The 107,049-nt window shown below is 33.3% G+C and overlaps 5 protein-coding genes and 3 long non-coding RNA genes across 21 annotated transcripts; 5 read left to right on the plus strand and 3 right to left on the minus strand.

Moving 5' to 3' along the window:
• The first annotated feature begins 5,039 nt into the window (after positions 1-5,039).
• On the plus strand, positions 5,040-73,046 carry LOC114944567 (estradiol 17-beta-dehydrogenase 11). The gene is made up of 7 exons (XM_085488956.1): positions 5,040-5,280; positions 5,880-6,004; positions 40,793-40,903; positions 40,974-41,135; positions 46,042-46,124; positions 66,286-66,402; positions 71,755-73,046. The coding sequence occupies exons 1-7, from the start codon at positions 5,040-5,042 to the stop codon at positions 71,912-71,914; spliced, it is 999 nt and encodes a 332-aa protein (XP_085345082.1). The 3' UTR covers positions 71,915-73,046.
• Positions 71,680-74,269, minus strand: LOC114944568 (chitinase domain-containing protein 1). Of its 6 annotated transcripts, none has more exons than XM_085488954.1 (7): positions 73,893-74,269; positions 73,631-73,774; positions 73,343-73,523; positions 73,158-73,267; positions 72,914-73,083; positions 72,341-72,673; positions 71,680-72,247 (listed from the first exon to the last, which is right to left on the minus strand). In XM_085488954.1, exons 1-7 carry the CDS (start codon positions 74,043-74,045, stop codon positions 72,106-72,108), a joined length of 1,233 nt encoding a protein of 410 aa, XP_085345080.1. In that variant the 5' UTR covers positions 74,046-74,269; the 3' UTR covers positions 71,680-72,105. The 6 variants fall into 6 exon arrangements, with proteins under 6 accessions (XP_085345080.1, XP_085345078.1, XP_085345077.1 ...); XM_085488952.1 differs by having other exon boundaries at positions 73,631-73,783; XM_085488951.1 differs by having other exon boundaries at positions 73,631-73,795.
• Positions 74,270-76,449: 2,180 nt separating this feature from the next.
• On the plus strand, positions 76,450-77,589 carry LOC146720186 (uncharacterized). The gene is made up of 2 exons (XR_014926174.1): positions 76,450-76,801; positions 76,948-77,589. It is a non-coding gene; the product is annotated as an uncharacterized LOC146720186 (long non-coding RNA).
• Positions 76,820-77,942, minus strand: LOC146720187 (uncharacterized). Its single transcript, XR_014926175.1, has 2 exons — positions 77,620-77,942; positions 76,820-77,043 (listed from the first exon to the last, which is right to left on the minus strand). It is a non-coding gene; the product is annotated as an uncharacterized LOC146720187 (long non-coding RNA).
• A 4,812-nt stretch (positions 77,943-82,754) lies between these two features.
• Positions 82,755-85,716, plus strand: LOC114944566 (uncharacterized). 6 transcript variants are annotated; one of them, XM_085488972.1, is made up of 6 exons: positions 82,755-82,906; positions 83,545-83,651; positions 83,756-83,839; positions 83,939-84,136; positions 84,364-84,535; positions 84,635-85,716. In XM_085488972.1, exons 5-6 carry the CDS (start codon positions 84,474-84,476, stop codon positions 85,008-85,010), a joined length of 438 nt encoding a protein of 145 aa, XP_085345098.1. In that variant the 5' UTR covers positions 82,755-82,906; positions 83,545-83,651; positions 83,756-83,839; positions 83,939-84,136; positions 84,364-84,473; the 3' UTR covers positions 85,011-85,716. The 6 variants fall into 6 exon arrangements, with proteins under 6 accessions (XP_085345098.1, XP_085345096.1, XP_029176367.2 ...); XM_085488970.1 differs by having other exon boundaries at positions 82,756-82,906; positions 83,545-83,671; positions 83,756-83,850; XM_029320534.2 differs by having other exon boundaries at positions 82,756-82,906; positions 83,545-83,671.
• Positions 85,717-87,000: 1,284 nt separating this feature from the next.
• Positions 87,001-89,799, plus strand: LOC114933801 (uncharacterized). 4 transcript variants are annotated; one of them, XM_029306382.2, is made up of 6 exons: positions 87,001-87,103; positions 87,364-87,499; positions 87,576-87,800; positions 87,925-88,096; positions 88,175-88,309; positions 88,682-88,770. In XM_029306382.2, exons 1-6 carry the CDS (start codon positions 87,074-87,076, stop codon positions 88,707-88,709), a joined length of 726 nt encoding a protein of 241 aa, XP_029162215.2. In that variant the 5' UTR covers positions 87,001-87,073; the 3' UTR covers positions 88,710-88,770. The 4 variants fall into 4 exon arrangements, with proteins under 4 accessions (XP_029162215.2, XP_085345094.1, XP_085345095.1 ...); XM_085488968.1 differs by having other exon boundaries at positions 87,002-87,103; positions 88,175-88,281; positions 88,682-89,799; XM_085488969.1 differs by having other exon boundaries at positions 87,002-87,103; positions 88,175-88,260; positions 88,682-89,799.
• Positions 89,800-91,398: 1,599 nt separating this feature from the next.
• LOC114933800 (uncharacterized) lies at positions 91,399-93,844 on the plus strand. The gene is made up of 7 exons (XM_085488975.1): positions 91,399-91,545; positions 92,184-92,310; positions 92,407-92,490; positions 92,590-92,787; positions 93,015-93,186; positions 93,286-93,416; positions 93,496-93,844. The coding sequence occupies exons 1-7, from the start codon at positions 91,531-91,533 to the stop codon at positions 93,738-93,740; spliced, it is 972 nt and encodes a 323-aa protein (XP_085345101.1). The 5' UTR covers positions 91,399-91,530; the 3' UTR covers positions 93,741-93,844.
• Positions 93,845-100,313: 6,469 nt separating this feature from the next.
• LOC114933807 (uncharacterized) lies at positions 100,314-104,767 on the minus strand. Its single transcript, XR_003820151.2, has 3 exons — positions 103,904-104,767; positions 101,812-101,947; positions 100,314-101,408 (listed from the first exon to the last, which is right to left on the minus strand). It is a non-coding gene; the product is annotated as an uncharacterized LOC114933807 (long non-coding RNA).
• Positions 104,768-107,049: the final 2,282 nt, after the last annotated feature.

Consider the following 107,049-nt stretch of genomic DNA (forward strand, 5'->3'; position numbering starts at 1 on the left):
CTTCCATAATATTCAAACTGTTTTTTTGTTTTTTTATATAGATGGTTTTGGCAATTAATCTCTTATAGTAGTGTGGTTTATGATCCATTATTTTTACGTTATTCCAATCGATGTTATAATTCCTATTCATTATATGTTGTGAAATTACAGATAGTTTGGTTGTTTTATATTGTTTTTATGCTCCCTTATTCTAGTTTTCAACTGTCTTTTGGTCTGACCGATGTAGGAAGCATCACAATCTTTGCATCCTATTTTATATATGACATTATTATTGCAATCTGTAGGTGTTGAGTCCTTATGAACCTTTACAAATTTATTCAAACGATTGAAACATTTAAAACCCATTATAAATTCAGAATTCTTAAAACTCTTGCAGACGACCTCAGATAGGTCTTTTATATATGGGATAGCTATGAATCTTCTATCCCTGTGTTTTGTGTTTGAATGCATATCCTCTTTTGTGTTATTATTTAATCTAGTGTTTATTCATTTTTTTATTTTATTGTTTATATGATGAAAAATAAATTTTATTGGATATCCATTTTCATTGAGTATCTTTATGATAAAATTTAAATTGTTCTGTTGAAATTTTAGATGTGAGAGCAATAAAGCTCTATCTACTAAACTATAAATGGAGCTTATTTTATGATTTATAGGTTAAGATAAGAAACCACGTAATACCACAATTACAGAAATTCGCGAACAAAACATATGTGCCTTCACCAGAACACATAAGACACCAGAACATCCAGATATTATATTTGCATGTGCTGATAAAGGTAACACGGTCGCAATTGACAAACATTCTTATTATTCCCAAATGAACAACATTTTACAAGATAAATATACCTATATAGAAGTACAAAAAAATCCAAACAAAAATAGAATCAAAGCTAAATAATATATTAAAAAATTTTTTGAATAAGAAGTACATCACAAAGAAACAATATTATTATCTAAGATTAAGCGACCGCATGTTGCCGAAAGCATATGGAACACCGAAAATATATAAAGAAAACTACTGAGAATAATTGTTTCATAAACAGTCCATTGTACAACGTAGCGAATTTTATACGTAATATATTGTTAGATAGTCTCCCAAAAACAAGAAGCCATGTTAAAAATAGTTTTTCTTTATGTAAATTATAAGTTCATATTATCTGTACTCTGCTGGTATGATATTTTACAAAGAATTAACATCGTTTCAAAATCTTTACAGTTGCATAAAATAAAAATATTACAATGTATAAATTTAATTGAAAATGTAATTGTTTTTTTTAAAGAGAATATCATGAAAATGGTTTTACAGACATTGAAATAAATGCTAAAAATATAAAACAAATACAATTTAGTGATGAATGTAAAGATGAACCAATTACAGATGCTAGACAAAAATTTAAAGTAGACTTTTTTAATTATATAATTGATGTAGCTCTAAATTCCTTGAAAGAACGATTCGATCAGTTTAATTATCATATAGTCACGCTTTTAAATTTCTATACGATATAAATACTTCTGATATCACTTATTTAAATCAATGCAAAATTTTAGAATCAAAACTTTACAACAAAAATACAAATTGTTCTGATATAAATGCCAGTGAATTGTGTGACGAGATAAATTTGTATGAAACAACCTTTTCAGATTTACAACAAAACATCTTGCAATCCCCAATTAATATTTTAAATAAATTAGCTGAAAATGATTTACTGGAAATATTTTCCAATTTAACAATAGCTTTTCGAATATTATTAACTCTGCCAATATCTGTGACAACTGGTAAGGCAGGTTTTTCAAAATTTAAATTAATAAAAAATTATTTAAGAAGTAAAATGTCGGAAACGCATTTATCCGATTTAGCAATTCTATCCATCGAAAATGAGTTGACCAACAACCTAGATTACAAAGATATCATAGAAATGTTCACAAAGCTAGAAAACGTAATTTTTAGATTGCCACTATTAATAATATATTAATCAACAATATATTAAAATTAAACCAAAATAAAATTAAAACTAAAAATTATAAATAAAAATTTAAAAACAAAAAATATAAAAAATATAAAAGAACAAAAAAACGGAACTATTATCCTGCTACATCCTCGTCGTGATTTTGGGTAGCACTAAAAGCAAGAATTTGACACTATTGGATTTTTAATTTTGCAATTTTGCACTAGTGAGCGCGAATTAATCCTAGCGTAGAGGCGCCTAAGACCGTCGTAACGCCTCCGCTTATCCTTTCCTTTTTTTAAAAAACGTATGTAAAATCGATTCTCGCATGTATTGTTGCCGCTTTTCCGCGTTACTAATTGGTTATCTCGATTCGCATTGTGTGTTATATTCATATCAAACAGCTATCATTGCGAAGGTTAATAGTTTGACAGTTGTTTAAAATAATATACATATATTAAATCAAAAGACACAAAATCAATGGCGCGCGCGAAGCGCGCGCTTGTCTTATCTGGTAATTCAAAAAGTACTTAAGAAAAAAACGCTTATTATAGTGTTTTGGAAAGCACTCGAGATAAGCTACAAGAATATGCAATGCAAAATAGGGTATTCCATTTAAGAACTTAAAGGTGACATTGACCTTTAAATGACTATTCAAGGTCAAATCTTTAATTTTATGTACTCCTTGAACCCATACAATTTTTGTTTAAAACATTTTTCAATTTAACGCAGTATTTCTGAGATATTTGAGTGAATCCTTGAAAATGGGACACCCTGTATAAGTTGCATTAAGCGACTGTTATCGGCGAAGGTTATTAACAGTTTAACAGTTGTTCAAAATAAAATTAAATAAAATCATTAAACGAAATCAGATAATAGCGCGCGTGTAGCACGTTATTATAACTTTTTTGTCTTTTTGCCATATCAATTTCTATATATTTTACGGTTAAAAAATTTTTTAATATAAGAGATTTATAAAAGTTAAGTTTTTAAATTAACTTAAGTTTTTGAATTAACATAACTGAAAAATATTTGATAAATCTTCATCAAATTCTTATGTTGTACTCTATTAAATTGATTTATTTATGATTCACAAAATTTAATTTAATTTTCTTTTATTTTGGCTTAAAATTCTTATGTTATATACTAATCAGTTTGTTGTGTTCACTCGGGTGAGACACAAAAAGAATGTCGCCGGATTGGGAAGTGGACTTCCGAATCGTCGGGGTTTCCCAGTAAATCGTAGTCTGATTAGATGTAGAGTCCCTTTTATTAAATATATATCGGTATACAAATTTATCAAGACTCGGCGTATAATTATTTCTAAACCTCTGGTAACTTTGTTTCTCTTTTCCGCTCGTTTGACGCGACTCTAGATTTATTCGAACGCTAGTTAACGACTCGTCTGATTGCAAGTCGGGAGTTATCCTTGACTCGAGTGGTTGGTCTAGTTGAACTCACTCTCTGTTTACTCCCGAGTTCTTATGTGAACTCGGTTTTTCGTTATTTTGTTTGGAAGGGGTGCCTGGCGACAGGCACCCGATTGGTGCATAGCTTTTGCTTACGTGGCTAGATTTTGAGCGCAGAGCTGTTCGAAAGATAAAGCTCTTAGCTTGCGTCTTTGCGGTTTCCGGCCCGCTGCTGTATCAGCGATCTCCTCGCGGAAAGTGTAGTAATTCTATATTTTATATCCGCTATACTTATAATTATAGCCTTTCGAGCTATAACAAGTTGTTTGATTTCTGGTTTGCAATTATTCTATTACTTTCTTTTATTTAACGTCTTGATTATATTTATAATTATTGGTCATTCCATTACTTTCTTTCATTTGACATCTTGATGATATTCATAATTATTGGTAATTATATTAAATTACATTAAATTGTTTTAATTATTATTTGCAATGTTTATATGATTATTGTTCACTTTTTATTCAATGATTTATTGTTTGCAATGTTTATGATTATTGTTCACTATTCTATTCAATTATTTCTGGTTCGCAGTATTTATATAATTATTATTCATTATTCTATTTAATTGTTTGATTTATGGTTCGCAATCATTCTATTCTCTTCTTTTATTTGACGTCTTGGTTATATTCAGATTTTTGTAATTATCTTTCAATGTTCTATAATACTTTAATTTTTGGTTATTAATTGTCACAAAATAATTCACTTATGGTTATTTAGTTTCCGTCTTGATTATAATTAGATATAACTAACCATCTCTTATTTATCCAGTCGTATTTAATGAAATTGATGAGCTAGATATTTAATGTTGGCCATAAGATCCAAGATTATTAATTTATTCATTGTTATATCTTTTTTCTCATTAAGATTGTGACATGCGAACCTTTTTTTCTTTAACTTAATTGACTTTATGTATTATGTTTCACCATGTTTATTAATGTTATATTTTATTACAAATCTGCATGAACATATTGAGAGATAAGTCTCAATAATTTGTAAATTTGTAAATATTTAAAACTTCTTCATATCTAGCTAGAGTCCAATTGAATTTCCTTCCCACTTATCCGGTACACATTTTGATTAAAAAATCGTTGATTATGTCTTTCTAACTTATTAGTATTTATTAGAGAAAATATAAATTTTAAAAAATCTGTATCGCAATGATTTAATAAACATATTTATAATATTTACTATAATATTTATTGTAAATATTTTCTGATATTTATGATAAATATTTATGATCTATTGAATCTAAGACTCCAAAAACATTTATGAAATATTTATGATGAATATTTATAAAATATTAAAATAATTATTATAAATATTCTATAAATATTTTATAAATATTCTGTGCTGTCTGGGAGATATCCTTAGTGTATCCTTAATACATCCTCAAGGTTTATACGGATGTATTCTGGATATCTGAAAATTCCTTGAGATATATTCCGATGGACATACCTCGGATTAACTTTTGCTATGTGGGTTGTTACTACAATAGTTATTTTGCGTTGAATTGTTACTGAATAAAGATTAATAATAAAAAATTATTCTGTTTTTTATTTTATTCTGCATAATGTTTTATTTTATATAATGTTTTTCAATGACACTTAGAAATCGAAAAATGGTGAATCTGAAGGAAGGCGTGCACATCATCTATGATATATTTCTATTCATCGGTATAATGATAATTCACATTACTGAGACCGTGATATTAACACTAATTCCTCTCAAATATCGAGCAAAATCTATTAAGGATGAAATTGCTCTCGTTACTGGTGGTGCGAGCGGAGTTGGCAAATTAATCGCGATTAAGCTTGCCAAACTTGGTGCACATGTAATTATCTGGGACATCAACAAAAATGGTAAGAAAATATTTTATTTCAAATAAATAATTATTTTTTGTAATTAAGTAACTTATTTTAAATTGTTTTTAGTATATAAACAGTCAATATGCATATAAAATTCCGTATATTTGATGCATGCATATAGAATAAATAATATTATCCATATAAATATAAATGTGTCTAATATTTAATTTTCCCCAGTTTATGCTTAAATCTTACTTATTTACAAGATATTTTTTTGGTTAATAAACTTTTTAATAAACAACAAACAACGCGACTAAAATCTTTTGAAGTTTTCTCACAATTACCTATTAATATATCCTTGGCAATATACACATGTATATATCGAGTTAAAAATAATTTGACATGAATCCCTTTATCGTACGATATATTCACCAACACTAAAATTGTTTCCCCTTATTATTTATATTATTTCCTAAATTATATAACAAACTTACGTTGTATATGTGTTACATATATCTAAATTCGCAAACATGTAACTAATATGTATATTTTTATTTAATTGTATTTAATTCCTTAAAATACAAACACAAAATTGTATGTAAATGATGCTAATATAAACAAAGTATAAATATTCACATGTAAATAACATGTAGGTCTTACGGAAATTGCGGAGGAAATAAGGATAGCTGGTGGAAAATGTTACACATATTATTGCGACATTGCTGACAAAAAAGAAGTATATCGCATTGCGAAAGTAGTACAAATCGAAGTCGGAAATGTGAGTAAACAATTAAATAAATTGTAAGTTTTATATAAATTACAATAGATCGTCTGTATTGTGAAAAACATCTTATCGACCAAATTTTAGATTAGACTATATCAACCGATCATTTTGATTAAAAAATCGTTGATTATGTCTTTTTGAGTATTTATTGAAAAAAAAATAAATTTTTAAAAATCTGTATCATAATGATTTAATAATAGTATCTTATGTGGCAAGTGCGGAAAATAACGAATTACATCGCGGGTGAAGTTGCCGCATAAGCCGAAGGCTTATGATGCATTCACGCGAGTACGAGTGTGAATACATCATAAGCCTTCGGCTTATGCGGCAACTTCACCCGCGATGTATTTGTTGTCCTCCGCACATGCCACATACAATATTTTTTGTAATGCCTATCGCGAAAGTTCGATTTGAGATGTTTTTACTCATGTACTTATCTCTTGATTTTTTCGGTAATAAAATTTTCGTGGCAGATTCAGCTGCTTCTATAAGTTCTAACGGCGTTCTAATGGTCTTGAACCCTCGTTTCTTTTATCCATTTGATCCTTCTTGAATAGTGAAGGTTATAACAAATTGACATTTCGTCTCGCGTGAATTTCGTTACGTTCAAATTTGTTATGTCAATCGAGAAGAAAGATGATTTTTTCCACACTAGTGCGGTAAAGTGTAACCATAGTAACACGCAGTAAAGTAAATAATAAAGATGCTTTTCTCGCACTAGTGTAATAAAGTAAGGCATACATTGAATCGTTGAGAAATAAACCATTTTCCGCACGCTAAACAGCAATCGAAAATCGAACTTTCGCAACAGGCGTTGCAAAAATATATTTATAATACACTTCTTATAATAATTAGAGGATCATTTAAATTTTCTGAAAAAATTGGCAAAATTTAGTCAGCTGTAACTTCATTAAAAATTAACCAAATTTAAATTTAAAAAAGATTTTTAAAGCTTAAAATCTCTACTTTCAAAAGCTCACTATTTTTTTAAAGTTTCTGTAAGTTTGGTAATTTTTACATATAGAAAACTACGAACTGAACAAAATTAGAAATTTTCTTTTTACTTTGCGGACCTGCTCCGTGTAAAAAAATCTACGACATTTCTCAACTTTCAGATGTGAAAGCTTGAAGTTTTCTTAACAAATTTGTTTTTTAAAAATGTTTCTACGAATTTTTATTACTGAGTTATCGCCGATTAAATGAAAAATGAGCAAGTTGACTTTAATCGTCCATAACTCTGTTGGAAATAATCCGCAATTTTAAAAAAAAGATTATTAAAGGTGAAACTTTGCTCTATCGAACGCAATAATAACCAAAATTTTTACGAAAACATATAGACTGGTTACAAATAAATAAAAATAACGTAAAAATTACAGACTTTTTCTATTTCCATTTTGACCTAAAAACCAATGTATAGAACAACAACAAAAAATTGTTCTTCACGTTTTTTTCTACTTTTAAGTACCCTGAATTGACAAAAAATTGGCGAACAGCTACAAGATGTTTTTCACAGTGACCACTATGTTTGAAAAAGGCAAATCTTCAAAAAATTGCTTAATTTCAGTAAGAAAAATGGAAAATAAAGTCAATTAATGTTAAAAATTGATTTTCAGTACATTAACACTACATAAACCTTTATTAACAATATGTCTTAACAAAAAGAAAAAACAAATTGTTTAAGTTTTCTCTCTACCAAAATTTGAAAAAATTTGAAAACCGCCGGCATTAACTTTACCCAAAGCGTATCACGAGGAGGTCGCACGGTCGGATTTACGCTTCGTTTTGTGTGTATATGTGTAATGTCTGCGTGCGTGCATGTGTGCGTGTGTGTGTATGTGTGTGAGAGTGAATTCAATAACGCGTGTTTCCTCTTTTTAAAATGACTGCTCGCAATTGGTTTCGTATATTAATGCAACGGATGTATTGTTGCCTGAGGGATTCGCTGTCAGGTTTGCCGAAGAGCTCTTACAAGCGAAGGTAGAGCAGCGATGTTGGGATAGTTTTCGCGTACTTTACGTTCTAACATATCCCAAACATGCTCAATCGGATTTAAATCGGGACTCATTGGCGAATGCAATAACGTCTTGATTTGATGATTCCTCAGGGTTACGTTCAGATTCCCCACCCAGGCGTCCTTAACCACCCAAACACCGTTCAGATTCCTCTTATTTTTACCTAAGTAATGTCCGAGTGCATCGTTCAGATTCCTTGCCAAAACACCCGGGTGAGGAGAAAAAGCACCCTGTTCTTGATACAGGATAACCAGCGGAGAGACTTTGCCGTCAAAAGTGCTTAAATGTTGAATGTAATAGTTAAGATGAGGAAATATATTCGATGTAATAATGAATGCCAAACTCGTGGTCGCAAAAAATGAATCTCCAATTATTATCAACAATAAGCTAATTATATGGGACATTGATAGTAAATTATTTATTTGTCATTGATGTGAATTTTATTAATTCTAATAAAGAATAAATAACTTTAAAACATCTTTCTCTCGACCAAACTAGAAAATTTCTTTTATTACTTTACAATCACAACGTTTCGACTATATTTTTAGTCCTTATCAAGTGATCAACTATACAAAAACATACTATACAGAAAACGAGGTTCAGTAAACTACATAATTTCGCTATTGATATTTCACAGTTAGATGAAATTCATACATATTTGTAAAAAAGAAAGAAAGAATTATTACAATCCAAAAATGTTTTAGGAGAATAGTGTCTAATAGACATTCCGTCAAATATGTCAAACGGATAGAGAGAGACTAAGCGACCTTTATTATTTTGTTGTATATGTTACTTAAATTATCAGTGTCCTTTTGTAAATTAATAGTGTTTTTGTTTTTCTTAATAAAAAACATTTCAGCAATCTCTTTTTCTAACGTGTTTTTCTTTATGTAGCAATAGTGAAGGTAATAATGAACATGATAGCTATAATTCTATTTTGAAAAAGAGAAAGAAAAGTGTTATTGAAAAAAATATCAAAAATTTGTATAAAAATTTAATAAAAGCAGAGGAATCTTAAAAGAAAGAAGAGGCTCAGCAGAAAAGACATATTGAGCGTATGGAGCAACAGGATCGTACTATTGAAGTTTATCAAAGTGCAATGAACCGACTCCTAGAGAAGTTATAGAATTGTAAGTGGTGTAAAGTATAGTTTTTCTCTGTTTTGACAATGTATATTAATACTTTAATTTTTTCCTTGTTTCTTTATTATAGAATTTCATATTATTGAAATACTTCTGTTGGCTATCAGAGAGATTGTGAATGTCTGTGACCAAAGATTATAATATGATTTCATTATTATACGGTTCTCAAGCTGAGATGATTTTTGTTGATTGTGCATATTTTTTGTTTTATTTTTTATTTGCATTATCTTTAGTGGTATTTTCATTGTTATTTAATAGTATGCTTTGCTTTTTTTAATTAATATTATCTTTAATAATTTAAGTATTTTAGTCTCTCTTAAGTTGTAAAAAGTTAAAATCCTCACATAATTATGTGAAGTTAATATTTTCATAGCAAAGGTGCAGAAAAATTTAAACATGACATGATTTAATAATAATATAAAATATAAGTTGTCATAAAAAGAATAAGTTTTATTTTTTATGATTGGTACTACTTAAACTTTTTATTAAAGTTTTATGCATATATTGTTAACTCATGTACTTACATTTAGTTAAGTGACTTAATATGATTTAATGCTTAAAGACTAATGCTAAAGAGACACACTAGTTATGTTAAGGATATATATATATTGTTACGTCCCTGATCTTTCATCCCCTTGAATATCATCCCTTGTGTGTCGTTGTGGAACTTCATCGTTAAGGGGGTTGTTTATTGACAACCGCCCTGTGGTTGTTTTGAGGCTCCATGACAGATTTGGTCGAGCTGTCGCATCGAGCAGACGCTTTCGAGGCCAATGAGCATTTGTGCATATTATTTATTGTATTGCATCGTTCTTTTGTACTTGATTTTCATAAACTCTTTAAAACTCAGTACCACCTTAAGAGTCTTTATCCTTTTCGGGCGTGTTCCGTGTGAGAGTGTGCGAGTGATTTGAGAGAGAGAACGTCCGGAGGACGTAACATTTTGGGGGCTCGTCCGGGATCGGATCGAAGGAACATCTCACCGCAGCAGAACAGAACATCGAAAATGATACATTCCCCGAGGATTACCCGTTCACAAGCTCCGTCTCGAACGACTGGCAGCGAGGAATCAAGAGAGCAAACGGACTCGTTACCGGAAGTCGCAGGGGAACCGGCAGTAACAGAGTCTAGCTCTTCGGGTCCTCCTTCTTGAGATGCGAGAGATGCGACAGGAGCAGACACGTCGAGAGGACGAAATTACGGCGATGCTGCGTCGTCACGACGAGGAACTTCAAGCCTTAAAACAGATTCATTGCCGACCACAAAATCTACAGCTAAGTCCTTCTATTAATAGATTGTGTGGAAATTCGGGTACGCGCTTTTTAAATGAGAGAATGATTTTCGCGCGATATTAGGGTTCAAATTAAAACCTGATACTTATGACGGGACAGTATCACTTCGTGAATTTTTCTCACAGTTTAATTTAATTGCTCAAGCAAATAGTTGGGATAATACGACAAAGACTGTTGCACTTGCTTCGAGTTTAAGAGGAAAAGCGCGTTCGGTATTAGAGACGGTAGAAGACGTGTCCAATTTAGAATTTAACGAATTAAAATCAAAACTTGAATTACGTTTTGGAGAAGGACTCTTATCGCAAAATTATTACGTACAATTTACAAATCGGAAACAAAAGTTTGGGGAAAATTTGGCAACATTAGGTTCGGAACTCGAAAGATTGGTTCGCCTTGCGTATCCCGTGCCCACACGAAATCCGAGATAAAATCGCCTGCGCGCAATTCATTTCGGCGATATATGATAATTTTGTCGAACAAACTTTACAATTGGAAAACATAACTTCTTTGAGTTTGGCAATTGAAAGGGCAAAAGCCATAAAAATAATTCAAGGGGAGGGTTACGAGAAAAAGAGAGGAAATTTTAATTTTAGTAAAAATTTTTCGAGTATTGGAAAAAAGAACGCGCAGGATAATAAATTAGAAGGTGAACGAGATGAAAAAGGTAATAAGAAAGGAAATAACGGAAAAGGGAATTGGCCAGGCAGCAAATTTAGCACCGGCCAAAGGGAATGTTGGACGTGTGGGAAAATCGGACATTTCCGGTACGAATGTCCTATTGAGAAGAGAAACTTGGTTTAGCCAAGCTTAGCGGGGAGAGTTTGGCTTCCGTGAAAAATTCCTCGAAAATGTATTAAATGTTAATAGAATTAAGAATAATGATTATTTCATTTTTAAAGGAAAAGTAGATGATAAAGTATGTTCTTTCAAGTTTGACACGGGCTCCGATGTTTCCATAATAAATAGCAAATTTGTTGATAAAGAGAAAAGAAAGATTTGTAAGAATTTTGTTAATTTGAGATATCCCACCGGAGAAAAAGTTCGTGTAGAGTTTTGGGCAGAAGTTAAAGTTGAATTAGGGAAATATTCGTTGAAAATACCAATGTTCATTGCAGACATAAATGATGAATGTCTTTTAGGAATAGATTTTCTAAAAATGGTAAATTTAGAAAAAATCTTTGAATCGGCTTTTGGAATTCCGATGTTTGAAAAAGAAATAGCTAGAATTGAAGATTCTTTTAAAAAAGTTCTGATCCCCTTGAAAGAACTTTATGAAATGAATTCTCAACATTTAACTGAAATAGAAAAAGAAAGTTTTGTCGATTTTTATAATGAATTTGATGATTTATTTTCTGAAGACATTATTGCGGGAAATTGTAATGTTGTAGAACATATTGTAAATGTGTGAGATTCTCCTCCCATAAAACAGGTTCCTCGTAGGATTCCGATTCAAATGAGGGGAGAAGTCGATAAAATTTTGGAGGATATGAGTTCACGTGGAGTGATTGAGGAGTCAAATAGTCCATGGGTTTCTCCTGCTGTCATGGTTAAAAAGAAGGACGGTTCTATAAGGTTCTGTGTTGATTATAGAAAATTAAACGAGGTGACTATTAAGGATTCTTATCCCCTTCCCCGAATTGATGACATTCTTGACCAGCTAACAGGTAATTCTTGGTTTTCCACTCTTGATCTTAAAAGTGGGTATTGGCAAATTAAAATCCGTCCCGAAGATAAAAAGAAAACGGTTTTTTCAATAGGTAAAGGATTGTGGCAATTTACCATTATGCCCTTTGGGTTGTGTAACGCCCCTGCAACATTTGAACGCCTTATGAAAAAAGTTTTACAAAATTTATTATCAAAAATTTGCCTTGTATATTTGGATGATGTGATAATTTTTGGGAAAATTTTTACTGAAATGATAAACAATTTTAGAACAGTATTTTTACGATTAAGAGAAGCAAATTTAAAAATAAACCCGAAGAAATGTGTGTTATTTAGTAAAAGTGTAAAATATTTGGGTCATGTGGTTTCTGTGGAGGGCGTTGTTACAGATCCCGATAAGATTTCTGTTGTCAAAGATTGGCCAATACCTCACACAAAGAAACAATTACAAAGTTTTCTGGGATTCTGTTCTTATTATCGTAAATTTGTTAAAGGATTCTCTTCCTTAGCTAAGCCCCTTTACATGTTGACAGAAGATCAAACTAAATACGTATGGGGAGATAAATGTCAGAAAGCTTTTGAAAAGTTAAAGTTTTTATTATGTTCTTCTCCAATTCTTTCCTTTCCGAGAGAAAAGAGAGAATTTTTATTAGATACTGACGCGTCGAATATAGGAATCGGTGCAGTGTTGTCTCAGAAACAAGATGGAGAAGAGAAAGTAATTGCTTATTTTAGTCGTGTGCTTAATAAAGCCGAACGAAACTATTGCGTTACTCGTCGGAAACTTTTAGCGATAGTAGATTCTATAAAGTTTTTTCGTCATTATCTTTTGGGACAAAAATTTTTAATCCGTACGGATCATGTTTCGTTACGATGGCTTTTATCTTTCAGAGATTTAAAAAGTCAATTAACTCGATGGATGGAAAGATTACAACAATACGAGTTTGAGATTATCTATCGTAAAGGGATTTCTCACAATAATGCTGACGGATTGTCTAGAAAACTTTGTGAATCAAACAATTGTCAATATTGTGCAAAAGTGGAAAGAAAAAATTCGGAGGAGAGGGAACAAACAGTTTCTCGTATAGTGTTCGAAGGCGAAAATTTGGAAAATTGGCGTGAAATGCAACGACAAGATCCAGACATTTCATTTATTCTTCGTGCCAAGGAAACAAAAATTCGTCCCCCACGCTCAGAAATAGTCGGAGAGGACATTTCAACTCTAATATATTGGTCGTATTGGGATTCTTTGATTGTAAAAAATGGGATCCTCTATAAAAAATGGGAAGCTCCAAATTTAAAATCAAGTTTTCTCCAACTCGTGGTTCCTCGAGTACGAATAAAAGAAATATTAGAGGAGACACATGATTCTCCAACAGGAAGACATTTCGGAGCCAATAAGACTCTAGAAAAAATTTGAAAACGATTCTTCTGGGCAATCTGCAAACAGGATGTTGAGGAATAGTGCAAAACCTGTAAAATCTGCGTTTCAAAGAAAGGTCCTTCAGGAAAAGGGAAATCTCCTCTACAAATTTATAATGTTGGAGCTCCATTAGAGAGAATACAGATAGACATACTTGGTCCTCTTCCTTTGACAAGATCTGGAAACAAATATTTGCTTGTTATCGTAGATTGCTTCACTAAATGGGTGGAGGCTTTTCCTATTAAAAATATCAGAGCTAGAATAGTCGCTGAAGTCTTTGTTAATCAATTTATCTCAAGGCATGGAATTCCAAGTGAAGTTCACACCGATCAAGGGAAGAATTTTGAATCACAACTCTTCTCGGAATTAATGAAATTACTCGGAATAAAAAAAAACTAGGACTACCGCCTTTCATCCTCAATCTAACGGACAAGTAGAACGCCAACATCAGACTATTTCAAATTTCTTAGCGAAATACATATCGAAAGATCAAAAGGACTGGGATCGATGGATTCCCATGTTTCTTTTAGCTTACAGATCTTCGAAGCATGAAACCACTGACGTGATTCCGGCAGAGCTATATTTTGGTAGGGAACTAAGGTTACCGGTGGATCTTTTACGAGGAAATCCTGAATCTTCTGAAGGAAGACTTTCAAAAAAAAATTTTATTAGAAATCTAAAAGAGAAATTAGAAGAAATTCATTCTTCAATTAGGGAGCGAATGAATCTGAAATCTTCTCAGATAAAGATTCGTTATGATCGTAGTGCCAGAAGAATTCTTTTCAAAGTAGGACAGAAGGTTTGGTTTTATAATCCTCGTAGGATTAAAGGGAAAGCTCCGAAATTACAAGGAAGTTAGGAAGGTCCATTCCGGATAGTAAAGAAACTTAGTGATGTGGTGTTTTGTATAGAAAGATCGTCTAGACATAAGAAAAAAATTGTACATTCAGATAGATTAGCTCCTTTTCTCGAGAGAAGTTTAGAAAAATAATTAAGTAGATTGGAGCCCGGAAATGTCGATTTTTCTTTAAAATTGGGGGGGGATGTTTTAATTTAAGAAAAAAAAATAGAATAAGTTACTGCTCATTTTATTTTTCGTTATAGAGTCTTCAATTTGGAAAGAGATTTGTCTTTGATCTGAGAAAAGTTTCCTGAAAGGCGGAAAAATTGATCTCCCAGCTTAGTCTTCGAGGGAGAAAATCTTCATTCGTCTTTATTCTACTCTAAGAAGACTGTCTCGCCCGCGGTTTTTGATCCGTGGTTTTCCCGCGGGATTTTGGGCGAATGCCGAGACAGGGACTTGGGGAGTCCATGAAAGACGATGGGTCCACGGAAGATACCCCCCCCCCTTGTCTGAACCGGAGGATGGAGGGAGACCGGGACTTATCTTCAAGGAATTCTGAAAGTCGATTGGGATCAAATTGACGGAGTCGCTCGGTAACCTGCGGCAGCAGCCCAGGGTAGGGCAGGAAGACTCGTCGGTGTCATGGAATCGACAATTGATGCAGTTGTACTACAGACTTGGATTGGCGAATATAGTTCAACGACCTGCGGCGGGAGCCTACCAACTTATGGTGGAACGAGAATTCGTCAGAATCCTAAGTTTGACATCGAAATACGGAGATAGCTTGTATGGATGTGCGACGGGATACAGAATGGCGGATTGTTCGGTAACCTGTGGCAGGAGCCCAGGGTAGAACAGGAAAATTCGTCGGAGTCCTGAGATCGGCATCGGAATGCAGAGTTATTAAACAACGTTGGATAACCCTCTGTTTCTGATTGTCGGGACGACAATCTTGAAGAAGGGGGCAGTATTACGTCCCTGATCTTTCATCCCCTGAATATTATCCCTTGTGTGTCGTTGTGGAACTTCATCGTTAAGGGGGTTGTTTATTGACAACCGCCCTGTGGTTGTTTTGAAGCTCCATGACACATTTGGTCGAGCTGTCGCATCGAGCAGACGCTTTCGAGGCCAATGAGCATTTGTATAATACATATTATTTATTGTATTGCATCGTTCTTTTGTACTGGATTTTCATATTAAAACTCAGTACCACCTTAAGAGTCTTTATCCTTTTCGGGCGTGTTCCGCGTGTGTGAGAGTGTGCGAGTGATTTGAGAGAGAGAACGTCCGGAGGACGTAACACTATACAGGGTGATTCAAAACAACCGTTTGTCCTTAAAATGTCGTATTCCTGACTCAATTCTAAGACGATTTTTCCTTTGCCAAAATTTTATCCGAAGCTTAGTTTTTGAAATATAAAAAGAAATAGTTAGCGAATTACAGCACGAGTACGGGCGGTAATCAGGAGCGGCGCACCACATTATCCGACGCGGGCGATTACGTGGGCGCTCGAAGCGATCAGCTGTTTGTTACACGCGGCGTTTTGTGTGTGTGTGTGTGTGTGCGTGTGTGTGTACGCGTATACACACACACACACACACACACTCTCTCTCTCTCTCTCTCTCTCACTGATTCTTACCTTGTAGAGATGTTTGATGTCCTTTGACGAATAATTGTTGCCTGACTGGATACAATCCGATATTGACACACTGTGACACACTGCATAATGAAATCATTTTTTTGTAATAAATTCTATTGACACTTTGACTCACGCACTTGATTAAAAATTATTGTAATAAATAATTGATTACAAATTACAACACATAATCACAATCTGAGAGAATTTTCTCTTAGAATTTGCCCTGAAAATTGTGGTAATCGTAGGATAATATTGTATGGAAAAAATTTTATTAGAATTCCTCTAATTAATATTTATCACATTCAAAATAATAATATCTATCACAATAAAATATGAAACATGTTTTATTAATTTTACTAAACCGTAAAGTAAAATTAATGAAATATATTTTATATTTTATTGTGATAAATATTATTATTTTGAATGTGATAATTATTAATCAGAGAAATTCTAATAAAATTCTTTCCATATTATATTCTCTTACAATTACTATAACTTTTAGGGTAAATTCTAAGAGAAAATTCTCTCAGTGTTTTGATTAATTATTAAAAATTACTTGTAAAAACGCGCGGCGCGCACAGCACACGTTACTCGATGCGGACGGCAATAGTTTACACGGCAAGGACACGACAATCATAATCACAATCTAAGAGAATTTTCTCTTAGAATTTACCTAGAAAATTATGGTAATCGTAGAACATTATGATGTGGAAAGAATTTTATTAGAATTTCTCTACTATTTATCATATTAAAAATAATAATATGTATCACAAGAAAATATAAAATATGTTTGATTAATTTTACTATACAGTTTAGTAAAATTAATCACACATATTTCATATTTTATTATGATAGATATGATTTTTAATGTGATAAATATTAATCAGAGAAATTTTAATAAAATTCTTTTCATACCGTATTGTCTCACAATTACCATAACTTTTAGGGTAAATTTTAAGAGAAAATTCTCTCAGTGTACCGATTAATTATTAAAAATTACTTGTAAAAAGGCACACGTTACTCGATGCGGACGACAATTGTTTACACGGCAAGGACACGACAACAGACTGCGGCGACGGACGACGCGACGCGTCGCGACGCTTCGCGACACGTCTAGACGATAACAATCACGCGGCGTTGCCGAACATGTGATTGACGCGAGACATGTATTAAAACGTATAATAATTATGTTATTAAAAAAGGCATATTATAACGTATTATAATTTTTTACGTTATAATTTTTATTGTTATCGTCTAGACGTGTCGCGAAGCGTCGCGACGCGTCGCGTCGTCCGTCGCCGCAGTCTGTTGTCGTGTCCTTGCCGTGTAAACAATTGTCGTCCGCATCGAGTAACGTGTGCCTTTTTACAAGTAATTTTTAATAATTAATCGGTACACTGAGAGAATTTTCTCTTAAAATTTACCCTAAAAGTTATGGTAATTGTGAGACAATACGGTATGAAAAGAATTTTATTAAAATTTCTCTGATTAATATTTATCACATTAAAAATAATATCTATCACAATAAAATATGAAATATGTGTGATTAATTTTACTAAACTGTATAGTAAAATTAATCAAACATATTTTATATTTTCTTGTGATACATATTATTATTTTTAATATGATAAATAGTAGAGAAATTCTAATAAAATTCTTTCCACATCATAATGTCCTACGATTACCATAATTTTCTAGGTAAATTCTAAGAGAAAATTCTCTTAGATTGTGATTATGATTGTCGTGTCCTTGCCGTGTAAACTATTGCCGTCCGCATCGAGTAACGTGTGCTGTGCGCGCCGCGCGTTTTTACAAGTAATTTTTAATAATTAATCAAAACACTGAGAGAATTTTCTCTTAGAATTTACCCTAAAAGTTATAGTAATTGTAAGAGAATATGGTATGGAAAGAATTTTATTAGAATTTCTCTGATTAATAATTATCACATTCAAAATAATAATATTTATCACAATAAAAAATATAAAATATATTTCATTAATTTTACTTTACGGTTTAGTAAAATTAATAAAACATGTTTCATATTTTATTGTGATAGATATTATTATTTTGAATGTGATAAATATTAATTAGAGGAATTCTAATAAAATTTTTTCCATACAATATTATCCTACGATTACCACAATTTTCAGGGCAAATTCTAAGAGAAAATTCTCTCAGATTGTGATTATGTGTTGTAATTTGTAATCAGTTATTTATTACAATAATTTTTAATCAAGTGCGTGAGTCAAAGTGTCAATAGAATTTATTACAAAAAAATGATTTCATTATGCAGTGTGTCACAGTGTGTCAATATCGGATTGTATCCAGTCAGGCAACAATTATTCGTCAAAGGACATCAAACATCTCTACAAGGTAAGAATCAGTGAGAGAGAGAGAGAGAGAGAGAGTGTGTGTGTGTGTGTGTGTGTGTGTATACGCGTACACACACACGCACACACACACACACACACAAAACGCCGCGTGTAACAAACAGCTGATCGCTTCGAGCGCCCACGTAATCGCCCGCGTCGGATAATGTGGTGCCCCGCTCCTGATTACCGCCCGTACTCGTGCTGTAATTCGCTAACTATTTCTTTTTATATTTCAAAAACTAAGCTTCGGATAAAATTTTGGCAAAGGAAAAATCGTCTTAGAATTGAGTCAGGAATACGACATTTTAAGGACAAACGGTTGTTTTGAATCACCCTGTATATATATACGAGGGTGGTCCGATAAGTACTTAGCCTCATCGCCCGATGGTGCCAATATCGCAAGAGAGATTTACTATCGTGTAGTACATTCTCGTAGACGGCTACTGTCAAAATTTCAGCCGAATCGGACTCGTAGTTTCGTTTTGACCGTGTGTGAAAGCGGGCGTGTCCGCGGATTTTAGAAAAATGGAAAAAGAGCAATATTGGTCGGTGATTCAATTCTTGTTTTTGGAAGGGAAATCGCGCAGTAAAATCAAAAAGCACTTGGATGCTGTGTACGGTGACTCTTCTTCTTCGATGGCGACCGTCAAAAATTGGTTTAACGAGTTTCAACGTGGTCGCACGTCAGTTTTTGATGAGCCACGCCCAGGTGCCCCGAAAATGGCTACCACGGAGGATAACGTGACAAAAATCCACGATCTCGTATTGGCAGACCGCCGATTAAAGGTGCGCGAGATAGCTGAAACAGTAGGCATCTCAAAAGACCGCGTGGGTCATATCCTGCATGAAATTTTGGGCATGAGAAAGCTGTCGGCGCGATGGGTGCCGCGTTTGCTCACTCCGGACAACAAGCGCAACCGCCGTCGCCACGGCCAAATTGGTCGAATTGCACTACAAACTGCTGCCCCATCCACCGTATTCTCCAGATTTGGCCCCGTGCGACTTTTTTTTGTTTCCAAACTTGAAAAAGTCACTCGCCGGGCAGAAATTTGAGTCAAATGAGGAGGTCATCGCCGCCACGGAGGCCTACTTTGCAGACCTCGAGAAAACGTATTTTTTAGATGAGTTAAAGAAGTTGGAGCATTGCTGGGTCAAGTGTATCGAGCTAAAAGGAGACTATGTTGAGAAATAAATCCCCACTTTTCCAAAATTTTCGTTTTTCTTTTGTAGGCTAAGTACTTATCGGACCGCCCTAGTATATATATATATCCTTGGGATATATATATATTGTTATATATATTAAGGAATATATGTTAAAGATATATATATATATATATATATATTGTTATGTCCGTGTTACGTCCGTTTTACGATACGTCCCTGTATTTTACGATCGTCAGGATCTTCTATCAGAGTCTTCTATCAGGATCTTCTATCAGAGTCTTCTATCAGGATCTTCTATCGTCGCTAAGAAGTTGTTTATGTTAATCGTTGCGTGTTGTTCTGAACTGTCTGTCGTGCGGTGAGGACGTATCTTCCGACAGCTGTTTGGCGGACATATATTAGGATTAATGCACGTTATATTATATTGTATCGCTACGGTATATTGGCTTGTTATATTAAAGTTCATTGCTTTGCTACGCGAGTGTATTCATTTCCGGCGTGTGAGAGTTTGAGTGCGCGCGACATTTCTGTGGGATAACCCGAAGGGTGGTCGCGGATGAAACAATATATATATATATATATATATATATATATGTTAAGGAATATATGTTAAGGATATATGTATCCTAAAAAAATCATAAAAATGAAAAGGTCAGGCCTTGTTCAAAAGAAGGTACTCAAAAATTTAAACGATCTAATAATAAATTATCACGAAAAGTAACTGATATGTTATTCAAGGTGCCAGTTCAAAGTGAACATACGTAAAGTGTATATTATCTAAATTTAGTAATAATATATTACCATGAAAAGTAACTGTGATATTTTATTCAAGGTGCAAGTTCACATTGAATATACATACATATAAGTAAAACTGATTACAATTTGATTCTAGAAAATAAGTGCGATATGTTATTCTTAGTGCACAAAATATAATAGTCGTTTATAGAGATTTGATTTGAAATTCATACTAGCCCGTACAATGAAAAATAATTACTCGTAATTCCAGAGTACCAATTTGTTAATGACTCAGAAAAATTACATGGCGGCCTGCTCTCAAAAAACTATAATGTTTCTCGATGTCCATTTAGAAATAATGTCGAAGCTCTTACAGAATAATTACTACAACATTTGAAATACGAAAAGTATTACATTAGAAGAAGATTAGATTAGAATAAGGATTCAACGTATTTTTAAAAGCTCTACACACATAACGAAGTGAATATACAAAACTATATACAAATACCTTTTTCTTCTGTGTTTCTGAAGAAAATTGTAAGTCAAATGAAACCTTGCACTTTGAGAACCATGTCACTTACTTTTCAGAGTCAAATTGATAAATTTTTTTTGTATATTTTAATGATATTTATTTCTCACTTGTATCTTGAATAATTAATATGTAATTTTTTATTGTATATTACGACAAATAATCAGTAAACTTTTTAAGCGTATAGCTTTATTGTAGTTGACCTGAGAACTGTACATTTATAAATTTTACTTAATATACACCCATTTCGAGCAACAAGGCAAAGTTTTCTGATCAATAACTTACTCCCTGAAAATACGGTATAACACAAATCGGAAGTTGATACGAAAATTCGAAATTTTACTAAAGAATAATTGGAGGTTTTTAATTTATACAATTTTCACAACTCTTATTTCAATTATTTATTCTACCCATTGAAAGTTTTTTGAGAGCAGGCCGCCATGTTATTTTTTTGAGTCATTAACAAATTGGTACTCTGGAATTACGTGCAATTATTTTTCATTGTACGGGCTAGTATGAATTTCAAATCATATCTCTATAAACGACTATTATATTTTGTGCACTAAGAATAACATATCGCACTTATTTTCTAGAATCAAATTGTAATCAGTTTTACTTATATGTATGTATATTCAATGTGAACTTGCACCTTAAATAAAATATCACAGTTACTTTTCATGGTAATATATTATTACTAAATTAGATAATATACACTTTACGTATGTTCACTTTGAACTGGCACCTTGAATAACATATCAGTTACTTTTCGTGATAATTTATTATTAGATCGTTTAAATTTTTGAGTACCTTCTTTTGAACATGGCCTGACCTTTTCATTTTTATGATTTTTTTAGGATATCACTTACTTTTTAAAGTACAGATATATAGAGCAGCTTTCTAGTAATTCAAGTATCACAAATATATGTATTTTCGATTCTTATCACATAACTTTGTATAAGTAACAATTTATGCAATACAGTTCAAAATAATTGAAATATATGGTACATATGTACATATATATAATATATAATTATATTATAGTATACATATATATTTTATTTAATCATATATGTAAATGTTTGTATAATTGTAATAACTTTTAACGATACATTGCACATTTATTTCAATTGCAACAGAATGAATTTATATTCTTGTATGAATATTGAAAATAAAGAATGGGCCCCTCCATCGCCCATTCTCGTGAGAACACAACCATATATTTTTCTTTGTCTCTCCGATTTTAACACGACATACATATTTATGTCTGATAATTTTTTTCTTGATGATACTTTTTGAAATGTCATGAAGCCTAGGTCAAATTAGAAACTTATTGCACTCGTTTTAACGCAGCGCTTACAGCAGCTTTTATAAAGCGCCAGAGCAGCCGATATTTTATTTTGGCGCTTACGGCAACTTTTATACAGCGCTAGAACAGTTGATGTTTCATTTTGGCGCTTACGGCAGCCTTTATACAGCGCCATTATTTAATCTGTTCTAAGAACAATATGTATGCCCCTTGTGCTCTTTTGGGCCATTTTTTCTTGAACACTTCCATATCATTAGAATAATACCATTCCGATTTTGTGTCAGCTCTCAACATACACGTGTAGTGACCACGATTCATTTCTTCACCTTCGTGAAATATAGCGCTTATTAGCTTGTACTTTTTTTTATTAATCGTGATATTACTCGTCGGCACGGCGGTAATCCGATTGTTGATAAGTTTTTTAGAAGCACCGTTTACAAAAGTATATAAATTGAGCTGTATTACTACGACGGATAAAGTTGATTCGATTACGGTTTTCTTTTTCAACACGGTGCCCTTACATTCGTTACAATTGCCGTTTATCGTTTCCCATTTAGAAAATTCTACATTAATCAAACTTTGTAGAGTGACACCTTTTTTCCTTTTTAATGTCGAATGTATAGGTAATATTAACAAACTACTGCTTTCCAGCTTAGTTACATTGTAATTACATTTGACATTCGAGCAACATGTTACGTGCTTTAATTCGAGTTTTAATACATCATTGATGTCGGAATACGTCGACATTAGAGCCGTAAAAAATTCCGAAACATCTTGTTGTGTTCGTTCTTCGAAGCGTTTTCCAACAGATCTTCTAACCGCTTGAATGTTGCAATATTTACGTTCACCATACGCGCAGATAGCATCAATCAATGCATTCGATGCTTTATTTTTCAGTATTTGTTGCCTAATACGTACGCAATGAAACGCACATTGTAATATTACATTAGCGTAACACGAAACAGCATCGTTATTGCAAAGGCCATATATTTTCCACGTAACTATACTTTCTGGTTCCTCACAATCATAATTCTGCATATCATCAATGATATTAGGGATATCCCATCGACGATCGTACATTTTCACAACCTTTTTCTCGGACGGATTGATTTGTGGCAGTTCAGATTTGAATATAGATCTCAGTCGATTATATTCTACAATGGCTCTCGAGTTTGCTTTAACTGATGCTGGATTGAAATTTATCAAATGTAGGCCTTCCAATTTACTTACTCGTGACAAACCTACATAGGCTTGACCATCACTGAATACAGTCGTTCCTAAATCCATCATTGCATTGTTACATGTAATTCCTTCGATTATAAATAATTCGACATTCTTCAATTTGTCTCTCAAAGTTTTCAAGACCATGTCTGACAATTGCGTATATTTTGGTGTAGATTCATGACTAACCGGTAGTTGAAACATTCTATGGATTGTCAAGCCATCGATATTGAATGCTGCGATACCCGTGGGAGCAAATATGGCAGTCGTTTTTTCCAAATTTATTCTGATCCAATGTTTAATCGTTTCAATTAGAAAACTTTTCCCTGTACCACCCTCGCCACTTACGTACAGTCGCAGAATCTGATTCTTATCTTGTAAAACTTGGCATACTCCATTAAAGACTCTTTTCTGGTCTTTGTTCAATTGCGACATCATTTGCGATAAATCAATCGGGTCGTCAATCTTACCAAAATCTTCCAGATCTTTCATCGCGTCGTCAGCTTCTATCGGATTACAATCCAGTTCATCGTCATCGGATTTGTCTCTGTCTGCTGTTTTCAGATCATTTTCGCGCTTCTCGATTAATTCAGCAACGTTCTCAAAAGCTTTCTGTATTTCTTCGAGCCTTTCGTGATATTTCATTGCCTTCGTTAAAACAGACTCTGAATTCTTAAAGGCATCCGTGTAAGTCTCGAATGTACCTTTGAGTTCACTCAAATCTCTCCATGGTTTGAACAGAAGAAGCAGCGAGTAAAAGTATTTTTTGGGCTCAGTTTTTATATTAAATCGATAATGGTTAATTAAATAACCCTTTTTTCGTTTTTTTTTAAATAAACCCGATGCCAGTTTGTAACACTTGACTTCGTCATTATTTGACATCTGTTTCGTAATTTCCCAGAATCTGGCAAAATCGTACAAATTCAATGATTCTAATTCCTGAGGTCTATTTGGATAGTAATCATCGATGAGTGACGAACAGTAAATATTCGTAGAATTTTCATCGAGAGCTTAAATTTCATTAAATGTTTTAACTTTTCTATTTTTCACCTCATTAACATCGATCCATTTGACCATTGTATCATTATCCGTACCGTACAAGGGATTCCCTAATAGTGTATCCGCAGCTTCTAAAGCACCGCATTTTCTGTTATTTAATGAACGCATTGCAAAATTCCACAGTTTCGATGCCAAGGACTTATTCGAATCTATCACTTCAAAGTCTGTATTGCATTTTTCCGACTTTGTCGTGTATTTTGTTAAATATGAGTTTAAAAACTCTGATTTTTCTCTAATAAATTGTATGTCCATATTTCCCTCCCAGGCTAATTTGATAGACGGATTATAATCATTTATAAACCTTTCCGACTCCTTGCGAGGAAGATCGTACAATCTGCTCTTACTGCGTAAATTTTTTCTACCGACTATCAAAGTGATAACGTCTCTTAAAACGAAATTCTCAGTAACTGGCCGAGGAAAATCGAACCGACACTTTCTGTATATATTAGTTTCCGTTTTTTTCGTACGCATGCAATACGAGTTATGTTTATGATTCTGATCACTTATTACCGTATCGTACAACGTTGGCGAAACATTTTCATCTGGAATTTCACACGTTACGTATTTTTGAATAAACGTAGCAACTTCTTCATCCGGCGATTTTCCTAATACTGGAGCATCTTTTATCCAAATCATACAATGCATGTGCTGGATACTTCTACGTTGATATTTCAGTCGCCAGAAGTAATGAATAATCTTTCCTATTGGATTATCGGACGAACAAATAAAATCAATCATGGCTTTGAATTTTATGCACATGAATCTAGAAGTACTTACAGGATCATATGCGATTAGTTCGCTGATGCCTAACTTCTCTTTATCGGGATTCATATCTCGTAAATATTCACCCAAATCGGACCATTTCCATTCACTAGGACTCAAAGTCAAAAACCACGTCGCTGGACCGTAATGCAAAGTCATGCATTTTACATTATTGGACGGTTGTCGCCAAAATTGATCCGTATTTCTCAATTTTGCGAAAATACTCATTAAATTCGATTCTAATTGGTAACCTTTCAATTCGTTCAAGTATCTACCAGCAGTGTATCTCTCTCGTGAGTTAGTAACCATCATCGTATAATAGATACCACTTTTCAACTGTCGGTAGTTAGCATCATTGAGAAGGAAGAACAGATACTGCAGATTCAACCTGAATCTACTATGTTTCGACATCAATCGTGTTCTAATAAATAAATATTCCGACAATGCAAAGTTTCTATCTTCTCGTTGTCCATTGACACCATCAGGATATAAATCAGGGAAACACATGACATCCAGATATTTATAACGATTATCCATTGGAAAATCTTCAATTTTCACCATTTGATAAAGCTTCAATGCAGATTCGTTATCGATTCTTTTCGCGTGTATTGGGTATATTGTATACTGATCGTTAATATCCGAATGTTCAGTGATTTGTGTGAGAAAAGCCGTACGTTTTAAAACGGTTTGATCATTATTATTTTTGTTTTGCTGTACATTGTACAAATTTAATGCTGGTAATTCCTCAACCACCTCATTTATTTCGTCATTGTCGCTTTCCTCATCGACAATCCTATATTCTGTTTCCTACAACTTATCCTTTAATAGATCATCAGATGACGCTGGAAGACGAATTTTTGAGTAATGAGGATTATTTTCTTTCAACCATTGTAAAGCCTTATACATTTTATTAATATCTACCAAATTTTCCCAAACCACTTTAGATTTCTTGGGTATACCTCGAACGAGAATGTGCAACTCGTGATTCAAATTTATAGGATCTTCCGGAGGACATACCTTATCCAATGTTTCTTGTAAAGGCAGAGGCAAATGAAATGTTCTACCTTTTCCTAAACAGAGTTCGATTATATAAGTTTCTTGATTTAAAATGTGCTATATTTAAATCATTTAATTATTTTTTTCGTTCAAGTACAATTAACAGCAAAAACTGCATATACGTAGGTATGTATTTGACTCTACTGCCATTACTTGAAACAAATACATTATTCGATATTAACAAATTGGAACTCTGGAATTACGAGTAATTATTTTTCATTGTACAGACTAGGTTTAAATTTTTGAGGACCTTCTTTTGAACATGGCTTGACCTTTTCATTTTTATGATTTTTTGGAGATAGGGTGAGAGAGGACGAATGAGGGTAAGAGAAGACGAGATAGGCGAAAGAGGGTGAAAGAGAACGAAAGAGGGTGAGAAAGGACGTACGAGGGTGAAAGAGGTGAGAGAGGGTGAGAGAGGACAAAAGAGGGTGAAAGAGGACGAAAGAAGGTGAAAGAGGACGAAAGAGGGTGAAAAAGGACAACAGAGGGTGAGAGAGGACGAAAGAGGGTGAAAGAGGCGAAAGAGGGTGAGTTAGGGCAAAAGAGGGGTGGGAGTGGGGGTGGGGGTGGGGGTGGTATGTGGGAGGGAAAGAGGTGAGTGGAAGTTGAGGGAGGTGTGAGTGAAAGGTGAGAAGAGATTTATATATATATTATATATATATAATCCTGATGACGTCAGCGGACGCGGACAGAGAAGAAGAAGAAGAAGAAGAAGAAGAAGAAGAAGAAGACGACGTTACTTCATTTTTCATAAAAAACGTCACTTTTTGACCGCTTGTATCTCCAGAACGGCTTGACCGATTTTATTCCTTCTTGCTCAAATTACTCGTGGCGATGCCGCCTTTCAGGTTATATTACGTGCAATTCAAAATTTTTTATATTTTAGTAGTTCTACACCCCCAAAAAATGGACTTTGATGGTGCAGGATAAGGAGACTTGTAGTGTCTTTTAAGGTCTTTTAGGGTTTGAACATGGCCGGAGACACTACCGCGTCTCCTAATATATTCTAAGGATATATATATATATATATATATATATATCCTTAACATAACTAGTGTTTCTCAGTCTTTAAGCATTAAATCATATTAAGTCACTTAACTAAATGTAAGTACATATATATATATATATATATATATTGTAACCGTTGATTTCATATTAGTCCGTCGGATCGATAAAGATCCGGGAAATCGGGCCGATGTAAGTGGCCGACGGCACACCTTCGGCGCGGAAAGCGGGAGATTCGCGTAAACACGAAAAATATGTTTAATTGGGCGCCAGGCGCGAGATTCGCGCCACTCTGAAAATTTATAAATCGGCAGATGACCTTTATAATCAGTAAATCATCCCGAAAACTCGCTCAGATCGTCAGGGGGTAGAAGGGGGAGTTCGGACGGGAGAGAGAACGGAATTCGAGAGAGGCTATTTAAAATCGCTCAAATGTAACAAGCATTAAATATATTTGAACAATGATGAACGAAGATAGACAGAAAAATAATTGTATAAAAGCTTGAGTAAACGGTTAGGTCAAGAAAGAAAAATCAATAGTCTTTCGATATACTACGGAGGAATCTCCGTTTTAGTGACGCCGAAATACAAATAAACGAGGCCGAAATTTGATTCGGACAATACAATACGGCGTATTTACGGCCGAAACGCGGCGCGTTGTTATTATTCCGCGCCTTTGAGACGACCCGACGCGGTGATATCGGACGACACGCGAGACCCGGAAGTAAATTCGCACGCCTACGTGTCGAATAATTATTAACGCACGAGACTTAATAAGGTCCGTGCGGCGTAATTAATTCTGAGGGTTGTAGGCAATACAAAATTTTCGAAAACTCGAGTAGGTCCCGCGCGACTTCCTTTGAGATCGATCACGCCGGTCGACCCTCGCACTATATTACAAAGAATCAGAAGACTGCGCGGATAATGATATGCGCGAGAAAGAATACGCTATTTCTGATGCGTGACTCTAGACAATTTTCCATTCTCAGATATAGAAACTCTAACAGACGAGAACGACACAATAATCACGAAACGATACTTTTGTTCTACATTAATGTAACGAAATTGCGGTGACTGTCGGCGTATCCGCGGGAGAGAGAGCCTCTCTTAATATACGCGCGGGAGAGAGCACGCGGTCGGCCGGGCGCCGGGATAAATTCCACGCGGAATGAAACTCTAAATTAAACCTCTCGAAATATCGCGAAACGACACCGGTGAATCTAATAACCGGCCGCGGCCGCGACACGCGTCTCTCCCGAATACGGTACTCACAAAAAAAAGAATTTAGCGGCTTTACAAAAGTATAGGGCCGTTCGTCTCACCGGTATCGGTGGGTCCTTCGATGCTTCGGCATCCACACGCAGGAACCTCTGCTCTCGACAACGCTCCGCCAGACAGTGACAAGCAAGAGGCCTGCCGGGATCACGCCGATAATGAATTGGGCATTTTCCACCCGTGGCGCTCCTTATCCTGGTAGCGCCGCCGGGTGCCCCGCGGGGCCCTGCGAATTTGCTTGATGCAAATTTTCTCTCGCCGTTCCTCTGTGCTTCCGTTTCGGGTTCCGTTATTCTTCTTTATTTTCGTCGGGTAGACTCCTATGAGCGCGCCTCTGTGCGGTTCCTCCAAAAATCCGCCAGATCGATTGTTTGATCGATGGTGAACTTTCGTACATCCGAATAGGCTGAGGCTCGAGGCAGTGTGTCTCCCGTGCCTCTAGTTTCCGGGGCTCTCTCGCTTCTCGCGAGAGAGTGGCCATCCCCGTCTCTGGTCGGAATCTCTGTGAAAGAAGGAACATTTTACGGCGGTACCCAGGTTCTTAACGGGAGGAGCAATCCAGAAAATCTATGTGAGAATAATATTTACCGGGCGTGATCCGGACTTGGTGGCCTCTGCTCGGTCCTAAATCGTCCTCTTCGTCCTCTCCGTCCTCTCACTCTTTCTCTCTTTCTGTTGCTCCTGTTGAGATACGTACCCTATGCAAAATTGCTCGCCGAAAACGCAAAAATCGCTTAAACAAAAATTATAAATAAAGTAATTCGCGAAACGGATGCGCGGAGCGCATCCTCCGACGCGGTAGAAAACGCAAAAATGCTTTTTGGGTGCTCTCTCTCTCTCAAAGATTGGCCAGAGAGCAAAGGTTCCCGAATTTCCCGCCTTCCCGGTCGGGCCTTCGGCCCTTGTGACGGAAGTAAAAAAAAATGTCACGTCACAATATATATATGTATATATATAATGTAACCGTGAATATTTTTGTATGATCGGATAAGTAGTTATCCGAAAAGTAGGGCCGATATGGTTGGCCGACGGCACACCTTCGGCGCGGAAAGCAGGAGATTCGCGAAGACACTAAATTTTCGTTTGCCTGGGCGCCAGGCGCGAAATTTGCGCCACTCTGAAAATTTACAAATAGGGAGAGACCTTTCGTAAATTTTAAAACGTCCCGAACGTTTCTGCGACGGCAATACTCGACTCGCTCAGAGCGTCATGTTGTAGAGGGGGGAGTCGGACAGGAGAGAGAACGGAGGTCGGAAGTGGCTATTTAGAATCACCAAAATGTAATAGTAAGAGAATATATTGTAACGATGAAGCAAATGAGTAACAAGAAGAAGAAAGAAAAAAAAATATAAATGTTTGAGTAATAGCGCATATAAAAAAAATAAAATCCCTCAGATGAGATAATAATCGAGATCCGCGCACTGGTCGTTCGCTGCGGACCGAGAGTGTTATATAACACCGAAATACAAAGAGATCAAATTTGTATTTTACATTCAGAAAGATACTGTACGGCGAATGTACGGCCGACACGCGGCACGTTGTTATGATTCCGCGACGACTCGACGCGGAGAGTTCAAGTTACACGCGGGACCCGGAAGTAAACTTGCCCGGATACGCGGCGAATAATTATTAACGCACGAGACTTAATATGGTCCGTGCGAAGTAATTGATTCTCGTAACCTCGGCACTACAAAATCTCCCATAAACTATAGTAGGTTCCGCGCGATTTACCCCTGATATCTATTACGTGGGACGTCCTCCGCGCAAATACACAAAAATAGCTAGGATACCCGAATAATCGCAGGCGCGAGAAAGAATACGCTATATATCTCATATGCGACTGTAGAGACGATTACATATTAAGATTTATAAACTCTAACAGGCGAGAGACAGTACAATAATTACGAGTATGAGACTTTATTTCTAGACATCGGTATACAATGAAATCGCGGCGACTGTCGGCGTATCCGCGGGAAAGAGAGAGCCTTTCTTAATGTGCGCGCGGGGGAGAACACGCAGTCGGTCGGGCGCCGGGACAAAAATTCTACGCGTAATACTTCTAAATTTTCTCTTAAGGGGATGCCGGATGATGTTTTTACCGATCGAATGCGAGAATATTTAGTATTTTTATATAACTTTTTATTGACTATACTGATCAATAAATCCTTTTCCACGATTAAAGTACTTATAAAAATGGACCGCGCTAGCTATGTTTGCATATATAAATCATATTAAAATCAAAAATTAATTTTGTTATCGGCTTCTTTGTGTCAGTTTGTAATAATACTAAGTTCTGCAGTTTGTCTGTGCATAAAATATAATATACGCGGTAAGGATAATATGAAGAATTATTAGTAAACGATTAAAAGTGAGATTGCAAGTCTAATAAAAAAAGTTATATATTAAAAACATTTTTACGCGTATGTGTTGTATACGTGCATATGTTTAAATATGTGTGGTGCTAACCTATCATGTGTATATGTGTATACGTGCATATGTTTAGATATGTGTGGTGCTAACCTATCGGAGTTCGGCCGTCGTTCCGGCATCCCCTTAACCTCTCGAAAAAACTAATTCGAATAATTATCAGCCGGCCGCGGACGCGACGCGTGTATCTATCGAACAATTTACGCGAAAATTAGCGACTTTACAATTAAAGGTCCGTTTGACTCATCGGTATCTGCGGGTTCGTCGCTGCTTCGGCATCCGGAAACGGGAACCTCCGCTCTCAGCCACGTTCCGCCAGACAGTGACGAGCGAAAGGCCCGCCGGAATCACGCCAATAATAAATTGGGCATTTTCCACTCGTGGCGCTCCTTATCCTGGCAGGGCCGCCGGGCGGGACCCCGCGAATTTGCTCGGTGATAATTTCCCTCGCCGTTCCTCTGTCCTCCCGCCTTTAATTCCGATGTTCCTCTTTATAATTCTCGTCGGGGAGAGACCTACGAGCGCACCGTCTCTGCTGCTCCTCCAAAATCCGCCAGATCGATTGATTGATTGATCGATCTCGAATTTTTATAGCAGGATAGGTTATCTCCCGCAACATTCGTGTCCGGGGCTCTCTCGCGCCTCGCGAGAGAGTGGTCATCCCCGTATTTCTCCGGAATATCTGCGGAAGAGGGAGTATCTAACAGCGGTATCCTGGTTCTTAAATTGAGGAGTAATTAAGAAAAGCTGTGCGTAAAAAGGTATTTACGGACGTGATCCAGACGTGGTGGCCTCTGCTCGATCCGTGGTCGTCTTCTTCCCCCCCCCCTCTCTCTCTCTCTCTCTCTCTCTCCCTCCCTCCCTCTCCCTCTCCCCCCTCTTTCTCTCTCTCTTTCTCTCTCTTCTTCTTCTCCGGTTGAGACACGTAACCCTAAGTAAAATCGCTCGCCGAAAACGCAAAAATCGCTAAACAACAAAAAAAATATAAATAAAGGTAATACGCGGGACGGGTGCAAAGGTCGCATCCCTTTACGCAAAAGAAAACGCAAAAATTATTTTCAGACGTCTTGGGCTTTTCTGATAATTCTTTTCTAAAAAGCTCTTCATCCCAAACGGTATCCTTAAGGGTGTTCCTATATGACGCTTTTAATATTCTTTAAAATGATGCTCCGACGAACCATTGTCTCATTCGTTGTAAATGTACAAGCACTCTTGCAACTCCGCTAAAATCCTCCACCAGGCCTAACTTATTTTTCAGATCCTTTTTTAATATAATACTTAACACTCTCGCCATTCCATATACGGTTGCAGTTATCTTCGATTACTTTTCCACAATCCGCTCGTCCCTCTTAACTATAGAGCTTTCCAGAGCTGACTTAGACTCCGCATTCAATTTCGGTGGATCTATAACCGTATAATTTTCTGGAGGGGAAAAAAACTTCAGTAATTTCTTCTGCTCATCAGACGGGAGGCCTTTTTTAATGATATCCTCCCATCTGACCGCCAGATCCTTGTGGACTGCCGGTGCTAACACTCTATCCATTATAACACGATCTCCGAACATTTCCAAAATCTTTGTAGGTAATTCCTTATCATCCTCTCCGTGTAGAGCAACACCTGCCTTATCCTGAGTTTCTCCTCCTTGAACACCTGTTACCTCAAATGTTTGTTCCGATCTTTTTCCAGAGACTTCCTGCACAGTCTCACTAACTACCTCTATCTCCGGAGGATTCCTCTTCCCTGAATTCGACGTGGAAAAATAATATTTTGTATCGTAGCCTCCACTATAGTAATCTTCAAGGCAATCAACATTGTCAGAACTTCATCTAAATAATAATAGTAATCACTTCTAGAGCTCCTCTTACTGGCCCCATAATAGCACCTGTAAGAGCGTCCACTGTCACTCCTATCTTCTCGAGATGGCGACCTCACAGAGCGATCCTTACGACTCCCTCATATACAAAGGAACAAGAACATTTTTAGGGTTCTTTCTTTCTCAAGGTTAGATAATATTAAAACGACCCAACTGGCTAAGGATGTTGCACTTTATTTATTCGCTACGTTTTGACCCATGTATCGGGTCCTCTTCAGGCTACAATAAATAATATAAAAATACGAATTAAAGAAAATAATGACAAATTCAAAACAATGCAAATTAAATTAACATTAAAAACATAAAAAATATATACAGGGTGTCCCATAATTCGCGAACCACCTTTCATGGGCAGATAGAGCGTGTTAAACTGAATAGAAAAGTCCTGTATCATTTTGCGATATTCGCAATAATTATTGAGTTATTTATTAAAATATTTAAGCGAATAAGCAGGTAGAAAGCATTATCTGATCGAGAGGCGGCGTCACGCAGTGAGCGGCGACCAATGTAGCGGCGCTAAAAAAGTAAGATGTTACTTTTGATACTAAGCGGCATATAACAAATAAGCCATCCGACATCGAGTCCGGCCTACCGCTTTCTACCCACTCATTCATTTAAATATTTTAGTTAATAACTCAGTAATTATTGCGAATATCGCAAAATGATACAGGACTTTTCTATTTAGTTTAACACGCTCTATCTGCCCATGAAAGATGGTTCGGGAATTATGGGACACCCTGTATAATCATCTTTACTCAAAACTATTGTGATTTGTCCCTTATCCGCCTTCATAATTAAAAGATCTTGATTATTCTTAAGAAATCTAACACATTGTCTATGCTGTAAAAATATCAAATTATCAGAAATCAGAATAGATAAAATGAGATTTCACCAAATACTAAGTTTTCTCTAAACCAATTTTTATACGCAGTGGAATTTATTATTGATTCTACAAGCTTTTGTTTTAACGAAGGGTTTTACGAACAAATTTTTGGTATGCCAATGGGGTCACTTCTTTCACTCATTCTGGCAGACATTGTAATGGATGATCTTGAGACCCATTGTCTTAAGGAATTATCTATACCGATCTCTACTTATTGTAGGTTTGTAGACAACATCTTTGCAATTGTACCAAAGAAATGTATTAATGATATTTTGAATTGTTTTAACAACTATCATCCACGATTAAAATTTACTCATGAACTAGAAGTCGATGGTTCTATAAGTTTTTTAGATACTAAAGTAATTAGACGTAACGACAGGCTTATAACTAATTGCCACAGGAAATCAATATTTTCAGGGAGATATATCAATTATTTTTCTAACCATTCTTAGAAATACAAAGTTAATGTTATAATCAATCTGATAAACAGAGCTGTTTTAATTTCTGATAGATAATTTCATGAAGATAACATCCATGATTAAGCAGATTTTATCTAATTGTTATCCGGTTGGTTTTGTTAATGCAATTATTAATAAAAGATTGAAATATTCAATAGGTAAAGATCATAAGGAATAATAATAAAAGATGTTTTGATTTTTCTAAATGTATAGTTCTCCCATATATTAATGAATTAAGTAGGGATGTTCGTCGCGATTTAAACAACTATGGTATAAATGTTCTTTATACAGTGAAAAATGAACTTAATAAGTTAATCAAAAAAGGGAAGGACCGACTTTTACCAAATAATAGAACAAATGTCGTGTATAAAATCACATGCAATGATTATTCTTCATGTTATATAGGGCAAACCAAACGTCACTAAGAAACACGTATTAGGGAACATTATAATGATGTCAAAAAGCATGAAAGCAGTTATTCTGTTGTCAGTAAACATAGGGTTAGTCTTAATCATGATTTTCGTTGGACATCGGTGTCGATATTACATAGTGAGTGTAATGTTAAAAAAAGAGAAATTATAGAAATGATTTATATTAAGAAACATAAAGACTTTATAAATTTACAAGAAGATACTGACAATTTGAATATTATTTATGACACTATTATCAACGTTCTATAAGATCCTTGAATATGTTTTTGTATTTATTTTGACTTATATTTATTATAACGCTTAAGAACATCTCTGCCGCTTGATTGTTTATCAGTTTATGTCAAACCGGGGTTGTGCACAGTGTAAAATGACGACTGAATTAATACTCAAGTACGATCTTTTTACTGGTTGGCATCATCATATATATTATTTTTAACATCAATTAACAAGTATTAACATTATATTTTTTAATTGATTATGACGTTACATTTTTAATTTGTATTTAATTTGTGTTTAATGTAATTTAATATGTATTTGACTGGATTTAGAGATCATTTAAATAATAATAGTAATATTTAGTTCTTACATATTTAATTTATTATATTTAATTCGCGCATATTTTTATTATTGAGATTATTTGTGATTATTTATATAACTTAATTTTCGTATTATATTATATAACAAATAATATGGCTAGAACGCTCTTATTGTAAAATAACAAGGATAGAGAATGTATCGCTATAAAGAGCCCTACATAATACTTAGCAATTCGCTAAGATGAGGAACAATCTCAAATTGAGATTTCTAAGTTCCTCTTCCCTTTACCCCCCTAAAATTGATGTAGACGAGAATTATATTATATAAGTAAATTTATATCCATATATATATATATATATATATATATTTTATATTTTTAATGTTAATTCTGTTACATTGTTTTGAATTTGTCATTATTTCCTTTAATTCGTATTCTTATATTATTTATTGTAGCCTAAAGAGGATACATGGGTTGAAACGTAGCGAATAAATAAAGTACAACATTCTTAGTCAGTTGGGTCGTTTTAATATTATCTAACCTTGATTTTAATCTTTACTGGCGATTAAACCTTCTTATCTTGGTTCTTTCTTTTTTTTTTTTTTATTATTAGAAACATATAAATCGTTGTAATGTATGCATTTAATCTTTTAACTGGATTTCCAAGGTAAATTAGTTGAACTAAAACACCTCGCCACGCATGTACGTATCATATGAGCACAATTGAACATTCTTCAATTTGCCTTCTCAAGGAGAATTGATGCAATACATTACAACGATTTATATGTTCCTAATAATAAAAAAAGAAAATTGATGCAATCAATTCTCCTGACATATACGCATGCACATAGCTCCTTGACGTCACTTGTCGGAATGCTCGGCGAAGTTAACCAGTGAGGTTATGTGCACGTCTCAACAAGAACTCTTCCTTAGAGAAGGTTTCTCTTCAAGGCAACTCGTGTACCCCGAAACCCGAACCTCGCCTACATATCCTTCTAATCAATCAATCCATCTAAAACAGAAAATTAACAATAACCAAACTTGCTTATCGTGTCTTGCCCGTTTGCTCTTTTTCTTTTAAATCAATTTTTTTTCCCAATCGTCTGACTCTTTTCCGTAAGCTTTCTTTATGCTTCAACTCTGAGGACCCGTCTGTAATCTTTCTTTTTTCCATTTTCTTTGAAATATCGTCGATACACATGTAGCTTTATCGGCACAAAGTAAAAGAATGACTAGGGACTCAGGAGGTAGACCGAAGCGAGAATTTTATACTTTGAAGTTTGTGGCGACATTGGTGCGTAGTACGAATACTACACTTGCACTTGGACTCAGGAGGTAGACCGAAGCGAGAATTTTATACTTTGAAGTTTGTGGCGACATTGGTGCGTAGTACGAATACTACACTTGCACTTGATCGGCTCTTGATCTTAAGAAAAAGGCGCATAATACAATCTATAGTTTATATCACGCGTATTATAGATTTTTTGTCAATTCGTGTGCAATCGGAAAGTATTTAATAGGTGTAGTCAAATATTACGTAACTATCCAGATAGCTATAGTAATTATTACAAAATCAAAATAATGTAATTATTATGGCTATCTGGGTATTAAACAAGAGTTATTAAATAATTCCTTTTTGCCACACCAGCATCATCTTCATCTGCCTCTGGATCTTCACCAGCATATATTTCATGTTCTCGGCCTTATAGGATATATTCTTCTATATTTTCATCATGTCTTTCAAGGCAGATGTTGAGAAGAACTGTGTAAGAAATTATCACGAAAGGGATTATGTCCGTTCTATTCATATGTAGAAAAATATAAACGTAATTTGTTCCAATCGCTAGTCAATAAATAGGAAAATCAAATAATCGACCAAACTAACAAAAATCAATTTATTAATCTTCACGACGTTTCGACCATGTGATTGTGGTCCTTATCAAGTGTATAATAAATCAAGTTATAATAAAAATTCACAAATTATTGTCGAATTAAAACGTTACATATCTTCATGACATTAGTCAGAAATAAAAAGACGAGAGACACCATGTCACGGTAACGATCGTCAACAGAATGAAGATATATAATGTTTTAATTCGACAATAATTTGTTTTATTCAAGTTTATTCCGGACTCCCCTAGAGGTTGCCGGGGCGTTTTCAAGGGACCGCCAAACCCCTTACATCCTTCTTTTCTCGTTACAATATGTTAAATATGCAGCGCTTTTTTCTGATAGGAGCGCTCCCGAACCTTTACAATTCTCCTTTAACCACTCATTATAATTCCATATCAATTTCCTCCGGCGCTTTTTTCTGATAGGAGCGTTCCCAAACCTCTACAGCCTCTTTTATTCCATTCACACCTTCTCTCCTTTTTCCTCCTTCTTCCATCTCCTTACTCCTTGTCTCCAATTCTTCTCCTTCCTTTTTTCCATTTTCTCCTTCTCCTTCCAGCCGAACCTGGCTCCCTCCTTTTCCTCACTTCTCCATCTCCTCCTTCTTCACCTTTTTCCTGGCAGGCATGTGGAGTGATTGGCTCGAATTGGATTCGAACCTGGGACCTTAGGTATACTGTCTTACGACTTAACCCACTGGTCTACCATTTCACCCCTTGTGAACTTTTGTTATGACTTAATTTTTTGTACACTTGATAAGGACCATAATTACATGGTCGAAACGTCGTGAAGATTAATAAATTAATTTTTGCTAGTTTAGCCGATTATATGATTTTTATATCTAAATATTTTAGCCTCCGAAATCTCCCTTTTAGTAATGCAAATGCCCGTTCAATGACTTGTCTAACTGAAGACAATATGTCATTGAACCTTTTTTTTAGCCTGTAAAAAAAAAATACTTTAATTTTATGTTTTGGACATAAAATATTGGAATGTGAGGAAAATTAAAAAATGAAAAATCAATATAATTTTAGACAAATTTTTTTAGGTACAAACACCGAATATATAAATTATGTACTCACTGCTGTAAGATTACCACGATCACAAAAAAACAGAAATACACCAACGTAAGACAGGGTAAGCTTTGTCACCAATGATGTACTCCTCATTAGGAAAATATAACTGTCTATTTCTTTGCACTTCTAGCCAAAAATCAGAATTTCTAAATACCCTTATGTCACCAACAGATCCTGGGTAATCAGTAAAGCAGTCCAAAAACCTCAACTCACATATAGCTTGAAGTATAATAGCATAGTTTTTTGTATGTTTAAAAGGATAAAGAATCTTTCTAAAAAAGAATCATAATAAGGGTACTTTCAGATTCATGCATGATGCGCATCACTTATTCTTGTTTGACATTTAGTGAGCAACAAGGATAAATTATGCATTATGCGCATCATATATGAATCAGAAAGTATCTTAAGTTTAAGTAAATCCAATATTCAGAAATATATATTTATTTAATTTCAAATTCGCTCAACAAGTGTTTCTGCAAAATGTTATGATTAAAATGTTCGATAAATCCATCAAAAGGTTTTGCACACATTATCTTTTAACAAGAATAGAAAGAATATTCGTTGTGCGAGACTAATGCTTAGCCATTAGCTAAGTCGAGAAACAATCTCGAAATTGAGATTTGAATTTCTCTTTCCCCTTTCCCCCCTAAATTAATAAAGACGAGAAAAATATATCGGTCCGAAAAAGTTGGCTGAATCGGGAATCGAACCCGAGACCTTTCGCTTACCGGGCGACTGCTGCTCTTTCCAGCTAAGCTATCCAGATACCTTAGCAAACCGATATACTTCTCTCGTCTAAATGTATACAAAAGAATCACGCATATTTACAGTCAGCGAGTAATAATAACAAGGTAAATTAAGATCGCTCAAATAATAATAAGAATAGAAAGAATATTCGCTGTGCGAGACAAATGCTTAGCCATTAGCTAAGTCGAGAAACAATCTCGAAATTGAGATTGATCTCAATGGCCAGCGATAATACGTGCAGATACAGAACAATTCTGTACAGCTTGCCGGACGATCGCTCCATCATTGTAAATACTTGTTTCACGAGGACGACCCTGACCCGCCCGTCTGTGACATGAGCCAGTCTCTCGAAATCGAAAATAAATTCTACTAACGACAGACTAACTTATTCCAAAACGATTTGTAACGTATCGTTGACTGTTATTCTCCTCTAAAAGAGTCACAATACGAGCACAATTTGCTTCAGATAAATAACGCAGAGGCATTGCAAAAGGAAGAAAAAAAAGAAGAGAGAAAAAAGTAATGCAAAAGGTACAGGAAAGAAGAAATTTAATATTAAAAATAACCATTAATTAAGATTAAACAAAAAGATATTAAAATTTAAGATTATTAAGAATAATCAGTGAAAATCGCCAATAAAATAGGAGCATCCGAAATCATATGTGCTAATCACAGCAAATTCGAGTAGAAGCTAGCAGTGCGCACGACTTTAAGTGTTGTACATGAAATGTTTTCACTTACGAGAAACATCGCCACCTAGCGGCAAGGCGTCGCGGTTTGCGTGCGGTATGAGAGCACTTGTGAGAAAGTTTCCCGATAGTGCTTTGCGAGCACTATATGGCGCATTGTTGTCCAAACACTTGTATGATGATCGGTTAACCTTTACATTTCCGCTCGTAATTTTCAATTTCTTTTTGAAATTTTAGTTGCGAGAAAAACTCAAACAATTTGTCTTTTCTCTTTGTTAAGACTTATTGTTAATAAAGGTTTATGTAGTAAATGTAATAAACTGAAAATCAATTTTTAACATTAATTGACTTTATTTTCCATTTTTCTTACTGAAATTAAGTAATTTTTTGAAGATTTGACTTTTTCAAACATAGCGGCCACCGTGAAAAAAATCTTGTAGCTGTTCGCCGATTTTTTGTCAAATTCAGGGTACTTAAAAGTAGAAAAAAACGTAAAAAACAAATTTGTTTGTTATTGTTTTATACATTGTTTTTTAGATCAAAATAAAAACAGAAAAAATCGATAATTTTTACATTATTTTTATTCATTTGTAACTAGTTTATATATTTCGTAAAAATTATGGCAATTATTGCGTTCGATAGAGCAAAGTTTCAGCTTTAATAATCTTTTTTTAAAATTGCGGTACGATTATTTTTAACAGAGTTATGAACGATTAAAGTCAACTTGCTCATTTTTCATTTAATCGGCGATAATTTAGCAATAAAAAATCGTGCCTCCTCCTATCGGCATATTTACCAATTACAGTTTTATAAACGTTTTTTATTTATGCTTAAACGGTTAATAAATTGTAAATACATTTAGGAAACATTTCTGAAACGATTATGTGCTACTTAGGTTTTACTTTCGGTCTTACTTTTTTGCTCTATGATTAGAGTCACTTGTCATGTAATAATGTGAGTGAAAACGCATAAGAATAAGAGTGTCATTTTACGAAACTTCAACTTTTATTTACAATACATAATATATACAAAATGTATAATTTGTGGTCACGATTTATATAATACTTTTCCTGAATAAAAAATAAGTCGCAAAAATTCTAAATCTTTTTTCTGTAAATTATGATATACTCTAAATAAAAATCATAATGACACCTCACTATAAACATTCAATTATATACGCAAAAAATTATTTAAATTGTTTTTTAAATTTTAAAGATATTTTATAAAAATCTAAAGCAAAAAGATAAAATTTATAAATAATTATTTTAGGTAAGTATATTAGTGAATAACGCTGGATATGTCTATGGAAGAACTTTTATGGAATTACCAGATTGCGAAATCGAACAAACTTTTAAAGTAAATATTCTATCACATTATTGGGTGAGTATCAACATTAAATTTCCATTTTGTAGAAGTCATATTGACTATATTGCATCTAATATTACCACAGATTACAAAATCATTTTTAAAAGATATGATGAAAAATAACCATGGTCATATCGTGACAATAGCAAGCGTCACAGGACTCATAGGAACTTACAAATGCACGGATTATTCTGCGACAAAATTCGCAGCCATTGGATGTCACGAAAGTCTTTTTACAGAACTTAAAGTATGTAAAAAATTATTAAGTAATTATCGAATGACACTCGATTGTGTCCTATCTACCTACGGAATTATCTGTGATTAATTAATTTAGTAATCAATTTTCTAATTATCTCTGTAAATAGTTATAGCAATCGTAATATAGGCAAATTGAGTATTCTAATAATTAGTATTTAATTTTTTATATCTTCTTTTCTTTATTACTTATTTATTTATTACTTATTTATTATCGTCAAATACAATCTTACAAGAAATAAAAACAAATAAATGATCAATTATTTCATACTCAATACAAGTTCGACTTCTAAATGTTTATAATACAAAACAAGAAATTTAAGATGATATTGTTCAGAAAATTATTTTAAAGTATGTTTTGCCATGCTAATATAACATATGTGTAATATGTTGAAGAAGTTTTATTCCATTCAAAATTAAGTAAAGTTTACTTTAAATAATCAAATTATATTTAAATTGAATACAATCCGATATTGAATCAAAAAATGGCAAAATCAATGTGGAGATAAAAATTAGAAAAATTTGTAAAATTTTTATATGGAATTTTTTCCAGTTTTTGTTAAATACATATCTGATGTGTTAACATTAACAAATATAATATCTATTGAACTTATAAAGAACTCTAAATTAATGCAATAGAATAATAGAAAATGGCTTTCCGTCGAATTGGCTGAATTATCAATGCAAAAGGCTTCCGGATGGATGCCGCGTGGTTGAACAGCGTAATGCCGACGTTTCGCAAACGTTGCAGTTTACATCTTCAGGGCTCCGATACTGAGCCTTCTTGGGTTGTGGTCCTTATATATTTATATTGTGGGAGGTTTTTCATCTACGAAAAAGTATTCCGTTATGACGCCTCCTAGTGGTGTGAGTGTATATTAAGGGTAGTGTGCCAAATAAGATTTGTTTGATAACTTTTGTCGCGGTTGAGGTTGTCGGGATGTTTCAGAATTTCTAGGGCTTCACGATGTTTCCTGGCAAAATAGCTTTGCGAGAAGGCTAGTCTGGTTGCTTTGTCGTATTGTACCGAGTGTCCTGTCTCCATCCAATGTTCTGCCAAGACTGATTGACTAAAATGACAGTACTTAGCACTCCATTGGTGTTCCTTAATTCGTGTGCTGATCTTTCTCCCAGTTTCTCCTATGTACACTTTTCCGCAGGAGCAAGGAATCCTGTATACGCCTGGTATTTCTAAGTGTCTCTGGTCCTTAGGATTAGGAAGTAGTTGCGCAATCTTATTTTGAGAATTAGAAATTACTTTGATGTTGTGTTTACTCAAGATCCTGCTAATGCGTTCTGTTGTACCCTAAAGATACGGAAGGATCGTCCATTTTTTATATTCTTTTTTACTTGATGTACTCATATTTGTAGAACTGGAAATTTTGTTTTTCAGTCTTTCAGTTGTTCGAGTGATGTCTTTGCTGTTGTACCCATTTTTGGTCAATACTTCGTTGAGATGTTCTAATTCTTTATCCAAGGAAGTTGGTTCAGAAATTGTTAAGGTTCTGTATATTAATGAACTGATGACAGAATTCTTCTGAGTCGGGTGATGATGAAAAGTGGCATGGAGGTAACAATCCGTATGTGTTGGTTTTCGATAAATCCGATGGCCTAAAGTGACTTCGTTCTTTTTAACCAACACGTCTAGAAAGGGAAGCTGATTATTCTGTTCTATTTCCATTGTGAACTGAATATTGAGGTGCTGGAAATTTAGAAAGTTGAGAAATTAAGGGAGCGTTTCTCTGTCATGACTCCAGATGACAAAGGTGTCATCAACATATCGGAACCATGTAGAGGATTTAAGAAGTGCGTTTTTCAGGACTTTATTCTCAAAATGTTCTATGAAAATGTTTGCAATGATAGATGAAATGAGGGATCCCATTGCTGCTCCGGAGGTTTGTTCATAGAACTCTCCTTGAAATTAGAAATAAGTTGAGATTAGGCAATGTTCTATTAATGGAAAAAAAATTGAGTCAATATTTTCAGATTTTTTAATAATATCTAGAGTGTCTTGTGCTGGAATATTCGTGAACAAAGATACTATATCAAAACTGACAAGAATGTCATTAGTTTTTGTTTTGAGTTTGGTAATCCTGCTCACAAAGTCTATTGAGCTTTTGATGTGAGAATCATTGAGTCCCGTAAGAGTTTGGAGTAACTTGACAACACACTGAGCTAATTGATAAGTGGGTCCTCCGATATCGCTGATAATAGGGCGTAATGGAACTTAATCTTTATGAATTTTCGAGAGACCATAATGTCTGGGGGCTGTAGAGTCTCGGGAATTAGTTTTTTAGTTGTTTGGGGAGGAAGACCTGCTTTCTTGAGAAGCGAAAAAGTTTTCTTCTCTATGCTGGAGATCGGGTTGCGTTTCAGTTTTTTTATAAACATTGTGGTCTGAGAACATGGCCTTGATTTTGTTACAATATTCATCTGTGTCCAGTATCGAAGCTCTCAGCCCTAAAGATGCAAACTGCAACGTTTGCGAAACGTCGGCCTTACGCTGTTTAATCACATGGCACCCTTCCGGAAGCCTTTTGCATTGATGATTCCAATAGCCGTAAAAGTCTCAAAACTAGAATTGGCTGAATTTTTAATATATTGTAATTTAAGTTGTTATTTAATATTACGGGGACAAAAAAAAGACTAAGAGAAAGGAGCGATTTAGAATTGTCGCTTCTCCTATAAAGACGGCATCTATATTGTTATTAATATCAAAAATTAATTCCATTATCAAATAAGATTTTTATAACACGTTCTAAAGTTTTTTTTATGAAAACATAGGATAACAAGAAAGCTCTATCTATTAATCTGATAATCATACCTTTCTTTTGATTTATAGAATATTGTAGAAAAAAATTGTGATACATCTCCTTGAGAAAATTAATGTATGATACCAATCAAAGTCAAATAACCATCTTGTTGCAAAATAATAACATTCCTAAAGTTAAAACGGTTCTCAGAGTACATCTCCATTATAAACTATAGAGTATTGATGAAGTAAATAAATTGAAAATGTCAAAAACAATTTTGTACAGAAAAATAAGCCAAAAAGTCGTATCATTATTTGGCATTAAAAGAACAGAAATATTCTAGATGCTAAAATTTAAAAAAAAATACTTTAAATAACCGTATTTAAAAAAATAAAACATGCGTTTTATAGTGAATGAAAATTGATCGATTAATTAAAAATATTAGAAAGAAAAACTACAAATATTTTATTCTACTTTTTTATTTGATCTTTCTCATTTTTTTAGTGAAAATAAAAGCCGTACAGAGTATCTATTTTTATTATTATAATTAAAATCTTTCTGTAATATAATACGAGGGTCACTATTTATATTTCGGGAATTGGCAACACTGATGTCATGTGAGTCCATCTGATGGTTCTATCGTAAAGTTTGACATTTTTGACGATATACGTACTCAGAACATTTTGTCATTTGGACGCTATTTGTTTATTTTATATTTAGTTGAAAGTTTCGTCTCGGCAAAAAATGGAACTGAATCGTGAACATTTTCGTGCGATGATTTTTTACGACTTTCGACGTGGATTATCACAACAAGAGTGCGTCAATCAACTTAATTTGACTTTTGGCGATGAAGCTCCATCAAAAACCACTGTGTATCGCTGGTATAGTGAATTCAATCGTGGTCTTAGTTCGCTGTCCGACGAGTTTCGTGAAGGTCGTCCAAAATTGACTGTAGTGCCAGAAAACATCGATGCTGTGCACGAAATGATTAAGCAAGATCGTCATGTAACCTATTGTGAGATTGAGGCATCCCTAAGCATTAGTTCCACCAGCATATATGCGATTTTACATGAACACTTAGCTGTGCGAAAGTTATGTTCGCGTTGGATCCCACATAATTTAACAATCGCTCAAAAAAAGGCTCGTGTCGATTGGTGCAAAGAAATGCTTAAGAAATACAATCGCGGTGCTTCAAAAAACGTTTATAAAATCGTGACAGGTGACGAATCATGGATATATTCGTATGAGCCCGAAAGTAAGCAGCAGTCGACTGTATGGGTGTTCTAAGATGAACCAAATCCAACAAAAGTTGTTCGCGCACGAAGCACTTCAAAGAAAATGGTGGCCTGTTTTTTCGGAAAAACTGGTCATATTGCAACAGTGCCTCTAGAGGATCGTAGAACAGTAAATTCTGAGTGGTACACAACCATCTGTTTGCCAGAAATCTTCGGTGAAATAAGGAAAACAAACAAGAGACGTCGGATTGTTCTTCATCATGACAATGCGAGCTCTCACACATCGGCTCAAACAAGAGACTATTTGAGCACTCAAAACATCGAATTGATGGGTAATCCGCCGTACAGCCCTGATTTGGCACCCAATGATTTCTTTTTGTTCCCATCCGTGAAGAATAAACTGCGTGGTCAACGATTTTCATCGCCCGAAGAAGCTATTGAAGCGTTCAAAAATCATGTTTTGGAGATACCTCATTCGAAATGGAATAAATGCTTTGAAAATTGGTTTAAGCGCATGCAAAAGTGTATCGATCATCGTGGCGAGTACTTTGAAAAACAATAAAAATATATTCGCAGCTTAACTATTTGTTTTTGTTCCTATTCCCGAAATATAAATAGTGACCCTCGTAGATTCAATATTTATTCACAAAACTCTTATTAATCTTAATCTTCACAACAAACTGTTTTGAAAATCATGATATGCTTAGTTTTATAAAAAATAAAACTTGTTATGTTATAAGTTAATAATTATATTTGTTGAACCGTGTCATAGATTTCATTGTAACATTTTATGATACAATATTTAAACACCGGGGTTATATTCGACATAAAAAGTGAACATTATTTGTCTATTTTTTGTTAAATTGTAGGTATTATTGATTATTGCATTAATTGTTTAATGTGTTCTAAGGTGAATGGATATGATGGAATTCATATGACTTTGGTTTGTCCTTATCTCATCAATACAGGAATGTTCAATGGAGTAAATCCCAGGTTTGTAAAAATACAAATGTCAAGAAAAATTAGAAAGAAATTAGTAAGAAAAATTATATAGTACCTTTCTATATTAACACTTTTTTATTAACACTATATTCCTAACATTTTTTAAATACACTTACGGAAATGGAAATCTGAACACTAAGAAAGAATGATGCTACATGCATGAAAATTATAGAATATTTGTTTACATAAGTATTTAGATTAATATTAGTGTAAGGGATAATTACGGGAGAAAGGGAAAAGGAAACTTAGGTACGAGGTAAACGTAAAACATAAGTATAATATCTTCTTTATTTGGGCCGAAGGTTACACTGGGACGCGATCTTTACTCGACTAGGCTGAACTGAGTACTGCTTGACGAGCGTCGAGCTCGTCATTCGTATACTGAAAATCAAAGGGTCGCCGGTTTCCGTCAGTCGCTGGTCAGTCCTTTCTTTCAATAAACAAATAAATCGACCACCCGCTTCATAGCTTTCCGCAGGAGATAAGCGGATATGTATACTCCGCCGCAATCGCGCGTAAAAGAAACCGAAATGAATATCGTCCGCCGATAAGCCTGCGGTATCTATCCTTGTATATATATATATATATACATATATATATATATATATATATATATATATATAGATCTCACTTACTTGAGCGGTCGCAATTCCGCTACATTAGTAAGATCACAACTCATAGGATGTGCGTGTAGCGCCATAATGCCAAATGCCGAATAATTTTTAATTAAAAAAATGTTTTTAACATAAAATCGGTAGGTCCCCACTTTGTTTTTATATGTACTTTAATCGTGCAAAAGCATTTATTATTCTATTCAACCAATACGAAGAAAAACGTGCAATACAAAATAATCGTTTTTTTTTTTTTTCGATAAAACAGGATGGCTTTAGATCCTCTTAAGGAGATCCTTCACAGTCGTATATTTTCGTACTTTTAAGATTTTTCTGTATTAATTTGTCAGAATATATAATACTTTTCTACAATTGCAATACATGCATCCCAGGGAATCTCAATTTTATCTGAAAAATGAGAAATAACAGTTTTTTTTATCTATTTTCATCTCGATATGACATCTCGAATTGTAGACGAACTGTCAATCTTATTATAATAAATGCTTATATTCTGTTTGAAATAACTCTGGCAGTATTTTAACAATAGAAGTTAGCGCAAACAAGATATATTTTATATAAATATTAATCGCTCCCCAAGTAGAAGAGTGACGTCGGTAGCAAAAAGACATCATTATGTCTATTTTTGATCTATGACGTCAGCGACTAGTAATGGACGTTTATAAGACGTTATTTTTTAGACCAAATAAAGACGTTATTTTGAACACGTCTTAAAACGTTTTGAAAACGTCCTAATTTAGATTCTTAATTTATCGCTATGCGACGCACGATGTCATCTATCTCGCATGTAAGTTTTAGTCAGAGAATTATATAAAGCTGGCAAAAAGAGACTGTTAAAAGTAAAGTATCATAAGTATATTCTTCTAATGTAAAGTGTACTCAACGAAAGAAGAATGATTTTTTACAAATAAATTTACGTAAATGTGCGTAAATTTATTTATTAAGACTATGTAAACATGATATTTTAAATCGACCAATAGAGCTCAAGCGCGAATAATTCTTTGGAACTGTATCTCTTGATTTGAGATTACTAAGTTTCATATATAAATTAATCTCGAACTTAAATATAGAGAATATCACGCTTGGGCTCTATTGGCCGATTTAAAATATCATATTTATATTTATTATTAATACTGAGAGCCGATAAAAATATTTCTTATCTGATTTTATTTATTAAGGTATTCTTCTGTTATCGAATATACTTTAAATTTTTATATTTTACATTATCGAATATATATTTATATTTGTTGAATGAGATTTCTTACTATGGGTTATAACTAATACTATATGTTATTAAGAATATATAATTCGGCTCTCCAAGTAAATACACAATAATCTATATGTATATCGGCTGTAGAGCCTACCGCGATGTCTTTTGCGTCAACGAAAATTAATTTTTCGTTGATTAAAAATAGTATCCTTGATTTGGATCTCTAATTCCTGTGTTACGCATTTAATCCCTCTGTAAAGCTATAAGCGAAAAAAATATCAGTCCAAAAGTCGACTGAATCAGGAATCGAACCCGAGACCTTTTATTTGCCGCGCAACTGCTCTTTCAACTGAGCTATTCAGACATTTACAAAACGATACTTCTCTCTGCCTTTGTAACTAAATAAAACCGTATTTTCAGCCAAGGCGTAAACAAACAATATTAAGAATATATAATTCGGCTCTCCAATAAATATATCCAGACAGCACATAATATTTATGATAAAGATTCATAAATATGTATGAATATATATTTTTCATAATATACGAGTATGTAAATATTTTGAAAATGTTTTATAAAAACCTTTATTTAACATATTAAAACATAGATTAAATATTTCATATAATATTTATAGTATGTAAAAATAAATAGTTATAATAATTAATTATTTTGTAAATATTTTTTAACTAAATTGTTAGTTCTTTTATACCGCTATATAACGTATCTTTCCCGTATTTGATTTTCGTTGTGAGAAGTATATAAGGATGGCAAAAACGGAAATTAATAAAATTAAAAATGTCATAAAATTATTTCTATTTTTGAGCTACATTCTGCAACGGAATGTCTTTTAACAAATAAAACGTATATATCGATATGTACGTAAAATTTATTAAACTACTCTGTTGTATTCACCTAAGTGTATTCAGTGTATATTATAATTTTATATTCTATTTTAAAATAAATGTCTAATAAGTTACTTATAAATATTTTTTACGCATTTTTAACTTTTTGTAAATGGCTAATAGAATTAGAGAAACACAAAAACATCTAATCGACCAAATTTTAGATTAGACTATATCAACCAATTATTTTGATTAAAAAATCGTTGATTATGTCTTTTTAACTCATGATTTCTTACTGAATATTTATTAAAGAAAATATAAATTTTAAAAAATCTGTATCATAATAATTTAATAAATATATTTATAATATTTACCATAATATTTATCGTAAATATTTTCTGATACACTGTGAGGCATGGGAATTGGCAAAATCGTGTCGACGCATTTTCAAAACAAATACAAATAAAGCCGAGTATCAGCCAGGCGAAATGATTCATACGGACGTCAGTGATCCATTTCCAACGACATCGTATAGTGGCAAGCGATGGTTCGTTTTATTCAAAGCAACTGGATTTCGAATGATATTTTTTATGCGTCACAAGAACGAGAGGCACTTGAAGCCTTCAAGAAATTTGTAAACTTGACTGACAATGAGAACAAGTGGGAGCGACGCGTAAAGATTCTTCGAAGCGATAACGGTTTTAAATATGATAATCATGATTTTTTGTCTTATCTAGTGTCAAAAGGCATTGAACACGAACTGACGACTCCGTATACACCGAAGCAGAACGGGCATTCAGAGAGAGACAGTTAGACTATCGACAACAGTGCACGCATTGCTCTTAACGAACAGTTGTGAGCAAAAGCGGTACGAACAGCCATCTATTTATTAAATCGTACGCTTACGAAGCAATGTCCAGGTTGAACACTATACGAAGAGTGGTCCGGGAAAAAAGCATCGATATCGCACATTTGCACTTTTAGATCAGTCGCCTATGTACACCGACCGGCAGGAATGGTGTCCGGCGGCAGATTTTAGATGTGTGTTACATGTATGACAGCCGAACGTCATATGCACACATACGTAGCGCGACCATTGTGCGTGTGGCGTGAAGCGCGGCAGAGATCAAGGAGCGAAGGAGAAAGTAGTAGGGGGGTACTCCGATATTGCATCTCTCTCGGACATCGTATGATCGAGAGAGGAAGCAATACAAGACGTGGTGTCATTTAGTGGTGTCCAATAGCTGTCTCACTCACTCGACAATGAATTGAAAGAGTGCGAATGAGACAGCTATACGGTTATACGAACACCGCGGATGCGCTTGTCTATCGCGGTATCTCCGTCGTACTTCTCCTTCTCTCCTTTAAGTAGAAAATGTCATTTATTTATTTATATATTATAATATTATTTATTATTTATATATAAATATGAATATAATAATATTATAATATAATTAAATTAAATATATATATATATATATATAATATTATAAATCAAATAAATTAAAAAGATCCCTGATCATTCAAATAAATTAATAAATGACATAAGGATCTGAGCGCAAATGGAAGAGGAAGAATAAATTATTTTATTTTATTAATAAATAATCACAAACGTTTCGACCAATTTTTTGATCATCTTCAGCGTATAAATTAACAGAAATTTTAGCGTATAAATACAATATATAATAAAAATTCTTTAACATAGATCTCCGCGTATAAATTAAATACAAAAAATCACCAGAATTACATCGAATCGTTACGTCTTACGATAAAATTATTTCATAAAATGTATTGATTCGATGTAATTCTGGTGACTTTTTGTATTTAATTTATACGCGGAGATCAATGTTAAAAAATTTTTATATTGTATTTATACACTAAAATTTCTATAAATTTACATGCTAAAGATGATCGAAAAATCGGTCAAAAAATTCGTGATTACTAATTAATAAAATAACAGAATAATTTATTCTTGCTCTTCCATCTGCACTCAGATCCTCATGTCAATAATAATTATATTTAATAATATAAATAATATAAAAAAATTAAAATATAATATAAATAATATAAAATTTTTAATAATATAAATAATATAAAATAATATAAACTATTATAAAAAACAATTATTAATAATATTGATATAATAGAGGTTCTGCGCATGCCTCGGAAGTCGCAGCAAATCCAGAAACCGAGTGCGTACTAGATAATGGTAAGCTCTGGACAGAGGACAGGAGAAAAGGCGATAGTGCAGAATAGTAAAGAACAGCTAGGAAAGTGAGGAGTAAGATATAAAGTGGTGAAGGATAAGCAGGAGGAAAGAAAGCAGAAGGGTAAGAAAACTCACAGGGCGAGTGAGGTTAGGAGAGAAAGTGGTACATGGAGGAAGACGAGAAAGGTTGGTGCTGCCGCCTGTAATGCAACGGAAGAAGCAGACAGAAAAGGGTTAGAGATAGCAGAAGAGGTAAACAAGGAGGAGTGGAAAGTAGGCGAGAGAGTGGGAAGGTTGGCAAGAGAGAAGGGAATAGAGAGAGAAGTAAGTAGGAGAGGCAGACCAAGCAGCGCGGAAAGACTGAAAAGAGGTAGAACGGGAAGCGTAGGGACGATTCTCGACCTCTACAGAAAGAAGAGAGACCGCGAAACAGAAGAAGGAAAAGAAGGAGGCGAAGAACGAAAACGGCGCAACAGTAACGCCGACCTACCGATCCTGACAGTGGAAGAGAGACAGAAGGAAAGACTGGAGAAAGAAGGAAGTGAGGAAAGAGCTTTGACAATGGATATAGAAAAGCTGAAAGGCATGGCCGACATCAAGGACATTGCGGATATTGCGGAAAGTATGAATAGTATGAAGTTAGAAAATGAGGAGTTAGCAGGAAAGATGAGTAAAGAAAGCAACGAGCTAAGAGAGGAGGTGAAACATTTAAGGCAAGAAATAGGAGCAGAGAGAAAGATGGATAGGGAGAGACTCGAAAGCTTTGAAAATAGATTAGAAGCATGGAAAGAGAAATTAGAAGAGGCAAAAAATGAAAAGAGATTGGAAAAAATAGAGAAGAGACTAGAGGATCTGATGGGACGAAGTGGCACAGAGGAAAACACAGAATATAAAAAAGCGATCAAAAGGATGGAAGACCAAATGGAAAAAAAAGATAGAGAGAATAGAAGAGATAGGATAGTAATAAAAGGACTGGTAACTAAAGAACACGGGCAGAAATTGAGGGCAGAAGTAGAGAAATTTATAGAAGAGAAAATAAAAGCAAAGGTGAAATACGCGAAAAAAATAGGAAAAGGATCCATGATAATAGCGAAGATAGGCAGTTTTGAGCAAAAAATAAATATAATGGAAAACAAAAATAAGCTCGGAAACACTGACATCTACGTTGAAAACGACAGAATGATGAAGGAGAGGGAAGTACAGAGGAAAATAGTAGCAGTAGCAAAAGTAGAAAAAGAGAAAAACAAGGAAACAGAGATAAAAATAGGCCATTGGAAATTAAGAATAGACGGAGTATGGTATAAATGGAATGAAGATAAAAGTAGACTGGAAGAGCAGGTTTTTCGCAAACAGAATATAGGCAAATAGAAGAATATGAAAACAGCTGGATGAACAAATGGACAAAAAAAACAGTTAAAGGCAACAGGAAGTTGAAAATAATCTTCTAGAACGTAGCCGGAATAAGCAATAAAGACGAAGAGTTTTGGGAGTAAATAAGAGATTTTGATATTGTAAATTTAACAGAAACATAGATGGCGGATAAAAAATGGAAAAGAATAAGTAAGATGTTACCAAAAGACTACAGAAGGGAAATACAGGGCGCAACAAAGAATAAAGTAAAGGGCAGGAGCGCAGGAAGAATGATAGTAGGTGTCAGGAAAACAATAGTAATCAAAGATATAAAAAAAAGGAAAAAAGATTTGATGAGTATAGAAATCGAAATGGATGGAGAAACATGGAAAATAATCTCCGTATATAACAGATTGGGCAAGAAAAGACAACTGGAAGCATTGGAAGAAGAAATAGAAAGAAGAGGATGGAACAAACTCATAATTGGTGGAGACTTTAACGCCAGTCGGATCACAGGCCACTAGAGCTGACTTTAGGAGTCCAAGTGGAACGGAAGGAAGAAAAAAAGGAGGAAGAGAAAGAAATAGAAGACTGGACAGAGGAAGGATGTAGAAAGTACAGAGATAAGCTGAAGGATAGGAAGGAAGAAGTAGCGGGAGCAAGAGAGGAATGGGAGGAACTGACGGAAGAAATAACGAAGGCAATACAGAAGAAAAAGATCAAGAAGAGAAGTTTGGTACCAGGCAGGAGAGCATGGTGGGACAAGCAATGTAGAGAAAGTAAAACGGCACTAAACAGAATTTTAAAAGAATTGTTAAAAGGAAAGATAGAAAGGAAAGCATATAATGAGGCAAAGCAAGAACATAAAAAACTATGCAAGAGAAAACAAGAAGAAGAAAAGAAAAAGGAACAGAAGAAACTAATGGAAATAAAGGACAGAAACGAAGTACTTAAATATATAAGAAAGCAAAGACAACAAAGAGAAAGCCCAGACGACGAAATAGAGGAGGAAAAATGGATCGAACACTTCATGAAGCTGTTGGATGGGGAAGAAAGTATAGAAGAAAGAAGAAAAACGCAAGAAAAAGGAAGTGAAGAAGAAACCAGGAGAGGAGGAATTAAAATAAGTGAAGAGGAAATAGAAAAGGCTCAAGAAAAAGAAAGCAGCAGGTGAAGACAACATAAGAAATAAAGATTTACAATGAAAAAATAATTACGAATATCATATATATATATTATATAAAATTATTTATATATTATATAAAAATTTATATTTATATGTATATTAGTTATATATAAATATAAACATGTGTAATAAAAAGAAAAGTTTTTATTTTTGCCCGCATTTCAGCTAAAAAGTTAGCTTGTAGGAAGATAATAATTACACTAACGCCAACTTTAATAAAAAAAAATTAAAAGTTTTCTTTAAAAATTATAATTAATTTTTACCTAAAATTTGTACCTAACCACCTTATATCTCCTCTACGTCTTCTCCTTCCTCTTCTGCCGCTTCCTCTTTTTCTCTCCTCTCCCTCTTTTCACCCTTCACTTCTGACGTCTCCCTCCTTCAGCTCTCCTCACCTCTGCCTTTTGTTTAACCCTTATCTCCTACACTCTCGCCTTTACTTATTCTCACCATGTGCGTACTTGCGTATCATGCGTGAGAATGCGCGTGCAAATTCCTTCCCCTCACGTGTTCCTCCTGCTCTCTCTTGTGCCACCTCTGGCTCCCTCTCTCGCCTACCACTACTACTACGCTTCCTTCCTTACCTTTTTTTCCTGCCCGTCTTATCGACCCTCTCCTCTCTCCTCCTCTGCTCCTCTGCTCCTTTCTTCCCTTTTTCCACACAAAACTTTTTATTCTCTCCTCTATTGCTTCTTCCCTCCTATATTCTTATCCCTGTTCCTTTCCTCTTTTTTCCTCTTCTACTCATCTTCTCTTCCTTTCTCTTCCTCCTCCTCTCTTCATCTCTGGCCGTGCGTCATCCCGTGACATCTGCCACGTGTACGACTGTTCCACAGCCATCTCCTGCTTTTTCTCCTTTCCTTCCTTGCACTTCATTTTCCACCCTCTGTTTCTTCTCCAGCTCTTATTTTTCCTTCCTCCCTTTCCTTCCTTTCGCTTCCATCCTCCATTCTTCCCTGCGTGTCCCCTTCACACCGTGCGTGCCGTGTGCATGCTTTCTCCACGTGTCCACCATTCTACTACTTGTCTTCCTATTCTCCACTTTTCGTCACTTCTCCTTTGCTCATTTCTTTTCTCTTCTTTTCTTTATTTTCTTTCATTTCGTCCCTCCTTCCTTCTTACTCCCGCACGATTTCTTCCTCTTACCTCACATTATTTTAACTTTTTCGGAGCACTCTCGCACAACGTTCTCTCACTTTGCGCCACCTTTCCGATCCTATCTATAAATTAGTTTATCTAATATCAAAATAGTACAAAATATTTAGTAATTAAAAATATTTATAGTATTAATATAATAATATTGTTGCGCCCCCGTGTTACGCCCCTGGATCTACATCTTTGTATCGGGTGATACTTTTCGCGGGATCAACTCTTTACGCTTCCGGGAGATCGTCGTCAAGGGAGTTGTTGTTAAACAACTAAGGGTCTTCTTCTGTTTTCGGGAGACATGACAGTTTTGGTCTAGCGGTCGCATCGTGCGGACGTTTTCCGAGACCGGAGCTTCTTTGCATTACGAATGCACTATTTGTTATATTTCATTGGTTTCGTGTATTGGTTCCTCATATTAAAGTTCATTTCCCTATTATGCGAGTGTCTTTATTTCGCGCGCGAGTGAGAGTGACTGTGTGTGAGTGACTGAGCGAGAGGCGTCCCGAGGACGCAACATTTTGGGGGCTCGTCCGGGATCAAAACCGAAAGAATCGCATCTTCCTGAGAGAACGCCAAAATGACGACTCAACATTCGCCGAAAGCGACGCGTTCCCGAACAACGATGAAGGAGATAGACGAGACGGATGCGTTGCAGACCGCACTGCGAGAACTACGAGAAATGCGGGCCGAACGAGAACATCAGCAAGCTCGCTTTGAGACTCTTCTCCGAGAGAAGGACGAACAGCTGCACCAGCTCGAATTGAGGATCTCCTCGCAGCAAACTAACCAGCTAAGTCCTTCTAATATAAGAGCTTCTGGGGATACACGACTGAATTTAGCTTGCGCGAGTACCGCGAGTGCCGCGATAGCCGCGAGTGCCATGATAAACGCGGGCGAGACGACCGGTGACTTTCGTGCGAAAACGGGCTTAAAACTGAAGCCCGATACATTCGATGGAAGGGTTCCGCTGCGGGAGTTCCTCTCCCAATTTCTTTTGATAGCCGTCGCGAATAATTGGGATGAGAAAGCAAAAATGATTACTCTCGCTGCAAATTTAAGGGGAAAAGCTCGGTCCGTTTTAGAAAATGTTGAGAATTTTGAAGAATTAACATTCGCGGAATTAAAATCAAAATTAGAGTTGCTTTTTGAAGACGGAAACTTGACGCAAAATTATTACTATCTTTTTACGACACGGAAACAAAAATATGGAGAGGATTTCGCTTCCTTTGGAGCCGATCTTGAGAGATTGTCGCGTCTGGCTTACCCCGAATGTCCATATGCGGTCCGCGATAAAATAGCATGCGCGCAATTTGTCTCGGCATTAATAGACGGGTTTGTCAAAAGAACCCTTCAACTGGAGGGAATTACATCCTTACATTTGGCTATAGAAAGAGCTAAGGCCATAAAAATAATTCAGGGGGATAGTTTTGATAGAAAAAGAGACAATTTTAGTAATAAAGGAAATTACGGCAAAATAAGTCAAAATTATCAAAAGGGAGAGAGGAGCGACGCGCGAACCGATTCCGAAAAAAAGAAAAGCGAACGGTTTGACTCGAAAGGGAAAGCGCAAGCGAACAACTTTTCGGCCAAAGAGAAAGAATGTTGGTCTTGCGGGAAGATTGGGCATTTGCGTTTTCAATGTCCTGAGGCGAAGGAAAACTAGAGGTAGTTGAATTTTTCGGGGAAAATTCAATTCTTACAGAAAACGCCCCGACGTCCAATTTTGTTGATCTCATTGATTGTAGTGTTAGAAGGACCTTTCTCTATTGTAAAGAAATTCAACGATGTGGTGTACTGCATTCAGAAGACACCCAGACATCGGAAGAAAGTAGTGCATGCAGATAGATTAGCTCCATTTTTAGATAGAAATATTGATTGTTAATTAGAAATAGTACAAAACTCAAATAAAGATTGCTAGAAATTGGAGAGTTGTGTTTGTGTGTATATTTGTAAGTGCATTTTTTTTAATTGGTGAATTTATTCTGCGTAAGGAATGTTTTCTTTTCTAGTTGGAAATTTTTAAGAAGAGGCTTGCCTGAGTTTTCGTTACGAGAGAATTCTCTGAGGAAGTTCCTGCGACCATTACTCGAGGGCAACTGGCTCCTTTCAATTGAGAAGACCGTCTCATCTTCAGAAGATTGGTCATTTGGTTCATCACGTTGAAGACTGTCCCTCTCGTGGTTTTTGATCCGTGGTTTTCCCACGAGACTGAGGGCAAATGCCGGGACAGAGACTTAGGGTGTTCACGAGGAACGTTGGGTCCACGGAAGATATTCCCCCCCTTTGTCTGAAGATTTATGGACCATTTCGTTATCCTTCCGGGAGACGGCGAGTATAGTGAAACCGCGAAGACAGCAGGGATATCTTCTATCAACTCGACTGTTATAGGAAAAATCTGGCCAATTTTTCTTCAAAAAAACAGTTCGAGTACGGAGAGGAGGAGGGCGAAGCTCGGTAACCTGTAGCAGCAGCTAAGGGAGAGCAGGATTCGTCCGGACAGTGTAGACGCGAAAGGAGAGGGACCAGGCGTTTCGTTCGGTAACCTGTAGCAGCAGCTAAGGGAGAGCGGAGTATCGTTGGTGCCCTGATAACAGCGTCAGAGTCCTAGGTCTTCAATCTCCGTGAGAATTGTCGGGACGACAATTTTGAAGAAGGGGGGCAGTGTTGCGCCCCCGTGTTACGCCCCTGGATCTACATCTTTGTATCGGGTGATACTTTTCGCGGGATCAACTCTTTACGCTTCCGGGAGATCGTCGTCAAGGGAGTTGTTGTTAAACAACTAAGGGTCTTCTTCTGTTTTCGGGAGACATGACAGTTTTGGTCTAGCGGTCGCATCGTGCGGACGTTTTCCGAGACCGGAGCTTCTTTGCATTACGAATGCACTATTTGTTATATTTCATTGATTTCGTGTATTGGTTCCTCATATTAAAGTTCATTTCCCTATTATGCGAGTGTCTTTATTTCGCGCGCGAGTGAGAGTGACTGTGTGTGAGTGACTGAGCGAGAGGCGTCCCGAGGACGCAACAATATAAACATATATAAATAAAAAGTACTTTTATTGACATATACATTCACTTTTAAAAAAGTTAATTATTAATTCAGTTCAATCAGTTAAATAATTAACAGTCCTTGGGTCAAAATGTCTCCTGAGTTGAAAGAAAACATCGTTGTCATAAATATTTCAAGCAGTTACTTAAGATATGTATACACACACACACACATCGAGTTTCAATAAAATTATACTGATCACAATTAAATGCGTTCTATCTTACATTGCATCTTTTATCTCATTGAACTCTTTATTTGTATATGCAGAAAATTATCAATTTTTATTTGAAGAAAAAAAACGCTTTTATAATAATTAATTTTGATGTGATCAAATTCGCTCTTTTCGAAACTATGAAATACTATAAAATGTTTTAAAAATTATAAAGTCGTGAAATAAAATATCGAATTCTTGAATTTATTTAAGAATAATTCAATTACAATTTATATCGGTGATAGTCATAAGATAATTACAATTATATATATATATATATACCTGTATATATATATATATATATATGTGCGTGCGTGCGTGCGTGCGTGCGTGTGTGTGTGTGTGCGTGCGCGTATTGATTTTTAACAAAGTATTATAATAATCACAATTAAATGTTTTCTGTCTTACATATTGAATTTTTAATAATTTAGGAATAGTATATATATCGCTAGTGGTAAATATAAATTGGTAGAGTTAAATCGACGTAACTAGCCAGTTTATTTAATTAAATTCACAACGTTTCGACCATTTGGTTGTGGTCCTTATCAAGTGAAATACATTAATTAATAAACGATGTACTGATCAAATTGTACTTAAACTTACTTGAGTTGTTGACTGAGCATCATACTGATAAGACGTGTTTCTTCTTTTTCCTTATTTATATTTATTATTATGATAATTTATTAGATTCTTTTTAAGTACAATTTGATCAGTACATCGTTTATTAATTAATGTATTTCACTTGATAAGGACCACAACCAAATGGTCGAAACGTTGTAAATTTAATTAAATAAACTGGCTAGTTACGTCGATTTAACTCTACCAATTTGAATTTTTAATCTTATCGAACTCTTTATATGGGTAAACTATAAATTTAAACGGAAGTAGATCAAATGCAAATCCGTTATTGTTTATAAACTTGTATTTTAGCAAAATTTTTGATGCCTTGTCATCATTGTTCGGGCATCAAAAATTTTGCTAAAATACAAGTTTATAAACAATAACGGATTTGCATTTGATCTACTTCCGTTTAAATTTATAGTTTACCCAGCTTGAAAAGCAAATATTTTATGTAAAAAATTTTCAGCTTTCTGAAAAAATATCAAATTCAACCAAAAAATTTGGGTAATAACGAAAAAATGAGTTTTTTCAATTTCATCGCAATTTTAATAGCAATTCTGATATACTAAATGGAGAATGAATATTTTTTATCGAAAAGCTAAAATGTTTTTACGCAAAAGACACTATTTTTTATTATTCGGTCAGTTTAGAAACATACCAAAATCCATAAAAGTAAAAGAACAAAAATTGAAAATCGATCAAATTCTCCATATAATTATTGGAAAACTAATTACTCAAAAAATTTGAAATTTGCACTGATTTTTTTTTCGATATTAATAATAAACTTACAAAGTTTCAAGAAGATCGGCAACAGTGACGCCCAAAAATTATTTTTATTATATATAATATATATATATATATATATATATATATATATAATTTACATATTTAAATAATTGCGTGAAGTGTTTTCAACAAAGATGTTTTTATAACTCAACAGGTATTTTAATCCAACGATACTATATTGATTACTTAATTGATTGGACTCAATAAATAATTAATTTTTTCAGAAGTGAATATAAAAATGTCAATAAAAGTACTTTTTGTTAATATTTTTATATTATTATATCAATATTATTAATAATTGTTTTTTATAATAGTTTATATTATTTTATATTATTTATATTATTAAATTATTTATATTATATTTTAATTTTTTTATATTATTTATATTATTAAATATAATTATTATTGACATGAGGATCTGAGTGCAGATGGAAGAGCGAGTATAAATTATTCTGTTATTTTATTAATTAGTAATCACGAGTTTTTTGATCGATTTTTCGATCATCTTTAGCATGTAAATTTATAGAAATTTTAGTGTATAAATACAATATAAAAATTTTTTAACATTGATCTCCGCGTATAAATTAAATACAAAAAGTCACCAGAATTACATCGAATCAATACATTTTATGAAATAATTTTATCATAAGACGTAACGATTCGATGTAATTCTGGTGATTTTTTGTATTTAATTTATACGCGGAGATCTATGTTAAAGAATTTTTATATTGTATTTATACGCTAAAATTTCTGTTAATTTATACGCTGAAGATGATCAAAAAATTGGTCGAAACGTTTGTGATTATTTATTAATAAAATAAAATAATTTATTCTTCCTCTTCCATTTGCGCTCAGATCCTTATGTCATTTATTAATTTATTTGAATGATCAGGGATCTTTTTAATTTATTTGATTTATAATATTATATATATATATATATATATATATATATTTAATTTAATTATATTATAATATTATTATATTCATATTTATATATAAATAATAATTAATAAATAATATTATAATATATAAATAAATAAATGACATTTTCTACTTAAAGGAGAGAAGGAGAAGTACGACGGAGACACCGCGGTAGACAAGCGCATCCGCGGTGTTCGTATAACCGTATAGCTGTCTCATTCGCACTCTTTCAATTCATCGTCGAGTGAGACAGCTATTGGACACTACTAAATGACACCACGTCTTGTATTGCTTTCTTTCTTGATCATACGATGTCCGAGAGAGATGCAATATCGGAGTACCCCCTACTACTTTCTCCTTCGCTCCTTGATCTCTGCCGCGCTTCACGCCACACGCACAATGGTCGCGCTACGTATGTGTGTATATGACGTTCGGCTGTCATACACGTATACACACATCTAAAATCTGCCGCCGGACACCATTCCTGCCGGTCGGTGTACATGTGCCAAAGATTAAAAATCCAAATGGATCTCAAAAGCTCAATAAATGATTATGATCGGCTATGAAGGAGAATCGACAAATTGTCGGCTAATGGAGTCGAATAATCCAAAGAAGATAGTTGTGTCAACGAATGTCAAGTTTCATGAGGAGAGCAAATATGAGCTCGGAGAGATAAACACAAAGCTAGAATTTATTCAAGAAAATTATGAAGAAGAGGATAAAACTGAGTACGTCAGCATTGGAGATGCCAGAACTGAAGAAGTCAGCATTGAGGATGTCAACGTTGAAGATGTCGGTGTTGAAGAATTACATACAATCTCAGACGCTCATCGATATGAACTAAACAAACGCTACAGTTTGCGCCAACCGAAGAGATTCGAAGTAAATTATATTGAGTTCGAAGAACTATTTACGTATGCTGAGGCCATGGCTAGCAGTAATGCGAAAGAGTGGCAAGAAGCAATTATTGCCGAATTACAAGCGCTTCAGAAAACTAAAACTTGAAAAACTGTCTCGACATTGCCAAAACGAAAGATAGCTATTACATCTAAATGGGTGTTCAAAATTAAACGCAATGATACTGGTAATATTGAACGGTTCAAGGCTCGACTAGTTGCAAGAGATTACAGGCAAAGAAAAGATATTGAATATACAGAGACCTTTGCACCTGTGGTGCGTTATGAAAGTGTACGTACTTTGTTAGCTATGGCAGCATTACAAAATTTCAAGATTGGGCAGTTCGATATCAAAACTGCATTCTTGAATGGCATACTTGAAGAAGAAATTTACATGCAGTTACCAGAAGGAACAGCGAAAGAAGACACCATAGTTAAACTCGTGAGATCCTTGTTAAAACAATCGCCTCGCCAGTGGAATAAACGATTTCACGATTTTCTAATGAGATTTGAATTCAAGACCAGTGACGCAGACAGATGCGTGTACAGAGGATCAATTAATGGCAAACAGTGTTATTAGCACTATATGTAGATGATGGTCTTGTGCAAAGAGTCAAGATACAATTGACATGGTGCTAAAAGCTCTTAAGTCAGAATTCGAAGTTACGATCGGTAGTGCAGCTTACTTCTTAGGCCTAGAAATCAAGAAAAACTCTGATGTCGGAACAGTTATTATTAGTCAAGAACAGTACATCACAAGGATGTTAGAAAAGTTCAAGCTCAGATGCAAAGCCAATGTCAGTACCAGCTAAAGCAAATAAACATCTGAAACCCCTGCCAGAGGGCCAAGTTGATGATTCAATGAAAGGAGTTCCATATCAACAAGCTGTTGGTTCATTGATGTTCGCAGCCTGCGTGTCAAGACCAGACATAATGTTTGCAGTAGCCAATGTTAGCAAGTTTTTAATCAATTCTTCTAGGGATCATTGGAGGGCAGTAAAGAGAATACTGCGGTATCTTAAGGGAACAAGCAATCAGGGTATCACTTATCGATTTAATGGAAATAGACACTTTGTTGGATACTGTGATGCAGATTATGTTAATAATGAAAAAACAAAAAAGTCAACGACAGGTTTAACAATAATACTGGTTGGAGGATCAATCGTTTGGGCAAGTCGACGACAAAAAGTGGTGACACAATCAAGGACGGAGTCTGAATATATCGCAGCAACAGATGCAACAAAAGAGATACTATGGCTTCGACAGCTAATGAAAAACGTTGATGCTGAACAAAAGGAGGCAACAATGCTACAAGTTGATAATCAGGCAGCAATTAAGTTAATACGCAATCCAGAATTACATCGTCCTATAAAACATATCGATATTCGGTATAATCTAATAAGAGATCATGTTGAAAAAGAGAACATCGAGGTGGAGTACGTGTCCAACAAGGAGCAGCTAGCAGACATTTTTATAAAGGGTCTGCCAAAAGAAACATTTGCACAATTTCGGAGCAGGCTTAATGTTGGCTAATTAATATTCATAAGTAGTATACAAACTAGTGGGAATGTTGGATATGGAATTCGTAGTACTATCGCGGCGCTCACTCTGGCGCTGCAATACCTACCGTGGCTCTTCGTGAGCGCTGCGGGTACTTCCGTTTTAATATATATACATTCTTCCTCTTACTGTAGTACGCGATAGAGCTGTATAACTTCATATAAATAAAGAAACGATATTTTAACCTAAGCTATTTTAATAATATTCTGCTATATAAAAGTAACCTACCAACAACATTTATAAAATATTTATAAAATATTAAAATAATTATTATAAATATTCTATAAATATTTTATAAATATTCTGTGCTGTCTAGGTATATATATGTATATTGGCTGCAGAGCCTACCGCGATGTCTTTTGCGTCAATGAAAATTATTTTTTGTTGATTAGGAGTAGTATCCTTGGTTTGGATCTTTAATTCCTATAGCTTTACAGAGGGATTAAAAGGGGTAATACAGGAATTAGAAATCCAAACCAAGGATACTATTCCTAATCAACGAAAAATCAATTTTCGTTGACGCAAATGACATCGCGGTAACCTCTGCACCCGATATACATATAGATATATATTGTGTATTTATTTGGAGAACCGAATTATATATTCTTAATATTGTTTGTTTACGCCTTGGCTGAAAATACGGCGTTATTTAGTTACAAAGACAGAGAGAAGTATCGTGTCTGAATAGCTCAGTTAGAAGAGCAGTCGCTCGGCAAGCGAAAGGTCTTCGTGTTCGATTCCCGATTCGGGCGACTTTCGGACCAATATTTTTCTCATCTATAGCTTTGCAGAGAGATTAAAAGAGATAACACAGGAATTAGAGATCCAAACCAAGGATACTATTCCTAATCAACGAAAATTTAATTTTCGTTGACGCACAAAACATCGCGGTAAGTTCTACAGTTCTAAGCCGATATGCATATAGATATATATACATATAGATAATTGATACTATATGTATATTAATTGTTAAAATTGTAAAAATTTCATCAATATTTAAGAGGATCCCTCAGCAAATGACAAACTCCGACAAAATAGCAGCACACATATCCAAAATATATGCACGTATACACACCACACCCACATATACGTACGAATTATATTTCTAATTACACATTTTTATTAGACTTCTAATCCTGATTTAGAGGATAACAGTGCTATCTTTCGTGTTCTCTAATCCCAGGAAATGTGTTTTTTTAATTCGTACAAAATGTATATGATTTATATAAAGCATTTATTATAATGAGGTTGACAGTTCGTCAACAATTCGAGATATCATATCGAGATAAAAATAGGTAAGAAAAACTGTTATTTCTCATTTTTTATATAAAATTGAGATTCCCTGGGATGCATGTATTGCAATTGTAGAAAAGCATTTTATATTCTGACAAATTAATGCAGAGAAATCCTAGAAGTACGAAAATATACGACTGTGTCGATAAAACAGATAATCGTGAAGGATCCCCTTAAGGGTCGGCAGGCGACCCAGGCCAACTCCGAATTGATGTTGGAGACTTCACGCGGTGATTTATTTCCCAATAAAATACATATATACAGGGTATCTCAAAATTAATAGCAAATTTTTTAATGGCAGATTATTGGAATCATTTGGAGATAATTTTTCTTCAGTGAAAATGGTGAAAAAGGTTATCATTTTTTACATGTTTCCAATTTTTGCTATCATGTATCTTTGTAACTAACAATAAGCTTTAAATTAGAAACCATGAAAAAATAATACAAAATCAACTAATCTGTAACAATGCTCAAGCTCGTATGTAAACAAACACAATGATAACTTATTAAATATTACGAGGCCATGTGAAACGAGCAATAAAAAATTATTATAAAACTTGGAAAAAAATTTTAATTTAAAAAACCAATTACAAACGTTTCGAACTTTACTTATTGTTAGTCTTCTTCAGTGCGCAATAAAACAATAATATTCGTCGACTAACGATGAGTGATTGGTTTGGAGTAATGTTTAAGTGCCACTCCGAGGTTTTAATAATAATTTTAAAATATTTATTGACTAGCCGGATGAATTATTTTAATTCGATTTCTGCTTCTAATTGGGACTTATCGTGTTGAACTATTTTTAATAATTTCAATTTATTGTAAATGTATTTCGCCTTTTAATTTTGACTTAATTATCTAATTTATTTTGACTGTGTATTGCGACTTTTTATTAGAATTTTTATGTATTTATTTATTTTTTTATATTTTTTTATTTATTATTATTGTTTTATTGCGCGCTGAAGAAGACTAAGTAAAGTTCGAAACGTTTGTAATTGGTTTTTTAAATTAAAATTTTTTTCCAAGTTTTATAATAATTTTTATTGCTCGTTTCACATGGCCTCGTAATATTTAATAAATTATCATTGTGTTTAAATTAGAATTTTACTAAAATAAACTCTACCTGAAATTATAATTGAAAAATGTGATTTTGTTAATATTTTATTTCCACAAGGCTTAGTTTGCGAAAAATCCTTTATTATCAATCGCTTATAGCTCAAAAACTATTGCTGCCTCAACATTTTTGTATTAGATATTTTTACTCCATTTCACGTCTAGAAAACGTTTGTGAAGTATTGTACGGAGGTTCTGAGACACCCTGTAAATTAAAATTTTTTATTAAAATCTGATAAGTTAATTATCCTAATTAACGTAATATTAAAAAATAATAAAGATTATATTAGAATTTCTAACGTACATATATGATCCGAAAAAGGTCGGAACAACGAAATATCCCAAAAAATATAAATTTTATAAAAAATGTTTTCAATAAAAGTTATAAAAGATTCAAAAAGGTCTATTTATTATCATATATCAATTTCAACTTTTAAATAAAACTACTCCTAAGTATCTTATAAATAGAAAATAGATTTTATAAAATAATAAATAAATTTCTTGTAAATTTTTAGATAAAAAATTATAACGATAAAATAGTTGAAAATTGAATGGTTTATGAGATATTATATACCTTAGACATATTTTGATTTAAATACAAAAGATCTTGTAAAATATTTAATTTTAATCTTACTTTTATGCATAGAATAATTAGACAAATCAATTGATAAAACTAATACATAGTTATTTTTAAGAAAAAATGCAATTTCCAACATACATTTTTTAATGCAAAAGGCTTTCGAATGGATGCCGCGTGATTGTCTATAATGGCATTACGCTGTTCAATCACACGGCATCCATCCGAAAACCTTTTACATTGATGATTCCGATGATTCCACCGAAAGTCTCAAAACTAGAATATTATATTTTTTCTTAAAAACAACTATGCGTTTTCTTTCATCAAAAGAAACCGAGTTGATTTTGAAATAATTTTAAAAAACAAGGTCAAACTGATAAGGCCAATAAGTATACTACCTAATTTTTATATCCTACAATTGATTTAAAACATTTTTTAATCAAATTTATACTTTTTTGAGATATTTTATCGTCCCTTTTTCTAATCCTTTTTATATACTTTATATATATAAATCTTTATAAAAAAATTACAAAATAATTCACACAAAACAGGTTGATGCCGATGCTTGAACCAGAATACGTTGCTGAGCGAGTGATCACAGGTGTATTAGCAAATGAAATGTTGATTGTGTTACCCAACATCATAAAATATGTTTTGCTATTTAAATGGTAAGTTTAAAAATTTATCTCTCAAAATTTATCTGTTAAATTTGAAGTGTTCTACATGTTATAAAGTTATTGATTTTGCAAAAAATAACAGACTTTTATCTTATAATATTTATAAGTTTTTATAAAAAACAATTTAATTTAATATAATTAAGTAATAAAAATTATATAATAAAATTTAAATAATTTATAAATTTAACATATATAAGACAGGCAATAAGAGCCAAATCGCGGATGACAGTGCGTTATCCTAAACGAAACTAAATTTTTTCGTTAGAATTAAATACCTGTGCACAAGGCACCAAATTTTACTTGGACACGGCCAAGATATAAAATTGGAATAATCTCTACAAGAGATTTTTAATTCCATGTATCCCCTATTCCCCCTAAAGAAATAAATGCGAGAGAAAAAATATAGATCCGAAAGTCGCAGAATCGGGAATCGAACCCGAGACCTTTCGCTTGCCGGGCGACTGCTCTTCCAACTGAGCTATTCAGATCCTTTCGATTCTATATTTTTCTCTGATATATATATTAATGTTGGTAAACAAACGCCTTTAAGCCAGCGTGTATAAATTAAGAGTTTAACTAGGCTCTGTAATATAAATATAAATTTAACATATATAAGATAGACAATAAGAGCCAAATCGCGGATGACAGTGCGTTATCCTAAACGAAACTAAATTTTTTCGTTAGAATTAAATACCTGTGCACAAGGCACCAAATTTTACTTGGACACGGCCAAGATATAAAATTGGAATAATCTCTACAAGAGATTTTTAATTCCATGTATCCCCTATTCCCCCTAAAGAAATAAATGCGATTTCGGATCTATATTTTTTCTCTCGCATTTATTTCTTTAGGGGGAATAGGGGATACATGGAATTAAAAATCTCTTGTAGAGATTATTCCAATTTTATATCTTGGCCGTGTCCAAGTAAAATTTGGTGCCTTGTGCACAGGTATTTAATTCTAACGAAAAAATTTAGTTTCGTTTAGGATAACGCACTGTCATCCGCGATTTGGCTCTTATTGCCTATCTTATATATGTTAAATTTATATTTATATTACAGAGCCTAGTTAAACTCTTAATTTATACACGCTGGCTTAAAGGCGTTTGTTTACCAACATTAATATATATAACAGAGAAAAATATAGAATCGAAAGGATCTGAATAGCTCAGTTGGAAGAGCAGTCGCCCGGCAAGCGAAAGGTCTCGGGTTCGATTCCCGATTCTGCGACTTTCGGATCTATATTTTTTCTCTCGCATTTATTTCTTTAGGGGGAATAGGGGATACATGGAATTAAAAATCTCTTGTAAAGATTATTCCAATTTTATATCTTGGCCGTGTCCAAGTAAAATTTGGTGCCTTGTGCACAGGTATTTAATTCTAACGAAAAAATTTAGTTTCGTTTAGGATAACGCACTGTCATCCGCGATTTGGCTCTTATTGCCTATCTTATATATGTTAAATTTATATTTATATTACAGAGCCTAGTTAAACTCTTAATTAAATAATTTACTTCATAAAGTTAAAAATTTTATTTTTAAATCAGTATATAAAGTACAACGAACAGATTTTTATTCGCGTTTTTTATTATAATAGTTAAAATGTCCACTCCTTTTATAGTCAAAGGTCCACACTCGAAAAACGTTAAAAGAAACGTTTATTTTCGAGTTTAAGAAACAGTCAAAATACCATTTTTTATCGTTTTATACTTTATTCGTTTTGCAATAATATAGATTCGAGTAGTATTGAATTATAATTCAATGTTATACTTTCCTTCTATGTTATGATTTCATAGACAGAGCACTATCCGTGCACTTTAAAACAGCCCAGATAGCAAAATCTGTTAAAGCAGATCCATATTAAATGTCTGCCATCAACTGTTGTTAGCAAAAAGGCTACTTTATATAAATTGTTAATATCGATTTTGCCAGCAAATTGTAAGCCTATTGCGGACATAACGGATATCAATCTGTTAGCAATGTTTGTGGAAATCTGTCGCCAATTTGCTAACAAATTGCGTGCATTTTTCTTACAGGGAGGTTATTATGCTTAAAAAATCAGAAGGCTATATTTTGGTCGGTACTGTGTATATCCGCTATGTTCGCTTCTAAATCATATTGTGCAATAATTTTTTGCAACGTTGATATATTTTCTACAACGTTAATACATTTATAAAATATTGGAAAATATTTCTTCTTTTTTATTTTCTTCGTTTATTTGGACATTTATTTGTCCTATTTTTAAACAATCAGTTTAATATTTAAATTCTCTGTTGGGATTGCATCAAAAAAATTAAACTAATAAAAATAATTGATTATAGTAGCTACTTTTTACATATTTTATATAATTCCTTGTGACTAAAATTTAAATGCGAGATAGATATATATAAAGTCACTATGTATATATCTAGTGACTTTAGATATATAGCTCAACGTGCGACATAACGGTAAATGAAGAAACTTGTAATAGCATTATAGGTTTGTTTTCTGTTTCTGCACTAATGAACTAGTGCACACTGGTGCAATAAATTAGAATGAGACAAGTATATTTTGTCTCAAGGCCGTGGTACATAAAAAAAAGTAAGCAGTAAGCAGTAGAACTTAAGCGAATCGACTAATCACGGTCGAGCAGTAAGACAGCCATTTTGAAACTTAAGCGGGGAGCACACACATTTGCATAAACGCATAAGCATATGCATAAGAAATTCGATTGGTTAAATTTTTTATGCATACATTTATAGACCAATCAAGATTATTATGCTTACGCTTATGCGCCTATACAAAAGTGTGTGCTCCCCGCTTTAAGCAGCTCTTTGAATTCCGTATGGATGAAATTCTTAATAAGTCTTAAGCGGGAAGCACACACTTTTGCACAGGCGCATAAGCGTAAATATAAGAATCTTGATTGGTCTATGAACGTATGCATAAGAAATTTAACCAATCGAATTTCTAATGCATATGCTTATGCACTATGCAAGTGTGTGCTCCCCGCTTTAAGTCTTACTGCTTACGTTTTTTTATGTGCCACGGCCTTAACTTATTGCACCAATGTGGACCACTGATTAGATAGACTAACTGGATAGACTATATATGATCTAAAGCGCCTCGGAATGTTCAATTAGGTACTAAACGCTAAATTCTACCGGTAATAATGGTGAACAGTGAGAGTGATTTGACAAGTGGATATTTATTTTATCTCATAACCTATAAATAATTTTTTGTGTTCAGTGATATGATTTATATTATATAAAATTATATATAAAATTATATCTTATTTTATACTTAAAATGTCTCGTTGTGAATATTGTAAAAAACAACGCCATGACAGTATTTAGTACCTTATTGAACATTCCGAGGCGCTGAGTGAGTTTCAATTCAGAGTGCTTTTTTTTGGATATAATCTATCTAGTTAGTATATAGATCAGTGTGTGGTGTGCACTAGTTTATTAGTGCAGGAACAGAAAACAAACCTTATAATATAACAGTAATATTTTGCAATGTCTCCAATAAAATATTAACTTATAATATTTGCATAATATTTCAGTAATATTAGTAATGTAGCTCAATATTGAAATATTTTTTATTGCAATATTTTAGCAATACTTTGTGTTGTGGAGATATAATTTAAACGTGAAAGAAACGTTTCTTATAAATTATAGTTTTAAAAATGTTTTTGTCGAGACATTTTTTTATTGATGCTTAAGGCCGGGTCTACAATAGGTGTAGTAAGTTCTAAGCCTTAAGAAATTGATCAATCACAGTCAATTATTCCCCTCATTCTGACTGTGATTGATAAATTTCTTAAAGCTAGAGCTTACTACACCTGTTGTAGATCCGGCCTAAGGGGATGTCGGAGGTCTGTTTTATCGACTGAGCTATTATTTCTTTTTAAATAGGTTATTCTTTTTATTGGCAATTTCTACGTACAAGATAAGATTAGTCTCAAATAGAAAATGCTTGAAGGAATATAAATGAACTTTTAAATATAAATTTAGAAGCCTAATAAGAAACTTTATCATATAATAAACTTTTGTGATTTATACAAAAAATTGCACAGATCTGTCAAAAATTGCACAGATCTGTCAAATCTCTTAATTTAAAAGATAATTCTCTAATAAAGAAATAGATCTTTAATTAAATATTTGTAACGTGCAAGAATATAAACTTAATGGATGTTTTTTATCAGTATATTATTTGAAATATTATTAATCGTGAAACAAAAAACAGTGTTATTATAAATGGATATTTATTATTTATTGCATACAGTATCCTTCACAAACTTCCTTCACAAATATCCTTCACAAACACTACATTTTACAGTTAAACAATCGCATGGCAAGGATCTGTCATAAATAAAAATGTCATTTAAATATTTAACGATTTCTCAATTATTAATAAATCATTAGTATTTAAATAGGAGTTGTTGAAATAATCGACTAAAAAACTAGCAAGTAATAATTGTTTATTAAATTTCACGACGTTTCGACCATATGGTTGTGGTCTTTTTCAAGTGAGACAAAATAAATTTAGTAATAATTAACTCATCAACAACAATTAGCAATAACAATTTTTTGTAAGAAATATACAAGTCAAAATTAAATTGAAAATGTGAGACGGTCAGAATCTGACAATCCTTTGTTGGGATATGTTGTGGCCATCTCACATTTTTAATTTAATTTTGACTTGTATATTTCTCACAAAAAATTGCTATTGATAATTACTGTATGATGAGTTAATTATTATTAAATCTATTTTGTCTCATTTGAAAAGGACCACAACCATATGGTCAAAACGTCGTGAAATTTAATACTCAGATAGCCACAGTAATTATTATGACATCATTTTGATGGCAAATGATGCATTTTGACATCAAAATGATGTCATAGTAATTACTGTGGTTATCTGGGTAAACAATTATTACTAGTTTGATCGATTATTTCCACAACTCCTATTTAACGATTTATTGATACAAAAAATTTACACAGATCGCTGCCATACGATTGTTTAACTGTAAAATGTAAGGTGTTTCCAAACTTATAGAGGGTACATATAAACTACATATAAACAAATAATCACAATTCTAGTCCATGGTTTTTTCCTCCTTAGTGTATGTCAGCAGATAAAAAATGAATATATATTTATATAAAAATTATAAAAGTGCGAATAGCATGTTATACATGTGTTTTAAATTAACCAATGTTTTGTATGTCAGAAAGAGATGACAAATGGTTTTTTGATGTAGTTTACTAATCCACATTATCGAACACAAATTATTGCAATAAAAGTTATTTATTTTGACATATTTCGAATAAACTGAATTCATAATATAAATTTTGATGTTTCAGTCTATTCCCAATTAAAATGTGCTGGGCGTTAATGTATCATGTTCTGAAAGGACCACAAATTATGATGACATTCAAAGGCCGTGAATCGAGGAAGACATCAATTGATAGTGATAGTGATAGTATAACAAGTATAACAAATTATAAGCATATATGCAAATAATAAAGTTATACTGCATTAACAAGTAGGTTATATTAAAATATATTTTTTAAATATAAAATTTTATAAACATTAAAATAATTTTATTTTATAAAATGCATGTATTTTTTACCCATTTTTATACATGTATATGCACGTTTTATTTAATAAATGTTTTATTTAACAAACTCTTTAAAATGAAAATAATTAACAAATTATAGCAAATCATAAAAATAATTCAATCCTTGGCCTAATTCCCAAATTGAGATCCCTGTACCTAATTCATTAGCGAGATCTAAGCGTTTCTTAATTGAATATAATGTAGGATAGAAAATATAACCATTACCTACAGGCAATCTGAAATAAGTGCATTTAAATATTAAATATTAATTTTTTTACATTAATTATAAATCCGACGATAAAAATAATACTTAAAATAAAAAATCTTACTTTGATTTAAAGAAATGCTCCTTGCTGCTATCATCCCATTGAATCTTTCCTTTAAATGATTTTAATATATCCAAATATTCAGATGCAAGAATTGCTCCACCACCCTCTGGTGTATAATTGTAACCATAGAAATTAATACCTAATAATATTTGAGATCGTCTAGGATCATTTTTTTTTGGAACTAATACTTCAACACATTTCCTAACCCAATTTAAAGGACTATTTGGGCCTGGCCTTTGAATACTCGAATAATCATAAGTCATTAGTGAAAAGGCATTTACATATGGTGATAATTCATCAAACTGTTGTTTGGAAAATAATTCCATTTGTGCACTAAAAAATTAGAGAAATATTAAGTAAATAGGAACTTTCTATCATATACAGACAGGCCCTTGTATTGTTTATTTTTTGATTTCCTGATTATTTATCATGTTTTTTCTTGTGCTGTTTCCGCTATTTCACAACAAATTTGTATAAGATGATTATGCACAGATCATTACATAATCATATAATTTATAATAATACAAGGGCTTTCCTGTAAAAGTACTTTCAAAAAGTATTGTTATTAAATACCCTCTAAATGGTGGTATTGCTAATACAATGTTCAAATTATGTTCCCTTAACTTTTGTGCAATAAGTCTAACTATAAAAGTAACAACTGACATATTTGCACCTGCAAATACAAACTGATTCCACATTTCTAAAACATATCCATCAAAATGGAAGATCTGTAAACAAGATTTCTATTATATGTATATATCTTAATAGTTATAGAATAAATAATTTCTTTTTAAAGAAAAAAACATTTAATTTATACCTGAGCAGCATCCAAAAGTGATACTATTAATTGTGTTCGACTCTCTGCATTATTGTATATTCTAATAATGTCATCGATTGACCAGTGTTCAAATAATACTCTAGGTATAACTAAAAATAATAATAATTCAATAATAAATAAATCATGTGTGTATTGAACTGTGATTATATTTAAAATTTACATACGTTTCACGCTATGATTAATATTATTATTATTCCTTATTTCCTTTATCCAATTAATTTGTACAGAGTCAGTGGCCAATTTATAAGTTGATGTATTGCCAAAAGGAAAAGACAACCATACTGGAGATATCATTGTGAACTTGCCATGAAATGTTTTGGACATTTTGAATCCATCTGCATTCCACTAAAAATAAAAATTAAATTATAATCAGCATATAAATATATTTCACATTTTAAATATTTTATTCTTATAATTTTACAGAGCTATATAGTGTTGTTATAAGTACTTACAGGAGTACAATATCCCAAAACTTCATTTTTAAATCTTCTATTCTTTGTATCTTGAAAATATCGACCAGATTCATAAAGAATATCCTGTTGTTTAGGATTTTCTACTACTAAGTTTCTTTGAAAAACATTTTGATTTACAGGACCCTGATATAACTTAAATAATAACTTTAATAATTACTTAAATAATACTTATAAAATTAAAAAATATTTATGTATTCATAAGAAAAAGAAAAATGTATATGTCTTTTTATGAGTACTCTACCTTATTATTGTTATCCTTCTTTTTTTCTTTATTTTTTTTTTCAGGTGGTGACCGTGGTGACAGAGTACCATAACATAATTCTCCAAGACATAATATTATAATCAGAGTAATCGCGTTCACACATAGTATATAATTATATTTATATATAGCCATATATAATAATATCAAATCATGAAGTATTCCGAATATTTATTATGAATTGACCATGAAGTACTTCATGGAATCAACAGGAGACTTGATATAATTTCCTGTCAGTTGACTTTGTGGTGAATTATGGACTTGATCATCTCCATCTCTATTTTGTTCTTTAAAGGGTCGGCAGGAGGCTCGGCCAGACTCCGAATTGATGTTGGAGGCCTCACGTAGTGACAACGCGAAACTCTGGTTTCAGTGTTGCCAACGATGAGAAACCAATTTTCGGGTTTTATGTAGTGGTGCATGTCTATACACGTACATACACCATTGCATTGTCACAATCGCGGACGCACCGTAGAGAGACAAGGACCGATAATGACGTGTTCTCCTTGTTCCTCTACCGTGCCGGTATACGCGAGATGCGGCCTGAAAATGCTTTCTGGCCTTCCGTAGCAGAAGGCAGTAGCGTAGCAAGGCCAATAAGCACCCACTTTTTGGAAATTGTATATATGCTTATGCACATTTGTGTGTATATATATGCACATAATATTAAAAATTACATGTATGTTTCCAAATTGTACATAATAATAATAAAATAATAATTCGAAGAGTAGACTAATGTACAGAATGTAAGACACGGACGCTTATTAGGCTTAGCAATTGATTGCTTCTTTTACTTTGATATTTTTTCATCGCGACTTTACATATCATCAGCGCAATAAAGACAAGAAGAGAACGACTATCAATTCTAGTCTGTTGCAGAACATGTCGTAAATTTATAGACTAATAAATATGTATTAATTACTTTTCAATTATATTGATATTAATATAATATCTGCTATATAAATAAGTATGAAAAAAAGTACATAATGGCTGAGTGCAAAGGTGTTCAGTGTGTCATCGTAAAAACTCGGATTCAAATCTATTGGTATTAACATTTTTTTCTTTTTTAGTATGTTGGAATATGTAAAAATTATTAAAAATATATTTTTTTGTAAAGACAAAAGTAAAGAATTCTTAAAATATAGAAAATATTAGATCAATTTATTTACGGAATTATTTTGCATTTATATATATACATGTTGTAATTGTAAAATTACGAAAATATATTTTCAATATATTAAAAAATTCTTAAGAATCGTCTTTAAAAATATATATTTTTAAAATAATTTTTATATATTCTAATATATTATAAAAAAAAATTATTATACTAGATAGACTTGAACTCGAGTTTTTAGATGCAAGAGAGACAAAGACAGAATGATACTCTCTTCTTGTCAAGCTGTCAGTATGTTACCACGGAAATTTCCCCATGAGTTGCTCTTTATATAAATCTAGTGAGATTCGCTCATATAAGATATTGCATCGAAGAAGTCACGTAACCTCGTGGAAATATTTTTTTAATATTCTTTATATACTAAAGTAAGTCGCCAAAACGTCAGATTTTGCATTTTCGCTCTTAAAAATTTATAATAAATAAAATACGGACTCGCGGCTAACCCAACCTTACCCGCTGCTAGCTGCGCGTTTCCCCAAGTTATATTATCAATTTTATTTTCATCTTTTTTCCAAAAAATAAATCTTTGGCGACTTACGGACAATCCTACTAATTAAGAATATCGTAAATTCAATAAGATTCATTCAGTATTTTGGCTAATATCTTATATGAGAGAATCCGTAATTCCCGGCCGGTCGACCAAGCCTCCTGCCGACCCTTAAGGGTTGACAGGAGGTCCGGCCAGACTCTGAATTGATGTTGGAGCTCTCACGCGGTGACAACGCAAAACTCCGGTTTCAGTGTTGCTAACGCTGAGAAACCAATTCTTGAGTTTTATGTAGTGGTATATGGCCTAGTTTACATCAAGCACTTGATACGGGTATCAATTAGTATTTGAACTGATCAGCCAATAACTGAACCCATTTTTTAGTAATTTATTATTTGATACGCGTATCAAGTGCTTGATGTAAACTAGGCCGATGTTTGTACCATAGAGATATTATATATAGAGGACGCGAGTCGTATGCTTGCCCGTAAGTGAATGCGAGAGGAATAGAAAGAGAACGCTGCATATGGGCCCCTGCTGTCTTTGTCTAATCGCGCATGCGCATAGCACACGTCCCCCTTCTCTCTCTGCTCATCTCTATGCTTGCTTCTTCTTTACAAATTATACACTTTTTTGTCATCTTGAAAGTTTGTTATATTAACTTGTTATAAAAACGTAAATCTTCTTCTTATTTTGCTAACACTTGAGCAAAGCAAAGCAAGCACGAGAGCTATAGCCGAGCCTGCCGAAAGCATAGAGATGAGCAGAGAGAGAGAAAGAGAAGAGGGACGTGTGCCATGCACATGCGCGATTAGACAAGGATAGCAGAGGCCCATATGCAGCATTCTCTTTCTATTTCTCTTTTGCGCTCTCGACTCCCTCGCGTCCTCTATGGGTGCATTCGTTTATGCAGAGACTGCCGCAGAATGCCGCAGATGTCGTTCGTTTACTCCACCTGCGCAACCGACTGCAGCGCAGTTTGTTGTTCGTTTAAGCAGAGCTGCTGCCTATCTGCGCAGCCATCTCGGAGGTCCTGCTCAGGATGCTCTGCTCGCAATACTGCGGACTACTGCGTAAACGAATGTAGTCTTCTCCATTGTTAAGCCAATTGAACTTGGAAACGTTGTCTGAAAATTATTTCAATTATAAGTTATGGTATAGAAGTTCAGAACAAAGAAGGTGGAGAACAACTCCTCCAAATAGATCCTACAAAACTAAAAGTAATGCAAGGTAAGTAATACAATAAAATTATGAAATCTGTTAATTTATATTTACGATCCAATTAACTTAAAAATACATTTTTATCAAGAATATAAATTTAAAGTAATCTGTTTCAAAAAAATGTGCTTTTGTATAAAGATGCAATTCTGTTACAGTCATTCCTAGCTATCAAGCTACTTCGTCCCCAGTTAGTTTGGAAAAATCTGAGAAGTCTACATTCAGCAACATTTCAATCCTACTGTCATCACTGTCTGAAAATGTTATGTGCACACGTCATATGTCAGAACCTTCAATCTATTTAAAAATTTTATTATATTTATTCAAATAATAATTCATATTTAATATAAATATGATGGTTTCTAAATCGGCCTAAGAGCCATAGCACGAAAAATTACGAAAATTAATTATTCGGAACTGTATCTCTTTGGTACGAGATTACTAAAGTTCCATATATTAATTAACCTCGAACTTACATATGGAGAAATAGGCACGAAAAATATAGATCCGAAAAGTCTGAATAGCTTAGTGGTAAGAGCAGTCGCCCGGAAAGTGAAAGACGCGGGTTTGATTCCCGCTTCAGCGACTTTTCGGACCTATATTTTTCGCGCCTATTTCTCCATATGTAAGTTCGAGGTTAATTAATATATGGAACTTTAGTAATCTCGTACCAAGAAATACAGTTCCGAATAATTAATTTTCGTAATTTTTCGTGCTATGGCTCTTAGGCCAATTTAGAAACCATCATATTTATATTGTTTATATTGAGAGCCAATAAAAAATATTTATTTCTGAGTTAATTCATATTTATTTAAAATTTCTTTACTTACGCACTCCAATTACAATCTGAGCAGTCAATTCACGCAGGTGATCGTTCGGTAAATGATGTCACGTGACTCGCAGATAATAGACGCAGTAGATGCGCAGTGGATGCGCTAATCGCTGCATAAACGAATGCACCCATATATACAATATATCATAAATTCTGCCTCTATTTGGAACTCTTGCTTTCCTAGACATTCCATTGGCTCTCTTCCTTTTTTTCACACACATCACTTGTACCGATGATCTCGGGATACAGTTTATGAAGGAACCCCCACCAAAGGGCGCAAAGCACAAAGACTTTTCCCGATTTCAGTGGGTATATAAGTTCTGCAGTCCTAGCATCTGCGCGGCATAATTATACACGGCATATTACGGCACACTAGATACCGCATCTCATTGTGTCACTTTAAATTTCTGTACAAAACTTTATCACGCGTTCGTCGTCGACGACGTTAACTTTCTTCATTAATTCTTGATCGCGCATAGTTTGTAAAGTAAAGAGAATTACAATAAAGAACTTTAAAGCATTAGAATCTGTGTACTTTTGATTTCGCTACGCGCATCCCGACCGAGGTCTTCTAAGGGGGTGACGGCAGGTGAACGTGTTGCAGATTTAAGCGGGGAGCACACACTCTTGCATAAGCGCATAAGCATATGCATAAGAAATTCGATTGGTTGAATTTCTTATGCATACGTTCATAGACCAATCAAGATTTTTATGCTTACGCTTATGCGTCTATGCAAACGTGTGTGCTCTCCGCTTGACGCTATAAAAGTTCATCCAACGCAAGGTAGGTACCTTTCACACTAACAAAGACTTTTCTAATACATTACTTGCATGAGAATCTGAATTCTGTTCAGGGGATCGATTGTGTAACTTTTTCTAAAGTGAAAACGTGAAAAGTGAAAAATTTCCGCCAATCACGCGCATTGATTTTAAAATAAACTCGATGTGTAATAGAAAAAAAATTTTCACTTTTCACATTTTCACTTTAAAAAAAGTTACACAATCGACTCCCAGAAGTCGCGCTACATTAATAATTATCATCATTCTACTATTATTCTCCTGTGCCCTCTTCTCCTATTCTTTAATAATAATCGAGCAGTGCAAAATTCTGTCTTCTGCCCTTGATAATTTTCAGCCTCCTTCCCCTATTCTTTAATAATCATCGAGCAGTGCAAAATTCTGTCTTCTGCCCTTGATGATTTTCAGCCTCCCCCTATTTTTTTATAATCGTCGAACACTGCGTTCTGTTCTTGACGATTTTGCGCTTTCTTTCTCTATTGTCGAGCATCTTTCTTTCGTCTCATCAATGCTTTAAATAATCCCCGAGCACTGCGTTCTGCTCTTGGTTATTTTGCGCCTGCTCTATCTATTCTTTAAATAGTACAGTTCTGCCCTTGATGATTTTGCGCCTTCTTCCTCTATTCTTTCATAATCGTCGGGCACTACGTTCTGCTCTTGACGATTTTGCGCCTTCTGTCTTTATTGACGAACACTCTTTTTTCGTCTCGTCAATGCTTTAAGAATCATTGAGCACTGCGTTCTGCTCTTGATTATTTCGCGCCTGCTTTATCTATTCTTTTATAATCACCGAGCAGTACAGTTCTGCTCTTGATGATTTTGCGCCTTCTTTCTCTATTCTTTTATAATCGTCGAGAAGTACATTTCCGCTCTTGATAATTCGCCTTATTTCCCACCACCGAACATTCTTCACCACCCGAGAATTATCCATTGTAAATGGAATAAATGAGCAACCGGAAAGTTAAAAAACGAACAGGCAAAGTAAACGAAACCATCGAGCCGGCGTAAAAACTCGTGCAAAGCACGTAGCCTCGTGCCTGCGTTGGTTAACACGCAAACAGATTGCTAATAAACCTCGCATCAAAACAATCCAGACGGTTTCGTTCCCTCGATACATATTGCGCAGCTTCTGGAAGACTAGTATTTCTCCTAACTCTACTAATTCACAAGCAGCTTTAACACCCGCGTCTAACAGAATTAAAACTAAGCCTACGGAAGGCCACACTCCAAACCTACCGGCAGCCGCTTCAGACCTATTAACTTTACTTCGAATTAAACCGAAAATTCAAATCTAAAGAAGGTACCTCACAAGGAGAGCTATCACCTATCGATTTAAATACAAGCCTAAAAGACCAATTACCAGAGAGACATACGGAAATAAACCAATACACAGTTTATTTGCAAAATTAAATTAAGTAACATCTGTATACTCATATAAAATACCCAATAAAATGAAATAAAACTATCTATTCGTTAATTTCTATTCAAATGAGACCTAAATTTTTGAATAAGACTGTACAAAAACTCAGGAAAATAGGTCTTTATTCTATTATTGATATTATTATTGGACTATTAATTGACTTAGCTACAGGATTAATAGATACCGATTTGTTCACAGTCTTCGTAGAAAATCTTTATATTCCCAAAGGGAAATTAAAAGTAGAAATTATAAAATATCCCGAGGACAATTTTGACTTCTTTTACAATTTATAATATGCACAATTGTTGATAGAACTATAGAAGAGTTTATGCTAAAATTGTTATTTAAAGCATTAGTTGGCATCGTTTGTGATTTTATGACGATTTGACCGCCGATGAAATAATCTCCATTTTAGAAAACTTCAAGAATCTTACACGAGGTCTCGCCACGCCTACTAGTGACTTAATTCCCCATCCTAGTGCCTTCCCAGCCCCCAAATCTCCAACATCAGTCCTAGCTCTCGGCGTCCCTGGATATAGCCGGTGTAAGCAGGTTGCCCCGCAAAAAATAGAGAGCGCCCTCTTTTCTCCCTAGCCTAGGCGTAGGAAGAGAAAAGAAGCGTCGTCCGGACGTGACAACACCATTGCATTGCTCACGCGGACGCACCGTAGAGAGACAAGGAACTCCATTAACTTAGCCGGTTAACTCCGATCTTTTTAATTTTTTTTAATCGTTTTTTGTTGATCGTTTGTTGGTAATTGTTGGCCCAATTGCAACGTTTGTTGGTTTATATATTTTTTTTTTAATTAAAAAAAAATTAACATTAAGTTAGCCGGAAAAATCTCATTTTTAATTAAAAACCGGTCTAATCGATGCGTAATCATTTGTTGATAATTGTTGGTCTAATTTTATCGTTTGTTGGTTTATTATTAATCTTAAAAACAAAAAATTATCACATGAGGCCGCATCTACAAAAATCGAATATTATAATTTTGATTTATTGCTTACTGTTTGGAGTTTGACAAAATGAAAATTATCGCATATCAATTAATCTTATATTTCGGCATTAAAGTTTTCGATTGTTTTAGTTATATCTCACGTCATTGTATAGCCAATCATTTCAGCGTGAAAAATATATTATTTTCGAGTCTCATTTCGTTACGGTGCCAGGACCGTGACATTCCTTGTCGTTTTTCGCTGCCGATCAGCTGATTCGCACTCAAGTAAACATACGTCATTGCTCCCCTTTTCACCCCTACAACGGTGAATTCTTTCTCTCTGCACGTCGTCAACAAGTTTAGTTGGGCACGGCTCAAGCGAGGTTGTCGCGCAAAGGCTGCGTGTCTCGAACTCAGTTTTCGTCTCCACCTCAATTGTGTGTCTCAAATAAACTCTTAAACGATCAACTCATTTTTGTCATCTCTCTTAAGCACCGATATTTCATCCTTCCTCTATCCTACCATTCGGTTAATTTCGATGTCTCCAGTGAAAGCGTGGATTCTTATATAGTTCATTTGCAAATCCCGGGAGCTTTGGAAAACTCTAAATAACTCCGCAACACTTACGATTTAAGACTTATTTCTAGAAATGTAAGGCTAACAGACTATGATTACGGGCCTTAACATCGGCAGGAAATTGAAAATATTTATTTTCTTCTCTAATAGTAAGTTGAAATGATAAATTGCAAAATGTGAGATATTTATTAGACAAAGAATAAACTTGTATTTATCTTTTTGTAATCTTGAAGTTTTTAGATCTGTATTATATATATGTATATCATCAATTCAATGCGCAGTCAAAATATAATTCAGCATTTTCACTCCAATGTGTACCTCTATCTATATTTAGCAGACAAATTTGATATTTCTCTATTATCAGTTATACCAATCGCTTGGGAATCGTTTGGGCACATTTAGGAATAGATTCTCGTCGTTTAGGAAATAATAGATAATTATTATTAATTAAAATAGATTGAGCGTATAGTTAGCAGACAATAATTCGAAAAAACATTTCTTTTTTTTTAATTAACGTAAAATTATTTGGGAAACACATTTGTAATAGTTTTAACGTTTGGGAAATAATTATTTCACTTGGAAATCAAGTTTAAAGTACGCTTAGTGGACATCGATTGGACAAATTTTATATTTTTTATTATTTATTTTTATTTTTTATTTTTTATTAGTGCTATCGTTTGGGAATTATTAGGGTAAATTTAGGAATATGTTTGCATAATTTAGAAACTCATAGATTATTTATAATTAAAGAAAATTAATTGAGAGCGAATAGTTAGCAGACATAACTTTTAAAAAATCTTTTTTTTTTACTTTAATTGATATGAAATTATTTGAGAAATGCGTCTATATAATGTTTTCAACATCTGGGAAAAAATAATAGTTTAATTTTGATTTTGTCGCAAAAGCAGCCAAGAAATAATTTATAAGGATAAAAGATTCAAACAAATTAGTTTTATATAAAATGGTTTCATAGAAGATTATAAAATCAATTAAAATATACTTCTCGTACAAAAACCATATTATAATATATTGATTAAATGTTAATATTGACGAAAAAGAGCAAGTACAATAAAATCAGCTTTAAAAAAAATTTAAACAAAATATATATATATATATATATATATATATATTTGTTAATTTATATATATATATATATATATATAATTATACATATACAGGGTGTCCGGTAATGGTCGCCTCAACCGTCGTGTGCAGGTAGAGTAAGTTAAACCAAATAAGAAAGTCCTCTACCGTTTTGCGATTTTCGCAATAATTATTGTGTTATTAAATAAAAAAGATCGGCCAATCTAAGCGCGCGACGAGATGAGACGGCCCCCTGTCACACGATACACGGCGCGCGGCAAAGCGGAGGGAGGAGCGAACGCGATGGCTACGAACGGCGCGTAAAGGTACCTTTTCATGCTGTCGCTCGACGCTCGTTTTCTGCGATGTGATGACGTCATGTAAGTCGCTAGCGACGTGAAATGTAGTTCGATTTTTCCAACTACAAGCGATATTAGCGAGCGATAAAGATTTGAATGGATATCGAAATGGTAAGTATAATAATATTGTTTGATGAATATAATAAACATGTACATATATATTATTATAAAAATATTATTATTAATATTAAGGGGATGCTGGAGCTGTGCAGAGACTTTTGTTGTACATAACCTTGAATATGAGCAAATTTGCTTCATGTAAAAATTCTACAGTTTGTTATGCGCAAAATAAGAGCCAGCGTATGCGAAGGTTGTACAAAATTTTAAGTACATTTTTCTTTTTTTCTAGGCTTTTAACCTTAGTTCCAATTGCACGATATTGTTCAGATATATTGTCTCGCGCATACGCTGACTCTTATTTTGCACATAACACAAACTGTAGAATTTTTACATGAAGCAAATATTGCTCGTGTTCGAGATTATGTACGACAAAAGTCCCTGCACAACTCCAGCGTCCCCTTAATTAAGGACATTATTATGTCTTTAACATTATAAGTAAACATAATTGAGAAAGGTCAATTTCGAGCAACACTTTAACATATCTTGTTTTACATATAAATATAAATCTGTTATTTTTAATCATATAAGTTATGTCAGTAATAATATTTTATGTAACGTACGCAAAAAAAAAACATTAAAGTAAATAAAATATTTGTTATATAAGATATTTTCTAAAATATTTTTTGTAGTCTCGTGTTCAAACGTGTGGATTATGTGAAACCATATGTAATGAGGACGAAGTACCCAGCCATGAGTGTCTTCAAGGATATTCTAATTTCATTACAGATGATAATTTGTACTTTTACCCTGTATTAGGTATTTTATAGATATATATATATTTTACTTAAGTTAATTACAAAAATTATTAAATCTGATGTTTTTTTAATAATGTTTTTTTAGACGATGGAGAAACTATTGTTAGAAGAAGCTTGACACAGGACGCTGAAACAATAGCATCTGTACCTTTTCATGGTGATAATCAAGGTCAGATAAATGTAATAAATTCTTGAAGTTTTAAAACATTATAAATGAGAAGTTATACATATTATGTTTGTATGATATACATTTTATTTTTTGTTTCAGAGAATATTCGATCCATTAATAATAATAGAAATTCCAATCAAAAGAGCGCAAAGGAAAAACTGTCACTTGAGGAGGAGGAGATGCTAATATTAGAAGTCCAATGCAGAGAACCACTATGGAATTTTAGATTACCTCTCATTTAAAGAAATTGCAGAATTACAAGAGCTTTGTGGGAAGAAGTTTCTCAAACTTTTAATGGTTATATAAATGTCTATTATTTATAATATTAAAAAAATATGCTGAGTGTTTCGCGGGTTTTATCTCCGTGTGTAAGTTCATCCTTGGATACTATCCAAGCATCCATAGCATCCAAGGATGAACTTACACATGGAGATAACCCGCGAAACACTCAGCAAACTTGAAGATAGTACCCGTGGAAGCCTCAAGAATTTAAAAAAATATATTAAAACAGAATGTTTTTACAGGGAAATTAAGCGCAGCTGGATGTAAAAGCAAGTTCAAGAATTTTCACGACACTTATAGGAGACTTGTGAACGCTGAGAAACTACCAAGTGGATCTGCTTCCAAAAGCAACATGAGCAAATGGAAACATTATAAAAGTATGGAATTCCTTCGAGATAGTTGCTTACAGAAAAGGTTAATAATGCATTTGTATGATTTCATTATTTTTAATACTAGAAAATTATTTTTGTATTAATTTTTTTATATAAAATAATAAATTTTATTTTTTTACAGTACGATTTCTAATATTAACGATGGAGACAGCAACAGTATTATCGAGAATGATAATGAATTAGATTGCCAAGATGCGAATATGTTAGAAGTTACTAATAATGAAGATAGTCAAGATACGAGTATATCAGACAGAGATCAAGATCATGTAAGAAAGAGAAGGCGAGCAGAGTCACAAAACAGCTACTTAGAACGTATAGCAGACGCTTTATGCCAACCACCTCCTGACATTGTTCTTCCACCACTCCCTCAAGAAGACCATATAGATGCGTTCTTAAAACTGTTTGGTCATAACTTAAGAAAGTTATCGCCAGAAAAACAAAATGAATGGATGCAACGATATTTAAATATGTCTTACGAAATGTTAAAAGAAAACTAAAGATATTAATGAAATATTAACTTAAATATTAAATTAGCTTAACAAAAATTTTGTACTTTAAATTAAACTTAGTTTTTATTTAAATTATGGAGATAATAAAGCGTGAAATTATATTTTGTTTTATGTATTAAATACAAAATTTATTAAAATGTTGAAATTACATACAAAATACAGTATAAACGTTATAAAATGAAATATTTATTCCTTTGTTTATCAACAGTGTTGAAATTGCCAAGGTATTGCTCCCTCGCTATTAAAGTATTCACAAAAGTCATCCCGAATTCTTGCAGCTTTCCGAGAACTGTTATTTGTACTACACCTTCTTATATCTTGAAAAGCAGAATTAATGTCTATATTTCTCCTCCAGGAACCTTCTATTAAACCATCGCAACCATCTCGATCAACCATGTTTTCAGTGATATATTCATTGACTCCAATATCTTGTATACGAATATAATTATGAAGACACACAATAGCTTGTACTATTTTCATTGCTGTTTCAATTGAACAATTTATTGGTCTTCTTAAAATTCTCCATTGACTTGATAAAATGCCAAAAGCATTTTCAATGGTCCTCCTTGCTCGACTAAGACGATAATTGTAAATAATTTTGTCCTGATTCAAACCTTGTTTTCCTGGGAAAGGCCTCATTAAATACTCAGTAAGTGGAAAAGCTTCGTCTCCAACTAGCACGTAAGGCATAGAGTTTCCTTCGAAATAAAATGGTTTTGGATCAGGTACATTCATTTCATTGGTTCTGAATTTTTGGCCAAGAAAGGAGTCTCTAAATATTCCACCATCACTGCGACGTCCATAGGCTCCAATATCCACAAAAGTAAAAATATAGTTTGCATCACAAACAGCAAGCAAAACAAAACTGTGACTGTTTTTATAATTAAAATATGATGATCCTGCATTTTCAGGACACTGAAAAAAATAATATAGTGATTATTTTAAAAATAAAAGTCCTTTAAAAATAAAAATCTATTTTAAATTTTTTCAGTAACTTACTTGAATAACAACATGTTTACCATCAATAGCTCCTATACAATGATTAAAATTCCATACCTCTTCGAACTCTTTAGAAATATTTAACCATTTCTCTTTTGTTAAAGGATATGGAAGAACATGTTTAGAAAGAACAGACCACAATGCATCACAAGTTTCTGAAATAATATTGCTAACTGTGGTTAGTCCGAGGAGATATTGGTAGCTCATGGAAGTCATTGAATCACCAGAAGCAAGAAACCTATAAGAAATATTTATAATAAATATTTTAAATATAAATAACATATTCTAACTTTATTTTTTATTTATTGTGTTTTCAACTTACCTTAATGTCATGCATAATCTTTCACTGGCAGATATTGGTTCTCGAGTTAATACTTGTTTTGTGATTAAAGGTGCTACTTTGTATAATAACTCTTCAAGTTGAATTGAATTCATACGAAAGTAATTTCTAAATGTACTTATTTGCTGTGAAACTGTGGGTAAAATTGCATTATAAAATCCATGTTCGCGTCTCATTTGAAACAATGGATTAATCCAAAACTCTTTTCTAGTATAAGGTCGTTTCCTTTTTTCTATTAAATCAAAAATAACTGCCGATATCGCTAATCTTTTTCTCCTTTCTCTCATATTATGATTATTTATAATTTTTGCACACTCCGTTATCCAATTATATTTTTCTGATTGTGACATTGTGCGATTATATATATTTTGGAGCACCTGTATAGAATTCTTCAGCTGACGCTACTACATTAAAATCGCGTCGCTGGAAAACCCTTTTCATGTTTGATATTAGTCGCTAGCGACAAATCCAGTCACGTGATTTTTTTATCGCTCAAAACGAGCGATGAGCGACGCATGAAAAGGTACCTTAACGCTAAAGGTGCCTACTGATGGACGCGGCAAGTTGCCGCGCGCGGCAGTTCAGAAAGAACTAGATCTAGGGGCTTCTGAATCACTCCTGCGTTGCCGCAAGTGAAGTTGGAATAATCCAACTTCACTTGCGGCAACGCGGGAGTGGTTATTTGTGCACATTTCAAAATAAAATTGAAACGATGGCAGGAGTAAATGTGGAGATTCCAAAGGTTAGTGTATGTTATTATATCCAAATATAATATAAGTTTAATATAAAAAAATATTAAGAAAGCAATCGCGAAGGTAATATATATGATTGTGCATAATTCAAGATTGGAGGTTAAGTGTATGTTTTGGTCGTTTCGGAAGAGAAAAACGTACCATAACATGTGCGTACGAATCTATTTCAATTCTTATAAACATTTATGACTTGGAACCGAACTTTAGAATGACACATCGGGTGATATAATTGATTTTTTTTTTATGGCAGAAAGTATACACATGCGGATTATGCGAAATAATTCTTGGGGACCTTGAGGATGAAGAAACATGGTCCCATGAATGTTTTGCAAATTATTCAGAGATTGTTTTTGATGTGAATAGCTTGTATTTATATCCCAAATGTGGTAAGTAAAATATAAAAGGTGAAAGTGACCGATATAATACTATTTGAGCGAATGTAAAAATTTAAATATCTTGTAGAAGATGGAAGCATTGTGCGCCGAAGTGCGATTAATGGAGCAGAGCAGATTGTAATAGAATCGCCTCTTCCGACACAAGAGCCGTGCCCAGTGGAAAACCTGGAAGAACTTATCATTACAGAAGTGTCGGCACGAGAACTGTTATGGAATCAAAAACTGAGTATAACAAAACGTGACAGGCAAACTGTACAACAACTTTGGAAGCAAGTGGCTAATGCGACGAATGGTACGTATATATATTTGTGTGTGTATGTGAGAGAGAGAGAGAGAGAGAGAGAGAGAGAAAGAGAGTAGTTAAAGAAAACTCAATAGAATTAAAGTGATATAACAGTACGATTTTATTATTACAGGCGAATGTTCTGTCGATGAGGTAAAAAAAAAATGGAAGAACTTAAGGGATCGTTACATGAAAATAATCTCTCTTGAAAAGTTGCCAAGTGGATCAGGAAGTAAACCATCTCGCAGAAAGTGGCAACATTACGAATTGTTGTCTTTCTTACGTGACACTTCTTTGGAAAAAGAGTTAGTATTTCACAAAAGCATTCACTGCAATACTAAAAACAGTTAATATTGATATTATTTCATTTTATTGTATTTCAGGACAGTTTCAAATATGATGAGTCGTGAGGAAGACACTAGCAATGATGACACGGAAATCCAAAGTGTGGACGTCGTAGAAGTCAACGGTGCGATTGATGCATCAAAAAGTATTTCGTTCATAAGCTGTACGGGCAAGTAAATAAATTTAAAAACAGAAAGAGAATAATAAGAAGAATATGCAATAATAAAATAAAACTTTTGCAGAGTCTACAATGTAGTCGTTATGACAATACGACGCTGCAACGGACCAATCAGAGAAAAAAAATCATATATTCTCTTCTTTGATTGATCCGTCACAGCGTCGTAACATTGTAACGACTGCATCGTAGACCCCGCATTATATTCAAAATTCCACATTAATTATCAACCGACACACATATATATATATTGTAGGAAAATTGTACAAATTGAATATCTCACTTGTTAGTACTATTACAGCTAGCTACATCAATTTTGTCCAATAATACAAAATGTATTATTATGTAAAAGTCATTCTTTCATTTTCAGGAATGAAAAGAAAACGAAAAAGTACTGAGCGCGAAGAAGACTTGATGAAGCAGATAGCAGAGGCCTTGCAGACTCCACGACCACCTTTGCCAACTCCTCCTGTTCTTGACGAAGTTGACAATTTTACTTCGATGATTGCCTGCCAGCTACGAGAGTTGTCATCAGTCCGCAGACGCGCAATAATGTTGAAAATTCACGAGCTCTTACGTGCTGAATTATTGCGTAACGACAATTCGGCAACAACAATAATATAACGTAAAATATAATAATATGAATAATATATGTATACGTATAGTAATAAAACGAGACTGATTTTGTTAGTGCAATAAAGCCGAAGCGTATTTATTCAAATAGTTATTACTCAACTGGACCGGGATACCAAGAAACATTAAAGTTATGATTATCTGGGAAAGTAGGAAAAAGAAGTTTTAAAGAATTAGTTTGCATGATTAAAAGGTGTGATTTATTTCCTTTGCATGTGTAGTATACAAATAATGATTATATCTGTGATGTCTAGTATAATATTATAAATAAAACGAAATAATATGCTAATGTATCATTTATCATTTTGCCATGCTACTGAGCCTTCATTATTAAAATATTTACAAAATTCATCTCTAATGAGCATGGCACCCCGAGTACTTGTATTTGTACTACATTTGGAGATGTCCACAAATGCACAACCATCTTCCATAATCGTCCTCCACGAACCTCGTATGTGATCACCCACAGCCGTTTCTTTATCCAACATACCTGGTGGAATATAATTGTTCTTCTCGATATCACTCTTGCGGAGCCAGTTATGAATGCAGATTGTACCTTGTACGATCTTCATAGCAGTTTCCACACTACTAATGATCGGTTTTCGATAAACTCGCCATTGGCTAGCAAGTATTCCGAAACAATTCTCTATCACTCGTCTGGCTCTACTGAGTCTATAATTGAAGATGTGCTGTTCGGCGGACAAGTTATTTTTGCCAGAGTATGGCCTTAGCAAATATGATTTCAATGGAAAGGCTTCATCCCCGACAATGCAGTAAGGCAAAGACGGGCCTCCTTTGTAAAAACTGTCCGATTTTGGGATATTCATTTGACCTGCATTAAGTTGTTGACCGAATCGGCTTTCACGAAAAATGCCTCCATCACTTCGCCTGCCATACGCACCAATATCGACGAACCGGAAAATATAATTGGCATCACAAATAGCTAATAGCACAATGCTATGACTGTTTTTATAGTTGTAGAAATTGGAGCCAGCATTATCCGGACACTGAAATTACACAAAGATTATTATATATTTTTCACATACTGCAAGAAAATTGGAGTCTGCTCGTATTGTTTTTTCTATTTATTTCCCGATAGTTTTTAATATTTGAATAATGCCTGAAAAGAATTATAATACAAGTATTACTTACTTGAATGGTTACATGCTTTCCATCGATTGCTCCAATGCAATGTGGAAAGTCCCATATATCTTCAAAATCTTCTGCGATGCTCCGCCAGTCATCTTCGAATAACTGAGGTGGAAGAACCAAAGGACACAAATGTTCCCAAATAATCTTGCATGTTGTAGCAATAATATTGCTTACAGTCGTCAAGCCTACTAAATATTGATATGTCATTGAAGACATGGAATCACCAGCTGCCAGAAATCTGAAACGTAATGCAAATTGATGTAATGCAACATTTACATTCATATAACTAAAATAAAAACAAAAGATGTTTACCGTAATGTCAACGTCAATCGTTCTGCTGCACTTATCGGCTCTCGCACGACGTATTGTTTCTCTAGATGCGGGCCTACAATGGCTAACAACTCTTCGTATTGCGTGGTTGACATCCGAAAATAATTATGGAACCGCAGATCTTCCAATTTAAGTGTTGGCAGCAAGGCATGGTAAAAACCATGCTCACAGCGTTTTTTAAAAATTGGAGCAACCCAGAAACGCTTCTTTTTGTTGATCCGTCTGTTTTTTGCAGCTAATAACATAGCTAATGATCCGAGCAACTTGTCACGTCGGTCTGCTTCTACATTCTGTTCCTGACTGCACTGCATTGACCACTCATAAATTTTCATTTTTGCAGACATGATATATTGATTATTTAAACTGATAACTGAGATACTGAGGAATTGAGGTTATATTGTTTCGCGACAAACGCGATGACGCCGAATTCGCGCGGCAGACGCGGCAAGCGGCATCAGTTTCAGAAGCCCCTAGATCTAGTTCTTTCTGAACTGCCGCGCGCGGCAACTTGCCGCGTCCATCAGTAGGCACCTTAAAGCTCCGCGACAACTATTTTCTCTCTTTCCCTTTTCATCTCACTTTCTTTACTAAAAACGAATCTTTTTATTTTCAAAATGGCATCTTGATTAATTATTGTAAAGTACAGTTTTGAAAAATTAATAATCGCATTGACATCATTTTCAACGATGTATCTCATTAAAATTTAACATGCATACAAAGCAAAATAAGAGTCTGATGCAAATCACACCATACACGGAGAGAATTTTCTCTTATTAGAATTTATCCTGAAAATCATGGTAATCGTGGGATAATATGGTGTAGGAAAAATATTATAAGAGTTTTTTTGATTAATATTTACTACATTAAAAATTATTAATATGAACATAGTAAAATTAATCGAGTACATTTTTTATTTTATTGTGGTAGATATTAATATTTTTATTGTGGTAAATATTAATCAGAAAAATTCTAAAGGTACCTTTTCATGCTGTCGCTCGACGCTCGTTTTCTGCGATGTGATGACGTCATGTAAGTCGCTAGCGACGTGAAATGTAGTTCGATTTTTCCAACTACAAGCGATATTAGCGAGCGATAAAGATTTGAATGGATATCGAAATGGTAAGTATAATAATATTGTTTGATGAATATAATAAACATGTACATATATATTATTATAAAAATATTATTATTAATATTAAGGGGATGCTGGAGCTGTGCAGAGACTTTTGTTGTACATAACCTTGAATATGAGCAAATTTGCTTCATGTAAAAATTCTACAGTTTGTTATGCGCAAAATAAGAGCCAGCGTATGCGAAGGTTGTACAAAATTTTAAGTACATTTTTCTTTTTTTCTAGGCTTTTAACCTTAGTTCCAATTGCACGATATTGTTCAGATATGTTGTCTCGTGCATACGCTGACTCTTATTTTGCACATAACACAAACTGTAGAATTTTTACATGAAGCAAATATTGCTCGTGTTCGAGATTATATACGACAAAAGTCCCTGCACAACTCCAGCGTCCCCTTAATTAAGGACATTATTATGTCTTTAACATTATAAGTAAACATAAATTGAGAAAGGTCAATTTCGAGCAACACTTTAACATATCTTGTTTTACATATAAATATAAATCTGTTATTTTTAATCATATAAGTTATGTCAGTAATAATATTTTATGTAACGTACGCAAAAAAAAACATTGAAGTAAATAAAATATTTGTTATATAAGATATTTTCTAAAATATTTTTTGTAGTCTCGTGTTCAAACGTGTGGATTATGTGAAATCATATGTAATGAGGACGAAGTACCCAGCCATGAGTGTCTTCAAGGATATTCTAATTTCATTACAGATAATAATTTGTACTTTTACCCTGTATTAGGTATTTTATATATATATATATATATATATATATATTTTACTTAAGTTAATTACAAAAATTATTAAATCTGACGTTTTTTTAATAATGTTTTTTTAGACGATGGAGAAACTATTGTTAGAAGAAGCTTGACACAGGACGCTGAAACAATAGCATCTGTACCTTTTCATGGTGATAATCAAGGTCAGATAAATGTAATAAATTCTTGAAGTTTTAAAACATTATAAATGAGAAGTTATACATATTATGTTTGTATGATATACATTTTATTTTTTGTTTCAGAGAATATTCGATCCATTAATAATAATAGAAATTCCAATCAAAAGAGCGCAAAGGAAAAACTGTCACTTGAGGAGGAGGAGATGCTAATATTAGAAGTCCAATGCAGAGAACCACTATGGAATTTTAGATTACCTCTCATTCAAAGAAATTGCAGAATTACAAGAGCTTTGTGGGAAGAAGTTTCTCAAACTTTTAATGGTTATATAAATGTCTATTATTTATAATATTAAAAAAATATGCTGAGTGTTTCGCGGGTTTTATCTCCGTGTGTAAGTTCATCCTTGGATACTATCCAAGCATCCATAGCATCCAAGGATGAACTTACACATGGAGATAACCCGCGAAACACTCAGCAAACTTGAAGATAGTACCCGTGGAAGCCTCAAGAATTTAAAAAAATATATTAAAACAGAATGTTTTTACAGGGAAATTAAGCGCAGCTGGATGTAAAAGCAAGTTCAAGAATTTTCACGACACTTATAGGAGACTTGTGAACGCTGAGAAACTACCAAGTGGATCTGCTTCCAAAAGCAACATGAGCAAATGGAAACATTATAAAAGTATGGAATTCCTTCGAGATAGTTGCTTACAGAAAAGGTTAATAATGCATTTGTATGATTTCATTATTTTTAATACTAGAAAATTATTTTTGTATTAATTTTTTTATATAAAATAATAAATTTTATTTCTTTACAGTACGATTTCTAATATTAACGATGGAGACAGCAACAGTATTATCGAGAATGATAATGAATTAGATTGCCAAGATGCGAATATGTTAGAAGTTACTAATAATGAAGATAGTCAAGATACGAGTATATTAGGAAGTATTGAATAATTATCACAGTTTATTTTAAAATTTTGAAATTAGAAGAAAATGGTTTTTAAATTATTTTTTTTTTCAAGATCATGTAAGAAAGAGAAGGCGAGCAGAGTCACAAAACAGTTACTTAGAACGTATAGCAGACGCTTTATGTCAACCACCTCCTGACATTGTTCTTCCACCACCCCCTCAAGAAGACCATATAGATGCGTTCTTAAAACTGTTTGGTCATAACTTAAGAAAGTTATCGCCAGAAAAACAAAATGAATGGATGCAACGATATTTAAATATGTCTTACGAAATGTTAAAAGAAAACCAAAGATATTAATGAAATATTAACTTAAATATTAAATTAGCTTAACAAAAATTTTGTACTTTAAATTAAACTTAGTTTTTATTTAAATTATGGAGATAATAAAGCGTGAAATTATATTTTGTTTTATGTGTTAAATACAAAATTTATTAAAATGTTAAAATTACATACAAAATACAGTATAAACGTTATAAAATGAAATATTTATTCCTTTGTTTATCAACAGTGTTGAAATTGCCAAGGTATTGCTCCCTCGCTATTAAAGTATTCACAAAAGTCATCCCGAATTCTTGCAGCTTTCCGAGAACTGTTATTTGTACTACACCTTCTTATATCTTGAAAAGCAGAATTAATGTCTATATTTCTCCTCCAGGAACCTTCTATTAAACCATCGCAACCATCTCGATCAACCATGTTTTCAGTGATATATTCATTGACTCCAATATCTTGTATACGAATATAATTATGAAGACACACAATAGCTTGTACTATTTTCATTGCTGTTTCAATTGAACAATTTATTGGTCTTCTTAAAATTCTCCATTGACTTGATAAAATGCCAAAAGCATTTTCAATGGTCCTCCTTGCTCGACTAAGACGATAATTGTAAATAATTTTGTCCTGATTCAAACCTTGTTTTCCTGGGAAAGGCCTCATTAAATACTCAGTAAGTGGAAAAGCTTCGTCTCCAACTAGCACGTAAGGCATAGAGTTTCCTTCGAAATAAAATGGTTTTGGATCAGGTACATTCATTTCATTGGTTCTGAATTTTTGGCCAAGAAAGGAGTCTCTAAATATTCCACCATCACTGCGACGTCCATAGGCTCCAATATCCACAAAAGTAAAAATATAGTTTGCATCACAAACAGCAAGCAAAACAAAACTGTGACTGTTTTTATAATTAAAATATGATGATCCTGCATTTTCAGGACACTGAAAAAAATAATATAGTGATTATTTTAAAAATAAAAGTCCTCTAAAAATAAAAATCTATTTTAAATTTTTTCAGTAACTTACTTGAATAACAACATGTTTACCATCAATAGCTCCTATACAATGGTTAAAATTCCATACCTCTTCGAACTCTTTAGAAATATTTAACCATTTCTCTTTTGTTAAAGGATATGGAAGAACATGTTTAGAAAGAACAGACCACAATGCATCACAAGTTTCTGAAATAATATTGCTAACTGTGGTTAGTCCGAGGAGATATTGGTAGCTCATGGAAGTCATTGAATCACCAGAAGCAAGAAACCTATAAGAAATATTTATAATAAATATTTTAAATATAAATAACATATTCTAACTTTATTTTTTATTTATTGTGTTTTCAACTTACCTTAATGTCATGCATAATCTTTCACTGGCAGATATTGGTTTTCGAGTTAATACTTGTTTTGTGATTAAAGGTGCTACTTTGTATAATAACTCTTCAAGTTGAATTGAATTCATACGAAAGTAATTTCTAAATGTACTTATTTGCTGTGAAACTGTGGGTAAAATTGCATTATAAAATCCATGTTCGCGTCTCATTTGAAACAATGGATTAATCTAAAACTCTTTTCTAGTATAAGGTCGTTTCCTTTTTTCTATTAAATCAAAAATAACTGCCGATATCGCTAATCTTTTTCTCCTTTCTCTCATATTATGATTATTTATAATTTTTGCACACTCCGTTATCCAATTATATTTTTCTGATTGTGACATTGTGCGATTATATATATTTTGGAGCACCTGTATGGAATTCTTCAGCTGACGCTACTACATTAAAATCGCGTCGCTGGAAAACCCTTTTCATGTTTGATATTAGTCGCTAGCGACAAATCCAGTCACGTGACTTTTTTATCGCTCAAAACGAGCGATGAGCGACGCATGAAAAGGTACCTTTATAAAATTCTTCCAGTACCTTACTGTCCCACGATTACCATGATTTTCAGGGTAAATTTTAAGAGAAAATTTTTTATGTGTAGTATTCGGATACGTTTTATCAAAATTTACGTTTTTAAAATAATCAATAAATGATAATAACGAGAGAGAGAGAGAGAGAGAGAGAGAGAGAGAAAGAGAGAGAGAGAGAGAGAGTGAGGAACGTTATTATCATAAATGATAACGTTCCTCACTCACTCACTCACTCTCTCTTTCTCTCTCTCTCCCTCTCTCATTATTATCATTTATTGATTATTTTAAAAAACGTAAAATTTTGATAGGATGTATTCGAATACTACACAGAGAAAATTTTTTCTTAAAATTTACTCTAAAAATGATGGTAATCGTGGGACAATGGTATTGAAAGAATTTTATAAGAATTTTTCTGATTAATATTTACTATAATAAAAATATTATAGAAAAGAAAGTGAGATGAAAAGGGAAAGAGAGAAAATAGTTGTCGCGGAGCTTTAGCGTTACGCGCCGTTCGTAGCCATCGCGTTCGCTCCTCCCTCCGCTTTGCCGCGCGCCGTGTATCGTGTGACAGGGGGCCGTCTCATCTCGTCGCGCGCTTAGATTGGCCGATCTTTTTTATTTAATAACACAATAATTATTGCGAAAATCGCAAAACGGTAGAGGACTTTCCTATTCGGTTTAACTTACTCTACCTGCACACGACGGTTGAGGCGACCATTACCGGACACCCTGTATATATAAATATATAAGATATATAAAAATTACTTATTATATAACTTCTTTTCGTTAAATTCGTTTTTAATTGAATAATATAATTAAAAAATAAAAATATCGATAAAATGAAAAGCAAAAAGATTATATATGTAAATGTCGCACGAATAACAAATAATGAGAGCTATCTGGTAATGGTATTTTTTATTTTATTTTTATTTACATTAATAAAACGCACGTTTTGATACACAAAATGCACAATCATTTGCATATTTATAAACTTTGGTCCAAAATCTTTTTTTGTTAATTTGTGGCTTATCTTGATAAAAATTATTTATTATATATTTATTTATTACATAAAATATTTATTATATTTAATATTAAAATACGAATAATAAGACAAAATTTAGTATATGAAAAGGCCAACTAATCGAGCATTAATGCAAAAGGTTTCCGGATGGATGCCGCGTGGTTTAACAGCGTAATGCCGACGTTTCGCAAACGTTGCAGTTTGCATCTTCAGAGCTGAGAGCTCCGATATTGAGCTTTTTGGGGTTGTAATCCTTATATATATATATATATTATGGGAGGTTTTTCATCTACGGAAAAGTATTCCGTAATGACGCCGCCTAGTGGTGTGAGTGTATATTAAGGGCAGTGTACCAAATAAGGTTTGTTTGATAACCTTTGTCGCGGTTGAGGTTGTCGGGATGTTTTAGAATTTCTAGGGTTTCACGATGTTTTCTGGCGAAATAGGTTTGTGAGGGGGCTAGTCTGGTTGCTTTGTCGTATTGTACCGAGTGTCCCGTCTCCATCCAATGTTCTGCCAAGGCTGATTGACTAAAATGACAGTACCGTGGCACTCCGTTGGTGTTCCTTAATTCGTGTACTGATCTTTCTCCCAGTTTCTCCTATGTACACTTTTCCGCAGGAGCAAGGAATTCTGTATACACCTGGTGTTCGAGTATTAATCGAGTACTAATCGAGCATTATTAAATGATAAAACTAAGTATTTATTCTATATAAGATAATACAAACGTTTCGACCGCACGCGGTCTTCTTCAGTGTAGGAATTAAAAGTAGATGATCATAGGTGATTGTAAGTTGCAATTTTATCGCCGAATTAATGCATGTCGTGTTGAGTCAAATTACAAAACGTCAGTATATTTCTTACGGATTAATCGCTCTATTGAGATGTTTGGCCGATCTCATAGATTTCATCGTTAGTATGCGAGAAATTATTGTTGTCATAACGCACTATAAGTAGTGAGATATAATAAATTAATAATGTGTCAAAATATAAAACTTGATCTTACGTGATCTGTGCGCTTACTTGTAATGTTTGTCGCTTTCCAACTAGACCGTATCAACGTAACATGACCTCTCATTTCCAAATGTACTCATTTTGTAATTATGTGTGTTTTTATAGTTTAAGTGTGTTTAGAATTTTAACGATCTGTTTTTCTTGTGTGTTTTTTTATTATTATTACATGTTTGCTAGTTTTTCCAATATATCAAAATAAGATTCACTAAACAACTCGGTATCTCTATTTAGATTTAACCCATTTTTTTGTTCCTTAATGTGTAACATCTCGGAAATGAGTCTTTTATGATAATTAGTTTCACTGTCTAAAATTTTAACGTTATCCCAATCGAAGGAATAATGTTCATTTGATATGTGATCTGAGATTACCGAATGTCTTGTCAAATCTAACTTTATGTTGTTAACGTGTTCTTTCATTCTAGTCTCCAATTGTCTCTTCGTTTGGCCCACATAAGAAGCGTTGCAACCTATGATCATCTACTTTTAATTCCTACACTAAAGAAGACCGCGTGCGGTCGAAACGTTTGTATTATCTTATATAGAATAAATACTTAGTTTTATCATCTAATAATGCTCGATTAGTTGGCCTTTTTATATACTAAATTTTGTTTTAATCAATAAACGAGCGAATACACGTTTTTAATATTACGAATAATAAGGCCTAAAAAGGTCATACGCACGCGGATGTTTTTTGTGTACATCTCCAACAAAAATTAATTTTTCGTTGGAAAATAAGCGAAATGTGCACTACCTTGGTGTACTACCAAGATTTTTAAATATAAAATATCTCATACTTGCGATTTAATTTCATAAACCCCTATACCCCCCTAAAGACTTAAAGAAATAAACGCGAGATTTATTATATTTATTATAAATTAGATATTATATTTATTTATAAAATAAAAATATCGATAAATAAATATATAATAAATTGTAATTTTTATCAAGATAATTTTAAGCTACAAATTAACAAAAAAAGATTTTGGACGAAAGTTTATAAATATGCGAATGGTTATGCATTTTGTGTATCAAAACGTGCGTTTTATTAATGTAAATAAAAATAAAATCAAAAATACCATTACCATAGATAGCTTTTATTATTTGTTATTCATGCGACATTTACATATATAATCTTTTTAAAAACCAAGGAAAAGTCAGCTTTATTGACCAACACTGGCTAGATGTAAGAATCTTTATTACAAAAGAGACGACGTTTCGACCCTAAATTGGGTCCTCTTCAGGCTCTTATTTAAAAAACACACAAAAAAAGTAAACACTCATAGTGTCAATCTATAATGAAAGATCGAATATAACACAAAATAATACGTTTAATATGAAACGAAGTGTTCCCCATGTCAAACTGAACAAGACAATCCGCGATTTAAATAGTCAACAAGTAAATAATGTTTAGTTTGAATGTGATTTTGTTGTACTTGCTCTTTTTCGTCAATACTAACATATTTAATCAATATATTGTAATATTGATTCTTGTACGAGTAGTATATTTTAATTAATTTCATAACTTCTATGAAACCATCTTATATAAAACTAATTTGTGTGAATCTTTTATCCTTATAAAATATTTCAGCGACTGCTTTCACGACAAAATAAAAATTAAACTATTATTTCCCAGATGTTGAAAACATTATATAGACGCATTTCCCAAATAATTTTATATCAATTAAAGTACAAAAAAATTTTTTTAAAGTTATGTCTGCTAACTATTCGCTCTCAATTAATTTTTTCTAATTATAAATAAACTATGAGTTTCTAAATTATGCAAACATATTCCTAAATTTACCCTAATAATTCCCAAACGATAGCAGTAATAAAAAATAAAAAATAAAAAATAAAAATAAATAATAAAAAATATAAATATATATAATCGAAATAATTGAACAAAGGCCTTTTTTCGAGCAAATTTTTTGACAATTAATTTATTATTAAAAAATCATACACTGCGGAACGTTTCGAACATTTACTTATGTCATCTTCAGCCGCTAATTCTTACAAAATACTACAAATTTAATTATAAACAATTATTGTTATAATTTTGACAATACATTACTTTATAAAAAATTTTTTTATATATATTACCTTTAAAAATAACATGAAAATATGTATAATAACTCCATAAATACGTACATAAAAAATATAAAATTTGTTCAATCGATTTGTCCACTAAGCGTACTTTAAACTTGATTTCCAAGTGAAATAATTATTTCCCAAATGTTAAAACTATTACAGACGTGTTTCCTAAATAATTTTACGTTAATTAAAAAAAAAATGTTTTTTCAAATTATTGCCTGCTAATTATACACTCAATCTATTTTAATTAATAATAAATAAATTATTATCCCTTAAACTACGAGAATCTATTCCTAAATGTACCCAAACGATTCCCAAGCAATTGGTATAACTGATAATAGGTAAATATAAAATTTGTCTGCTAAATAGATGGAGGTCCAATGTGTCTTATGGATTGCGGTACTTTGTATATTTAGTGACTTTAGTGCTCTCCGCTTTAAAGCGCTACATGCGCATTGACAAAACGGAACAATTCCAAAGCGCTGTGTATTAGTAATGCAATTTATGCGTTTCATGTGCAACTCGGAACGCACCAAAGCGTTGTTGTTCTTTATTGGAGTGTAACGTAGCACTAGTCCGTTTTTTATTACAGTGCAACGAAATTTATTGCAACAGTTCACTGTGCTCGTTGCACTGGAACTTGAATAATAATATCTAATATTTTTCTAATCTGTAAGTAAAAATTTATGACAATTTATTATGAATTTGATGTATTAGTCGTTTTTTAGTTTTATGTGTTATCATGACCTTAAAATTTGTTCGTTCTACTAGTTCGTGATATTTAATTTTATAACTCAATGTACTACGTTTTTTAGTTTTATTTATTTGTTATCATGACCTTAAAAATTGTTTGTTCTAATCGTTCGCGATAATTAATTTTATAACTTAATGTACCTACTACTAAGAAAGACTAACAAAATAAATAATGAATCGAAACATTTAGTTTGAATAAAGATTATATTAATTGACTATTATAATTTTATTAATTTTATACCAACAGCCTACATTTTGCTCGGTTTATTGGCCCACTATTTTATATTTTATTGTTTTAATATTTATATTCTATATTTTCTGTATTGTGCACAAATTTTACTTTCTATTACTATTCATAAAATTTAATTTGCCGCCATTATATTAAACTTTCCTGCTTCCTGCACTGCTTGTTCTTCTTCAAGACCCAGTGCAACGAGTACAGTGAACTGTTGCACTAAATTTTGTTGCACTGCAATAAAGAACGAACCAGTGCTACATTACACTCTAAAGGTGCCTTTTCATGGTGACGCTCGACGCTCATTTTCAGCGTCAAAAAGGTCACGTGATCACGATTGTCACTAGCGACAATTGAAATCCATGAAAAGGGATATAGCGTCAAATTTTGAAGAATTCTAATCTATTTTATAGTGATAGTAACTGCAGTGACATATATCATACATAAAAATATTCAAATATATTAAAAATTAGAAATGTCGTTTGTGTACAAATATAATACATGACTTAAAGAATGCATAGCAATCATAAATAAAAAGAAGAATTCGCCCCTTATATGCATATATAATTCTCATATTAATTATACTTGTCTTCTTTTCCTGCAATCGCGTCGCTACTATTTGTTCTTCGTTGTTCGGCGTTCTACTTTTTTTAATTAGTTATTCCATCATCTGCAAAATATAATTTAAAAACATCTAGCTTTATTTTAAATACAATAATAATAAATTTAAATATAAATATAAATTGAGAGTGTCAAACAGGCAATAAGAGCCAAATCGCGGATGACAGTGCGTTATCCCAACAAAACTAAATTTTTTCGTTAGGATTAAAAACCTGTGCACAAGGCACTAAATTTTACTTGGACACGGCCAAGATTTAAAATTGGAATAATCTCTACAAGAGATTTAATTCCATACATCCCCTGTTCCCCTCTTACAGAAATAAATGCGAGAGAAAAATATAGATCAAAAAGTTGTTGAATCGACTGTTTGATGCTGTTGTCTGTTTGACACTCTCAATTTATATTTATATTTATATTACAGAGCCTTGTTAAATTCTTAATAATAAATTTACCTAATAAAGGATAAAAATAAAACGTCTAAGGATCGATTGTGTACTGTGTGTACCCTTCGAGGCAAGAATGATTTGCGATTTCTGCTTGATCAACGATCGTTTCACATATTCCACATGTTTGTACTAAGGATACATCCTGAAAAATACATAAAATTTAATTAATATTACAAATAATTATATTTATATTCTATTTTATATTTATATTTTTATTGTTATATTTGTTATACAAATATTTCTATTTATTTTTTTCAACATTTATATTTTATTTATTTTTTATAAATATATTGTTTTGATTATAAATATTTCTAATCTTAAAATCTTTAACAAAAAATTTTCAGAAATTATACTTATCTTCAAAAGTTATATTTCTTACTTATAATATCTGTATAAAATATTACTACTTAAAGATTTAATTGAAAATATTTTACTTCAAAATTCATTTTTGTATTGAGATGCTCAACGACGATTAGCGACGACACTGGATATTGAACAAATCCTACTTTATTTCTTTGACGCTGGCGTCATAGAAAATCACGTGACACCTCCTGACGCTCATTTTTAGCATCCCATGAATTTGCACCTTAAGGGTGCCGTCACATGAGGCGCAAACTTGCGTTAAGCGTAACCTGCGTATTCTAGTGTAATCTAGTGATTTAATAAAAGATACGCCGTGGTTACACTATTCTGAAGGACTATTCACATAGGGCGTATTGCGCGGAACGTATAACTAATACAACCAATCGTAGATTAGAGTTTCCGTTGTATGCTTTAACAAAAATGCTAAATAGGACTTGTAATTGGTTTTCGTAACCTACGCGTCCCGAATAATACGTTTCATGGGGAATCGATGCTTTGGGTTCCGTAAAACGCGCATATTTAAAATGGCTGGCAAGGTGGCAAGATAAACAAAGTAGAAGACGAGAAGTAATCGATACAGGACAGCTTAGCATTTTGCAGCATTTTTAAGAAAATAATATGTAGAAAATAATGCATTAAGATATGTTCATATTGCTCAAAATTCTCAAAAATTCATATATGTAAAACAAAAAACTAATATATGTTAAATATTAGATAAAGAGAAAACAGATTTCAAATGCAAAAAGTACGAAGACCTACTAATATACAATTTAACCTTGAAATTTTGTATCCCATGTCGTGAGCAGTAGACTGTTTAGTATAATCGAACGCTATTAAGCTTAATATAATAAATTAGATTTTTGTTAACTTATTTGATTATTCTTATTTATCTTATTAGAAATGTATAGGTATGGATGGATTAAAATTGACTTCTTCTTCTTCTTCTTCGTCTTTGGCAAAAGAACGCACAAATGGAGTTGTGTAGTTTTTTTTTTTACAAATATGCATTAGCGTTTCTTCCGCCAAAAATTGGATTCGGTGTAACAATAAGGGTGCATTTTTATGTGACGCTTTGACGCTGGATTTCAGCGTCAAAATATGTCACGTGATCAAAAATAAGAATGCCAATTTGTCTATTTTGGTCACGTGACGTCTTTTGACGCTGAAATCCAGCGTAAAAGAAGCAATCAATTGCCAAGCCTAATAAGCGTCCGTGTCTTACATTCTGTACATTAGTCCACTCTTCGAATTATTATTTTATTATTATTATGTATCACTGTACAATTTGGAAACATACATGTAATTTTTAATATTATGTGCATATATATATACACACAAATGTGCATAAGCATATATACAATTTCCAAAAAATGGGTGCTTATTAGCCTTGCTACGCTACTGCCTTCTGCTACGGAAGGCCAGAAAGCCAGAAATTTTCAGGCCGCATCTCGCGTATACCGGCACGATAGAGGAACAAGGAGAACACGTCATTATCGGTCCTTGTCACGGTCGTGTATACGACCGTCACACTCTATTTCAGGAATTGATACTGTCTATTTTGCACGAAGATTTTTATCTTTTGGCACTTGAAAAGTTGACCATTTTTCTATGCACTTATATTTATTTGTTGTACAATTCGGCACAACACATTCCGACGGCATTTTAATGAAATTTTAATTAAACAGATATGACATATGAGTTATGATATAGTCATTTAAAAAAAAAGAATTCTTACTATGCGATCACAGTGCTATACGGCTAGCGGTTAACTCAAGAAACTTTTGACATTCATTAACAATAAAAGCCTTACCCCCACCATGAGAGTTTCGAGGCCTGTGTATACGACCGTGGTCCGCGTGAGCAATGCAATGGTGTATGTACGTGTATAGACATGCACCACTACATAAAACCTGAGAATTGGTTTCTCGGCGTTTACAACACTAAAACCGAAGTTTCGCGTTGTCACCGCGCGAGGTCTCTAACATCAATTCGGAGTCTGGCCGGACGACCTGTCGACTCTTAAAAGCTTAGAATATATATACCTAGAAGGGGAATTGCTTTATCTGTCGTGCTAAAAATCTGAGTCCAAGTTGGGTGCAAGAGAGAAAAATAGCTTTTTTAACCTATACTCGCAATGCGCAAACGCAGATGACGTCACACTTGCCGCGCCGTTTGAAACTGGAAATGTAATTGATGCTTTCCCTAATTCGCGTTTGCGCATTGCAGACGGAGATAACAATCTAATCTTCTCTCTCTTTAAAACGTGATTTTCTCTTGCACTCAACTTGGACACAGTTTTTGCGCTCCTATTCCCCTTTCAGGTATATATGTTCTAAGGTTAAAAGCTATCTTTCTCTCTTGCACCAAACTTGGACATAGATTTTTAGCACGACAGACAAAGCAATTCCCCCTCCAGGTATATATGCTCTAAGGAGAGAAATTGATTGATATAAATAAGACACAGTTATTAAGAAACTATAATTTAACTAGCAGCTGTATACTTTTTTTGAAACACAATTGTTTTCTTTACAAGAAACAATTCCTCTCATTATATTTTGTGCATAAAAGTATTAAGGTAAAACTCATCAGAAAATAAATATCTTATGAAATATTTCATACTTTATATAAAATTATATTAAAGTATAAAAATATCTTTTAAACTATTTCTACCATATTATCCGTATAACTTTTTATATAGAATATTATATAAAATCGATTTATATAAAAACATATTGTAATTCCAATTAAAAAAATTCAAGATTTTGTTAACACTATCCAAAGTCAAAGTGATAAGATGTGCAAATAGATTTTTTAAACCTTACAACTTTTATCCAAAACGCTTTTCTGTAACTTATATTTTTTCAAGATTATTCAAGGTTACTATACTTTTTTCTCATCCTGTATATATATGTATGTGTGTATATATATATATATATATATATATATATATATACACAGGGTGTCCCAGAATTGATAGTAGAAAAAAAGTAGGCATATTCTACAAGTCAAAATAAGGTAAAATTGTCCTATAAACATATGTCCGGAAACGCACCCCCTCTGAGCTACAGCTCCCCAAAGTTTCCCCAAAAAACTTGAATTTTCCGTAATTGTCTAAACTTGAACTTAGAATTTTATGAAAATTGGTACATACACGTTTCTTTATGCGTTTTATTCATTTTTATTGTCAAAAATTTTCTAATAAAATTTCGAAGGGGGTTTTAGGGGGGAGGGCTACTTTTCAATATGACAAAACTTATGTGTGAATGCAATAAATTTGAAATACATTACAGTTTATGACGGAAAATACAAAAATAAGCATTTTTTGACTTTTTGATTTTTTTCATACAACAAACCGTTTTTGAGATAATCGACTTAACAATAAAAATACCTGTATCTGTACCCCTACCGGGCAAGTTTTGCGCGAACTATGTAGGTCAAAGCACTATTCGCTCAATTCACAAATGGTAGATTACAAAAAATAAAAAGAAACATAAAACAAAAATAGCACTATCCGCTCAATTTTTTTTTCTATAACAAGTGCTCAAAATGTCCTTCGCTTGCTCTGATGCATGCATCCATTCTTCTCCTCATAAATTGGCGAACTCTCTCAAAAATTCCTGGAGTGTTTCTCATAATTTTAAATCCGTTTAAAATTCGTTCTTGAGGGATTTGAACATTTGGTACATGCTCAGTATAAACAAGTGTTTTTAAATATCCCCAAAAATAAAAATTAATAAGTGGATTGCAATCGGAGGAACGTGGTGGCCAAGTAACTGAGCCTCCTCTCCCGATCCACCAATTCGGATATTGATTATTTAAATATTCACACACAGCAATTCTAAAATGTGGTGGGGCACCATCACGCATAAACCATTCTTCTTGGCGTATTCTTAAAGGTACGTCCTCCAATAAAATTTGCAAATTATTTTCCAAAAAATATAAATAATTTTCACCATTCAAAGTACAAGGAAGAAAAAACGGTCCTATTAAATGATCACTTAAAATACCAGCCCATACATTGACACTAAATTGTTGCTGGTGTCTGCATTGTGTTATGGAATATAAATTTTCAGTTGCCCATATATGGTTATTATGGAAGTTTACGATTCCATCTCTCGTAAATTGTGCCTCGTCAGTGAATAAAATTAATGAAAGAAATTGTGGATTTCTGGCATACTTCTCTAAAATACATTGACAAAATTCCAGCCTTGGCGCAAAATCTCTTTCAAGCAATGCTTGCACACGTTGGATGTGATAAGGATAATAATTATCATGTAATATTCGCCACATAAGTTGATTTTGGAACTTGTGCAATATTTGCGATTTGCCTTGTACTTGTCGAGGGAGTTTGGTCAATAATATCTAAAATTTGTTCTTCAACTTCCAGTATGCGTATCCTTCTATCTGCTCCTGTATTAATTTTAGGCAACTAAAATTGTCCGTTTTCTCTGAGATGTTAATGACTACGTGTAAATGTTCTAGAATCTGGAAGTCGACGATTCGGAAATGTTTCGCTATAAAGACGCCGGGCTTCGAAAGAATTGCCATTAGCACGTCCATACATAAAATGAATATCAGCTAATTCTTCAAAACTAAATGTTGCCATTTCATAAAAATAAATTCTGTAACGTAGAAAACGTAATTTTTAATTGAGAGAAAAAATAATCACTGTGTTAACTTACCATCGACCATTATTAACCATCGACAAAAACGGACTAAAATAACATGATCATAACAGAATAACAAACATTTTCTTCTGTTTTGTCTTTAATTTTGTTTTATGTTTGTTTTTATTTTTTGTAATTTACCATTTGTGGATTGAGTGGATAGTACTTTGCACGCGAACTACATAGTTCGCGCAAAACTTGCCCGTAGGTTGAG

Source organism: Nylanderia fulva, unplaced genomic scaffold (genome assembly GCF_048542155.1).
Source record: "Nylanderia fulva isolate GAGA-0341 unplaced genomic scaffold, ASM4854215v1 Scaffold75, whole genome shotgun sequence".
NCBI lineage: Eukaryota > Metazoa > Arthropoda > Insecta > Hymenoptera > Formicidae > Nylanderia > Nylanderia fulva.

Bases quoted from the DNA above. Each gene is read 5' to 3' on its own strand.
- LOC114944568 (XM_085488951.1), bottom strand. From the start codon at position 74,045: ATGGCTATATATAAATATAATTATATACTATGTGTGAACGCGATTACT. The intron at 73,796-73,892 runs GTAGAGTACTCA...TAATTATTAAAG, and splicing joins AGAAGGATAACAATAATAAG to TTATTATTTAAGTTATATCA. The intron at 73,268-73,342 runs GTATGTAAATTT...TATTATTTTTAG, and splicing joins TATTAATCATAGCGTGAAAC to TTATACCTAGAGTATTATTT.
- LOC114933801 (XM_029306378.2), top strand. From the start codon at position 87,074: ATGGCAGGAGTAAATGTGGAGATTCCAAAG. The intron at 87,104-87,363 runs GTTAGTGTATGT...TTTTTATGGCAG, and splicing joins TAAATGTGGAGATTCCAAAG to AAAGTATACACATGCGGATT. The intron at 87,500-87,575 runs GTAAGTAAAATA...AATATCTTGTAG, and splicing joins GTATTTATATCCCAAATGTG to AAGATGGAAGCATTGTGCGC.
- LOC114933800 (XM_085488975.1), top strand. The intron at 93,187-93,285 runs GTTAATAATGCA...ATTTCTTTACAG, and splicing joins GATAGTTGCTTACAGAAAAG to TACGATTTCTAATATTAACG. The intron at 93,417-93,495 runs GTATTGAATAAT...TTTTTTTTCAAG, and splicing joins AGATACGAGTATATTAGGAA to ATCATGTAAGAAAGAGAAGG.
- LOC114944566 (XM_085488972.1), top strand. From the start codon at position 84,474: ATGAGCAAATGGAAACATTATAAAAGTATGGAATTCCTTCGAGATAGT. The intron at 84,536-84,634 runs GTTAATAATGCA...ATTTTTTTACAG, and splicing joins GATAGTTGCTTACAGAAAAG to TACGATTTCTAATATTAACG.
- LOC114944567 (XM_085488956.1), top strand. From the start codon at position 5,040: ATGGTGAATCTGAAGGAAGGCGTGCACATCATCTATGATATATTTCTA. The intron at 5,281-5,879 runs GTAAGAAAATAT...AATAACATGTAG, and splicing joins CTGGGACATCAACAAAAATG to GTCTTACGGAAATTGCGGAG. The intron at 40,904-40,973 runs GTGAGTATCAAC...ATATTACCACAG, and splicing joins ATATTCTATCACATTATTGG to ATTACAAAATCATTTTTAAA.